The following is a 144179-nucleotide window of genomic DNA, read 5'->3' as shown; positions in this document are numbered from 1 at the left end:
GGGGAAAGTGGTCTTTCTTGAGGCATCTAAAACATGCATATTATTTTCAGGCATGCTGTGTGGGGTGTTGTTGAGTCAGCAGGGTCACAGACAGTTGGTGGGTGAGAGTTGAGGCGTTGTCAGAAAACTCTCCAGACAAATCAAGAATACAGCAATTCTCTGTAGTCTGAAGTAGTGTTGTCACAATTCAAAATTTTCAGTAGTCACCACCATGTTTTTTATTGAACTATTTGAAAATTAAAAATAAAATGCATGAAATTAGTTAATTGTTATTGTTGTTAAATAATAAATAAATGAATAATACATTTGCAGGTTGCTTTCAGATATTGTTCAATTACAGTAAGTAAACATTGCATTTAAAAGATCAAATGGAAAGTTAGCAATAAAATTAAAAAAGAAATGCATTACAGGCAAAAGAAAAAGTGGCAGGTATTTTTCTTTTGTACACTGCCCGCCTTAATGCACAGATCTGTTTTGACGCATCAGATTTTTTTTTGTCCTGTCCTTTGCTATGGTTATCACATTGTCAAACGGAATTTATGTTTCAGTTCTGATTTTTAATACAGTTGTCATTCCCAGTTGTATATTTGGGATATATACAGAAAACGAGTTATTTGTGTATATATAGAAACCAAGCAAAGAGCGCTCCCTTTACAATGAATGCTGATATCACTGAAGTTCAGCCACATTGCAAGCTTTCCGAGTGAGTGAAAACTCCCGTTATAATCAAAAAATCTGTCGATACTGCACAATTTCATCTCTTATTTGCAATGCATTGTGTTTATACTTTTTTTGGTCATAACAAAACATTTATTTATTTTTTATAACCAAAATATTATTTTCTTACACTGAACAAACTAGTATATTGAGCAGATTCTGACTTACTTAAATGTTTCTGACTGGCCATTGCGTACAATGCTCAACACTGCAAAAACACGTTGTAAATAGATGTAAAAACCTTTGTAAAAACCTTTGAAGCTCTTCACAGAGCGCTCACACAAATATGGGTATTGAGCCTGTACTACTGGTACTACAGAAAGGCTGATATTGTGACGTTTTTAAAGTATTGAGTCCAATCGACTTGGTACCAAAGTGCCAGAACTTTTGACAGCATTAGTCTGGATTTTTTTTTCTTTGCAAACTTTTTGTTTTTGGTCTGTTGAGCTCAGATCCACTTTTGGACAAAATTGGAAAGAATTTGTCTCTCTAAACTAAATGTCTCTTATGGGGACGAAAGCACAAAATTATTGCACAAAATTAAAAATGTTGCTATTTCTTTTCACGGATTCCTGTAGCTCAGACAGTAGTGTGTGGCGCTTGCAACGCCGATGGCATGGGTTTGATTCCCTGTGAATGCCCGGACTGATAAAATGCATAACTTTAATGCAGTGTAAGGTGCTTTGTATAAAAAAAATCTGCCAAATACAAGTTCTTATACAAGTTCCAGGAGTCAGGACTGTATAGGTTTATCAGTCCACCAGAAAAGTCATGTTTTCAAACCTGCTAAAATGAGCACGTCAAAAGAATGTAAAAATCTCGAGCTTTGCCAAAGAGACTGACCTTGTGCATTTCCCAGAATAATTACAGTGTCACGTTATAAGGAAAACATAATGCATGTGTATTAAGCTATGTTTGTGTATGTGCGTGAGGTGAAATTATTCATTGGCTTTAGTCAATTTACTTTTTGTTTTGTGCTAGACTGTGCTAGGATAATTTCAAACTTGATTAATTCTGTGATTTATAATGTATTCGTATTTTTCTTTCACACAGCCCAATGTATTGAAACCATGGATATAATTTCACTAGATTTTTTTTATTTTGTTTTCAGTTTAGATTTACTGGGACATAATTTTTATTTATTTTTATTTTTTATTTTTATTTCATTGTATTATATTTAAAAACCTTGTGGTAAAAAATCAAGTGCCACTGGAGAGAGTAATCAAGCATTGATTGAAAATATGACAAGTCCTTTTTATGCAATTCTATGTAGTTTTGAAAACCCATTTTTAGCTTTCATTTAATTCATGTTTTTGTTGGCTAGTTTTCGCTTTCATAATTGTTTTATTTAATGATGATAACCTTAATGAGCTCCCATGTGCAGTTTTCACCATTACCTTCATATTCTTCTTTATTCTTGGAGTTATAGCCGATTTCACATTTACCCACATTAAATATCACATAAAGAAAAGGACTGTGGAATAATGGCAGTCTGTATAACAGAATTGTGCTTTGGTCTGTGGTTTGATCGAAGATGAAAGACTCAAATTTTTGTGGTGCTATGAATCACTGTTAACCTAAAGTCTACCGTTTGTATACATGCACAGTGTACTTGCATGATAACACTGCAATGCTCAAAAGGCTTTTCAAAACTTGGACTTGTTTCTTATAATTATGCAAGCAAGGTGATGTGAACACAATACTGAGCTTCTTTTCCCCCATATTCGGTCCGTAATATCAAACACATGGTCTGTTCCATTGTCAGGTTGACTTTCTTTTCAGCTGTTTTCCATTTTCTCTCCTTCCTTTGCTTTTATATTTTATTCATGTAGTCAGACTGGTTCTTTATCAGCAGGTGGTAGTGGATTCATCATTACACTAAATGAGAGACATATACTACCCAGTGATCAAAGCAGCTGTCAGTACTATCAGCAGATATAATGACAGCCATCGGTTATTTAGCTCTGGCAGAGCATTATTATATCTTCTTCAAAACTGGCTTCCAAGGTAGTTGTGTGTCAGTGTCAATACGAATGGCTTTCATGCATGTGAAGCTGATGTTTCTAACACGTTACTGCACGTTAGTGAAAAGTGAAAACTCATTCAGTCTTTCCAAACCTGTAGTTCAAAAGCACATCATTTCAGAAATCTTTTATAACATTATACGTCTTTACTGTCACTTTTCATCAATTTAATGTGTCCCGGCGGAATAAAAGTTTGAGGGGCTGTTTACTTGACACAGTTTTCAACTAAAAAAGTATAACTTTTTGTGCGTTTTGGCCGTTCATTTACATTTTTGGGTGCCTGAAAACGCAAACTTGGAGACCGTTTTTAAAATGTGCACTTTGAAACCCGTTTTCATGTAAACACGGGAAAACTCAAAGGAAAAACTTGTCAGTTTAAGCAAATCATTGTCGTGTAAACCCTTAATTTCTTTAAAGAAATCTTGCTGACCTCAGATTTAGAACGTAGTGAATATTCTTCCAGGCAGAGCAATAATTGATGGGCTATTTGTGACGGTTAGCATTAAACCTGAATTATTTGCCTGGTCAATAGGGCATCACATTTTAAATTATTCATCTACTCAGGAGCAGTATTCATGTGCAGACCAGTCAGACTCAACCATGCTCAACACATAACCCTGGCAACCAGACCACTATGAACCAGTGAGCATTTCTCTCTAAAATTCTTCGACTAGTGAGCATCACTCATCTATGCCTCTGTATTTTCTTTCTTTAGGGGCCACAAAAGAAAACTGGAAGAGGCCAGAGATGAAAATGACAATGATGAAGATGATTGTGGCGGCTCCAGTAAAGACTCTAATGAGGAGGGCAGCAACTCAGAGGCTGATGAGATGGCCGCCGCGGTGGAGGCGGAGCTAAATGATTTCATGTGAGCTGATTGGACGCCGATGGTTATGAACTTGACTCTGTTGTCATAAGGTACCTGAGACAAAACGTGTGTTCGTGTCGCTGTTATACAGCGCAAGTAAGTGTGTGTGTGTGTGTGTGTGTGTGTGTGTGTGTGTGAATAAAACACAGGGGTTTACAAAGTAGATAGACATGTACAGATAGTTTTAGTAGGACGGGTTCAACACAAAGTCGTTTTATTGTGAATTTACAGTACGTAGTGGTGTGGGAAGTAGAGCTTCTGTGTCTGTTGTTTTACCCGATTCAAAACTAATTTTATATAAATGTAAATGAAAAGAAATATTTCAACTAATTGGTGATGAATGCCAAAGAGTCTGAAGCGGCCCTGCAGCTGAGACCTCTGCTGATGGACCCCTCAGAAGACATTTGGAAGGGTTTGTGTTCCTCACCAGCAGTCAAACTCAGATGTCCAAATGTGTCCTTTTGTTGTCCGTTTCCTTTTTGTATTGTGCTTCGTCCAGTGCCATTGACGCCTCTGTGTGTTATTGACACTGTGGTGCACCAATCCCAGAATACCAGCACCTTTAGACATGCCCACAGCCACTATTACCAAAAAACTCACAACTGCTTGAAAGTGTGAGGAACTGGTGAGAATAGGAATTATTGAGGGGAAAAATTTAGGAGCCTTTCAGTGTTATATGGCCCCAAAATAACATTGTTTGCCACATCATCACTGCTTGAAATTGCGGCCCACATTGTGATGTTTTCCAGGTACATTGACTGTGGCACAATGGCCAATCACATTTCTCGCTCTTCTACTGTTATTGTGAAGATTGAAACCAGCTTCATCGGTAATAAATTTGCAACAGAAAATTTCCATTTATGGTTTGTGATTAGCTTGTTACAATTGCTTGCCTATTAAAGAAATAGTTCATACAAAATAGGTATAATTTGTCATCATTTACTCACCCTCATGTCATTACAAGCCTGTGTTATTTTTATTTTTTTCCCAAGAAACACATAATGAGATACCAAAAAATGCCTGTGCAACCGTTTTTTTTTTTTTTTTTTTAAGTAATGAAAGTGGATGGTAATAATGGTATGATGTCATAGTTCAAAAACAAGCATCCATATGTCAGGTCTCCTGAAGGCATATGATCACTTTAGATGAGGAAAATCCAGGAAAATTATTGTTTACTTAATATTTAAGACTTTTGATGCAGGTTTGACATCATGGCGTTTGGACATCAATTATATCAACGCAACACTATTATAGTTCATATGGCTTTTGTAGTCTATTTCAGCTTTTCAGCTTTGTGGAGGGGAATATTATTGGTTTGTTACTCACACTAAAATACCATATGCATTTGTTCTTTTTTGGAGCTTGACATCACAATTCACGATCCACTGTTGTTACAGATGTTTTTTATTACACTTGAGCTGCTCGGACATTCTGCATTTTCATTCATCTTTCACAAAAGACAGGAAATAACACTTTGTAACGGCATGAGCGAGAGTAAATGTTTGTGTGAACTCTTCCTGTAACTACCTCCAAATTGATACTTGTGACTTTTCCTGGTCCTAAGATGACATTAAAATGCCACTTTTCACTCTGTGATGATGTGACAGTGTACAGATACCATCGTCTTCATTTGGCTTCAGGTACCTATAGTGAACACTGTGGCACCGTTAAACCGGGTGTTTGGTTGGCTCTCGTGCCACCCTGAACCATCACTGTACACTCTGATCAGATCTGGACCAGTAGGCGTTAAAACTACTTGTTTAAGTCCAGTTTTTTGAGTCCATACTACACTGGTTCTAGGTGGTTTTCTTCCGCTGAGCTGCTTGAACGACTAGACGTCCAGATCCAACTCAGTTTCAAATGTTTCTTAGAGGTTTGTGCAGTTGAACCTGTTGTTTTTGACTGATATTTTCTTTCATTTTCATCGTGTTGATGTTTTCAACAATGTAAAGTATTTGTACATTCTATTTCATACTTGACAAAGAAAATGCTTTTCATTTAATAAAGATTTGTTTTATAAACCAGTGTTTTCCGGGGTTTTTTGTGTATTGTTGAATGCAGTGTTTTGTGTTATAGCAACAATTAAAAAAATCATGCAGTAGCACTGAGGAATAGGTTATATTGTAAAAAAAATAAGTTAAGAGAACTCCAAAAACTTGAGAAAACTAGCTTCAGAACTTTTATTAGTCTAGACTTATTTGTATCTTCTTAAAGGTGGTCTATGCAAGCATCAAAAAAAAAAAAACGTAGAAACAAAAATGTTTTAACTTGTAGATCTAAGGTTAAAAATCTTGCATTTTACATTATATAATAAAGTTGTTGTACTTTCTTAGTTTGTTTAACTTATGTATCTTTTTGTTGAGCAAACTGGAAAGGTTTTATAGAATTAAGGACAATAACTATAAAGTTAATAGTATAAATTGTTCTAAATAAAAATGAATAGTAGAGTCCACACCACAACTATAACGATAACAACTACTGCACTAACTTTCAGAACGATTTTTGTCCATCTGATAAAAACATTGACAGCCAATCAGAATCCATCCTGCTTTAAACCGCAGCACGCACTTCGAATAAACAGAATGATATTGTTTGCTGGTGTGGAGGCTAATATAGTTATCTTTATAGTAATATCACTTTTTTTTTTTTTACTAAGTCTGAATAACAAATATTTATGTTAGTAAATGGCATTGACAGTTTTTTCTATTTAATATTTTAAGTTAGTCATATTAAATAAAATAAAATCGTATTTTACAGCATAATACTTTGTGGAAAAAAGTCCAGATGGAAGTTTTTTTTATTTTTTTTATTTATGTATTGCATTGAATAAGAAGGGGGTTTTAAATGTGTTTTTTTGTTGTTTTTTTTACTTTTTGGGGCTGGGAAGGGTTAGCTACCCTTGTCGGCAGTATCCAGCTCTGTGTTTACAGGATGCTGGAGACACCCGCCCAAGGCTTCTGAAAAATTAAAGAGGAAAATACCCCTAGAGTCTGCGAGAGCAGGGGCGGAAGATGACTCAATGGTGGACAACATGGTTAACGACTTTGGAATGGAAACGGATATGAGTATAAAGAGTACTTCACAAAAGACTAGTTCAGGTTCTGCAGTTAGCAAAGCCATTGAACTCCAAGCTTGTGTCTGTGGCTGGAGCAAGGCGACAACGGTCAGGGGTTTGAAGATTCATCAAGGGAAAATGAAATGTTTGAGGGAGAAGGGACAAGGGCCTCGCATTGATCAGTACTTCTTACGTAGTCAGTCAAGTCAGTCGAATGAAATCCAGCGACAGGAAGCAAACCACAGTTCGCAGGATATCAGCACCCCTGTCATAGAGGAGAGGAGGGTTTGCACAGTTAGTGATGAACACATTGATTCTTGTGAACCCGGTCAGACTAACCAGCATAAGAGAGAAAAGAACCTCAACGGGCATAGGCCTGGAGTTAGATGGCCAAGAGCTTGTGAGAAAACTGCATGGGACACGGTAAACACAGATCTATGCTTTGCATTAGAAAGATTAACTGGTACAGTTGAAAAGAAGCTGGATAAATTTGGGGACATCATTTACGCATATGGAAGTGAGAGGTTTGGTGTGGAAAAAAGGAAGGAAAAAGTACAAACTACTCCTGGATTGTCTAGACGGCAGCAGAAAATTGAAGGGTTAGTTAGAGAAAGGAGACAGCTGAGGAAGCAATGGAAAAGAGCGGAACAAAGTCAGAAGGAGGGACTCAATCTCTTACAAAGGGCCATAAAAGATAAGCTTGCAACATTACGCAGAGCTGAGCGCCTACGGAAACGCTACAAAAAGAAGGAGCGTGCGAGGGCTAATTTCTATAAAGATCCATTCAAATTCGCAAAGAAGTTATTCACCAGTGAGAAGAATGGCACTTTAAAAGCATCTAGGGTTGAGCTAGAGAGATATTTGGAGGAAACACATACAGATGCAAAAAGCCATAAGCCTATGTCTATCCGTCAGACATCCCACCTGTCAATCCACCAGAATACCAAATGGAGGTCTGTGCACCTTAGTGGAAAGAGATAGAGCAGGTTGTGAGAAAGGCAAGGGCTTCATCATCTCCAGGGCCTAATGGAGTTCCGTACAGAGTGTACGAGAGTGCTTCAGGAGTTCTACGAATTCTGTGGAAATTGATAAAAGTGGCTTGGGAAAAGCAGGTTGTACCTAGAGCATGGCGCAGAGCAGGGGGAGTCTTTATACCCAAAGAAAAAGATGCTACAAGCATCAGTCAGTTTAGCCCTATTTCACTATTAAACGTCGAAGGCAAGATTTTCTTCAGCATTATTGCTCAGAGATTGTCAACCTACCTATTAAAGAATGGCTTCATTGACACTTCAGTTCAAAAAGCGGGCATTCCAGGATTCTCAGGATGCTTAGAACACATCAGTGTTATCTGGCAACGAATTCAATCAGCTAAAAAGGAGAGGAAGGAGCTCCACGTGACATTCCTGGATTTGGCTAATGCATATGGTTCAGTGCCACATGAGCTTCTTTGGGCATCATTTGATTTTTTCAGGGTACCGATGTCGATAACAAATTTAGTGAAAGCCTATTTTGGAGATTTGCAATTTAGTTTCTCAACTCCAGAATTCAGCACTACATGGCAATGCTTAGAGGTTGGAATAATGGCAGGATGCACCATTTCTCCACTGGCTTTTACCATGGCAATGGAAGTAATCATTAGGGCATCAAAATGGGTTGTAGGAGGAGAGCGCTTGGCTTCTGGGATGCGACTACCACCAATCAGAGCATACATGGATGACATGACAACCATGACTACAACGGTAGCCTGCACTAATCGGTTATTGGGGAAGTTAACAGATAATATTGAATGGGCACGAATGCAATTTAAGCCCTCTAAATCAAGGAGCATCTCCATAATTAAAGGCAAGGTAGTAGATAAAACATTCTTCATTAATGGTGAGGCAATACCAACAGTTTCTCAGAAGCCAGTGAAGAGTCTAGGGAGATGGTACGATGGGGATCTAAAGGACACAGTTCGAGTGGGAGAAGTTAGACGACAAGCAGTGGAAGGGTTGAAGAGCATAAACAGCTGTGCTCTACCAGGCAAACTGAAACTCTGGTGCTTTCAGTTTGGTCTACTGCCAAGGTTGCTGTGGCCACTGACTGTGTATGAGGTTTCTTTGACAACAGTGGATAAGCTGGAAGCGTTAATAAGTTCATACATCAGGAAATGGTTGGGAGTTCCACGCTGCCTCAGCAGAGTGGGACTTTATAGTAAGAGTATTGCAGCTGCCAGTCTCTGCTTTAACGGAGGAGTTTAAGTGTGCCAAGGTCAGACTGGAAATTACTTTAGCAGAGTCACGCGACAAATGTGTAAGGGAGACAGCCCCTGTGGTAAAAACTGGTAGAAAGTGGTCAGCAAAGAAATCTGTAGTAGAGGCAAAGGCTGACCTTCAAATTGGGGATATCGTGGGACAGGTACAGCATGGAAGAGGGGGTTTTGGGCTCAGTTTAGCTCCTCCTAAATGGTACAAGGCAGGCCCAGCCCAAAGGAGGAAGCTGGTAGTCAACGAGGTGCGAAAGCAGGAGGAGAGGATGAGATGTATAAAGGCCATTTCCCAGGCCAAGCAGGGAGAGTGGATGAAATGGGAGAGTGTGGAACAACGCAAAATGGGCTGGCAAGACCTTTGGTCAATGGAAGAGAGTAGGATCAGTTTCCTTATTAGGTCAACATATGATGTCCTCCCATCACCGCAGAACCTAAACCTCTGGGTAGGAGGTCCATCTTGTCCTTTGTGTTCATCACCTGCCACATTAAGGCACATTTTGACAGGATGTAAGGTGGCTCTTAGCCAGGGTCGGTTTACTTGGCGCCATGACCAAGTATTGCGATGTTTGGCTTTAGCATTGGAAGGCAAGCGTAGTATGACCAATAAATTGCCGCCTGTTCTAGCAAAACATTACACGCAGAAGACAATATTCCTCCGCCCAGGCGAGCAACCACCAAGAAAAGGTGCTAACACCAATTCTCGCCCAGGACAACTGGAAGCTGCTAGGGACTGGAAGATGCTGGTTGATCTTGATCAACGGCTTATTTTTCCACCTGAGATTGCCACCACTAACCTACGACCAGATATTGTTTTGTGGTCTGGATCAGCACGCATTGTTCAACTGATAGAGTTAACAGTGCCATGGGAGGATGCGGTAGATGAGGCATATGAGAGGAAGAAACTGCGGTATGCTCATCTGGCCACTGAAGCAGAACAGCGAGGATGGAGAGTCCAGGTTTATCCAGTGGAAGTGGGTTGTCGTGGTTTTGTGGCACACTCTACAACCCGGTTCCTCAGAGACGTCGGATTCAGTGGCCAAGAGTTGCGTCGTACAGTAAAGAACTTATCTGAAGCAGCAGAAAGGAGCAGCAACTGGCTGTGGTTGAGACGGAAAGATTCTAGCTGGCTGTGTACAGGCCGCCATGCTACGGTTTCGTAGAATTCTTGAAAACTTGAAAGGTCTGTTGGTTTATTTGTATAGGTTGTATAGTATTTACAGTCATTACGTTCCTGTGTATATTGCGTGAATGACGGGTGGTTGGGCAGATATTGTGTTTTGCGGTAGGTGGTATGCCATACGGAACCGTTGCCACTGAAACTGCATATTAACGCACCAGTGGGGCTCGACAGCCTTAGTCAAACGGGTTGGCGCGTATGGTTGGGTTGCGGAGAGATTGTGAGATTGTGGTTAGGTCTCAGCAGCAAGAGGGAAGTAGAGGTCAGTAACCTGGGCTGAGTTGAGTGGGGGACGGAGGGGGGTGACTCTGGGACGCCAGAGTCACTGTCGAGCCCTCTTGAGGTGTCGTGGGCTAGTCGACGAAACACTGAGGACGGAAGGTGCCCACTTGAAGACCCTAGAGATGTTCCCTACTCCGCTCAATCCAGAGGGTTGTTATGGGGGGACCGCACTGTGGTTGCAGCCGTTGTGTGTGCTGACGCGCTATACACTGTATTAACACCAGACAGAAGATTCACGTCACCAGATGGAAAGAAGCGTAAATGGATGGAGAAGCATAGGTTACTGTAAAGCTACGTCTTAGTTGGTGATTATCTTGGCGAAAGCCGAGTACAAATCAGCATGAAGTTTTAACATCTACTCTCGTGTAATGGAAATCATTTTGAATTGATTTTTGTCCATTTAAGAAACAGCTATTCACTAGGACTAAATGAAAATCAATAATAAAAATAGTTTCTGTTAGATTTCCCTAAAGTAAAATGAGCTGAAAGCTGATTAGGCTTGCAGTATTGCTTCAGTTGTGATTCAACTGGCCACTGTGTTGTATAGGGGGAAATTAGTCTGGACACCTCCTGTCTCAATGATCTTGTTTCATCCACCCGCTTGAAAGCGCTCAATAAAACACTCTTAATAGTCTTTCAGTGCGGTGAACTTTACTCTCAACTACTACATCTGGAATACCGATGTCGATTTATAGTGCAGTTGAGTGGATGAGTTTCTGAAAACACTCTAGTGACTTTGAGGTTTGCGTTTAAGATTCATTGACTTGTCTTCATGTTTGAATCATTACAGATCCCACAGCTACACTGCTGCGTGTCTTGAGGTTGTGTAAAAATCTCATAACACGGCACTGAATTAATCCTGAGATTAAGGATTAGATACCTCAGTCGGCTTTTCAGTCAGCTCATCCTCTTTGAATAATCCTTGTAATACCACTAATCTTTTAATTGTCATCAATGTGATTAATATTAGCTGTATTTTGTCCCAGTTTTAATATAATTAAAAGCTCAATGTGAAATCTCAACTTTTCTCTCTTCAAACGTCTTCCAATTGAAGTGCTGCCTTTACAGTTTTTTATCAGTCGATTTGACACATTTCTCCAAATGAATGTAATTGCTTTCAAAACAATTAACACCACAAACTAACCACACTCTTATGTTGGCAAAACAGTTCAATATTCACTGCATAATGAAGCACTGCATTTTATTCTAGTAATGCATTTATTAGAAATAATTACTAACGTCAAAACTTCAAGTGTGTTCTCTGTTGATTTGATTCGACTGTAGATACACAAATACATTAATGAAAATACATGTTTATCGTGAAGTTCCTTAACGAGGAGTTTAGTTTAGTATAATATTAAGATTTTGCCCAAAAAAACAGTGAATGCATCCATGAAATTCATATTGACATCCTCAACTTCTCCACCGGCCTCTTTGATTGCTTGAAGAAGACTTACTTGTTTGTAAGGGTTGCGATCATTTACTCTCCATCTCCAAGAGGAGAAGAACTCATTTGGATTCAGGAAAGGAGATTAAAGAACACCACCCTGAAATGTGGGTGATGCTCAAACCACTCGTGCACCAGTGCTGAGTGGTGGAATTGGACATTGTACCTGTACCAAAAACTACAAAATGTTGCTCCATTTGGTCCTGATCACCCTTGTGAAAGAGGATATTATTGAGGGGGAAAATTCAGGAGCCTTTCGGCCCCACAACAACATTGTTTGCTATAACATCACTGTTTGAAGTTGCGGCCCACATAGTGTTATCGACCAGGGACATTGACCGTGACACAATGGCCAATCACATTTCTCGCTCTTCTCCTGTTATTGTGAAGATTGAAGCCAGCTTCATTAATATACATGTAGGCCTCAGAGTAAGTCCAGGAGCCGGATTGGACGACCCGGTATAGATAAATGGATGGAAAAGACATAATGCAACCGTACAAGCACAAAAACTTGAACTAATCTTGATCTTAATGGAGATTTGTGGGATGCACATCCAGGGCACGAAGCTCCCGTTCCACCACATCCCAAAGATGCTCTATTGGGTTGAGATCTGGTGACTGTGGGGGCCATTTTAGTAAAGTGAACTCATTGTCATGTTCAAGAAACCAATTTGAAATGATTCGAGCTTTGTGACATGGTGCATTATCCTGCTGGAAGTAGCCATCAGAGGATGGGTACATGGTGGCCATAAAGGGATGGACATGGTCAGAAACAATTATCAGGTATGCCGTGGCATTTAAACAATGCCCAATTGGCACTAAGGGGCCTAAAGTGTGCCAAAAAAAACATCCCCCACACCATTAAACCACCACCACCAGCCTGCACAGTGGTAACAAGGCATGATGGATCCATGTTCTCATTCTGTTTACACCAAATTCTGACTCTACCATCTGACTGTCTCAACAGAAATCGAGACTCATTAGACCAGGCAACATTTTTCCAGTCTTCAACGGTCCATTTTTGGTGAGCTCTTGCAAATTGTAGCCTCTTTTTCCTATTTGTAGTGGAGATGAGTGGTACCCGGTGGGGTCTTCTGCTGTTGTAGCCCATCCGCCTCAAGGTTGTGCGTGTTGTGGCTTCACAAATGCTTTGCTGCATACCTCGGTTGTAACGAGTGGTTATTTCAGTCAAAGTTGCTCTTCTATCAGCTTGAATCAGTCGGCCCATTCTCCTCTGACCTCTAGCATCAACAAGGCATTTTTGCCCACAGGGCTGCCGCATACTGGATATTTTTCCCTTTTCACACCATTCTTTGTAAACCCTAGAAATGGTTGTGCGTGAAAATCCCAGTAACTGAGCAGATTGTGAAATACTCAGACCGGCCCGTCTGGCACCAACAACCATGCCACGCTCAAAATTGCTTAAATCACCTTTCTTTCCCATTCTGACATTCAGTTTGGAGTTCAGGAGATTGTCTTGACCAGGACCACACCCCTAAATGCATTGAAGCAACTGCCATGTGATTGGTTGATTAGATAATTGCATTAATGAGAAATTGAACAGGTGTTCCTAATAATCCTTTAGGTTTGTGTAGTTTCAAATGTAATTTATTCCTGTGATGGCAAAGCGGAATTTTCAGAAGCCATTACTCTAGTCTTCAGTGTCACATGATACTTAAGAAAACATTTTAATATGCTTATTTGGTGCTCAAAACCATTTCTTATTTTTATCAGTGTTGAAAACCGTTGTAGATGCTATATTTGATCCAATGACATCTAGATATTTTAAGAGTATAGCTTATAGTATAAGTATCCAAATAATATTTGCTTCATTTAGCTGGTGAATCAGAATCAGAATCAGAAAGAGCTTTATTGCCAAGTGTGCTTGCACACACAAGGAATTTGTTTTGGTACTGAGGCTTCCAGTGGACATATACAAATACAACATGAAACATAATACTACAAATTATAAGAATAAAAAATAAAAATATAAATATATGAGAATAAAACTATCACAGTTGGGTTTAGTCAGAATAGACATTTTCAGATTTACAGATTATGAACCTATTTACAGTGTTTTGAATATTATAAATAAATAAATCTACATATAAGTATCACCTGAGTTGTGGGATATTGCACTAAACAGTGGGAGTATTGCACTTACAGGCATATGCCTTGGGAGGAGTGTTAACTGTTCAGGAGGGAAATGGCCTGTGGGAAGAAACTGTTCCTGTGCCGAGATGTTCTTGTGGCCAGTGATCTGAGTCGCCGTCTTGACGGTAACAGTTCAAACAGGAGGTGTCCAGGGTGAGTGGAGTCTGTGATGATTTTACCTGCTCTCTTCCTCACTCTGGAAGAGTACAGGTCCTGGAGGTTTGGCAGGGGGGCACCAATAATCCTCTCCGCAGTCCGGACTGTCCGTTGTAGTCTCCTGATGTCTGATTTGGTAGCTGAACCAAACCAGACAGTGATGGAAGCGCACAAGACAGACTCAATGACGGCTGAGTAGAACTGAATCAGCAGATCCTGTGGCAGGTTGAACTTCCTCAGCTGGCGAAGGAAGTACAGTCTCTGCTGGGCCTTTTTCACAGTGGAGTCAATGTGATTGTCCCACTTCAGGTCCTGAGAGATGATAGTGCCCAGGAACCTGAATGACTCCACTGCTTCCACAGTGCTGTTCATGATGGTGAGTGGGAGGAGTGCTGAGCTGTTCCTCCTGAAGTCCACGATCATCTCCACTGTTTTGAGCGTGTTCAGCTCAAGGTTGTTATAACTGCACCAGGCAGCCAGCTGTTCAACCTCCAGTCTGTAAGCAGACTCGTCACCGTTTCGGATGAGACCGATGACAGTGGTGTCGTCTGCAAATTTCAGGAGCTTGACAGTGGGGTCTTTAGAAGTGCAGTCATTAGTGTACAGGGAGAAGAGCAGTGGGGAGAGAACGCACCCTTGGGGAGCACCAGTGCTGATTGTGAGTGTCTTGGATGTGTGTTTCCCCAGTCTCACTCGCTGCTGCCGGTCCGTCAGGAAGCTGGTGATCCACTGACAGATCGAGGATGGTATGGAGAGCTGGGTCAGTTTGGCTGTGAGAAGACCAGGCATGATGGTATTGAAGGCCGAACTGAAGTCCACAAAGAGGATCCTTGCATAAGTCCCTGGTCTGTCGAGATGTTGCAGGATATAATGCAGTCCCATGTTGACTGCATCATCCACAGACCTGTTTGCTCTGTAAGCAAACTGAAAGGGATCCAGCAGGGGTCCAGTGAGGTCCTTCAGGTGGGCCAGCACCAGTCTTTCAAACGACTTCATGACCACAGACGTGAGAGCGACAGGTCTGTAGTCATTAAGTCCAGTGATTTTGGGTTTTTTGGGGACAGGAATGATAGTGGAGCGTTTGAAGCAGCAGGGAACTTCACACTGCTCCAATGATCTGTTGAAGATCTGCGTGAAGACCGGGGCCAGTTGGTCAGCGCAGGCTTTTAAACAAGCAGATGAGATGCCGTCTGGGCCTGAGGCTTTCCTAGTCTTCTGTTTTTTGAAGACTCGGCTCACGTCCTCCACACAGACCTTAAGCTCAGGTTGGATGGCAGGAGGGGGGAGTGATAATTGGAGAACAGGAGGTGATGCTGAATGTGTGAAGTGCAGATCAGACCGGGTGTGTGGTGTGAATGAGGGCTTTTCAAACCGGCAGTAAAATGAATTTAAATCGTCAGCCAGGTGTTGATTGTCCACAGATCGAGGGGATGGTGACTTGTAGTTGGTAATGTTCCTCAGGCCATTCCAGACTGATGATGGGTCGTTGGATGAAAACTGGTTTTTCAGTTTATCAGAGTAGTTCCTTTTAGCAACTCTGATCTCCTTTGTCAATCTGTTTCTGGCCTGGTTATACAAGATTTTATCCCCACTTCTGTAAGCATCCTCTTTGGCATGACAAAGGTGTTTGAGTTTCCCAGTAAACCATGGTTTATCATTAGTGAATGATAAGAATGTCCTGGTAGGAATGCATGTATCCTCACAGAAACTTATATATGATGTTACAGTATCTGTGAGCTCATCCAGATCATTGGTAGCAGCTTCAAAAACAGTCCAATCAGTGCAATCAAAGCAGGCCTGTAGATTCAGCTCTGCTTCATTAGTCCATCTTTTCACAGTCCTTATTCCAGGTTTAGCTGATTTCAGTTTCTGCCTGTAGGTCGGTATGAGATGAACCAAACAGTGATCAGAGAGCCCCAAAGCTGCCCGTGGGACGGAGTGATATGCATTTCTTATTGTGGTGTAACAGTGGTCCAGTATATTACTGTCTCTGGTGGGACATGTAACGTGCTGTCTGTATTTTGGTAGTTCACGGGAAAGATTTGCTTTGTTAAAATCCCCAAGAATGATTAAAAGAGAGTCTGGGTACCTTTGTTCCGTTTCAGATATTTGTTCAGCCAGCTGTTGTAGCGCCGCGCTCGCGCACGCGTCTGGAGGGATGTAAACATTCACGAGAATGAAAGAGGAAAATTCCCGAGGCGAGTAGAAGGGTTTACAGTTTATGAAATGTGCCTCTAAATTAGGAGAGCACATCTTCTTCAGTGTTGTTACATCTGAACACCAACTTTCGTTAATGTAGAAACACAATCCACCACCTCTCGTTTTCCCCGTTAGCTCCGCGATGCGATCCGCTCGGAACAGCTGGAAGCCCGGCAGATGTATTGCGTTGTCCGGTATGGCTTCACTCAGCCAGGTTTCAGTGAAACACAAAGCAGCAGAGTTTAAAAAATCCTTGTTAGTGTGGGTGAGGAGAAGTAGTTCATCCGTTTTGTTAGGAAGGGATCGGAGATTCGCGAGATGAATGCTGGGGAGTGCAGTGCGCAGGCCGCGCTCGCGGAGTTTAACCAGCGCGCCGGCTCGCTTCCCGCGTTTGCGTCTGAACGCGCGTTTGAACAACAACGCTGCCCCTCCGACGAGAATGTCCAGCAAAACGTCCGAATAATCAAAAACTGTAGAAAAGGTTTCTGGTGTGTGTTTCCTAATGTCCAGTAGTTCGTCTTTGGTGAAACTGATAGGAAAAGAATGACTAAACTCAGAACAAACGAACAAAAACAACACAATAGCTGGAGAGCTCCACACCGAGGCAGCCATCCGCGGCGCCATCTTGGATGTATCTGTACTTTCACCAATTTAGCATAATAATAATAAATTATTAATAATAAATTCATATTTATGTGCTTTAAACTATGCTATATGCTATAAAAAATGTATATGCTTTATGTCATAGATCTTTGTTTGGCTCTCAGAGACGTGAGTCTGCATGAACCCATTCTTTTACTGTTTTCTTGCTCTCTCTCATCGTCTGATCTCCGGGGTTTGCTGTGAGAAAGGTCAGCAAAGTCCAGCAGAAACAGCTGCTTTATGTTTTGACTGACAGCTGTATGAATAGAGCTCTGGGAATTGTTTCTTCTCATCACTGATTTTCTGCCATGTAAGTTTGCCAGTTAGCACTGGGGGAAATATAAGAAGCTAGAAAAGCCAATAAAGTGTTTTTTGTGTTGTTGATTGGCAGGGGCAGACTCTTCTGGCATGTAAATTGGCATTGTAGTAATTCCCTGTTAGGAACAGAAATGATTAGGACTGGGCAGATGTTTTGCTAACATATAAGGCGAATGTTTGCACATGATATTCAATGGTGCTTATGTAAGAGGGTTTATGAGCAGAGCTTTTAGATATGCTGTGGGAGATCATAAAGTTGCAGAAACATTGAATAGATTGTGCAGTAGCTCGCTCAAAAACCGAGAGTGGAAATAATGGTGAAAGTCAATTACCCCACCATCACTCATATAGATAGTCAAAATGGACCACAGCTGTAATTTCCTGGGGAAAAAAGGACAATGGACCAATGAATCAGAAGCACTGTTTTTCATGTACTTCAGGTCTTTCTCCTCTTCTCCTGTCACCTTTTTCGCCTTTCTTTGCCTTTGTCGCCATTGGCTTTTGGCTTGCGTAGTTGGGGACATTTAATTTTATATTTAACAATATTATTACAACATTATTTTCCTGTTATCTCTGTTAAGCTGCTTTGAAACAATCTGTATTGTAAAGCACTATATAAATAAAGGTGACTTGACTTTTGCCCATTTAAATTATGCATTTTCTACATTAAAGACATATATTTAGCATGTATATTCTGCATATTTTTTGTCCAGATAAAAAAAAAGTGTGTGGGGGTGGGGGGGTTGTCTTTATGAGTGATCACCATACTTTACTGTTATACAGTAAAGGAAGCATACAGTTTGCTAACAGTTTACATAAACCATCTGCTGCTGCGGGAATTTATGATCTTTCATCCTTGTCCTTAAAAGATAGCTATATATGCAAATACATAAGTAAATGATTCCTCAAATATTGAAGAGAAATGTGCTGATCAGACTTGAGGGGGTTCCTTTTTGAACCACCTACACTGTAAACAAAAGTTTATTTTTTTAAAGGAAAAGACTAGAATTTTTTTTTTTAAAGTTACTTTAATGTAAATGGTGAAAAATTGTAAATGTTTTACCATTGCATTATATAGGTAGTTTTGTTGTATAATAATGTCAGGTTTATGGTTTTTGGAAGTAAAAATAAATTACCATATAATTTATGGTGATAAACAATAAAGGGAACATTCCTAGAAGTCCCTCTGTGACACAGTATTATACTTTATGTAAATAATGTATACAGTGGTGTGACTTTTAGAGGAAGGTGCAGAAATATTAATCTATTCCCCCGGTACTAGCTTGAATACATTGACTTTTCAGTTTACTTTAGAATTAACTTTAAAATTTTGATTTTATTTTATAAATCTTTAAATAAGCTCCCCCTTAACTTTCATATCTACTGAGCCCATGCAACCCTACTAGAGCATTGATAATAATTATGGTGGTTATCAGTACATTCAAAGTCTATGGAAATATTAGTGTGTTTATGTTTATATATATATATATATATATATATATATATATATATATATATATATATATATATATATATATAATATGTGTGTACTAACAATTAATAATAAAAAATATTAAAATAAATAAAACATTTATTAAAATAAATATAAAATTAAATAATACAACTAAATAAATAACCTACAGTACAGCCACAGTAATATACAGTACTATGCAAAAGTCTTAGGCACATTAGTATTTTCACCCAAAATAATAAAAATAAATGAGTGTGCTGTAGTGTTTACATTTCCAATGTTCCTTTTGTCATTAATTATACTAATCCAGAGAGATTTGTGTATGCACAAGGAGTCTGACAACCGCTGGTATGCTCCACACGGAGATCTGATCTCGCCATCATCGAGTCTGTCTGTTTACATGAAAAAACAGAAAAAACTGAGACGGACTAAATCCAGAAGAACTGCGGCAACGTCTCCAACATGCTTGACCTACCTGCAAAGCTATTGTACTGTGAAAAGTTTTAGGCAGCAAAAATGCTGTAAAGTGAGTATACTTTCAAATATAATGTCAAAAATATATTTATTTTATTTTATTATAAAAAAGATTAATGTGGCTAATACTTTTGCACAATAGTCTACGTAGTGATCATATATTAGAGATATTATATTTATTATATATTACATATAATATTAAATTTCACAGTATAAATTTGGTCTTTGTACATTAATTTAAAGCTGTTTCTAGGATGGGATGCCCTCCCATCAGGTCTATTGCATCTAAAAGATTGAAAACCCCTGTGCTAAAGCACATTGACTTGAAACATAAGGGTGGGTGTCTCTTTAGGACGAGGGAATCTAGTTAACCAAAGAGATAGTCAATAAAAGAGTGTTTTCATGTATTTCGATGAGATGACACGGTGAACAACAGAGAGTGTTTGCTTTGCCCACTCACCTCAGCACTGATAGTGATTGAGCTCTGGCAGATGGCATGTGTTATCTCTCATCTCTACATCATGGTCCTTTGCCAAACCAAATTACACACAAGCCACCTCTGCCTGAACCGATGGCTTTATTGCAGGGCTGCTGGACCTGCACAATATCCTTCCGGTGAATGTCCTTACAGACTGTGTGCTGATGGACAAGCACTCTCCATTTCAGAAACTGTTGAGGAAATTACCTTTTAAAATGGAGCAATTTACCACAATGAATGTCATCTATTTTAATAGTATATGACTTGCTTCTGTGGCTGTACTGTACACCCATTACATCATATATGAGCAAAACAACCACCTGCTGAAATATCATCATCATCATCATCAACCAGAGATTTTATACTTAAGCTAATTCATTTTCTTATCCTCTCATCAAAGTAGACAATTGGCATAGGATTGAATATTTGTTTGGATGTGTTCTTGCATGATTATTTGAGGTCTGGTTATGATCTGGATTTTAAATGGCTCACAGCATGTGAATTTCAACCAGGGGTGTGCTAGCACTGCATTCACTGTCTGCTCAAGGTTTTTAGCTCTTCAATAAATTCATTTCAGTGAATAGGCAGGAGTAGGTATATAGAGTTGCACAATGACATTAACCCTATAGCAACTACTGTATCATATTTGATACAAATTTCTAAAGCCTTTAAATTATCAGCATGTTAAAAACGTTGCTGAAAAACCTTCTGAAAACAATCTTCTCCACATGCCTCCTGTTGTCTGACTGACTTTTTCCTGTAAAATTGTTACTGATTTAAACCTAAGATTAACTTTATTATTGTTGACATCTCAAGATGACATCTAAAAATGTGTGTATTAAATATACATCAGGCTTTTGAGGAACATTTATTTGCACATATCTCAGTCATCATATTTCATTGCATTAGGTTTTGCTCCCAAAATAAGGACTACAGAGCTTTGATCATAAAACTAAGCATTTAAATATAAGAAATATTATTGAAAGATATAGAGTGACAAAATATTTATATGCATTTTATGTAAGTAATCTGGTATACTGTATAAAGATCTCACTTATTTACATTACAATCTGTAATAATTTCATCTTATTTTTTTGCCATACATAGTAAAAATCGCCAAATTGAATAGTTTTGCTCAGTTTGAGCCTCTTGGCCACAGATGAATAGATAGATAGACAGACAGACACTTTTAAGCTGCACCACTAAAAATGCTGCTTTGGTGACAGATTCTGTAAAAAACTCAAAAATCTTCTGATATACAGTAATCACATTTGAATGCAAGACACAGAAGTGGCAGAACCACAACATGTGACATTTTTTGACATCACTCTCGCTCAATGTGTCTTGAGGCAGGACATTTTGATTTAATGCCATAGAGGTTGTTTGTAAACAGCAGCTTACATTTTCAGTTTGTTTCTCACATGAAACTACACCAACCGAATGGACCACTTTTTTAACAGTAAAAATCAGTGTCCCCTTTTAAATCAAAAACAGAATCTCGGTCATTGTGGGAAGAGATTTTCTTTCATGCTCAATGGAAGACAGAAAATCATACAATTTTGGAACTACATGATGATGAGTAAATAACAGATTTTTTAGTTCTTGGTTAATTTTGTCCCTACATTGTTAAAATAGCTTTGGGTAAAGTATTGTTGCATATGACAACGAAATTACATTTTAGTGGTGCAGTATTAAAACCAGAGTCACGTCTTGTTATGAGAGTGTTATGAAAGTATCTGACATCAGTAGGCAAAACCAAATCCTACTTTTATATATTTCAGAAGGTGGTTTAATTTTAATTTTAAAGATGTTTGATTCAGGGAGATTATCTGCTTTGACTGGATTTTTGCAGTTATATTTCCTTCCATACTAAACTGTTAATCCAATCTGACAAGCAGAAACCAGTCGTCAGTATAATTTTAAATTATATCAGTTATCTTGCACAAAAGGCCTAAATCATATTTATATCATATTTGTTATGTATTACTCTTGGGGCATAAGGTTTGTAAATTGGAAAAATTTAGACTGGAGGCAATGGGTTTATAAACCTATTAAATGAGGATCCACATTGATCCAACCGTTGATTACAGATTATTTGAATGCCTTATAATGATTCATATTAATATCATATTATATTACCCAAAGTTTTGTATTTATTTGTCTTTTCCACTGCAGATAAATTTGCTTCCAGCTAATATAAGAAACTTTTGCAATTACAATTTTTTTTATTAGTATATGTCAACGGACATTAATAAGATACACTTTAGTTTAAATATCTTTTAAGTATGTACTTGCATCAAATACCTTAAAGGGGTCATATGCACTTTTAATCGTTTATTTTTTTACTCTGAGGTGCACTTACTCAAAATTCGACTCATTATGATAGATTCATAACACAATTGACTCCGAAATGTGCCATCTGGTTTATTAATAATGATGTGAAATAATCAAATATCTTGTCAAAATAAGGCCATTTATTTCAGATAAATTAGCTCCTGAACAACGCTGTGGTCGCTTTGCGTGTTGTCTAACGGTCTCTAATTGGGCAGCTTTTTAGGCCACTATAAACTGTGATGAGAACTCTCATTCTCATCACAGCTTATTGTTGAAAAATTGTGTTCTGGTGCAAGTCAAAAGTGTGGCCAGATTGGGGAAGGTGTTGACAGGGTGTATGTTCATGGTTTCCATCCAATATAGCTCACTTTTAGCATCATTAGATCTTCCAAAAGGCTTTCAGGTTTTTGTCACATGGCTTTCAGCAAGCCCCAAATATAACTAACTCAAAGACATGTCCTTCTTTAAAGTGTCTTTCTTTTGCCACTCAACCATAAAGGCCTTATGTGTGCAGCTCTATCAGCCTCTGTCACTTGTCTGTCAATTATTCGCAGTGCTCAATTTAGTCAGGCAGCCTGAACCTTATAGTGTCCTATTTCTAACGTGTTCATCTTTTTTTTTTTTTTTTACCATAGACATCACAGTGCCCCTAACAAGATGGTTCAAAGTTTGACCAGTTTTATAACTTTCTAAAACTTTTAAATTAATACCAACTTCATCTTAAAACTCCATAGGCACGACTATTTCCCAGAACCGTAGCAACTTATTTGCTCATCCGAAGTTCGAATCACGTTGGTCCAACAATATAGTTAATGACGTCACACAGGAGTAGTAATAACGACGTCTGTTAATGCCATAGTAACAAGAATCTATACTTCTAACAACAGGTTGAGAGGTGAAGTTCCAACCACACAACTTTTGAGAAGGGTTTGTCTGCTCCCCCAATACTACAAACCACTCCCCTGCAAGTTACCTACTACAACAAGTTGCTTCGCCTCCCGCGAAGAAACAACCGTGGATGTCATTGACTAAAACTATTTTTTTAAGTACATTTTTTTGTGTTTTATGTATGAAATGTTTGTAAGACTATCTTATTTTCCTTTCGGATCTTATGAAGTATGAAATAACAGCTAGTAAAACATATAATAAATTATACTATCAAATTAATACAGACTCGTGGTTATTATAGCTAAAATCCTAATCTAAACCTTACCCTAAACCTACCCTTTCCATAAAATTAAAATTTACTGAAGAATTTCATCATTAAAATACTTTTAAAAAATTATGAAAACAAAGGATGACTTATGGCGTCTGGTGATCTATGTTACACAATCTATATGCCTTATAAGGTAGTGAAGCTTAAAAAGCGAGGAAAGGGAAATAGAAGAAGAGCAGTAGTGACTACATCAGCGATTTCAGAGGCAGGGGCTTTGATGACATCCCAAATGTCTGTTTCATTGTAGGGGACGTAACTTGAGGTAGGGGGCGTAATTAGTAGGGGTGTGGTTTGTAGTACTGGGGGACGCAGTCTGATTCACTTGGAACTTTCTGGAAACACCGAATCAATGAACTGTGCTGGTAGTAACGATAGAACTTGCGACCATAGTTGGCTATTGATGCTTTTGGGAAATGCACTTCTGAACAGCTGTTTTACTTCAATTATGTGATAGGCTACTTACCTTTTTAATATATCAATTTCATAACCAATGGTTTGCTGCTCAATACACATTTCTTATTATCAATGTTGAAGACAGTTGTGCTGCTTAATAGTTTTGTGGAAATTGATACATTTTTCCAGGATTCTTTGATGAATAGAAAGTTAAAAATAACACCTTTTATTAATTTAATCCACCCTTGCTGAATAAAAGTATTATAAAAGTACCCAAACTTTTAAACGGTAGTGTAAATACAGTACACTACTACATACTTGCATAACTACGTTGACTGCTAATCCTGAAAATGCGCTTTGATATGTCCACCTGATAACTTAGAAGTTTATGGTTAAAGCACCACTAGTGGTCAAAAGCTGCAAATTTATTTGCCGCAGAAATGGGCAGTACCCGAATGGGCAGTTTTCCTGAATAGAAGCATATGTGATGTTAAGTGTACATAATGAGAAAAACATGTTATTACTTTTATGTTTTGTGTTTATTTTGAAAGATTGCAGCAATATACATCCCACCCTTGTATACTTCAAGTACATACTAAGTGCGCTGACATCTTTATTGATTCAGCCTTGTTCAAGTACGGTCGTTGTTTTTCTGAAGTAAACAAACTATAAATATGACATCCATGTAAGCGTCTCAATTTTCTTGAACTTTCAATAACAGTTTGGTGCCGAAACCCGGGATAGCATCTCAGGATAGCATTGCAGAATAAGAATCTCAGATTTGGAAGTGAAAGTGAACCGAATGTAGACGGCCAATTATTTAGACGGATGAAAAGGAGGAGGAAAACAATCCGCAGTTCGGCAAGAAGCTGCTGACTCATTTGGAAAAGGAGATTGGCAAAGAAGCACCAGACTGTTATCAGCTGCACGAGTTGCTTTCAATGTTATTGACAAAAGAAGAAAGTTTAGTGGATCTTGACAGAGGCATCGCAAACAAAACTCCCATGGACGTTTTGGCGAGGGAGATGGCCAGCATGCTGGATTATTAGGACTGCATTACCATGTGGAAATCCCTTGCAACAAGACTGATTGAAAGACAGCGCGAACAAGAGAGTGAACGATTACGAAACGCCATAGTAAATGGAAAGTGCCTGAGCTTATTCAATTTCCACAAATGGAAGTTCAAAGCAGAGAAAAAGCACTGCAACTTACTAAACCAGAAAGCTAAAAAAAAAAAGACACACTGTTAAATAAGAGATCTTTCACCAAATCTGAGATGACTCAGGAACCATGGCTCAAAAAATAGACAATTTTTTCTGCAGCCGCCCTGCACATTGCTAGTCATGCTCCCAGGCTTGTGTATGTTGTGATAATCTGAATCATAAAGCCTGAAAATTGCTCTGAATATTAAGTGTCTGCTCAGAAAGACAAGGAAAAAAAAAATTGGAAAATGTTTTGCTTGTTTGGGGCCTAAACACATAGCAAAGTTCTGCAGGGTTGAGAGAATTACCTGCGCCAAGTGTGGATATAAGCATCATCAGTCAATCTGTGAGCAAAATGACAAACAGCCTGATATTAACAATGACATTGTGGAAGATAGTAAAACAAGCTCTGAAGCTGTAGTGTCATCTGTGTCAAGGCTGATGGGGAAACAACTGTGCTGCTTCAAACCGTTAAGGCATGGATAGAGGTTACGTCAGGGAGAAAATGTTGCTTATTCCACTGAGGCAGCCAAATACACTTTGTGCAAGAGAGTCACACTAGAAACACTAGTGAAAACACTAGAATTACCAGTACTGAATAGAAAGACGCTGAATCTTCACACTTTCGTAATGCCACATTGTGAAATTGACACTTGAAAGTATATGGAATGCGAATCAAAGAATAGAAATCGCAGCAATAGGGACCCCTCAAATTTGTACCGCTGTTATGAAAGTTCCTTGAGAACGTGCAAAAGAAGCTTGAAGCTAAAGATCTGCAACTTGTGTTTTTTCCCCCCTCTGAGGACACTAATGATTCAGAGCTTTCAGTGTTAATAGGAGCAGACTACTACTGGCAAGTGGTATAAGGTAGAGTTGAGAGATTAACTGAATCCCTTGTAGTATTTCTGGATGGGCTGTACAAGGACCAATTCCCATGTCGAGTGTAACAGACACAACCTGCATGCAAATTTGTATAGAAGGAGATAAACAGATTTCAAAAAAGTTCTGTGCCTTTTGGTAAGTAGAATCTTTTGGCATACGGTTCCGTCCAGTAGAAATAACCCTTTAATCGGACAGTAACTTTTAAGAATAGACGTTATCAGATTGAGTTACCCTGTAAACCAAATAAAGCAGAACTACCAAACAGCTTCAAGGTGGCTAAGAAAAGGTTTGAGAATCTGCAGAGAAACCTTAAAGCTGATGTAACATTTTACACAAAATACAGAGGACGAAATACCAGACTATTTACAGCAAGGCATTTGTGAAGATGTTTCAGCCAACGACTCACAAGCCGAGAAAACAGATGCTGTTGAATACTTTCTACATGTCATGCTTAAAGACAAAACAACAACTAAACTAAGGGTAGTGTTTGATGAATCCTCACATGAAGAGGGTTGTCCATCACTAAACGACTGCTTGCTCGCTGGGCCAAACTTGAATCCTGACATTCTAGACGTGCTTATCTAGTTACAATTGCACAAATTGTATTTACTGCTGACATCACTAAAGCATTCTTGCAGAATTCTCTGACAGAAAAGGAAAATAATGCTGTCAGAATTTTGTGGCTACATGGTCATCCAACTGATGATAAGAAAAATGAGCTGTGCATTATGCAAACATGTAGAGTGGTTTTAGGAGTTTCCCCAAGTCCATTCCTGTTAGCTGCAACTATTAGGCATGCATCACATTCAACAAAAGGAGTCACAACACCTAAGGCAGAGGAGGCCTATGTGCGAATCACTCTATGTAGATGATTTCATAGTGAGTTCTCGTGAGGTGGATGAGGCGTACACTATCTCAACAGGTGGCAGAGACATCCTATTTGATGCAGGAATAAAATTGTGCAAATGGGTGACAAATTTACCAGAACTGAGAGCAAGATGGGCAGGAAGTGCAATGGAGCAAAACCTAGTATCGTATAGCAGTGGAAATATTCTAATAGCATTAGGTTTAGTATGGAGACCAGCGAGTGATGACTTTGTGTTTGATTTCAAGCAACTGTTGAGTTTTTTGGAGGGGAAAGGAAACACAAAAATGAGACACATGTTGCAAACGTCATCCTGTATCTTTGACCCTATAGGGTTCCTTACTCCCTTTACTGTTAAAGTGAAATTTCTTATTCAGGAGATGTGAGAAGGGGAACTTAGTTGGAATAAACAGTCGCCTCCAGATTTGATAAGAATGTGGAATCAATGGTGTTGTGAAGTGTCACACCTTTGGTTGATAGCAATACCAAGATGGTACAAAATTGAGATCCAACCTAATGTTCAAGAGAAAATGAAAGTGGAGAAACCTTAACCAGTTTTGTTGCATCAAAGGCAAGAGTTGCTCCTTTGAAGAAGCTTACTTTGCCACTTTTAGAGTAATGGGAGCTCTAATTCGAGCTAGAATAGGACATAATCTGCTTCGTCCCTTGAAGATGGAGAAAAATCAAATTCGCATGTGGACAGATTCAGTAATTGTCTTACGCTGGATACAGAGTTCTGCACAGAAATCGAAACCATTTAAATGTGGGTACTTTTACTTAAACTCGAGTACATTTCTAATGAAAAAAATCCTCTTGTTACTTTATTTCTGTCACGGGCTGGTTGAGGTAAACACAGGAGCTGGATAGTTGTTGCAGCAGTCTTTATTAACAAACTAAATACCACGAAGTTGAATAGAGAGAACAGGTACAACCACGCATAATACAACAACGACCAACAAGGAACAGACTGAAACACAGGGCTTAAATACAGAGGGAACAGATAAGTGAAACAAGACACAGCTGGGGCAAATTAACTGATAATGAAGGTTAACAGGTGAATTAACTAAACACTAACGAGGAGCGGGAAACAGGACTGAACCAAATATACATTTATTTACATTTATTAATTTAGGTGACGCTTTTATCCAAAGCGACTTACAATTGCTATATTACATACATACATACATATGACAATTTCAATGCCATTAAATGTTAAGAAATGCATTGTTTTTTTCAAAGCACGCTGTCTCTTTTTTCTGCAACATGAGAGATGCCCCATTTCACAACTGAATCACTCTTTTGAGTCGTGCACGGACGAATCATAGAAGAATCATAACTTGAAATGTTTGTGGATTGTTAATTAACATAAGCAGTCTGATGTAGTGATCTGAGCTAGAGGGGGTTGGGACAGTTGCGTCATCGTCAAGTAGCTCCGCTGAGTAATTTAATATTATTTATTTCGTGTGAGTTTAACCAAAGACAGAGATAGGCAAGTTATGCAGCCTCAGTTGTTAACGGTTAACAGTTCTTGTTTAATGTTCAAAGTTTGTCAGAGTTGATCTTTTGTTTCTTGAATTTGAAAGTTTTTTTTTTTGGTCTTGTTACATGCAGTGTCACATTAAAGTGAAAATGTATCCGTTTATTTCTCCACTACAAGAAGGTAGAGTGGTGCAGGATTTAGTATTGGTATCATGTAGTGTCCGAAGTCTGAACTCGAAAGTAAAACGGGCTAAATATTTACATTAACTTAAGCAGAATAAGGTAACCATAGAATTAATACAAGAAACACACTTAAGACAATAGGATGTGCATCCCTTTCAAAACAGACACTACAATTCTGTCGCATATTCCTCTGCTAACAATAAAACTAATTTTATTCAGTAGGAAGTTCAAAGCCCATGTTGAATATATTGGATCTGATCATGTGGCGTATGTATGTGTTGTCATTAATAATAATAAGTTTTGCAAATGATCATTGTAGCAATGTTCAGGGAAGAAGGAGGCGGGAACCGGCGAACAATCAATATATACTTTATTTCAAATAAAATAAACAAACTAAAATACCGCCAGCAGCCCCTCGCGGACGACTGCTGGCTTACCCAAAATAAACATAACGGCCAGCAGCCCCTCGCGGACGACTGCTGGCTGCTCGTCGCTCCCCCTTTATGCTTCCGCTCCTCCGTGAGAGATGCGAGACCGGTGTGCTTCACAGGTGCTGCTCATTAGCAATCGCACCACCGGCCTCGCGCCGTTCTCTCACGTCCCTCGGCCGTCCTGTTCGCCACATACCCCCATTGCCCCTCACAGGCCGGGGGGTACCCACGAGCCTGTGCCTACTCCCCCCCCCCCGGCGGCGGCGATCCCTGGGGGGTATGGACCGACAAGCCGAGGGAAACGGAGACGGAAGCATGAGGAGCGACAGATCGAGAGAGGACAGAGAGGAAAAAAAATTTGGTCCGGTTCCCACAACGCGCTGCCATCTGGTCCCCCACCAGCTGGGCGATATCCTCCGCGGTGCCTGGCGGTGACGCTGGGTAGCCCTCGGTGGATGGCTCGACGCTCCTCCGCCGCCCGGTGGACGGCGACGGCTCCTTGGGTTCCTAGGGCAGTCGGCAGGAGTCCCCCACTCCCTGCTCCTCCCCTTCACTGGTGGACGGCAGCAGGCTACGGCCCACGGCGAGCGGCGGCGACTCCCCCGCTCCCTCCCGGACGGCAGCCGCCCCTCCAACTCCCAGGCGGCCGGCAGCGAGCTCGACCGTCCCCCCGGCAACTCACTCCAGCGCACCGCCTCGAGCGTCCATGGCCGCGAGTCCCCCGCTCCCTGCTCCTCCCCTCGTTCGGCGGATGGCAGCAGGCTCCGGCCCACGGCGAGCGGCGGCGACACGCGCACCATGCTCGATGGCACCGCGGATTCCACACAGCAGCGAGCTCTCTCTGACAGCGCGTTCCTCCCTCTTCCCGGGTTTCAGCACCAGTGTAGCAATGTTCAGGGAAGAAGGAGGCGGGAACCGGCGAACATACATACTTTATTTAAAATAAAATAAACAAACTAAAATACCGCCAGCAGCCCATCGCGGACGACTGCTGGCTTACCCAAAATAAACATAACGGCCAGCAGCCCCTCGCGGACGACTGCTGGCTAAAATAAAACACAAAAACCTAACACAACTAAAACACAGGCCTGTTCCTCTCTCGATCATCAACGTCGTCGTTGTATTTATAATTTTAAAGACTATTATTTAATATTTGGAGGTGATTTCAATCAAGTGTGTAATCCTGCCCTTGATAAATCTTCAGGTCCGGCGGAAGATATAGCGCACCCTCCTGGTGAATTAAATATATTCATGGAAGAGCTCAATGTAATTGATGCATGGCGCTCAAAAAACTTAGCCTTTAAGGATTATTAATTTTAATCATCCCACCACAAAACATATTCTCGAATTGATTATCAGAATCAGAATCAGAATCAATTTTTTCACTTAATGACTTAATTCTTATCTTGCTGACTTAATTGTTCGTAATAAGGATTCTGCTTCTAATCCACAGTCCCCGTGGGAAATAACTAAATGTTTTCTACGCGGCAATGCTATTTCCTTTTCATTGTGTCTTCATTCGGCTAGGAAAAAAGACTTTATCTGATTTACAAACTCGAATATCTCTAATAGAAAATAGGCAAAAATCTGTATATTATGAGCCAAGAGGGAAACATCTGACAGCACCGAAAAAGAATACTGTATAACTCAGCTATGCAACATATTGCAGAATTTATAATTCATAGAACTAGAATCAACTACTATTATTATAACAAGCGGTCAAGCAGACTTCTGGCTTTAAAAATGAAGGAAGGGGAGTTTTTGCCGTATGTTAGTAGTGTTCAAACACCCCAGGGGCTGATCACTCACAACCAGCAAGGAATAAATTGCACATTTACGGAATTTTGTTCCACGTTATACACCTCCGAAGCAGATCCAAATGAAAGCACAATGAGGGAATTTTTAGCCGACCTAAACTTTCCCTTTTTAGGGAAAAGTCCCCGGGTTTAGATGGGCTTCCTCCTGAACTTTTTCAGGCGGAATGGCATCAGGTGGGACCATTGATCCTGGCTTCAATAAATTATGCCATTGAACTTGGGAGGTTTCACAGAGACCAAAATTCATCTTTAATTATTCTACTTTAAAAAAAAAAAAAAGACAAGCATCCGTTTTCCCCCAAAAGCTACAGGCCTATTTCTTTGATATCTTCAGAATTAAAACTTTTTGCAAAAGTAGCCTACTTGTAAATCGAATTGAACCACTAATTGGTAAAGTGATAAGTGAGGACCAGACTAGTTTTATCAAAGGCAGACAGGCTTCTGATAATGTCAGACGACTTTTTCACATTCTTAATTGAAACACCTTGAAACATCTAATAATCACTTTTCAGCTTAGATGCTGAAAAAGCCTTTGACAGACATGAATGGAGGTATTTATGGGCTGTTCTTAATGTATTTGGCTTTGATTGTAATTTTATACAGATGATTAAAACACTATACAGCTGCTCTCAGGCAGTGGTTCAAACAGGGCAGGTTATCTCCAACTCTTTTCCTCTTAATAGGGGGTTTCGTCAAGGCTGTCCACTATCGTCAATCTTATTTGCTCTATCCGTATAACCTTTAGCACAGGTCATAAGACAAAAGCCCATGATTGCCTCAATAATTATTAAAGATACAAGTCAGAAAGTTTTATTATATGCTGATAACATAATCCTTTATTTTTCTGATATTACTAATTCGCTTCCTCAGATCATGAACCTTTTTTCTAGTTTTAGTTCCTTTTCAGGATATAAAATAAATTGGGAGAAGTCCCTATTAGTTCCTTTAAATGATGCAGCGAAGAAGACACCCCTCCCTGACAGCTTACCTCTCGAGTGGCACACCTCAAAATTTACTTACCTTGGTCTATGTATTCCTCCCTGTTTTTCAAATCCCAGCTTAGATAATTATGTCACAATTAAGAGTAAAATGCACGCAGATATACAAAGGAGGTCATCTTTGAAATTGACATTACAAGGGAGGATTGCGTTTGTAAAGAATACTTGGGCGTTTAAATTTTTTATTCTCCATGTTGCCATTCTCTCCCCCTAATGGGGATGATTTCTAAATTAATTTGTAATAACAAAAAACCCAGCATCAAATTTGATACCCTAAAAAGTCTTTGGGTGGCCTATCATTGCCGGACTTGTACTATTGGTCTTTTCAGTTAAAGTCTTTAAACTCTTGGTTAGATACTGTATACAACCCACCCTGGTTCCACAGTGGAAATTAATTAAAGAATCATTGGTTGCTCCTCATAGATTGCAGGATGTGCTATTTTCAGGAATCAAACTCAAAAAAGCTATTTGAAGAATTTGGCCCAATTATAGCTAATTCAATATCTACTGTACATGGCGTCTGGTGGAAAAATATGTTAATCATTCATAACATTTTTGCATGCAGTCTCCTATTCGGAACAATTACCTATTACAGAACATGAAACCATACACTTGTTCGCCGTGGTCAAATAGAGGTATTAACACATTAGAGAATATTTATGATGAGACAGGGTTAAGGACATTCCAGGATCTGCAGTCGTCTTATAATCTGCCTGGATTCTCATGGTTCTTGTATTTACAGCTGAGATCTGTAGTTAAAGCGTATGGGGTTCCTTGGGACAGACCTTTGACATCTCACCCCATGGCTCATTGGTTTAAATCCATGAAGGGGAAAACAGCTAAGGTCTCTATTATTTATGGTGGTCTTGTCATGGAGAAATGTGGAACTCTTGGTTTTACCCGAATTTGGGACGGAGAGCTTGGAGCACAGGATCACAGTTTTGATTGGGAAACAATATGGCAAAATGTTTCAGTCTCATCTAAAAACCCTGCCCACCAGCTAATAAACTACAATATAATCCGCAGACTATATTATACACCTCTAAAAACATTTTAGAATGAAACTTATTCCCTCCCCTGTATGTGACAAATGTAGCACTGGGGCAATTGACAGCTTTCTCCATCTATTCTGGGAATGTCCTCCGATCTTCAACTTCAAAGTCTCTTCTGTTCCATCACAACTTTTTGAACTGACAATTGATCCTGAGCCATGTCTTTTCCTTCTTAACGATGTCTCCTCTGTTGCCTTTACATTAAATCAAAAACGGACTTTCTTCTCTGGGTTAAAAGCTGCCAAGAAAACCATAATTAGTTTTTGGTTTCCTCCTAATTCTTTGTCAAAACAGCAATGGTTGTCCTATTTTATAGATATTGGCCATTTTGAGTATTCCACTGACTTAATTAATAGAGCAAAGATTAAAACTATTATGCACTGGAGCCGAACTCATGACAGCTTGATTTCTATTCTTAAAACTTAAGTGATCTAAAGGAATAGGATAGGAGAGTAGAGCAAGATTTTGGTCTGCTTGTATAGCAGGTTTTCCTTTTATTTTTACAGATGCCTTAATTATCTTTATTTCAATAGACAATTTCTACCTGTAAATCGTCTATCTCTGACATTATGTATATAGTTCTAATTTTTTTATTTTATTATTATTCTATTATTACTCCTTATGTATGTGTATCTGTTTCTCTTGTGTATATCCGTTTTATATTTGTTATCAGTTATGTCATCCACACTGAATTGATTCAGTGAAAATTTGTCAGTGCTAATGCTGGTAACCTTGTTCGTAAGAAAAACACAAAGTATTGGTAAAAAAATTATTAATAATAATAATATACTCGGACAATGCAAACACATTCAAAAGGGTAGACCAAGATTTGAAAGATCATTGGAGATCCTTTAAATCCTCTGAGCTTACGGATTTCTTTTCTTCAAGGCTTATTACTTGGAAAATAATGTGTGCTGCTTGGTGAGGAGACTTTTGGGAGAGGCTTGATAGAGCAGTAAAAAATTGTCTGAAATAGTCCTAGGAAAAGCCTCACTAACCCTTGGAGAGATGACTACTATTTTGAAAGAAGTGGAAGCAGTTCTTAATTCTAGACCATTTTCATATATACACCAACCTCTAACGCCTCCGCATTTCTTGGTAGGAAAAAGACTAACCCCTCAGCCACCAAATGCTATGGTCTCGGACTCTAATTCCTCAAATCTGATTAAAGAGCATGCTGTTCGCCGATGAACGTACCAACAGACTCCTAACTACATTTTAGAACCGCTGGCAGAAAGAAAGAAATTTGATGGACTTAAAGTAGGCACATAAGAGTGATTCAATAAAAGTACCTATGCTGAAGGAAGGTGATGTTGTCCTAATTGGAGAGGAAAATGTACCGTGACAAACTGGGAAAATAGGAACAACTGAAAAAAATTAATTCAGGACGAGATGGCCTGCTTTTGCAGTGTCCGTACTTCATCAGACAGTGGGTTAAGAAGATCTGTGCACTTTCTATATCCCTTAGAACTAGTTTGATTGAACATCCTTGAAATGGGTATGAATCTAGTTCATCGAGTGGGAAGATGTTGTATCTTTTGTTAATTGAATAATTATTTACATTTTCCTGAGTAGAAGCACATGTTAAGCTAAGTGTAAATAATGAGAAAAACACGCTATAACTTTTATTTTGTTTTGTGATTATTTTGAAAGATTGCAAAGACATGCATCCAATCCTGGTATACTTCAAGTACATACTAAGTGCACTGCAGGGATTAAAGTGAAAAAAATTCTTCTGACTGAAAATTTTTTTCAGGCCAAGTCATATTCCTTTAACTTTATTTAAATAGTCGAGACCAATATCGTTTTAAGGGGAGATGTTTTAAACCGCTTTAATATTGCCAGTTTGCATATTTTAAAAGCTATTTTAATCTATGAAAAAAAATTACTTAGCTTGACAAATAATCAACCATCTACATAACTTTTCAGTGCATGTTTTTATTTATCTTATAAGACCAAACAATGCTAAATTATATTAATATATAGTTTGTTTAATGGCAAATCGTTTTGGCTGAGGGCAAAGTGAAGTTTCATAACTTTATATATTTAGGCTATTTAACTTTAACTGTGTAGCCTATTAGAGAGCTGACTAATGTTTGACTGAATTGTTTGCTTTATTTCTCATTGTATAGCTTCTTATAGCCTACATATTAGGCTACTTATACTGTTATGGATATTATTGATAATTAAAACTGACATTTAACAAAAAGCAACAGGGTTGTGTAATGTTATATATTCTAAAATATATAAAATATTCTTTATATATTTTACTATGCATTCTCTTGTATGTGTACATGCATAATAAAATAAAATGATACAACCCTGTCTCTGTTTGTTAAGTTTGTCAGTTTTAATGATCAATAATGTTTCATATTTTTAAAATGAAAACAAAAAGAAGCAGGGTTGTGTTTTATATTGCGTGTTGTTATAAATATATGGAGTGAAGATAATCAATGTGCGTTATCTGAACCACATTTGTGTGGCCATATAGGCCTAATATGTTTATGATAATATGTTCATTTATAAATGAAAAGAGGTGTTTTGTATATATTTCGTTTTATTGTTGATGAAAAGAGGCAGAGTTGTATTTTATACCATATTTCATTTTATTGTTGACTAAAATATACATAAAGAGATAACCGGAGTAGCCAGAGCGAGATGAGTGACGAAACCAAGATCGGCGCGGATCCGTTTGCAGAATAACCGGACTCGCGTCCTCGGGAGTTCGTTCTCCCGAGTGGAACTTGCCAAGTCCGAACTATCAAGGACGCAAGTCCGAGGTTTGCGTAGCCTATTGGTATTGAGAAACGGCCAATATTGACCCGCGTTCTGTTTTCTATCATGCGCCGTGCACGTTTGCGTTGACGTAATATGCACGCAAACGCACCAGGGTTCGATAGAATTAAGTTGAACGTGAAACCAGACCAACGCTGCGGGGGGCGCAGGGAACAAACTCGCTCGGATTCGGACCGCAGCAAACCAGCTGTAGCCTGACATGCACTTCTCCAAAACTAAGATTAATTGAGTGAACACGGAGCAGTTTTTCCGTGAGCGGGAATTGAAAACCCGGACTGGACCATAAGCGAAGTGATTACAGAATGTTAGAGTGGAGAGAGGAACGTGCTTTCGCTCCGATCCAGGCTTTATCACATCCCCCTCAGCAGGGTGAATACACCTCGTCTTTCCTTAATTTAAGACCTATTCAAACTAAAATTAAGACATTTATCACACTATTTGAGAAATGAAAGCCTATTTACGGCCTTAACATTATGAAAAGTGAATTTAAGACATTAAGGACAGAGGGGAACCCTGCAATTGACGGAAATCCGTCATAGACTCGCTGCAATTAACGGAAATCCGTCGTAGCGACGGAGAACTTTAATCCCTGGCACTGATATCTTTGTTATTACGCAAGGCAAGGCAAGTTTATTTATATAGCACATTTCATACACTATGGCAATTCAAAGTGCTTTACAGAAACGAATGAAAATAATCACAAAATAAAAGCAAGGAAAATTAAACCAGTTATAAAAGAAATTAAAAGAGATATATGATACAGTTATAAAATTAATTAAATGAGTAAAAAGATGATACATAGATAAACTTCTCATCTGGCAAAACACTGGTGTATCATATTTTTCACAACTCCCAGTTCTCTTATGAGAGGTTCTCTCGTACTGCGTAATATATTACGCTAGGGGAAAAAACGCTTTTCCACGAGATATTGAAGCCAAAAAATTATCCTTAATTTTGAATTAATGTAAAACGCGTTGCAGCAGCATGCAGACATAGCCAAGACGGCTTGCGTGCCTATTGGCTGACCTGCGGCAACAGCAGCACCCTGCGTTTTACATTAAGGCCCTGCGTGATGCCATATCCAATGGGGGCGCTTCGTACGTCAAGGCCCGCCGAAACAGGCGTGGCCTTGACCTATAAATATAGCTCAACAGGCTGATACAAACTGATTTTTCATCTCTTCAGATTCAGAGTGAGAAGCCGTGCCGTCTGAGAACAAGCCTTCTGCGGGACGAGCCCCTGAATCTGAAGCCGCTGGCCTTCACCTCGCCGCCTTCAGTCGCTGTACCTGCTACGCTTTCTGGCGTTTATATCCTTTTACCTCTGTTGAGAGTGTGTGTTCGCCTGCGCGACTCCCATTCTCTGTCTCTCTCTCTCTAAAAGAGCAGGTGTCTTTTTAAATAGGCTCGTGCCGAGCCCCACTCAGCTACGGGGATCGCCATGTCATCTGCGTTTCCTGCCTGGGTGTGAATCACGCGGCTCTCGCGCTCGCTGACGGCGCATGCCCTCATTGCGAGCTGATGCCTATGGTGACTCTGAGGACTCGTAGTGAATGTGCCCACGACACAGTGCCCACTAACACTACACGATGCATGTCCCACAGTTTCTGTAAAAACAAAACCAACACACATTCAGTCAGCTCAGGCCGACGGGGTTCTCAGTGCAGTGAGTGTGCCCGCTGTCTCGCGCCCACATTCCCTCACAGAATTCGAAACTACGGTAAAGAACGAGGTAGCTCATCTACATCGAGCCGAAATAGCGAAACTACTGAGCAAAGGGGCCATAGAACCTTTATCTCAGGCTCAGAGCGAAGGGGGTCTATACAGCAGATATTTTCTGGTACCGAAAAAAGACGGGGGTCTCAGACCCATTCTAGATCTGTGACAGCTGAACAGAGTGCTTGTGAAACGCCAGTTCAGAATGCTTACAACCAGGAAAATCCTCGCCCAAGTTTGCCAAGAGGACTGGTTTATGTCAATAGATCTGAAAGACGCTTATTTCCAAATACAAATAGCGTCACGTCACAGGCGGTTCTTGAGATTCGCCTTTGAGGGCCAGGCATATCAATACACAGTTCTGCCGTGCGGCCTGTCCCGTACATTTACGATGTGCATGGACGAGGCTCTCGCACCCCTGAGACTTCGGGGCATGCGAGTTTTGAACTACTTGAACAATTGGCTGATTCTAGCTCGATCACGCTCAGAGCTCATAGAACACAGTCAATTGGGCTAAAAGTTCGCTGTTTCCCAGTCCGAAATTTTTTTTCTGGGCACAGAACTGGACTCGCTGTCTACGACAGCGCGCCTGTTGCGGGAGCGCGGACTGAACATTCAGCGCGCCGCGAAATCCTTCCGCCGTGGCACTATAGTCCCGCCCAAAAGGTTTCAGAGAATGCTGGGCCTCATGGCCTCAGTATCTTCGGTAGTCAAGCTGGGTCTGCTTCGCATGCGCCCACTGCAGTTATGACTGAAAACGCGAGTTCCACCTCGGGCATGGGCCTCCGGCCTATTTCGCCTCAAGGTCGATCTGAAATGCATCTCCGCTCTGGAACCTTGGAAAGCGACCGACTGGTATCAGTCAGGTGTGAGCCTGGGGACTTTCTCGAGTGTGAAGGTGGTGTCCACGGACGCCTCCACCTCGGGATGGGGAGCGCTGCTCGAAGGCAGACAGTTCTTTGGCCAGTGGTCAGAACGGGAAAAGCTTCTACATTTGGCAGTCGAAATTATGGCAGTCGACAACGCACTGAGGTGCTTTTGTCCACAGATAAAAGGTCACCACGTCTTGATCCGGTCAGACAACATCTCAGTGGTGGCATATATAAATCACCAGGGTGGCATCAGGTCCCGAAACCTTCACAGGCTGACGGAACGCCTCCTGGTCTGGGCTCAGCACAATCTGCTTTCATTTGAAAGCAGCGCATGTGTCTGGTCACCTGAATCTGGGACAAGACAGACTGTCCAGAAACAATGTTCCAGCAGGAGAATGGTCGCTGCACCCGCAGACGATCCGACTGCTGTGGGAGACATTTGGCAGAGCGCAGGTGGACCTGTTCGCGTCCCAAGAAAACGCTCACTGCCGAAGTTTTTCTCCAAAAGCAGGGATGCGCTGACCCACGTCTGGCCCCGCTGCCCTCTCTATGCTTTTCCCCCCGTCTCGCTCCTGCCTCAGGTGTTGGAACGAATCAGGGAGAACGGATGCTCAGTGCTGCTTGTGGCTCCGCTCTGGACGAACCAGGCTTGGTTCCCAGTCCTGATGCAGCTGACTAGCACTGCCCGTCGCCAATACCGATGAGGAAAGACCTCCTCTCTCAGGCCAAGTGCTCGATTTGGCATCCTCACCCGGAACTATGGGCCCTACATGCATGGGCCATCAACGGGTACCCGCTAACCTCCCGGAGGGAGTGCTAAACACGATCATTCAGGCTAGAACCCCGTCTACTAGACGGCTCTAATCCTCAAAATGGTCTGTGTTCTCTGGCTGGTGTCAAGCTCAGGGCTTTTCACCCCTAGACTGTGGGGTTACAGAAGTTCTCTCCTTCCTTCAAGAGCTACTGGATAAGGGCAGAACCCCATTCACGCTCAAAGTTTATGCGGCGGCCATAGCAACGTTTACTAAACCGGCGTCTGGCCAGTCACTGGGGAGGAACGATCTGGTCGTGCGCTTCCTCAAAGGAGCTAGGAGGCTGAATCCTCCCAGACCCCCCTCAGTCCCTGTGTGGGACTTTTCTACGGTTTTGGAAGCCATGAAAGGTGCCCCATTCGAGCCAATCCAGTTGTCAGACATGAAACATTTGTCTTTCAAAACAGTGTTTCTTATGGCTCTCGCTTCAGTGAATTGCATTGGGGATTTACAAGCGCTCTCAGTGAGTGCGACGTGTATGGAATTCGGGCCTAATGACTCGAAAGTCATACTCAAACCAAGGCTCGGGTTCGTGCCTAAATCCCTCAACACACTGTTCAGGGCCCAGGTTATTTCCCTGTCCGCCCTTCCGGTTCACAACGAGGAGAAGGACGCGAGTGTCCTTTGCCCTGTCAGGGCACTGAGAACCTATGTGTCCCGCTCGTCTGTTTTCAGACAGACTGAGCAGCTCTTTGCTTTGTTTAGCGGGCATTCTAAGGGACTAGCCGCAACAAAACAGAGCCTATCCAGGTCGATGCCATAGCGCTGGCTTACACTTCTAAAGGCCTGCAGTGTCCTTTGGGGGACAGAGCGCACTCCACGAGAGGCATTGCCTCGTCGTGGGCGTGGTCTAGCGGGATTACCTTGCAGAATATCTGTACAGCGGCAGGCTGAGCCTCGCCGTCTACATTTATAAGGTTTTATAACCTAGAGGTTCCCGCCTTACAGGCTAAGCTTCTGTTGGTCTAGAAATTAGCACTGTCTGCCCCGTTGCGCCGGCTCAGAATGCTGAATTTGCTTGTGCATCGCTCACTGATCTATAGAACAACTCCATGGGTATTGAAAGACCTGTACTGCTACCCAGTTCAGGCTGAATTTTTTCACCCTGACTGCGTGGTACACTGTTAATATGGTTATCTCCCGTAGGATGCTATTTATGGGGAATGACGCTTCTAGCCTCACTTCTCTGACTCTCTGTGAGTCCATGGTGATTACCGTAATTCCTCAAATAAAAACCGGGGCCTTTATTTACCTCAACTGCAGAAGATAACCGGCTTTTATTTGAAGCAGGCTTTTATTAGAGGCAGGCCTTTATTTCTAATTCCATCTGTTTCATAAATAATAGGATTGGGCCAATAGACGATGCAATCATCTATCGCGATGGCTGACAGACATCACTATGTTGAGACTGCATCGCGATCCTCCCGCCCGCCTTGTTTCCATGGTGACGCGTCATGCTTGGCACGCACATGATTCACCACAGCCAAAATAGCACTGTATGACAGATTAGATGTAGCACTTTTTTTCTAAATATTAACAAATTTGCTTAAACTTCCAAACTCCGATTCTCAAATTACATGTAAGAGAGTTTGTTGTGTCGTTTAAAAACCTTTAACGTTAGAAATGATCTTGATCTGTAACGTGAGATGTTTGTTTGGGCCGCAGTTCAGAGATTCCTGTCTGTTGGATTTATTACAGCTCGTGAATTCATCAGTTTCTCACGAAATACATTAAAGTAAGTGGTCGGTGAACTGGGAGAAGAACAGAGTAAACTTAATAGTTACTTGCACTGTGATATGAATAAAACAGATTGGCAAATATATTTGAATGAATTGTTATTGCCGCGACTTTAGACACTTTTGTGTATTTTACATAAATGTAAAAGATTATATAAATCTAAATCTTCTATAAATTATATGTATTTAAATGTCTGAAACCTAAAATAAGCATGATGTGGTTAAAAACACTGAACAGTTGTGATATACGGTATGACAAGCGCTGAAAGTCCGTCTTTAGCTCAGCGTGAAAGCACAGTTTTAATCTGGCAGTTATGTTGCGTCAGAGCGGGCCGACATCGATGATGACATGTAGAGGAAAATATCTTGTGGAAAATGAGTATGTTACATTATGTCATTATATGAAAGGCACAGGAGATTACCTATCAACACTACATTTTCCCCGGCATTAATTTGAGACCGGCCTTTATTTGTCTGTGTTGACCCCGCCCCCGTTCACTATCAGAGGCCCGGCGTTTAAAGGGTTAGTTCACCCAAAAATGAAAATGATGTCATTAATGACTAACCCTCATGTCGCTCCAAGCCCGTAAGACCTCCATTCATCTTCAGAACACAGTTTAAGATATTTTAGATTTAGTCTTAGTTTGGACCAAAATGTATTTCCGATGCTTCAAAACATTCTAACTAACCCACTGATGTCACATGGACTACTTTGATGATGTCTTTATTTCCTTTCTGGACAAGGACAGTATACCGTTCATACATTTTCAATGCATTTTCATTTTTGGGTGAATTAACCCTTTAATTGACTACCGGTTTTTATTTGAGGAATTATGGTATGCACTATATGAGCCCCGGGCTACTGCCCTTGGGACTTTGGTGTCGGATCCCAGTACGCACAGCGTTTTACACTGTGTTCCCCTAGCGTAAGATATTACGCAGTACGAGAGAACCTCTCGTAAGAGAACGTACTCGGTTACTAACGTAACCTCGGTTCTCTCTAGAAGAGGGAACGAGTACTGCATATCTTGCCGTGCTTACAACATGCTCTGGTTCGCTTCGGCGATGAAAAAACAGTTTGTATCAGCCTGTCGAGCTATATTTATAGGTCAAGGCACGCCTATTTCGGTGATTAAACTGTGTCTGTGGTGTTATTTCGGCACCTAAGAAATCTATTGGACATCTCCGATGGACCTGATTTTTCCTTAAAATCGGACCAGAGGAACTTTAGGACTGACTCACGGGGAACCCTGGGTTCACTGCCCCATCAGTCCGCACCCCAAAAACCCATTTGTTCGGAAACTCTAGGAATCAATCCAGTCCGCACCCCACAGAACCTTGAGTTTAATTACACATCAAACTCACTACTCCACCACAGACCCAGGTCATCAGCATGATTTCATCTCTCAAGTTCTCCAATTAAGTGATTTACAGTATGTTTGTCTCTCACCCAATTCTCAGTGCCATTTGAGTTCAGTTTAGAATCAAAAGGAGGAATACAGTGCAATCAGTCGGACATACAGTGGATACAGTTATAAAAAGAATTAAAAGAGTAATAAGGTTATACATAAATAAACTTCTCATAATAAACTCATCTGGCAAAACACCGGTGTATCATGTTTTGTAAAGCTGCTTGTTTTACTGTGAGATTTTCCCATGTCTATTGTACTGTGTCTGTGGTGTTCTTTCGACGTGCCCAAAAAATCTATTGGATTTTCCGTCTCCAGTAGACCTAGCCTGTGAAAAATCCTGACGAACTTCCGGCAAATTTGAGATTTGCTCTGCAAGTCCGTCTTGCCAAGAGCCCATTGAAGCCCATTTCCAAGTTTTCCAAATGGAGGCACCTATCACAAACGTTGAGGCGGGCTTTACACGATGACGATAGCGCAGCAACGTTGAAGCAGATTTTGTACGTCATCTCCTTCATCGCTCTGATTGGTTTTAGGTCTATCCAATTGCGCCCAGAGGCATTTGAGCTACGTCCGTTGGTGACGCCCCTTTGGAAATGGGCGGTGAATGAATCTTCCCCAGACCCACTCTCAGTTACAACTAAATTCAAAATACATAATTAGTTTAAATAGATGTTTTTTTTGTGTGGGGGAGTTTCAGGCATGGTTAGATTACTATAAAAGAGTTCACATATTCACTTTTCTTGAAAATATTTAGCTATTAGATCTATTTAAATGCTTCAGTTTGTTTTCATATTATAATAATATAATATGTAAACAAATTAAAGCATTTAATCTGATATATTTTATCACTTAAAATACTTCAATTCGTTTTTTTTAAATATTATATTATATTATATTAGGCCTATATTTTATTATATTATAAGCCTAAATAAAGAATCTCACAAGGGTATGGTTTAGGGCTCATTGCCATTAAAAAGTTTGAAACCTCCTGCTAAAGAAAATATTGGAAATTCATAAGCAATAAACAATCATTTAACTTTGATGGTCTAATGCTTCCTGTACACAATTAATTGACTGTACAAAAACACTTTATGGTTTTCCCAAACCATCTCAGTGTAACAGCTTACTTTTCTTTCATACTATATTCTATTATTGTAAAGAATTGAACTGTCCTGCAGAAGACTTTGTAAATTATTTTTCATAGGACTTCTTGGTAAAGACTGTACAGTTAACAGCACTGTAAAAAAAATCAGGTAACCTAAAATGCGCTTCATTTAGTGACTTCTTAATTAACTGCTTGTTTTTCAAAAATATGATTTAATACCAATAAGTTACATAAAGGGTCAAATAAAATAGAAATGGCACATTCAAGTTAAAAGTTACATCTGAATGTTGAAACCATTGTGTTTCTACGTATGCTGTACATGTCAGGTATAAAAAATATTTTTGCTCAGGTGGCGAAAAATGTACGCCCAATAGAAAAAATTAGAGGGAACATTGCTGTGATGCAGAGTCAGAGTCGTTTGGATCCATATGCAGTATGGAGTTTAATAGAGAATAGTCAGGCATGCAAAATACAGAGATCAGTAACAGGGATGTCAGAGGAAATCCAGAATCATAAACAATACCAGGCAAAGGTCGGGGCAGGCGGCAGACGAATACACTAGAAACAATGAACAGGCAAGGATCAGAGAACAGGGATGCAATTAAAGTAGAATAAACACTCGGAAATGTTAGCCGGGGCAAAACAAGACTTCGCAATGTGCAAAAGTTCAGAAGCAGTTTATATATGGCTGATGGGAAATGAAGTTCAATACTCTGGTGACGGTGTCCTTGCCTGATCGGAGAGAGCCACAGAGGTGCGATCTATGACCAGCGCGGCGCCGAGGTCTTCCACGGGGTCTAGGCGCAGGTCTTTCAGGGTGGTTCTGATGAAACTCAGTGGTAAGTGCTGGATCCAGTATGTCTTGTGATCTCACCCATCATCTCTCTTCTGGACCATACCCCTCCCAGTCGTTCAAGTACTGCAACTCCCTGCCTCGGCGCCTTGAGTCGAGTATCCCTCTTACTCGGTAGGCCTCCTCGCCGTCGATGATGATGGGAGGGGAGCTCTCCTCCGCGACCTCTTCCTGGTCTCTCTCTCCTCTCGGACCACCGGCAGGTTTGAGCAATGAAACATGAAAGGTGGGAGAAATGCGATAAGTGGATGGCAAGGCTAGACGGTATGAAACTGGTGTTATTTGTCTGAGAATCTTAAAAGGACCCACGTACCTAGGATTTAGCTTCTTGCTGGGAAGTCGAAGACAAAGGTCCCTGGATGATAGCCACACCCACTGTCCATGAGCGTACTCAGGTCCCCTTCTTCGGTGACAACCAGCCTGTTCTTTGACTCTACGAACCACTCGTTGAAGGTGTCCGTGAGCATTGTTCCAGGTCTCCTCACTTCTCTGTAACCATGCATTAATGGCAGGGAGATTGGTGGGCTCACCGGACCAAGGAAATAAAGGGGGTTGGTATCCTAGTACACATTGGAAAGGGGTGAGACCTGTTGGGGGTTTGAGCAATGAAGTCTGGGCGTACTCGGCCCACATGAGGAAACGGCTCCAGTCCTGCTGGTTCTGATGACAGTAGGTGCGCAGAAAGCGTGTAAGTTCCTGATTAAGCCTCTCTACCTGTCCATTAGCCTGTGCATGATATCCGGTGGTTAAACTGACATTGATATTAAGTTGCCCACATAGCGCCAGCCAAACCCAGGAGATAAATTGAGGTCCCCTATCCGAGACTATATCCTCCAGCAACCCATACAGTCGAAAGACCTGCTGTATCAATATCTCTGCCATCTGCAAAGATGTGGGTAGTTTGGCTAAGGGAATGAATCTGCAGGCCTTAGAGAAACGATCAACCACTGTGAGAATGGTCGTATAGTTCTGGGAGGGGGGTAGATCTGTGACGAAGTCAAAAGCAATATGTGATCATGGACGTTGCGGTACAGGTTGTGGTTTTGAAGCAATCTGGCTGGTCTCTGATGGGAGGATTTAACAATGTTGCAAGTGGCGCACTGATGCACGAATGTGATCACATCGGTTTGGAGCGTAGGCCACCAGAAACGGTTCGTCACAAGATGAGGGGTGGCTGTGATCCCGGGATGTCCAGCACTGGGAGTATTATGCACCCATTGTAATACCTGTGTGCGAAGGCGTCGTGGCACGTAGGTGCGATATGGAGGGCATTCGGATGGTGATTGTTCCTTCCTCTGTGCTGCTGAAATCTTGGTCATTATGTCCCACTGCACTGGGCCGAGAATAAGTGTTGTAGGAAGTATGGGATCAGACGTAGGTGAACTAGAGGAGCAGTCAAACTGACGAGACAGAGCGTCGGCCTTGCCATTCTTGGATTCTGGACGATATTTGACCTTTAAATTGAATCTAGAAAAGAAGAGGGACCACCTGGCCTGTCTGGGATTCAGTCGCTTAGCGGCCTTAATATAGGCTAAATTACGGTGGTCAGTCAGAACCGTAAAAGGCAAACAGGCTCCCTCCAACCAATGTCGCCATTCCTCGAAGGCGGCCTTCATTGCCAGGAGTTGCTGTCACCCACATCGTAATTTCGTTCGGCTGGGGTAAGTTTGCGGGAATGGTAGGCACAGGGGAATAGTTTAGCTGGGCTTCCATGCCGCTGTGACAATATTGCCCCGACTCCGTTATTGGAAGCATCTACCTGCACAATGAATTCTCGTTCGGGATCTGGATGGTGCAGAATGGGAGCTGTGGTGAATTTCTCCTTGAGCTGTTTGAATGCTGCACTACTCTCGGATGACCATTTTAACCGTTGTCCTCCTCCCTGAAGGAGAGATGTGAGTGGCGCTGCCGTAATGCTGAAGTTTCTAATAAACTGTCGGTAGAAGTTGGCGAAACCCAGGAAACTCCTTTACATTGGTGGGTTGCTCAAACACCTCTCTGAACTGGCAGAGCAATAGCAGGGTCTGCTCAGCTCTGGCAAACACTTGTCCTGCTGTCAGAAACTCTGGACATCTTCAACTGGTGCTATTTGTTGCTCATAATACTCTCTTGATAGAGTCATCCAAAGACTTTTTGAAGACTTTATAGCCCATAAATCTAATTTAATAAAACACTTCCTCCTAGTATTAAAAGAGTTCTCCAGTGAGGATTATCAAAGAAACTTGCTATTTAAAATCTGTTTCTGCTTTCAGAGAGAGTCAGAACAACAAGGAAGAGAGAGACTTTTCCTCCTCTCTTTAATTTTCCTTGAGCTTTTATCAACATTTTTTAATGTAATATTTACCTCCAATATTGAATGTTTTTCTAACAGCTTTTCCAAATCGACCCTTCCAGCCCACCGCCATTTTTCACATCATGTTTATATACTAACCCATGTAATGCAAATCTTGTGAACCCTAACCATAACATTTAGTAGAAATTCACTCTCAGAAGTAAGCGTTTCACTGTTCACTGTAGCCTGATATAATAACATGGGAAATGAGCAGCGATGTTGACCGTCTCCTGACTCAGGTGAACTGAAGCTTAAATAATTAATTGTTAGATGTTTTAATTTCAGATTGTTCTCATTTTAAGACATGGGTGTTGTGCAAAATCAGAAACACGTCAAGATAAAACCCTAGGACCTGTTCCTGTGGCATTTGCTTTGAACATGACAGAACTATTATTGAAACCCATGCTCATTATACACTCATGACTTAACTAACACTACTGAGTGTCTTTGTTTTATTTTTTAATGTAATATTTACCTCCAATATTGAATGTTTTTCTAACAGCTTTTCCAAATCGACCCTTCCAGCCCACCGCCATTTTTGACATCATGTTTATATACTAACCCATGTAATGCAAATCTTGTGAACCCTAACCATAACATTTAGTAGAAATTCACTCTCAGAAGTAAGCGTTTCACTGTTCACTGTAGCCTGATATAATAACATGGGAAATGAGCAGCGATGTTGACCGTCTCCTGACTCAGGTGAACTGAAGCTTTAGACCAAGATATTCAGTGTCAGCGGGCCAAAAAACCCTGGCCATTGACCCAGCGGAAGCCCCGATGAGGCCCGATCAAGCCCCGGAAGTGACAGTGGAAACGCGACTGGTCCTGGCATGCACTAGAATGCTTTCCTTTGGCCCGACAGTGGAAGCACGGCAACTGAAGGAAGATTTACCATCCACACTGTCAGACCAAAATAAAACAAAGACACTCAGTAGTGTTAGTTAAGTCATGAGTGTATAATGAGCATGGGTTTCATTTTCTGTGCCTAATGTAATGAAATAATAGTTCTGTCATGTTCAAAGCAAATGCCACAGGAACAGGTCCTAGGGTTTTATCTTGACGTGTTTCTGATTTTGCACAACACCCATGTCTTAAAATGAGAACAATCTGAAATTAAAACATCTAACAATTATTTAGAATGATCACACTTATTACAATATCATAATAACAATGTAATATACCATAATTGGAAGTTTTTTTGTTGTTGTTGTTGTTGTTGTTGTTGTTGTTGTTGTTGTTGTTGTTGTTGTTGTTGTTGTTGTTGTTGTTGTTGTTGTTGTTGAGAAAAATAGATTTACATTTCAGTCTCCCATAATATTATTGTTGGTTACACTTTATTTTACAGCATGTGTACATATAGTGTACTTGCAGTGTACTTACCCAGGAAAGTACGGGTAATATAACGTAACTACATGGGTTGTGGTTAGGTTTAGGTTCAGGGTTAATACCTTGCTATAACCCAGTTATTGTAATTCCAGTTATTGTAATAAGTACACAGTATGTACATGCAGAACAGGACTGTAAAATAAAGTGCTACCCTATTTTTATGCATCTGGTGAGCAAAGCCAGATGTGTGACTCATTCACTTTACAATGTCAGTCACTCCACATTTCCATCCACTGCTCAATTTAGCTCCATCAAGACGTCTGTTAAAGAGCGGAAATCAGTCGTCAACTCACCCTCAAGACCTCTGACAAAAGACTAAGAAACAGCCTCATGAAAGCACTCAACCGCCTAGTCATTATGAATATGACATTTCCCAAGAGTGGAATGAAAAGGAGTGAAATGCTATCACATGGCGAGGACTAAATGGCCATTGTGTTGCATTACTGCATTATGCTGATAAATTGCACGTTAAAACATCTTTATCTAATAGTTTTGGAAATCTCACGCTGTGCCATTGTATGCAACTGAAAATGGAAATGAAGCAAGAAAGATAATATTTTTTGCTAGTACACGTATTAGTATATGTGTCACCACGCCATTTAAAAAAATATACATCATCATCATGGTCAAACAAATAGCATGTTTGCTGAAGACAGCATGTGAATGTTTGCTTTTGCATGTTTATATGTGCACTCCTTCATTTAAACATCCAGTTACTGTATACGCTTTATTTACATGTATGCAATTGGCAAAATCTTTTACCAAAGGCCGCGTTTCCACCTGTCACAGTTTCACTCCACTCATGTGTTTCCCTGTCTGTGTTTCCCGCCACTGATCAGTCACCATGGACACCAATCACATTCATCACAGCTGTTAGTCATTTGTTAATTATCTCTGTGTATTTAGTTCCTGCTTGTGCTCTGTCTGTTGTCCGGTATTGTTTGTATCACCCTCATGTGTGTGTGTTCCCTTCGTCTTCTTGAATAAACTACAATTATTTGGATTTGTTTGCCCTTGTGAACTCTTTTGAACTTGCCACACGCAGCATCGTGACAGAATACCGGACCAAACTAAGAACGCGTTTGTGTATTTTCCTTTTTTTCCCCAGTTTTCGTGTTCAGTGTTTTTGTTCCGTTTTCACCCCTGCATACACCATGGACTTCCCAGCAGTAAGACTCTTGGAACACTTGGAAGTGTTTTTGGATCTCGCCCATCAGACCACCTTCCCGGACGACTGCCTGTGCACTAGAGATGCGCGGATGGGCTATTATTTCATCCACAACCGCATCACAAAACTCATCATCCGTCCGCCATCCATCCGCACCAATGTTTTTGACCAATTTTCCCGCCCGCCATCCGCTGATACAAGGCGCTGCTGATGACAGCCGCGAGACTAGAAACTGCCCGCCACCCGCCCGAATTTAATTAAAATATTTTTTTTCATCACGTCATCCGCCCGATCCGCGGTTTATCCGCGGCTATAACCGCCAACCGAGCATCTCTACTGTGCAGGTTCCTGCGAGTCGGACTCAACGCTGCCACACGTGCACAGTTGTCTGGGGAGGTTCCTCGAGGGAGCTTCGCGTCATATGTGGAGTGGGTGTTGGCGTCCTGCGGATCTGCGTTCACCGTCGAGTATGACGCCAGCCCCACTCCCCATCCAGTGCCCCGCCAGAACCACCCCGACGGCGAGGACTGTCGAGGTAGCGCGACGGAGATCGCGGCGATTAATGAGCCCATACCCATAAGAGCGATCGAGGACCACATCGCCATGGAGCCCGAGCAACGCGCGCCTGACCAGGTGTGTGAGCCGGCCGAGCCATCCATCGCTGAGGGAGCTACTGAGAGTGTGTCTCTGGCTAAAACACCATTTGATTTTGAGTTTGGAGAGGAGGTTTGTCAAGCCCCAGTTCTGTTACCCGAACCTGTCAATCCCGATCCTGTCATTCATCTGCCTGTCTTGTTAGCCCCACCCAAACTCCCTCTCCCACCACATCTCCAAGGTATCAAACACTATATATTTTTTTGGTTTCTGCATTGGACTTCAGTCTCTTCCCCAGTATCCAGCCTTCTGTACCACCCAGTCATCTCTGTCACCCTTCAGTCCCTCGGTACCACCTCTGCCTCTCAGTAGCGGGGTAACACCGCGGACCTGTCGGGAGCCATCTTCTCCTGAAGAGCCTGAAGCTCCGCCTGCAGCCTCAATACGCTACGCTCTGTCTCGACCTGTCACCCTGGCTCCCGAAACCTGCGCTCCTTCCACCCTCGACCTCGGCATGGACCATCGCCCATTCAGTCTCGCCGGACTCCCTCGGCACGTCGGCTCCACCGAGGTCAGACATCGCTTCACCTCCGCTGCGGACTTGCGAACCGTCCGCTGCTCTCTGGTTCTCCACCCCTTCTGCTACGGCTTGCTCTGCCCTACCTCATGCTCCACCTCCGCCCACGGTCGCTCCAACTCACCCCTAGACCTCCGGATCCCCACCTCACTCTCGGGAGGTCGTCGTCGCGGTCTCCAGGTTCTTCACCATCTCTCCACTACCTCGGCTCATCGACTGCGTGGTGGGCTCCATCCTCGCCGTCGTCGCCTCCGGTCACCCCCATGGCGGCCCTCTTCACTATTCCTCCATGGCTCCTCCCTCCGTCGACGCCGCCGTGGGGCACCACTCTGGCTGTGGCCTGGGCACCTACCATCAGGCCCCTGCCCAAGGCCCTTCCCTGGCTCTCACCACGATCTGCACCACCCTGGACCCTTCAGTTCTGTCTCCTCCCTGTCATCCGTCCTCCGCCCGAACCTCCTCCAGCTTCCTCTGCCTACGTTGCCTACCCTTGGCCATCCCTTCACCATCCCTTCGCCAACCCCTGGCTCCTTGCCTGTGGCCTCGCCCACCTTCTAGACCCGCTCCATCCCTCCCTCTATTCTTCTGTTACGGTGCGAGGTCACGCCTACCGAGAGGGGGTGTTATGTCACAGTTTCACTCCTCACATGTGGTTCCCTGTCTGTCTTTCCCGCCACTGATCAGTCACCATGGACACCAATCACCTTCATCACAGCTGTTAGTCATTTGTTAATTATCTCTGTGTATTTAGTTCCTGCTTGTGCTCTGTCTGTTGTCCGGTATTGTTTGTATCACTCTTATGTGTGCGTGTTCCCTTCGTCTTCTGGAATAAACTACAATTATTTGGATTTGCTTGCCCTTGTGAACTCCTTCGAACTTGCCACACGCAGCATCGTGACACCACCAAAATGATTCGGAACAATTTGTCCTGGGACCTTTTTTCCCCCCAGACCTTTTGTTGTCTAAATTTCCATCTCCGTCTAAAGTACTGTGAAGATTAGGCAAATTAAACCGGTGTCGTAGGACTGCGCGCGACTTTCCAGTTCTCGCTGGATTTCGTCCTTCACATGTAAACTTAATAAAGCCTGAACCTCGTCGTCGGTCCATTTTTTAGACTCCATTGTTGATTCAAATAGCAAACAAATCTCAATGCATGCGCTGCAACAGACTTTTAAAAATGGTGGTTGAAATAAAATTCTGTGTGGAGTCAACCAATCAAAATGCTGCATGATCTCAACCAATCAGCATATTCAGCACCCAAGTCCCATCCCGAAAGTTCCTGAACTTTGAAAAGTATTCTCAAAACTCCATCGGGTGACAGAATGGAGAAAAAAACCTTGGGAGAAACCAGGATCAGTCAGTGGGCTAGTTCTCCTCTGGCCAGCGAACGAACAGTGTATGATTATGATTCAGGCAGCATTACAGGTCAGAGGTCAGATTGGATCAGAACATTATATTATGCAGTTCATCTGGTTGAAGATCGGAGTCATCACGCACGTATGGGGACGAGTTTGTTGAGGATCGTGCCGATGGCTGTCGTGTCGATGAGGCATTCACAGGGGAGAGTCTAGTTGACACAAGCTCTGCTGACACTTCAGGGATGCTTTGTGGTCGTGTCTAGGCCCAGGTCCACCATCTGATTTGGATACGGCCCGGATCCGGCTGATTACATCATGTGTTGTGGTCGTGTCTAGGCGCAGGTCCACCATCTGATCTGGATATGGCACAGATCTGGCTGATTAAAGTAAACCTCGGAATAAAATTAGCGTAGATGAAAATTAGCATTCTTTTTATGATGTAACGAGTTTACTTTAATCAGCCAGATCTGTGCCATATCCAGATCAGATGGTGGACCTGCGCCTAGACACGACCACAACACATGATGTAATCAACACACTGATTACATCATGTGTTGTGGTCGTGTCTAGGCGCAGGTCCACCATCTGATCTGGATATGGCACAGATCTGGCTGATTAAAGTAAACCTCGGAATAAAATTAGCGTAGATGAAAATTAGCATTCTTTTTATGATGTAACGAGTACATCAGACAAACGCGTGACAATGGTCCACACGTACCAGATGTGGGCCAGATCTAGGCCAAAACTCTGCTGCTGTCTGGGATATGTGGTACTAAAGATAGTCTGATATTTTGCAATGTGTCCTCAGTCTGAACAGTCATATCGGAATTCATGCGACTTTTATGTCACTCTAGATCGAACAATTTTGCCTTGATGGACATCACTCCCAAGATTTTACATACTGGTAGTTCTGTGAATATGGAAGACGTCAATGAAGTTAGTCAGGGGACGTGCGGAGAGCTGTTATTCTCATTAAGTATTTCGGTGACAGCTCTATACAAGCAAAACTTTGCTCTCTTTCTCCTCATTCTCGTCTGCGTCCTCCTTATTGCCTGCGCACAAATTTGCTGGCTTCCACGCCACATAACCTTACAAATGAATGCGTAAATGCTGACTTCAGTAGCTACCCTTCGTGTTTATTGTACTCCCATATGAAAGCATGCTGCGTGCCGTCTTTGTTATTGTTCTTTTGCTCATGCGGGTCACTTCAGGATCATAACCAGTTCACACTCGAATCTGATATTAGCCACATTTCAAAGATGTGAACGTGAACAGCCAAACAATGTCTGATCTGAGCAATAAATCAAAATTGAGCATTAAGGCTTGCAATATGAACTTCTTGGCAGATTTGATTCGATTAAATCTGGTGCGATTGCTCTGTTAGTGCATTTTTACACTGGGGACGTTTGCTGCGATCCAGGTCCAAGTTTGATTGTTCCCAGAGCCCCCTGCAGCGTTTGTCTGGTTTCCCACTCAACTTAATTCTATCGAACTGCATTGGCGTTTATCTTACATCATCACAAACATGGACAGCGCATGATAAAAAACAAAACGTGCGTCAATATATTGTTTTTTTATTAATTTGGTGCTTTTATGCGCAGCTGAGTAAACAACACTTGAGTTTACTGTATGTGCGTCGCATAAGGCGGCTTTCTGCTCCTCTTTCGAGGAGACAATTGATTGCCATTAATTTGCTGGCCTGATTGCACTCGCTATTTGCACGAATACACTGCAGACTCACTCTCGCTCGTATAAGCCTACAAGGTAAATCATCAACACTTTATCTCTTACATGTGTTTTATTGAAATAAATACATCATAATCAGCTAAAACGCATGCGCAGGTACTTTACTTTCTGAACAAGTGCGCACCCGAGTCCGTGTTGCCTTTACATTCACGCAAATCGCGGCACAGTTTGAGTGCAACCGAACTCAGACCACCTCCTCCAGGTAATCTGGTTCGGTACTTTGGTGCACACCCGGGTCCGCATGACAGATTTCATATTAGTAGTTTTTTTATGCGAACCGGGGCCCGTTTCGAACTGAACTGCCAGTACAAAAATGCCCTTAGTGCGGTTCATTTGAATAAGTGTGAACGCTGCAATCCGAACCCTCTTGCGCACCAAACAAGAGAATCGAGACCCCTGAAAAAGTGGGTCTCGGTCTGCTTCCAAATGAACTTTGACAGAAACATGAACGCAACACGGACCAAAGACATCTAAACGAACCAAAAACAGGACGTGTCACCAGATGCGACCCTAAAAAGGGCAGAAAGCTGAGACATACCAGTTTTTTTTCTCATCATAGGAGCTAAATTGCCCATTACAGTTCGGTGCAAGTGTCAAAATTGCAGTCTGCTTGCAGCAGGTCGTTTGTGTGCAACAGAGAAATTCTGCTGTTTTGACTCATTTTGTCAAGGTAAGAATCACAGGATCCAAATGCAAGTAAAAGTATTTATTAATAAACTGAGTGAACAGCGAAACAGGAAGGCTGGTGAAGTCCTTGGTCAGACAACAGAGCCTTAGCAGCGCAGGTGACTGCAGTGGGTGAAGCGTGGTCCAGGAAACTAGTAAGGCCGACACGAATCCAGTGGCGATTCTAGGGGGTGGCCTGGGGTGGCCAGGGGCCACCCCTGAAAGCTCATTGGCCACCCCAGATCTGATAGGTAGTTGGTCAAGTTCGTCAACACAAGAAACAAGAGAAATGCTGTCAATCAATGATGACAGCTGATCAATTGATTTAGGGCCAGTTTTACAGTTTTAACTAACACCGTAATGGTCGTACTGAGGCTGTTAGAGCTGATTTCTGCTCAGCGGACGTTTGGCCATGCAGGTCAGGTGACCCATGAGATGAGCGCGCTGGCTGCAGCTGCTCCGTGAAACAGGAGGACGGTCGGTCACAGTTACAACAGCAACAATGATAAAAACGCTGGAATCTGTAGATTGAGAGGTATGGTAATTTAATGTTTAGTTATATCGTAGTTCCCACTGAATGTGTAGGAAAACTGAAAAAAAAGAACTACACTGTACTAGCTAGCTTAGCAGCCTGCAAAACAAGTTAAGAGTGCAGAGTGCAGACAGTTGAAGAGGGCGCGCGCGCAGCTTTTAAAGGGGCCACACCTTATTTCCACTCGTTACACCGCCATGGAATTCTATTTTCTGGACTGAAGACTTGAGGGTGTTTTTTGCAGATGTGTGTGTTCAATAGAGCTAATGTTATATTTTTGGCCAACCCGTGTGTGAAATATAGTGTGACAGTCTAGATTTAAGTTATAACACAAGAACAAGCTGTGACTTATTTATTTGCTTTGTTATTTTAGGGCTGTTTTTGTTTGTATCAGTTAGCTCATCTTCACTTAAATTAACTTATTAATGTATGCTGAATCAAAGCCAATGTTTAAATTTATACCTTCATCGGGGCCTTGGATATGAATACTGTCTTAGTTGAAAACCACTTTTTGCACATTTTCATACATCACAAGGCATCCTAATGATATTATTCAGTCATCAGGCCATCCTCTGTGTTACCTGTTACCCGTGTTTGCTTTACTAGTTTAAGTCCCCTCTTGTGGTTAAATAAAAACACACCTGGCAAAGAACAAATTAAGAAATTCAAATTCCAGTATCTCTAACAAATTATCTCTAAGCTAAATAATAACATATACTAAGCATGTAAAGAACAACAAATATTTATGTTTCTTTTCTTACAAGCTTAGTTTTTCTTTTGCTTTTACAGGTAAGGTCCTATCTTTAAGCATTTTGGTTTGTCCTGTTGGATTTCTGTGTTTTTATGTAACCACAAGATGGTGCCTCAATTAGTAAAGCAAACTCAGGTAACAATACAGGTGACACAGATGATGAGTTGATGACTGATGCATGTTATTCTATATAGGATGAGTTAAGAGCAGTTTATTTTGCTACTCTAATCTAACTTATGCAGAGACAAGTTAATCCACTACAAGAAAATAGCTCTTAGAAAATGTTTACCCTATCCTGACCATAATTACTGATTAAAAATAGACATGTGAAAATAACCAGAGATACTTGGGGACTGTGATAGGTGGTTAGGACTGTTTTTAACAGGATAGTCACCTTTATTTGACTGTTATGAGACAGGAAATCATGGGAGAGAGAGAGGATGTGACATGTAGCAAAGGACCGGGATTCGAACCATGGTCGGCTGCGTACATATACACATTAACTTTGCTATGCCATGGCCACCCCACACTAGCTTTGTGTCTCATCTTGGCCACCCCCCAAAAAATGTCCTGGATACACCACTGCACGAACCAGATAATCCACTGAAGCAGAGTGAGAATGACACGAACAGGATAATCCACTGAAGCAGAGTGAGAACGACACGAACCAGATAATCCACTGAAGCGGAGTGAACAGGCTGGCAGAGAGATGCAGGAATCCGTGAGAACAGGAACTGAGAACGAGACTGCAAACAAACATGAGACCCGAACAGGACCAGGGAAACAACGATCTGACACTGAACATGACAAACACAACACTACATATAGGACTCACAAATGAGGTACACCTGCGACTGATCTGATTGCTCGTCAGCACAACTGATGCTCCTGGGCAATCAGATCAGAGCAGTGACACACAGAACGAGCAAGTGACACACAGAATGAGCAAGTGAACCTGTGAACCGTGACACCTTTACACATTCTATAAACTCTTCACGATTTCTCAGCTGGTCAAGATGCCATCATACATACGCACTTATAACGAGTGCATTTAGCCAGCACAGCGTTGTTTTGGATATTTGTTATGGTAGGTTCTGTTGCAAAATAAGTTACGTTGTTGTTCTTATCTTTAGATTCAGTCTTAAAAATGACAGTGTGAAAACTAAGTGAACCAGAAATAAATTTGTTATTTTCCGTTTTTACGGATCAAAAGAACCAAGTGAACCGAAGTACAAGTGTGAAGTCTGTCAGATTTTTCAATCTGAGTTGAGGTCAGTTTGCTCTATCAGTTCAGAATGTGTCCTGCACATACACACATTAACTGATTTTTGACATGCTATTTCTCTACTTTGACAGTGTAGATATCCACTGCAAGTTTCTCTGGGGTTGACACAAATGAGACAATAAGCTCATTATAAGTGAAGTTCCCTTCGGCACCAGACTTAAATTTCATAATCAGTTCAACGGCTTGAGTTTTCATAGAAAGACAGACAATTAAACAGCTACACATTCACAGTTCAACAGAGAAGCAAGGCAAAAAATATTTTTTTAAATACAAAAATATATGCTATACATATGATATTATTATGCACTAATATACTCTATACTACACATATACTAATATGTGATGCACAGCAGGATAAAATTGTAGCCTATATTTACACAATTAAATTAGAATTGTTTGTAAACATTTAAAAGAATTGCTCTTATGCAATACACACAGATCATAGCTAAAATCAAAGCTGAATGACCTCAATTCATTCACATTCACCTTTTGATGTGAAATACACATTTATTGACTGTTTGATATTAGTTTGTATTATTATTAAACCAACTGGCAACAGCCATACACTAAAAAATGCTGGGTTGTTTCAACCCATGTTTGGGTCAGATATGGACTAACCAAACCGTCAGGTTTAAAAAATGTATTGAGTTTGTACCTATTTATTGCCTAGTTAGTTAGGTATTAGTACTTGTTATGTACATGCGGAACAGACCTGTAAAATACAGTGCTGCCAAAATGTTGTAATTTTAATTAGAATATATGATAAAAGAATATAATCTGCATATTCTGTCTGTCTGTCCAGCACAAGCTCTGTGCAAATTTTATATTAAGGACCCTCTTCTTGTTTCAAAGCATTCGTGTTGCTTCTATGTGTCCACCGAAAAAACATTTGACAAGCTGAGAGCAAAAGGAGCGTTCCTTTCAGTAAACCGTTCTTAAAGGGATATTTCATTGCTGGAAAGTTGAATGTGTATTTAAATTAGGTCATTTATGTAATAGAAATGTGAAACTATTTTAGAAGTAGGTGCCTTCTAGACTGAGAGAAGCCATAAAATGTATTTTTGGCTCATGTTGTTGAAACTCCCATAGTGCACTTGTTTTCGCTGCTCTACGAGGCCACTCCCAAGCCATGCCTACCAGTTACAGAGGGCAGTATCGGAAGACAGACAGACAGACAGACAGATAGATAGATAGATAGATAGATAGATAGATAGATAGATAGATAGATAGATTTCTTCCAGAATAAAATGGAATGGAAAATGGCACAAAAAAAAAAGAAGATGGCTGACACTATTTGTACATTCTGTGAGTGAGTTCCCACCCCCTATGGGTAGGTTGAAAACATGCGGAACTAGCTCCTTCTACTGGCTGTAGACTCTAGCCTCTGGCCAAAAAAGCCTCCAATGACGCTAAATGACGATTTTTGCGTCATCTGAGTTTTTTTTCCAGACACACAAAACAGAAATTTCTCGTCTATGGGGAACATGAGGGAGGGTAGCACACTCATTCAAAAATACTACCAGGTTTCTACTGATACAAAGCTTAATGCTAATCGGTCAAGTATCCATTTAAATTAGCCATTTTTTTTCTTAATGCGAAGAACATTTTAATAATCATTTTTCCACAATAAAGAACTTTTTGAGGAATTCTTCATGAAACCATTGATGCCAAGATTTATTTTTTAGTGTGCGACTTAAACAGAAAACTACAAACCAACTTTGATCTCAAGGCATCAGAGCTTTAACAAATTGTCAAAAGTTATCAGAAGAAATGATCAAGCAAAAAGTTTAAAGGGTTAGTTCGCCCATTTAAGACATGAAGTTGTATGCAATCCTTACCAGGAGTATAGTGCATATACACTGACCCACTCTGTTGTCACCTCTCTGGTCAGAGTTCTGGCCGCTGGAAGTTTTTCAATAAAGTAGCCTACTGCCGGTTATTTTCCGGGGCCACAAAACTGTGCGTTTTTACGTGAAAAAATGATTTGCGTTTCAAAGCTTGATTAATTTTACCACACAAAAAACACGCCGGTCAAAATTCACTCCTCAGTTTTAATCGGCACTATTTTCTATCCATTTCTATCAATCCGCGCTGCTGTCAACGTCAATTGCGCACGTTCCGATAATCTGTTGATAGCGCGACTCGCTGACAACATGTCTGACTGCAAAACTTCTGATGATGAAACCAATTTTAGCACAATGTCAGACGGATCAGATGATGATACCTTTATGAACCGGAGTATACAAGATCAAATCAAATGTTATTGATTGCAACACAAAACATTGTGTGTGTGTTCAATCAAATAGTTTTCTCTGAAAATTGTACCAATATCCCTATATACTGTTTTTATATTAGACATCTTTTCACGTGTTTTATAATGGAATCTAAACATCAGCTTGTTTACCGTACAGTTTAGACATATGGGATCATAAAGTTAGTAGCCTAAATAGAGCTTACCCGTGATACTTGTACAGCAAAACTCTTTAATTTTCCTTTTCCTCCTTGGTTGGGGATGTAATCGTCTTCGCTGAAGTGAGCACTACACACACGAAAATTCTTTATTCTGGATGTTTTAGCTCCCGCAGAGTAGCCGATGGCAACCACCCAAAGCTGTCTCATAGTTATATTCGAAACAGGAAAACGATGGAATCTGAACTTTGATCCCGTCACAGCCTGGGAATTTACAAGTTCGCACCATTGTTAATTTAATACTTTTTATGTCGTTGTCAATCGATTGTGTAAACACTATGGAACAGCTGATCGGAACGTACGCACTGTTGACGTTGACAGCAGCGCGGATTGATAGAAATGGATAGAAAATAGTGCCGATTAAAACTGAGGTATGAATTTTGACCGGCGTGTTTTTTGTGTGGTAAATTAATCAAGCTTTGAAACGCAAATCATTTTTTCAAGGAAAAACGCACAGTTTTATGGCCCCGGAAAATAACCGGGAGTAGGCTACTTTATTGAAAAAATTCCAGCGGCCAGAACTCTGACCAGGGAGGTGACTACAGTGGGTCAGTGTGTATGCGCTATAGTGCTGGTAAGGATTGCATACAACTTCATATCTTAAATGGGGGAACTAACCCTATGGCAACTACCCCAAGTTGGCAGGAGCTATGGCGCTGATACAAAAAAGATTAAAACTCTAGAAAAATAAAACATTTGAGTCAACATGTAAATTTGATTAAAAACTGGAGTGGAGCGTAAAACAGCTCACATAGCTGTGAATTGTTAAGTGCAGTCAGTAACCTTGGCAATGTTTCTGTCAAACAAGACAGATTATTAATTTGTTCACTCACAGTCAATGGTTTATGGAAACATAATGTGTCAGCCACTGCTTACATCCACAACATACAACAAAAAGCCACATTTTTTACTAATTCTGGAGCAGAAAAATTGTTTAACAACAGATCAGTTAGATCAGGATTTACTAAATCATTTACTTGCACTTTAATATTATATAATATTACAGTGCAAGTAAATTATTTAGTAAATCAGTGGTGATACAGTGCTGGTCAGAATTATTTGCCCCCTTGGTAAATATGATCAAAGATGGCTGTTAAAAAATAAATCTGCATTGTTAAAATTTTATTTTAAAAAAATGCAAAAATCTAACCTTTCATCGAAGTAAAATAATTAAAATTGGGGGGGGGGGGGGGGGGGTTTGGGGAATCACATTATGAAATATATGTTTTTCTCCAAAACGCGTTGGGAACAATTATTTGCCCCCTTTTATTAAATACTTTTGCAACCTTCTTTTTCCAAGATAACAGCTCTGAGTCTTCTCCTATAATGCCTGACAATAATTGTCATTGGGGGCAAATAATTGTTCCCATATGTTTTGGAGAAAAACATTTATTTCGTAATGCAATTTCCCCCCTACTTTCAATTCTTTTACTTCAATATAAAGTTAGATTTCTTTTTTACTGCCATCTTTGATCATATTTACCAAGGGAGCAAATAATTCTGACCAGCACTGTGTAGAGCTTGAAAACAATACAATGTTTTGAATGCTAATCAAATCATGGGTTCCTGTCACATATCACTTCACATAATCCTCACTGTGACGCTTGATGTATTCTGAGTTCACTTTAATTGAACAAGGTTACAGCCTTGAAGAAAAGCAGCAGAATTATTAAACATTTCTTTTGTTATTACGTCCGCTAGGGGTAAGAAAAATGATCTTGATTACGAGGGGTAATAAATGAAAGAAAAAGGTACGAAAGGCTTCCAGCAGGCCATAGATCAAAATAACCCAATGGTGAATACAAAAGAAGGCGAATAAAATAAATTATAATATAAATTTATTGTGAATCATAAAAGTAAATAACAATAAATCAGTTAGGATTCGTTAGAAGGACCCACGGCCCAAATGAAAATGATATAACAATAAAATAGAATGCATGAACAAAAATGAATAGAGAAATAAATCAATAGAGTGGTATTCTCCTCAGAGAGACCCAAGGCCCAAAATAACAAAGAAAACCCAATCTAACAAAATTAAACAGCAACGTAAATAACCTAACACAAAGAAAAGAAAATGAACTACAATAAAGCTTACCTAACTACGCTCATCAAAAACATAGAATAAATAAGTTCCAAAGAAAAGAGCAGTTCTCTCCTACATTACCACATTCTAAATAAAACACACAACCAAAAGAAACACGAAAATAATATTTTGATCTCGCAGGAGGTCTGAGCCATTGAAACCGGACCGAAGCCGCAACACAGTTCCCCATATCAAGCGGAAGAGGAGTTTTTAAAAGGACCGCCAGCTGATCATCCAATTACCGCTGGCAGGCGGCAGCACTGTTAGCAAACCAGCGATGATCTGAAACTCAAATAAAACAACAAAAAGCATACACAGATATTATAAAGACACAAGGAAAAATAAACATAACGTAACAATTGTACTATGATAGTCAGAACACACACACACACACACACTGATCCATCACAGTTCAGTCCCACTCAGAAGTCGCTCACGTTTACTGGCACAAATCACCACTAACGGGAAGAGAAATGTTGTGACCAACGAATAGAAATCTCACTAGAGAGGCCAATCTTCTTTGAGTGAAACTAAACGAGCCAATTAATGTAACGACTAAGACAATCAGACACATTACTATTTGTTACATTACTGAATCGCATAGCAGAGCCTGATGGTCAGAATGAGCCAGCGAGGCGGACTAGGGAGCTCTAACCAGGCCCGCAGAGATCGTACAAGCGGGACCAAAGGCACCGTAGGCATACCCGCAGTGGGGGAAGGAGGTGGAACGCTGGGACGCTGCTTGGGAGGCTCTCTCTGGGAGGTGGCCCGTAGCGGCGTCTGAGTGTGCTGTGCAACACTTACCTCGTTCCACGGGGCAGGAGGCAGCTTGGATGCGTTCTCGAACAGCACGCTAGTGCCCGCTGGCGATAGAAGAGGCGGATGAGAGTGGTGAGGATTCTCTTTTCCCACTGCTCTCCGGGCCCTCTTTGGACCCAGAGATAGAAGAAACTGCTCTTTTATTGAAAATTTGGGTACCGCTGGTTTTAAGGCCAGCGATGGAACTCAAATAAAAGTGAACAAAGGATTTTCCTCTCTCCCCTTCTGGGGGAGGGAGTAGTGCGGTCACCATCTCCTGGAGAGCAGTCCCATCCATCTCCGGGTCGTCTGTCATAGAGCCGCTTGCCCCTTGCTTTGCCGCCCTTCTTGGCGGGGCCCTGGACAGGCGGGGTGGCCTGCCTGCGACTGGCTCCTCGGCACCGCTTAGGTGGAGGCTGCTGCTGTGGCGCAGTAGCGGGGGCAGACGCAGGAGGACGCCCTCGGCGACAAGCAGACTCAGGGGCCGCAGGCAATTGGGTGGAGGCAGCATCTGACCGTCACGGCAGGATGTGTCTGATCGCCTCAGAACTGCTGGTCGAAGTTTTTGACCGCATCCCCAAAGAGGCCAGTCTGGGACATGGGAGAGTTAAGGAACCTGACTTTCCCTAAAAAAAGGGGGGAAAAGGTCGTTCTCTCTCCCTCAGCCAGACACAGCCAGAGATGGCGCTCCTGGACCACCATAGTGGACATCGCACGACCCACTGACCGCGCGGTGACCTTCGTCGCACGAAGCACGAGGTCCATTGCGGCACAAAGTTCTTGAAGAACTTGTGGATCGTGACCACCCTCGTGCAGGTCCTTCAGTGCCTTGGCCTGATGGACCTGCAACAACGCCATGGCGTTTATGGTAGATGCGGCTTCTCCACAGGCCTTGTAAGCCCTGCCGGTTAATTCCAACGAGTACTTACAGGCCCAGGAAGGGAGACACGGTTCTTCGCGCCAAGTGGAGTTAGGGCACAGTTGCATAGCAACGGCCCGCTCCCCTGGTGGGATACGCGTGTAACCCTTAGCCGCCACGCCATCATGGGTGGTGAGGGAGGAGGAGCCCTTGGGGCTTTTTCTGGCAGTAAAAGGTGCCATCCCTGCCCCCTCCTCATGCACCTCCGGGAAGAAAGGCACTGGGGTGGGTTGCTGAGAACAAGCACGCACCACCCCGAGATACCAGTCATCCAGCCTCAAGGGCTCGGGACATGGTAGAGGGTTCCACACAAGTCCAATCCTGTTGGCGGCTTGGGAAAGCATGGCCATCATCTCCGGGTCCGACTCAGGCACCAACTCACCAAATCATCATCTGCAGAGATGTCTGACCCACCCTCCGATGCAGCGATCGACATCTGTTCATTGCGGGAAGCGCCAAAGGAAATGACTGGTACACACCTCGTGGATGGTCCAGCATGTTCCGTCGGCGGCTCTACTGGCTGCGGATCGTGGGAGGAATGAGGGTTCCCTGGGGGTTGGTTCCCCAAAGGAAGCGCGCTCACAGCAATCCTCAGGTCACCCGCACCACCGCCTGAAGTAATCCTCTGAGGAGGGTTAGATCGCGGCAGAGGCACGGAGACTCCGCCCCTTTGCAGGAACGAGGGTCTCAACCGAAGCTCCGAGATGGTCATCTTCCCACAATGACTCATCCACGAACGCTGCCTCAGCATTTTCAATGCCCAGACACGCGATGCAACGTTCGTAACCATCCCTCGATCCCAGGTAACGAACGCATCAAGAAACACACAGGTAGAGTGACATCTTTGAAAAGACGCTCTCCACCCGTGTAAGCTCTTTGAACACTCTGAAGCACGCAGGGGAACGGTTGCGGCGAACAAAGACAGGAAAGTGTGCAGCCTGTCATGTACTGTCTCTCTCTCACAGTGATCTTACAGCTGTAAAAACGGCCTTTCAGCACTCTTGGCGCACCGTACCTTTTTGTTTTGCTCAGTGATAGACAAAGAAAAAAGACAGAAAGAGAGAGAAAGAAAGAAAGAAAGAGAGAAGTCGACCCCGCTTCCAGTTCATGAGAGATCGCTCGTTCAATTTGAAAACACTAAGTGAAGAGTACGGCATCGAAACACTCGGCTCCGAAGCAAAAAGCTGAAGTGCAATTGCATCTTGATTCCTATTCCTCGGTCACGACGTACGCCGAGAGTGACCGACTGATAGTGAAACAGCAATATCGCTAATCCTAGATGCAAGACATGAGACGAGACATTGAGCACTTGTACATGTACATTTTTAAACTGATTATGCTGAATAAGAAGGTGACGTGCATGGTCATTTTTTCGTTTATCTGTTTAAAATCATAAACAGCTTAAGCATAAATTGATCGACTAAACTATATTTTTGATCATTACTCTGATTTCACCTTAACCCTCATTCTTTCAGCTTAGAAGTTCACTTGTGTGATATGTGATAGGAAAGTGTTCTTGCTGTGGTTTTAAAATTGCAGTGAAACAGATGTAGACAAGGCAAGGCAGGGCAAGGCAAGTTTATTTATATAGCACATTTCATACACATGGTAATTCAAAGTGCTGTACATAGAAGGAAACAAATACATTGGAATAAACATGGAATGCATAAGAAATAAAAAATAACTATAAAAGCAGAGAATACCCCTATCTGGATGGAAAAGTTTCACAGCTGCTTGTTTTACTTTGAGAATTTCCCATGTTGATTGTACTGGATTGGAGTTTGTCTGTGGGGTTTTCTCGGCGCCTAAATAATCTATTGAATGTCTCCAATAGATCAGATTTTTCACCTAAAACCAGCCAGGAAGAACTCTAGGACTTACCCTCCAGTCCGCACCCCAAAGATTTGGTCCTCGACCTTGAGTTTCACTTAAACTCACTACTCTACCACAGACTCAGTTCATCAACATGGTTTCATCTCTCAATTTCCCAATTAATATTTCAGAATAATTTATGTTTGTCTCTTACATACTTCCCAAGTCTCCCAGCTCTTCCAAATAGACAGGAAGATTTAAAATGCCTATAAAATGCCTATATAATTTTAAATGCCTAACCCTAACAGTAAGGAATAAAAAGAGGATGCATAAAAATAAAAAAATAACAAACAAGGATAATTAAAACAGTTTTAAAAAGAATTAAAAGAGTAATAAGATGATAGATAAAATAAAGTGCAATCAGTTTGGACGTAGTAAAGTGCTCATTCAGTAAATGTACAGCTAAATAGATGAGTTTTGAGTCTAGATTTGAATGTGACTGTTGGAGCACATCTGATCTCTTCTGGAAGCTGGTTCTAGCTGCGGCTGGCATAACAGCTAAAAGCAGACTCTCCTTGCTTTGAGTGAACCCTTGGTATTTCTAAGTGACTTGATCCTGATGATCTTAGTGATCTGTTAGGTTTATATTATATGGCCGTATCTGCAATGTATTTTCAATCACGGCATTTTTAGTGATTTATATACAAGTAAAAGTACTTTAAAATCAATTCTATATGCAACTGGGAGCCAGTGCAAGGACCTAAGGACTGGTGTGATATGTTCATATTTTCTGGTTCTGCTCAGAATCCTGGCAGCAGCGTTCTGTATGAGCTGGAACTGTCTTATTGACTTTTTGGGAAGGCCAGTGAAGAGTCCATTACAATAGTCCACCCTGCTGGTGATGAAAGCATGAACAACTGTCTCCAATTCTTGACTATAAACAAAGCATCTAATTATTGCAATATTTTTGAGATGATAGTAAGCTGATTTAGTTATTGCTTTGACATGAATACTGAAATTAAGGTCTGACTCCAGAATCACACCAAGATTCCTGACTTGATTTTTAGTTGTTTGACCCCAAGAGTTATGCATTCACCTTGAGAACTTCATCTTTGTTTTCAAATGCAATGACTTCAGTTTTGTTTTGTTTTACATGAAGAAAGTCTTGGCACCTCCAATTGTTAATTTCATCAATGCATTGGCACAGGGAGTCAATGGGGCTGTAGGCGTTAGGTGATAGGGCTAAGTAGATTTGGTCGTCATCTGCATATAGCTGTGGTAAGCTAATTTGGTTCAGTGGGAGCATAAACAGGTTGAATAGTAGTGGCGCAAGAATTGAGCCTTGTGGGACTATGCATGTCATGGATGTCCACTCAGACTTATGGTCACCTATTCTCACATAATAACCTCTTCCTTCTAAGTATGACCTAAACCATTGAAGAACCATCCAAGGAAGCCTGACCCAGTTTTCCAGCCTGTCAAGAAGAATGTTATGATTGACAGTGTCAAATGCAGCACTGAGGTCGAGTAGTACCAGCACTGATAATTTGCCTGTATCAGAATTTATTATCAGTACTATATATATAATAGCAAATATAATTTATTATCTTTATGAGCGCTATCTCTGTACGGTGATGTGGTCGGAAACCAGATTGAAAATAGTCAAAATATCCATTCGAACTTAAGAATTTGTTCAGCTGATTGAAAAAAACTTTTTCAATGATCTTGCCTAAGGAAGATTTAAGATTGGTCTATAGTTGCTTAATATTGTCTTATCCAGATTGCTCTATCTCAGGTGGGGCTTAACAACTGCAGTTTTCAGCGAGTTTGGAAAAGTTCCAAAGAGAAGTAAGGCATTTACCACTTCTAGGAGATCTGCTACTAAACAGTTAAACACACTTGAAAAAAGATATGGGAAGTGTGTCAAGGGCGCAGGTTGATGTTTTAAGGTGCTGTACGTTTTTTTTCAAAATTTTGCAATCAATTTCTTCGAAATCAGACAAAGTAACTATTTTCTAAGGTTTTGGTCTGATCTATCTTACCCCAGCGCAACTCAAGGATGTGCTGATCGCCTTTCTAATATTATTGATTTTAAGAGAAGAAGAAGAGAAGAAGGAAGCAAACTCACTGCATTTGCTGACTGAGAGCATTTCACTGGAAATATGGCTTGGGGGGTTTGATAGTCTCTCGACTGTAGCAAAAAGAGGTTATGCCATTGCTGGAGATTTTAATATTCACTTAGATAATGCAGAAATCAATATGGCAAAAGAAATCAAAACTGTTTTAAATACTTTTGATCTGACTCAGCATGTACAGCACATGGACCCACACTGTCACGGTTTGGGTTTTGTGTCTTGTTCCTTGTTCTTGTATGTCATGTGATTCCCTGTTTGCCATGTGTCTTGTCTATTGTTCCCAGGTGTTTCTCGTTAGCCACGCCCCCTTGTTATCTCGTATAGCTTGTTTGTTCTTTTATTTAAGCCCTGTGTTTCAGTTCAGTCCTTGTGAGTTCTTATGTTGTTATCGTCGATGTTGGTCGTGCTTTCCCTGAGTTCTGTTCATAGCCTGAGTCTTTGTCTAGTTTCCAGTCAGTCTAATAAAGTGTGCTGCATGTGGATCCTGCTTCCTCCTCGTTTGTACCGCATCGTGACACACACACAATCGTGGACACACTCTAGAGTTACTTATCAGTAAGGATCTAAACATTGCATTCATCATTATTAAGTATGTAGCACTGTCTGATAATTTCTTTAGGTGTTGTTTAAGTTGCTGTTTATAATATTTGAGATGAAGGTCTGTCTAGCTTTGCCTAGCTCCATATTGAAAGTACGAATGCTGTCTTTATAGATGTTATAATGGACTACAAGTTTCTTCCGCCACATGCATTCTGCTTTTCTGCAATGTCCTTTCATATTTTGCACTGTTTCCCCGCGCTTTTTGTCTGCCACTCTTCTTCCTGACTTTTACTTTTAATATCATCAATGACACTCTTAAACTTTTGAGTTAAAGGAATTAAGGAGAAAATCAACAGAGTCCACAGATATGCTTGGTGTTAAAAATATAACCTTCATAAATAGCACACAAGTGTTCTCATTTAAGCATCTCTTTTTGAGAGACACAGATCTTGCTTCAATAGCAGGAGAGATCAATAAATCAAAGACAATACTGAAATGATCAGACAGTGCTACATCATTAATAACGATGAATGAAATGTTTAGATGATGTTTCCACGATTGTGTGTTGGTCCATGTACTGTACTGTACATGCCGAGTCAGAGCAAAAGTATTTTTGTAAAAGTAAACAGTTTTGATTTCTTTTGCCATATTGATTTCTGCATTATCTAAGTGAATGTTAAAATCTCCAGCAATGGCAAAACGGTCAAACTCTGAGGTAATTGTTGATAACAGTTCTGTAAAGTCCTCAGCAAAGGCTGGAGAGTATTTTGGAGGCCTGTAAATAATGATAAGTAGACTGTGTGGAGCACCTTTTAACACAATACCAAGATAGAAAGACAGGTAATTCCAAATGACACTTGCTTGCATTGATAGACATCTTTAAATACAGCAGCGCACCCCATTTCTCCTAACCGCTCTGCAGACACTCATAAAAGTAAAGTTAGGAGGGGCTGTTTTATTTACAGTAAGACTGTTGCTCTGCAGCTGTCTTCTAGCCATTTTTCATTTAGAAGCATAAAATCCAGGTTGACAAAAAATGTATTTGTTGACTAGAAGTGATTTATTTTTTAAGCGAGCGGATGTTTAAAAGTGTTAACTTGACATTATTAGCCCCCCCCCGTCCCCCCCCCCCCCGTCCAAACGAAACCTTAGTTTGACGTGTAATAGGTCCAGATTAGATGGGTTTGCTATATGGCTTGAGAAGGCCTTACACTCTCTATCAGTTAATAGAACAGAAATAGAGAAAACTACAGGCACATTGGGTTCCCGCTTGTTCTGTAAACACTTGAGAAAGTTACTGTTATCATAGCGGACACTCGATAGATATCACTGAGAAGTGTTATCAGTTGTTTTTGGTTCACCTAAAGCAGATGGAGGAGCGTGTGATCCCTGGAGTTGTGGCAGACGCCGAAGAGATCTCATAGGAGGAGGAGGGGGAAGGCGAGCTGGCCCACAGGTTTTGGTGGTTGCGGGGCTCGCCGCTTTTTGGTTGATATCTGGGGGCTCGCAGCAATAGAGCGGGATAGTTTGATTGAATACTTTATTATCCCCTTAGGGAAATTTTGTTGCTTGCGTTTCACATGCTCAAGTCACATACAGCACCGGCCATACACATCACATAAAAAAAAGAAAGAAAAAAAAGAATAGAAGACAAGTAATAATAAGTTTCACAGAATCATCACTGAGACCCGCTCAGTACACAGCTGCATTACATTTTTTCAACAATTTAACTGCCTGTGGCAGGAAGGAATTTTCCCCCCTATTTTTAAAAAACGCTGGCATCCTGTACCTTCGCCCAGAAGGTAATCTCTCAAATCTATCAAACAGAGGGTGCCTACTGTCTGCTGTAATTTTTGTTGCTTTACTGAGGCATCTGTTATGATAAGTTTGTTCCAAACCTTTCAAGGGGATACCAATTAGTTTGATCGCTGTGCTTAAAACTTTCCTTATTGAACTCTTTTGTTTCACTGTGGCATTTCCGAACCAACAGTTGATACAAAATGTAAAAACGCTTTGATAAAAAATCTGCCTGAGTATGCACTTATACAGTGATTTGTGTACAATATAAACAATAGGGGTGAGAGGACACAGCCCTGTGGGGATCCGACATTAGTAATTTGTTTCTCCGACATTGATCCCCCCACACTCACTCTCTGTACTCTGTTCCTTAAAAAATCCCGCAACCACATAATCAGTCCCCCATCCAGGTTAAACTCTGTGGTTAATCTCTCAACAAACACAGTTGGCAATATAGTGTTGAAAGCCGACGAAAAATCCGCAAATAGGATTCTCACATGGTTTTTGGAATCTTCAAGGTGTGAATATACAATATGCAACAATGTTAAAATTGTTGAAGTTCCAGCATACACCAGTTCAGTAAAAAAGTTTAGTTCCAGCATACACCAGTTCCTCCATTTTATCTGAGAAGCACAGAAGTGGAGATGCTGGAGAGAGGGGCTGTTGCTCTGGTGTTAACAGAGGCTGTAATTTGTTGTCCTGGCTTCCCTGGCTGTTTTCCAGAAAGTCATCCTTTGGTGCTGAATCTTGGAGCAGTTCTTATATGTCACAGTCTGTCTGTGGTGAGCTCTGTGGGTAGGGCTTAGCTGAGATTGTGTCCATGACTAGCGGTTGTTGTGGCTGTGTTGTAATATCATTGTCCTTGTCAACCACATGTCCATTCAGGTGCTGAAATTAAGTCCTGTGTTTATTCATTCTCTGTCCAGGTGTGTGTGTGCCATTTAGGTTGAGTGAATTGGCACACACTGCAGAAGGATGATGGAGGGAGAAGTAGATATTGTTCTTTAGCACTCTTGCACCAAGTTTGTTTGGGTGGACCTGCAACATAAAAGGAGTGAACTTCATTGAAAACTTAAATCTTTTCTGGAGTCAGAGACAACTGTTTAAACAGGATGGCCTGTTTAAACAGTTGTCTCTGACTCCAGAAAAGATGGAAGTTGTCAATGAAGTTCACTCCTTTTATGTTGCAGTTTTTTTGCAGCCATTTATTAAGCCCAAGCAACCATGCAAACCTATTTGTTCCTCTTGCTGGGAGTGGTCCACTGTTGAACGGCTGAACTTTCAGTCTTCTAGATGTTTCTAAAAGTTAATTGAAATCCCTCTTAAGGAGTTCTGACTGCTCTTTGCGAACACCATGCTTCCCCACATGAATGACAAGTCGATTTACAATCTTAGGTTTCATCAGAATGTTCTGAAGTTCCCTGTTTACATCAGAAAGTGTTGCATGTGGAAGGCAGCATGTAGCTGTAGTCCTGCTACTAATGTTTCTGATTATGGAGTCACCCACTATCAGAGTCCTGGGCTTGGCTGTGCTCTGAGCTGAGTGCCACTGTCTGCTCGACCCCGAGTGCGAGTTATCATCAGTGTCAGCTACTGGCTGATTCAATCTGTGTTCGATCACATTCATCACATTTGGAGATTCCTCACCCACATTCATTAATACTTCAAATCTGTTCTCAAGATGTATAGGCTGTGATAGGAAACCAGTATTTGCAATCTTTGTCATAGCCGTATCTGGAGTAGAGGATGCTACTGTGGCAATATGTGATGCTCGTGACAATCTGATGTCTAGGGTGCCTTTGGGTCTCACTCCCTGTTTGTGCCATTGATTAGTATTTTGATCAGTTACGGCTTGTTTCTCTACACTCAGTATGGCCTGTCGAGGAGCACTAGATTCATGGGACTCAACGGCTGTATGCTGAGGGCATCCATGACGAAGCTCTGTTGTGTGTTCAGTCTGGTTGGGTGGTCACACAAGTAACTTTGTTTCAAGAACTGCTATCCTTTGTAATAGTCTGTGGCAGTTTGTGCAGCAAGTAGATTCTTGAACCAGAAAAGGCATTTTCTTTCATATCCTTTTGAATGTAGGGAGTTGTGTTCCCTTTCGTCGTCATCCGATGTAACGTTTCCGATGTAACTGTCAACCGAGACGTTTTCCCTTCTCCGAAATGTAAGCTGATAGCTTTCATTGGGAGGCTGGTCGGATAAAAAATTCGGCTAAAATTAGGAGATCAAAGGAGATAAAATATAAAAGCAATTGAGCAAAGCCCAGAGCAGTAAGCAAGAGCATACGAACAGTAGCTAAGCAGGAAGTGCTTTTTGTAGGGACAGATCTTTTCTTTTGTATTGTGACGGACTTCCGAGTGAAACAGATTATCGAAAAGGAAACAAAATATAGGGCGGGTCAGTTGTTGATTGGATTTTGAGATGTCTGAGGTAAATAAAAAAAAGTAAACATATATGTAACAAGGTTAGATGTTGCGGGAAGAAGGAGGCGGGAACCGGCGAACATTTAAAGACTTGAATAAATAAATAAACACATACAAAACGAAAATAAAGGCAGCAGTCCCTCACGGACGACTGCTGCCACATGTAACAAAACATCAAATAAAATCCAGGCCTGGCCTCTCTCTATCTCCACTGTCGTCACTCCTCCTTTTATGCTTCCACTCCTCCGTGACAGATATGAGACCGGTGCGTCGCGCAGGTGTTGCTCATCAGTAATCACGGCACCGACCTCACGCTGTTCTCCCACGGGCCTCGACCTCGTCCTGCTCGCCACAATATACACTGATGAATTGTTCACAGTAAGACCTATTGCTGTGTTCACGCCATGTCGTGATTAGGTGAACGTGATTTCACCAAGTACCACATCTTCCTGGATCAACATCTTGTTGATCCTGGAACAACTTTCAGATCAACCAATCAGATTTGAGGGACAAGTTTACAGTTTATGTCAAGTTTAGGCTTAGAACCAGGTAAGGTGCTTCAACATCAGTATTATTCACCTATCATTTCCCTCTGATTTTAGGGAAATGTTATGGGTAGGGTTAGGTTTAGGGGTAAGGGGTTTCTTCTAGGGTAAGGACTATATTTTGGGACAGGAATGTTGTTTCAGGATCAACTAAATATGTTGATCCAGGAACATGTCTTACTTGGCAAAATCACGGTGACTGACGTGATTATGAGATGACAACCGGTGACGTTCTACACTGATCTGTTAAAGTCCTTGGACTTTAATCTATGAATCTGCAACGATCAAGTGGAAGTCAGAGCTTTTAGAAAATTCAGAGTTTATAAGTTGTAATTACAACATGGCGTGAATGTACACTCCAAATCTTAAATGACCCACAAAATCCAGGCTGCTGTAGTCTATGGAAATGTAATGGTTCAGCCATGAAACCCGCAAAGCATCCCTGCAAGAGCTGGGGAATGAGAAATGAGTTCAGCTGTAGGGCTTTAAAGCCTTTTTCATTCACCTGCGGTACATTTTGAAGTCCTCAAAAATGCCACTGTGTTGTGCTTACGGGTAACAGACACTGAAGAGACACGACGCTATATAGACGCTATACGACCATTCGGCAGCTATAGTGGTAGTTGATGATCAAACAGTCTCTGCAGAACTGCTACAGTGTGTAATCATGTGCGCAATCACATTTACTCGAATACACGGCTGTCTAAACATCATGAGTTTTTCTGTTTCAAATGCATGAACATATACCATTATCGTCTCCGCGAGAATGTTAAGACAGCTAGGCCATCCACATGGCGGTCCGCGAGCAGGACTCACTAGATTGACTTAACATAACTCTTGCTTTATCTGTGTGTCATTAGCTTGTGTATCTGACATGAGTCGAGCCCTCCAACCCACAGCATTGCTGCTCATTATGACACTGTCAGCTGTATCCATTGCCATCGGGACATCAGGAGCAACACTCGGGAGAAAATACTGCATTTGCGTCATTTGTGTATGTGTGGGCTAGTGCAGTACAGCTTCCAAACAACACTTCAGCTGGGATTGTATTGTACATGTGTTACTGCAGAACTTACGAGACAGCTTCTGCTTAATCCATTTACCATTGCAAAGCTCATAGAAATACTGTACATGTACATTAAAGTGCCCCTATTATGCTATTTTAAAGGTTCCTATAGTTTTGGAGTCTCCTGCAATAGGTTTATATGCAAAACTTTAAATTTTTCTCATAATATACATTGCAGCATCACCTCTATTCTCCAGTGTCTTTGATCAACTATCCAGTCACTCTAAATCGATCCTTTCCTCAGAGCAAACTCTGCTCTGATTGATCATAGTCCAGTCTGTTGTGTGTCTACTGCTTACAGCGCATGTCAAAAAACAAAACGGACATTACCATATCTGAATTTCAGCTCCGGAGGCTTCCTCTGCATTTTTATACACAGTGATAGAAGCAGTAACAATGGCGGTTTTCCCGTATCAATTTGAGGCTGAGTCCTCATCCTTTGGAAGCTCATGCAAAGTGGATTTGCATTTGCGGCGCAGAAAACAGCGTCTTCTCGACATGTCAACAACACTAATCAAACTCTTCCAGGCCTCAACTGCAACTACAGTGTTTGAGGGCAAATTAGATATTATTCGCGGGCATCCAATGAAGAGCATTGGTATTATGCAAATTAGTTTGAAATATATAAATTACTAAATCAGAAGTTCAGAATCGGTTCTTTCTTTTACCTGTTTCTGAGACAATACCTACATTTATCTAGCACTATCTCTAAATCTCACAAGGAAGATGGTTTGTGATCAAATGACAGACTTGATTTTTCTGCCCAAAAGTAATAACAGAATGACTGTTGAGTCACTTTGAAGACTTTAAACTTGCATACAAAAACGATGAAAAATTTATAGGGCATCCAATTCTCATAAAAAATGTGTATGGTCACATAATATCCTCTTTGCAGATACAAGAGAAAACAGACAACTTTCGACTTCACAATTAAAATATACAACCAGTTCGCGCTCATTAAACTCAGATGATTTACATAATGTTCAGAGTTTGTTTGGTGTGCAGAAAACAATAATGAGCAGTATGATGCTGAGCATCTGACACGCAGTCGTGTTTCTAAACATCAGCTCTCAGCCTTAATTACAAACCTCTCCTGATACATTGTTCATTTTGATTTCTCTCAGAGCAAAGCAACATGATTGTAAACAGGAAATACACAGTTTATTCTGAGCTGGTTGTGGGAATCATTATTTCATTCTTTAAGTACATTGCAGGAGCCAAATGTTTATTAACTGTGCCTTTGTGTCTGTCATTAAAGGTGCTATAAGGGATGTTTTAAAATTATTAAAATGTCCCTAGGTCTCTTTATTCTCAGGTAATTTATAGCCAAATGGATACAATTCAAAATCCAATACAGCACATAAGTCAATACAACGTTTAGATCATGAGGCCTTAATCAGGAAATGTTACGAGGTGTCATGACAAAAATTTGACGAAAAAAGAAAGATGTGAACCTGAGGGGACAAATTTATATTACTGGCCATTGACAGTCTGTGACTGTCATAGAAGAATCGACTTCTCTGTCTCCCCTCAGTGGTCAGACTGTGTCCATTTCAGAAGATCGGACTCACAGAAAAATATGAGAGAGTGACTGAGATTTTATATGCTCTAATATTCATGTTTTCTAATGTATGCAATATAATGGATATATGTTTTTTCCAAACCATTTTGGTCAAAACCCGTCTAGTTGAGCTGCTCAATTCACATTATTTGTTTACAGTAGGCTATACAATATGTACAATTACCATTTATTTCAATATTAGGCTATATAGATTACATTTTTGTTATTATTTATAAAATGTATATTATAATTATATAATTAGCCTATATGCTTCTATTTATTGATGAATTACCTACACGCCCATGAGAACTGCTAAAATCTACACCAATGAGGTGGTGTGTGTGTAATTAGCCCACAAAACGAGTGACACAAAAAGTTAAATAACTAGGGCTAATGTTTTGAAACTCGATGGAAAGAGCTCCTCTACATCCCGTCCACATTCACGCGCTAATGAGCTGTTCAGCAGGATGGGTTATAATGTGGATAGCTTAATTAGTAAACTCGTAAAATTCGAGAGAGAGAGAGACAGAGAGAGAGAGAGAGAGAGAGAGAGTGTGTGTGTTTTAACGTATTTCTGCATGGTAATGCTCTGTTATTACTAAGCAAGCAGACTCGGGGTGAGATGGGGACTCGAGTGTGCGCGTGAGAGCAGCAGTAACACCCATTAGCAGATCCGGTGTTCAGACACGAAGACTGAGGAACTTTAGCAGTTGTGGAGGAGCTATGAGCTGGAGTCAGTCTGATGCTGGAATAAATCCTTCCAGCAATACGGATAAAGGAATAAAAGTAGTCTAAATGTGCAAATGCATCGCAGCACAACTTACATGTCCAAGCTGAAAATGAGCAGGGCAGCGCAAAATCAATGGGCTTAAAACGGGTAAGTCGACTGTTCATTTTGTATTTTTTTCGAGTTTGTATTTGTTTGCAATAAGTCAGTTCATATCTGCGGCTCTTGTATGTTTGTTTCTGTGTGCGTTATCGCAATAGCAGTTAAATAAAGCACAGCTTATCCAAAGCGTGTGCGGTGCTCTTCTGACTTCCAAAACGATATGTTTGTAAATCGCTTGGTTTTAATACAAAACCTACATTTCATATCTACTTCGTTTCATTAGTATTACACTCCTCTGTTTCTCTGTAGATGATATTATAATACAATACGGAATAGATGAGTTTGCGATTTCAGGCAAATCAAGATGGCAAACTATAAAGTTACATAACTGAGAATAAATATTAATTTAAAAGCTATATTTAATAAAAACATGGCTTCATTTTACCAGCACATTGATGAATCCATTTCATATCAGCTGTTGCAAAACAATATGATTAGATTTTTTTAAAGCTGCAAACTAAAACCAGGATGACTAAAACTGTGAGTTTTAATGGCCACTCTATATTTTAATATGATTGTATTATAATGCGTTCCAAATTAGTACTTGTACATTTAAGTAACTAGTTAGGGTTGTCACGAAACTTTTACATCATATATTTATATTCATATAGGCTATATATTCATAAATATCACTGTTAGCCTATATTATAAATGCCCAGCAAAATACAAGTTAAAAGAAAACTTAATTAGATGGTTGTGGACAACTGTAATTCATTTCAATGTGTGTTTGATCAAGAAAAGAGTGAGGTGATATGCAAGCCACTGACCTATTATTGAAGTGACATAATTAACATGTTTATTTTGGTGGAATGTATGGATAGTATAAGTCCTTTGGATATTTAATGGTACATTTATCATTTGGGTGAGTTGGTGACACAATAGATTGCCATGTAACTCATGAGTTAAAGTACATTTGGTACAATGGCTATTAACACAGTCTTTTAAGCATAAAAAACGTAATAAATATGTCTGTTTGAAGTATGTCTGAAAATAATTTAAAATAATTAACCTGTGACTGACATGCATAAATGTGATCTCTATAGATAGTGTGTGTATTAAAGTCTTGAAAGATAAAAAGAAGGCTATACTTACTTTTTCTTGTCACATAAAACTTCTCGACAGTCTCTTGGTTTTCTGTCCAACTTAAATTCATTTTAAATGTGTTTTTAATACTGAGAATCTGACAGTTTTGTCTGTATTACTACCCCAAACCTGCCGCAGTTATCCAGCCATCATTTATTTAAGTGACTCAATTTGTAGTGTCTGAATTGACACTTTAATCTGAGTATGATGTGCGCACCTTTTTTTCTTCATTTCTTTTCCAAGCTATGGAGTTGTATATCCTGGTCCTCTCTCTAGCAACACTTTGGTCATTGGTTTCATTCCCAGGGAATTAACTGATAAATATCAACATAAGTTTGTTTGTATAAAAGAATCTTGCAAATGCCTAATTTGATTAATTTTAATGAACACTTACGTAAAACCAAAAAATCGCAATATTAAAGTTAACATATTAAAATAGAATTCATTTTAATTCTTAATATTAATAAAAAAAATGAATTATATGTTTTTGGTTTGAAACAGCGCAGTTAATCTGTGTGTTTTGTTGAATGAGAGGATTTGCAATTTTATCATAAACTTTAAGGGTTGCCTAGCAGCGTAATCCATCGCTGGAAACATAAAAATTGACAGTAAAATAATCCACTTATTGTCTTCCGATTCGTTTTACAGCACAGCGGCGTGAATAACGTCGCCATCTATTAAGAACAAGCACAAATACATATTGATTCATGAGTGCCTTAATCAGTCTCTACCTCTAAGTGCCGTAGCAGAAATCTCCCCATCATCACTATTGAATTTCATCTTCCGCGGGAGACACACAGCACAGCACCGCAACACTCATCATCAGCACCATCACTCATACAGGCTGCTGTACGCCGTTCCTTTTCATCTTTCACCACCCCATAGGACCTCAGCTGTCTGTCTGTGCTGGAGAGTTTGTGTGGCTGTGCTTTAATATGTCTTTACGGGGACCTTGATGAAGTAGTTCACAAAAAGGAAATCAATGTTACAGGCATCTTAGAATGGATCTGTGCCGATTGCTAATTGTGATGACAGTCTCCAAGGCTGGAGCAGATTAACGCAAAAGCTGCAGTCTAGGGGTCTACGTGATCAGGGGGCCTCTGTTCAGCGGTTTTTACAAATATTTTATTATGAATCTATTTCTATAGTACTAGTAGCCTAATTACAGTAGTTACTGGTTGGAGGTTTTAAAATAACAGGCAATTGACGAGCGCACAGCGCACATGACGGATTTTAGGGATAGTTTTCATGTCACATTTAAAAACGCCTTTCTCCTTATTTTCAAAATGCTCGGGCTGGCAAGCTTACGATATGTCTCAATATCACAAAGAGGAAGTTTCAGCAAAAGATTAATGGATGTACAGCACCGAAAAGTGGAACGCTCGTTTTCTAACCTACCGCTTGTCAAGAACAGGTAGGCCTAATCAGACAATGCCCAATGCCCCTAGATTTGAGCGCTGTCAATCACTGCATTGTTCGATGCCCATTGTTGCCTGTAAATTTGCCAATGCTCAACACAATTGGTTCAGAGCCCTGTCAATGCTTTGGCAATGTAAAGACTTTTTACCATGCCAATAAAGCTACTTGAATCTGAATTTGTCAATCACTGATCGATTTGCTGAGTTTTTCAAACAGGAGAGACCACAGACCAGATCTTGTGTCAATATTCTGATTATATACATGTGACTGATCAAGCTATAAACTAGTATGATGACGAGTAACAAAATGCTTTCTCTGTGTCCAGATTTGACGGTAAATGATGTTGAAACTGACACTTCAAATTAACTTAACAAATTAACAAAAAACAAAAACAATCTCAAGTTTGACAAAAAGTAGTCTCTAATAATGTATAAATATAAGCTATAAATATAATCCAAATGCAAAACCTAATACAATTAAATTATTATGTCTGAAAGCAATGTACAAAGCCATGTATATACAGTATATATATATTTATATAGGGCTATACAGTTATCTAGTGGTTACTTTTTGGCATTAAATGATTCATAATTTTGAGTTAAATATTGGTAGGCTACTGTAAAATCCTTATATAGACAGTACTTATTTCTGTTTTCCCCTATTAAAAACCAGAGATTGAATCGCCTCACTCAAATAGCCATTAGCCTATTAGTGATATTTATTTTTATCACTAATTAGTGATTAGTAATATTTAAGATGATTGTCATGCCCATGTGTTTGTATTGGGTATGCGTGTGCAATCATCACACTCTGCAAAAACACATTTCTGGGACTTGGCACAATACCCTTCCTAATAAAAAAAAAATATATATTATATGCCACTACTATATTATTCGCATAAGTCTCCTAACACAGGTTTGATCATTCAATAGCATTTGTGCACCGAAAGTGAAAGTGATGTATAGTTGAGTGTGACGAAAAAAGAGTGGTCACAGTCACAGAAGACGCATTTGAAACGCGTGATAATACCAGGTGTAACGGTAACGAGTCTTGGCCGACCACTTGTGATCGGATCACCGAAAACGCATCTTTCCTAGTGGAAACAGGCTCTATCACACTCACTCGATTTCCGGGATATAATTTGGGGGGTGGGGGGCATCCAAGGTCTTTAACCATCGTTCACACAGACCATCTTCAAAACCAACTTCTTACTTCAATACAGACCCACAGGACTAAAGGAATAGACTGGAAAGGGAAAGAAAGAAAGAAAGAAAGAAAGAAAGAAAGAAAGAAAGAAATAGCAGATATACAGCTCTGCCCACACTGTCTCAGTGTGAACACCCTCTTACACTCTTTGCCTTTAGGGAATTTCATCTCAATGGTTTATGTTTTCACTTGCATGTATGTGTGTGCAAGTTTTCATATTATACACTACAATAGATCTGTATAAAAATTCAGGGTTTGTAAGATTTCTTAAATGTTTTTTTAAAGTCTCTTATTCTCACTACATTAGGTTGATCGAGAAGACAGTAAAAACAGTGACATTGCAAAACATGTATTTAACATGTAAAATAACTGTTTCCTATTGTAATATATTTTAAAAAATGCATTTTATTTGCATTTTTATTCCTGTGATGGCAAAGCTGAATTTTCAGCAGCCATTACTCCCCTGCAAACAGTTGGACGTTTAATGACTGTTGAAAAGACGTCCTTCCGACACGTCCCGTCATGAACGGACGTCTTTGACGTTATCTGTTCTGTGTTACATATTTTTACCGATTTATGCCGTTTTATGAGACATAACTGATCACAGAATGGTCCTCAGAGGCCACCACAGTTTGAGTTTTGTGTTTGAGCGCTAGTTGCCATAAAGAAGTGAAAACTCCTTCAGACATTCTCTCTGTTTTTGGCCTCTCTGTTACCCCCTATAATTCACTTCGCTTTAATAAAGCAGTGTCCTCAGCACTTCCAGCTGAACCAGAAAAACGCCACTTCTGTGAAGTTGTACCATTTTTATGGACTTATAGTGTATGCCACTCTATAAAGCAATAATATTTATATTACTATAATACTATACTACAATACAATACTGTTCAAATAGTTTGGGATCTGTCATTTTGCTTTGTTTGGTACTTCTTTCACTTGATGAAAGTCACCTCATGTTGTAAAGATCTGTCATTCATCTACATTGCTTTACTTTACTCAATCGCATTGAGTAAAAATCCTTCATCATCGTTACATGTAGCTTCCTAGTGTCATCTTTGGACAAGAGAAAAGTCTGCCTCATTTGCATTTTTCAAAATGCCTTGGTGCCTACTTCAACTGGCACATTATGTGCAGTTTGAGCTCATTCACAGTATGAGCTTCATGCAGGAAATGCTGGGTCATTTATTGACTCATGGATTGAGCAGTAACACATGGCATGTTTCAATTAGACACTGATTCATTTGGATTGACAGAGGCCTCGGTGCTGAGGCAACATGTTGAAAAATAAAATTAAAGCTCAGACGGGGCAGAAGCTGTATCATGTATGACATTCGAAAGTTTCTTTAATTGCTTCTTATATCATAACTTAGAGGAGTCACTCTAAAAAAGATTTCATTTATAATATAAATTAAGTTAAAATTGGGATTGAAATAAAAACTTGATTTGATTTAAGTGAGCTTTAAAATTCTGCCTGCTGCTTTTTGAAGTTCAGTAATATTCACTATGATAGCACCAATCTTTCATTATTCATTTCTGACGTCTTAATAAATATAATGAGGGAGACGACAGTCTGAGATTCATTTCTGCTCAGATAAGCTGTTTGAATACATCATGCTTTAATTTAAAAAAAGACTGACTAGCCTTTGTGAGACCGATGGCTTTTTCCCAGAATTACAGGTTGAATCCTCTGGCGTGAGAAGGTTTGTTTCATAAATCTCTTATTGCAGTTGCACTAATTATACCCATGTTCGTTTGAGCGCATTGGACCTTACTCTACCATTGTGTAGAGAACATGGCTCATTTAGGAACTTACCCATGAATAGAAAAGAAAACATCATAATTAATTCCTCTGCTTTGGGATTCAACTTGTGTTGTGACATGAATTTACTGCATCCTGAGACTCGTGAGCAATTACGACTTCTAAAGCCATGGGACTGATGGAAGAACCTATATTCACTACTGTTTGAAAAAAAAAATGCAAATATAGTCAGGAGAATGTGATGTATAAGGAGACAAAGACGACAAATATATTAGTGTGAATATGAATTGTGATGTTTGAAAACCTCTATGCGTTCATTACATATGTTTGAGTATTTTTGCCCTTGAGACAGTCAACGTGCTAAAGCTACTTCTGCTATTCTTAATCCAGAGTTCATGGAATGATGGAAAGGCTAAATTCTGCACCCGTGCAAAAGTGTACTCATTTTTACTCAAAATCTTCAGCAGGGCAGAGACAACTTAGAGAGACTTTATTCCATATTAATTGCAATTAAAATGAAAATGTATTATAGTTTAAATGTGTTTTAAATGTATTTAGCTGAAAGTGTTTTTTATGTAAGACTTAAGAACATTTTTGTATGACATTTTATATATGTTTCTATTGTCATTGTAAAATGGTTAAGCTGAACGTACTGACAATAATTTATGGTCAACTAAAATATAGTTTTAATGTAATTTATTTTGAAAACTGTATGTCATGTATTGAAATATATTTGTAGTAATGAATCAATTTAGTACATTTTAGAAACATTAACTTTAAGGCCTGGTTTTACAGATAAGGCTTAGATTAAGGCAGGAGTTGGCCTTTTAATTAGGGAATTTAAGTAGCTTTTATAAACGTGCCCTATAGAGAAAAAAAAACATTACTGGCGTGCATCTTGAGACAAAACATCGGCACTGACATATTTTAATATATGTCAGTACAAGTTGCTTTCAGTTATGGTAAAACAAGCTCAAACATACATTTTAGTCTGGGACTAGGCTTATGACTTGTCTGTGAAAATGTAATAGTGAATTGGGCATAAATAACACACAATAGTTACACTTATAATCAAATACATGTACATTAGTATGTTAGTCAACACATTAAAATAAGTGTACTTTGTTAAAACATGATAAAAGATTATTAAAACAGTGATTTAAAATTTACTTTAAAGTAAAACTTTTAAATTGACAGTCAAAGTTTTGTCAAAGACATAATTCTTAAGTGTGTTAAGAAACAGTCATGAAAGTGTATTCTTATATATTTATACAGGTGTAAGCTTAAAGATTTAAAGTACACTACAAGTGCACATACAATACAGGGTGCTAATTGTGGCTGTCATTATTGTTACTGAATAATGATTAATTTTATAATGATCCTCACAAAGCTTTTATATGGCTTCAGAAGACATGGAATATACCTCAAACAAATGGTTCTTTTGTGTCCATTTTTGAAGCTTGAAAGGACTAGTCCATATTATTGTAATTACACAGGTAAAAATAACAACCAGATCTATTCCTTTAAGACACAACACAATGGAAGTTGTGCAAAGTCCCCTTGTGTTATATCTAGCTCTGATTGTGTTGTCTCATTATGTTGTTGTTTTTGTGGCTTAAAGGGTCTGCAGGGGTAATTTTAAACATTAAAGGGGACATTAAACATCTAAAAAAATAATAGTGTTAAACAGGAAAGTGATGATCAATGATGCGAACAGAATTCAATTCTGCTGTAAAGACAATAGTATTATTATTTAGCTGAAGTCAGTTCTGTGTTGATTCAGTTCAGAAGAAAATAGTGCATTATTCACTGTGAGTTCAATGTTGACTCAGTTCAATAACAGTGTAATAACAGTGCAAAATTCACCAATTATGAAACAAATTCGAATCAGCTATAAAGCAGCACTGAAATAGTGTTGTCATCATCCAGCTCAATTCAGTTCAAGTTTTGTTCTCATCTAATAGCGTCAGTTCAGTCAAAACAATAATATTATTAAATATTTTGTGTTCCCAACTAAGCAAGCCAATGGCGACAGTCACAAAGAACTCAAACTCCATCAGGTGACAGAAATGTTTCTAACTCAGACATTCAGGGAAAAAGTTTAAATAACTGAAATACTGAAAGAGTTATCAAAGCTTGGCTGGCAGTAGAAGCACATTTATTTATTTAATTATTTTAAATAGGTTCTACATGACAAGAGAAAATAGAAAAAAACACCCATAATGCATTTTTCTTCCTTTCTGTCACTCCGACTGTCCAAGGGCGGGAATATAAAAATGCAGATGTCCAATCTGTAGTTTTAACAAAAGCCCCGTAGCTGTCAAAAAGACACATTTTGTGTCATCTGGTGGATATTTGCTGACAATTAATAGGGATATCTGGGTGCAGATAACATGAAGAAAAAGTGCACATTATTCATTCACATAGCAATATTGCAACAATACAAAACTGTTTGAAAATCGGTAAACTTAATTATGTGCAGTGTACAAGGGATTTTTTCCTTTTGTGTTGTGGAGTATTTCCAGTGTGTTTTGGATACATCTTGACCAAAGAATGTGTTGGTGTTGTGCCCATTGTGTTTGCACACTTGAGCAGGAACTATAGTGTCTTCATTATTGATATATGCCTCTTTTATCTCTCTCTCAAAGCTCCGCCATGATGACTACTGTGACCTGGTAGACTGTGTATTTGTGGAGTGTACGAACTGCTCAGCCACGTGGCAGAGATGTACCAAGAGGTGGCTTTCCTAGCAGGCAGTACTGATCATCAGTTTACCTCCTTCCACTTTAAAACTTTGGAGAACCCCCATGAAATCAGCAGCAAAAAGGGTGTGTTCTACAAACGCGTGCAAATTCAGCGCAAGCCCAGCGGACAAGAGGACGAGGTTCACCGGAATCGAGGGGCTGGAGCAGATGAGGGTGTTTTAGCTGACCGTACTGCCATCATCAATGTGGGCGGCATCCGTTATCGCATACCATGGTCCACTCTTGAGGAGTTCCCACTGACGCGCCTGGGGAAGTTACGTAGCTGCAGCAATGCCGAGGAAATCCTCGACCTATGTGATGACTATGACGCCCACTGCAATGAGTTCTTCTTCGACCGAAGCCCCAGCGCCTTCCGCTCCATTGTTACGTTCCTGGCGGCCGGGAAACTCCGTCTTCTGCGGGAGATGTGCGCACTGTCCTTTCAGGAGGAGCTGTTGTATTGGGGTGTGGAGGAGGCCAGCCTGGAGTGGTGTTGCTTGAGAAAACTGCGTCTTCGGCAGGAGGAGCAACGGCAGAGACTCCGGCAGGAGGAGGAGGAGGTCGAGCTGACCTCACCCCAGTCGTATGAGGAGGTGCCGGGTGTCGGGGTCCCAGAGGAGGGTCGTCTGGCGGGGTGCATGCACAGCCTTAGAGACATGGTGGAGAACCCTCACTCTGGGATTCCTGGGAAGATCTTTGCCTGCCTCTCGGTGGTGTTTGTGGCCATCACGGCAGTTACACTGTGTGTCAGCACAATGCCTGACATGAGGGAGGAGGAGGAGAGGGTGAGTGAATGTACACTTACATGATCCAGACTAGGGCTTGTGTGACTCTAATCACACTGGAAAAAATAGCTTTCTTAATTCTTCAGTATTTTTGTTGAGTTTTCCAGTTATTTAAACATCCTTCAAAATATTTTCAGGGAATACATATTGATTTTTGTATTTTTGGCTTAAAGGGATACTCCAGAATAACACAAACAAAGATTTTCAGAAAAGTCCATATAATGCAAGTGAATAGATCCCTCAAAGTTCAGGCTTCAAAAAACACACAAAGTGAACATGACTAATCCATACGTCCCTCCCCAGTTTGTGAACCAATGTCTACTGAAGCTAAATAATAGCTACTATAACAATAAACTTGTATATATATATATATATATATATACATTTGCTTGTCATGAATGTCAGCATGTTGTGAAGCACATTCACATTACCCTTCTCAAAATGCTGATGACAGCGTTTGACAGTTGACTGGAAGTGTGTGTTTTTTTAAAGGGATAGTTCCCCCCAAAATTAAAATTCTGTCAGTATTTACTCACCCTCATGTTGTTCCAACCTTCTAAGACCTTTGTTCATCTTCGGAATGCGAATTAAGATATTTTTGATGAAATGAAAAAAGATTAAAGACATCGTTAAAATAAGTCCAAGTTACTACAGTGGCTCAATCTTAAATTTATCAAACGACGAGAATACTTTTTGTGCGCAAAAAAAAAAAAACACTATTGGCCGATGCTGGTCATGTGGGTGATTCGTGTGACGTACAACAACAGAAGCTTACGCTATTATACTAGTGAACTGACTCGAGGCCCACTGAGAAGGAAATGAATAGTTGAAACAAAGTCGTTATTTTTGGGGTTTTTCCGCACAAAAAGTATTCTCGTCGATTATTGGGTGAACTATCCCTTTAAGCATCATATTGGGAGAACCCATACACTTGCATTATATGGACTCACAGAGATGGATTATTTTTTCCAAAAATCTTCATCATGAAAAAAAGTAATTTTCATCTGGGACAGCATGAGGGTGAGTAAATGAAAAAAAAAATCATTTCTGGGTGGACTATACCTTTTAAATGTCTAAATTGAGTTAAGTGTGGGGTCTTATGCATTTTTTATTCTTAAATGACATATGTGGTTGTAAGGATTTTTATTTATTTTTTTTACTGTGAAATAAGACTGTGATTGTGAAAAAGATTATTCTGCTGTGTAATTATCTAATGTAAATATCTTACCAGGCAACATCAGCGGTCTGACAGTAAGTTTTTTTTTGTGTGTGTGTGTGTCTGTGTGTGTGTCTAAACAGTCTAAATAGAAGTTAGGACGCCATAAAGATATATTATATAGATGATATATTAAAATAGTTACACTATATTTTGTTACACTTTTTGTTGGTTAAAAGCTCCAATACTGATTCATTGCTTGGAAAATGAACAACCAGTACATTCTTAAAAAAATTAATTTTGTGTTCTATGCAAGAAGGAAAATCAAATGGATTTGGAATGGCATGATGCCTGGATGTTCATTAATGGGTGAACTAGAGTCTCAGTAGCTAGACTATGTACTGTAGAAGGATTTTTTTTTTTGACAGAAACAGTCATGACAGCTTGGGGGACAGCATCTCAAGTCCAGGGCCCGATCTCATGAATACCAAATTAGCCATATTCCACAGAACTATTGTAAAAGTCTGGCAGCTGTTCCTCTATCACTAACACACATGTGTTTACTCTCTCACTCACTCACACACGCCAACACTCATTCACACAACTTTGTTTCATTGTATTCCTGAGGACACCTCAGTGACTTATTGTTTAAAGCTAACTATAATTACTATTGACCAAATCAACGCCTAAAACACTAACATTTCAGACTTTTCTTTATTTTTGAATCAGTTTAGCAATTGAAAGCATCTCCAATGAGAGTTTTTGTCACTTTCAGGGACTATCAAGTCAAGTCAAGTCAAGTCAAGTCATCCTCATTTATATAGCGCTTTTAACAATGTAGATTGTTTCAAAGCAGCTTTACAGAGATAAACATATAATTTAAAGTAACAGAGATTGGTTTGGTTTTATAGTGGTTGTTGAAAAATGTTTTTTCCAGCTAAAGTTAGTTTTGATTGATTCACTTCCGTCTAAATTATCATTTGTTATTAAATTAGGGGCCGCTAAGACGACACCGTTCTCTCTAAACAGACTTTAAACGTGAACCTCTGATAGACGGTGATGGTGTTCACATACGCATTAAGAATTGAATCTATAGTTATGTGCGTTTGAATATATGTGCGCAGGTTTGTAATTCCTTACAAACCATGCCTAAACAAACTACTTATCTTGTCTATAAATTTTGATGCAGAATTTTATTTTATCTTATCACTTTGGGTAGGTACGCGAACCGAAAAATTCCACAACACTTTATCTGTAGAGTGGTATAGGGATCCTCCATAGGGAGAGGCTAGTTGGCACTTCAGCACTGCATTGTCATCAGGTCCAGGCGAAAGTCCTTCGTCAGATCTGGAAACGGCCTGGATCCGGCAGGCTGCGGGAAAACCTCGGGATAAACAAAGACACTAAAATTAGCGTAGATGCCATTCTTCTTATGATGTAACGAGTACATCAGGATTTAAGGGAAGTGTTCCCAGTTCCGGCTGACCTAATCTAAGCAGCCTAATATTGAATTATAGAAGTCTATAGAGTGTTATGCGGATGCTAGGTCAAAGAGATGTGTTTTTAGTCTAGCTTTGAACTGACAGACTGTGTCTGCTTCCCGGACAATGTTAGGAAGATTGTTCCAAAGTTTTGGTGCTAAATAGGAAAAGGATCTACCGCCAGCAGTCGATTTAGATATTCTAGGTATTATCAACTGGCCAGAACTTTGAGATCGCAATAGACGTGAAGGACTATAATGCGTTAAGAGCTCGCTCAAGTACTGGGGAGCTAAACCATTTAGTGCTTTGTAAGTAATCAGCAATATTTTAAAATTTATACGATGTTTAATAGGGAGCCAATGCAGTGTTGACAGAACCGGGCTAATATGGTCGTACTTCCTGGTTCTGGTAAGAACTCTAGCGGCTGCGTTTTGAACTAGCTGTATTTTGTTTATTAAGCATGCAGGGCAACCACCCAGTAGAGCATTACAATAATCTAGCCTTGATGTCATGAACGCATGAACTAGTTGTTCCGCATTTGTCAATGAGAGCATATGACGTAATTTAGATACATTTTTAAGATGGAAAAATTCGGTTTTACAGACACTTAGACACGTGACTTTCAAATGAAAGATTGGTATCAAAGAGCACACCCAGGTTCCTAACTGACAACGAAGACTTAACAGAGCAGCCATCAAGTGTTAGACGGTATTCTAGGTTATTACGTGTGGAAGTTTTTTGTCCAATAATTAGAATCTCTGTTTTTTCAGAATTTAGTAGTAGGAAGTTACTAGTCATCCAATTTTTTATATCAACTATGCATTCCGATAATTTTGTGAATTGGAGAGTTTCGTTAGGTTTGGAAGAAATATAGAGCTGAGTATCATCAGCATAACAGTGAAAGCTAATTCCATGTTTCCTAATGATATCTCCTAAAGATAGCATGTACAGAGTGAACAGCAGCGGTCCTAGTACTGAGCCTTGTGGTACGCCATACTGAACTCGTGATCGATAAGACATCTCTTCATTTACTGCTACAAACTGATAGCGGTCAGATAAATATGATTTAAATCATGCTAATGCAATTCCACTAATTCCAACATAGTTTTCTAGTCTATATAAGAGAATGTTGTGGTCAATGGTGTCAAATGCAGCACTAAGATCAAGTAACACTAATAGAGAGATACAACCACGATCGGATGATAAGAGCAAATCATTTGTGACTCTAATGAGAGCTGTCTCAGTGCTATGGTGCGGTCTAAATCCTCACTGGAAATCCTCGCAGATACCATTTCTTTCAAGAAAGGAACACAGTTGTGAGGATACTGCCTTTTCTAGTATCTTTGACAGAAAAGGTAGATTTGAGATCGGCCTGTAATTGACTATTTCTGTAGGATCAAGTTGCGTTTTTTTAAAAAGCGGTTTAATCATAGCCAGCTTAAAGGTTTTTGGTACGTATCCTAGAGACAAAGACGAATTAATGATGTTAAGAAGAGGATCTATGACTTCTGGAAGCATCTCTTTCAGTAGTTTAGCCTAGTCGGTATAGGGTCTAACATACATGTTGTCGATTTAGATGAATTAACGAGTTTGCAAAATTCTTCCTCTCCTATGGCAACAAATGAATCAAATTTTACCTCAGGGAGACTATAATGCACTCCCTGAGGTGATGTTGTAGTAGACGGTTGCATAGTTATAATTTTGTCCCTAATATTATCAATCTTATAAGTGAAGAAGTTCATAAAGTCATTAGTGCTGTGTTTCTTGGAAACTTCTGGCCTTGAAGCTTTCTTTTTCGTTAGTGTAGCCACTTTTTCAAATAAATACCTTGGATTATGTTTATTTTCTTTTAATAGGGTTGAAAAATAAGCAGATCTAGCAGCTTTTAAAGCCTCTCTGTAAGCAATCGAGCTCTCCTAACATGAAATCCGAAATACCTCTAGTTTTGTTTTCTTCCAGTTGCGCTCCATTTTTCTGGCTGCTCTCTTAAGGGCCCGGGTGTGCCCGTTGTACCACGGTGTTGGATTATTTTCTTTAATCTTCTTTAAGCGCAACGGAGCAACTGTGTCTAAAGTGCTGGAAAGGAGAGAGTTAAAAGTTTCTGTTGCAATATCAAGTTGTTCTAAGCTATCTGGGATGCTGAGACGATGAAACTGATAAGGAAGATTATTGATAACGCAATCTTTAGTGGCAGAAGTGATAGATCTAACATACTTGTAACACGGAGTTGGCTTTGCAGCCTTGGCCAAATGTAATTTACATGAGACTAGATAATGATCTGAGATGTCGTCGCTCTGCTGCAGAATTTCAACAGCATCATCATTGATTCCATGTGATAATATTAGATCTAGAGTATGATTACGACAGTGAGTAGGTCCTGACACGTGTTGTCTAACTCCAATAGAGTTAAGAATGTCTTTAAATGCCAATCCCATTGCATCTTTTCCATTATCTACATGTATATTAAAATCACCAACAATTAGGACTTTATCTGCAGTCAATACTAATTCTGATAGAAAGTCAGCAAATTCTTTGATAAAATCTTTATGGTGCCCTGGTGGCCTGTATACAGTTGCCAGCAGAATTCTCAAACTTGATTTATCGTTTACATTATATATTTTTACATTAAGCACCAACACTTCAAAAGAAGTATATTTAAAACTAGATTTTTTAGTGGTTTTGAAAATATTACTATAAATTACAGCAACACCTCCCCCTTTGCCTTTCAGGCGCGGTTCGTGTTTATAACAGTAATCATGGGGGGTGGACTCATTTAAAGTAATGTAATCGTCTGGTTTTAGCCAGGTTTCTGTCATACACAGCACATCTAGGTTATAATCTGAAATCATATCATTAACTATGAGCGCTTTTGAAGTAAGGGATCGAATATTCAGCAACCCAAGCTTTATCGTTTGTTCATCTGTATTATATCTATTTTTTATTTGTTGAATATCAATTACATTTTTAACCTTAGATCGGTTTGGACGTTTTTTGGATTTGCAAATTCGGGGAACAGACACAGTCTCTATATGATGATATCTAGGTGAAAGAGGCTCTATGTGATGGGATTTATCTGACCTTGGTGACGCGAGGCCGCTAGCAGACGGTCGGTTTAGCCAGTTTGTCTGCTTCCTGACCTGAGCCCCAGATTGTCATGTTTTGTCTCTAAGACTATGAGCCAAATTACTAGAGAGAAGAGCAGCACCATCCCAGGAGGGATGAATACCATCTCTTTTCAACAGGTCAGGTGTGCCCCAAAAACTTTTCCAATTGTCTATGAATTCTATATTATTTTGCGGACACCACTTAGACAGGCAGCCATTGAGTGATGACAATCTGCTAACTATCTCATCACTCCTTCGAACAGGAAGGGGGCCAGAGCAAATTACAGTGCCTGACATCGTACTTGCGAGTTCAAACACCTCTTTAATATTAATTTTGGTGATCTCCGACTGGCGGAGTCGAACATCATTAGTGGCGACGTGAATAACAATCTCAGAGAATTTACGATTAGCATTAGCCAGCACTTTTAAATTTGCTTTGATGTCAGGCGTTCTGGCTCCCGGCAAACATGTGATGTTGGCTGGTGTCCCTATTTTCACGTTCCGTGTAATAGAATCACCAATTACCAGGGCACAATCAACAGAATTCTCAGTGGGTGTTTCACTGAGTGGGGCAAACCATTTGTTGTGGTAATCGAAACCGAAGAGTGGTTTTTTGATCCGCGACTAGAGCGATCCCTCACTGTCACCCATCTGCCTGGCTGCACAGGTAATAATTCAGCCGAAACCGAATCATGTAAAGAGTTCACTATGCTAGGCGCATCCAAAATAGATTCTAAAGGTCTAGCACACTTACTATCCTCAATTAAAGTTTGGATGCGTGTTTCTAATTCTGAAATCTTCTTCGTCAGCCTGACTGTTTCCTTGCATTTATCACATATAAACCCTATATTGCCGACGGGGAAGGCTATGCTAAACATGTAACATGAAGTGCAGGTGACAATAACAGGACAAGACATTACTCATCGTGTTTGTTGACTGATTCTTACTCACCTGGGTTTTTTATGAACTCGGAGGCGCGGGCGCGCGAGAGAAAAATAAATAAATTACTGAGCGCACGGGTTGTGTGTTAACAGGCTAGCGAGTTACTAGCGTGTTGTGCTAACAATAACGGAAGCTAGCGATGTCAGGTTAATCTGAGATGTTGTCTAAGCTGTATTTAGTAGTATAAACAACTAGAAATGGTAGTAAATGATGGTTCAACACAGAAAGAAATACAAAGCTAATACGAGGCTAAAGGCCTCATTATGCTTCTGCGTCAACTCCACGGCGTAGCTACGCCGTCATTCCTACGGTGTCGTGACCGTTTTATGGTTCTGCGTCAGGTTGAGTCTCATCGCGGTGCATCTGACCAATCACAGCCCTTGTGGTCTGCGTCGCCTCGACGCGTAGTTACAATTTTTTGGAGGTGCACGTCGAGCTACGGCGGAGGGCTTTGCGGCGACGCAGAGGGGTCTTCGGGGGTACGCCGTCGATTCGACGCAGAGGCATAAAACAGGCTTTAGACGGAGCTTACAGCCTCGAAGCAAACAAAACACAGCAGGCAGCTAGGCAGACAGGAGCAATCGATCAGGATCAGGAACAGCAATCGATCAGGGGGACTATCCGAGCCCCTAAAAGAAAACTGAAATTGTAGACTGCTAAACAAAAGTATTTCTTTATTTAGAAAAGATTGAATAGGTTTTAAAAGGTTTGGTCAGATTTTGTAAGCTCCATTTTATGGGAAAAAATCTGGTTTGTATAGTTTGTCCTCAAACTATAGATACAAAGTACACACTAACACACAAAACTTCTAAGGACACATCCTAACATAGATAGTCTCAAATGTTTCTGATTTGAAATACTCTACATAAGCAACAACTCAAATCACAGCTGATTCCAATACAGTTTGGTGTTAGCATCATGCTAAGTTAATGGTCAGCATGTCTCATTTCTGGAATTACACAAAAAATACATAACGCACACAAATACTCTGTAAAATGGCATTTTATTTAGAACTTATGGCAAAAATGTATTTTTACAGTTATGCATGTTACATGTATTTACTACAGTAATATGAGTAAATTATGCATATTTACAACATCTAACACTAAATGTTATTAAATAATATTACTGAGTAGTTATTTATATAATTACACTATAACAATGACACCTTAAAATAAGGTTTAAAACACCTTAAAAAACTTTTTTACAGTATCAATAGTACTAGAATTTGTATAAGTGTATTAAAATACATTTACCGTATAATTATCCCACTTCATCCATCATCTTGGATTTATTTTTCACTCAGCTTGTGGTTCTTAGTTTTTCTTAGTGCATTTTGGGATTGCCTTTCCTATGAAGCATGCAATGCCACATTAGAACTTTAGAGCTTATATCATGATGGAGACTTCTGTTGCTTTAATTCTTTAGTTCTTGAATTACACCTCATCAGTGATGTATCCTGGGTTCATTGGGTGTTTCTGGTCTCACAACATCATACACCCTCGCCCAGGCAACCCTGCCAGGGTTGATCAGAGTATCCACGGATCACCCTGCTTGATTAACAGCCATCTTGTCGTCTTTTCGGTGGCATCTGTGATGCTCTTGACGGCTTTCCTAATGTGCAGTCCTTTCACTCCAAGCATCTTGAGGGCCTTGATGAGTGACTGGCCGACGAATCCTCTGCATCCGACCTTGATGGGATTGCATCGAGTCCTCCACCCCATGTTTCGGCATTCGCAGCCAGCTCCTCGTACTTGGCCCTCTTCCTCTCAAAAGCCTCCTCCATCCGGTCCTCCCAGGGGACAGTCAACTCCAGCAGGACCACTTGCCTTGTTATTTCTGACACCAGGACAATGTCTGGCCTGAGCATAGTCACTGCAATGTTTTCTCGGAATTTGAGCTTCCTCAAAATCGACTTTCAGCTGCCAGTCCTGTGCTGTTGCAAGCAGCCCCCCTGATTGCTTCAGGCACTGGTGTGGCTTCTCCCCGGCTTTAACAAACGTGAAGTTCTGTCTTGCTGGTTGCTGGTGTCTACTGCAGGCGATCCCAGTGCTGATGACCTCTGCAATGATGGGTAGCGCCCATCTCCCAGTGCTTTTGGGCAGCAGCTCAAGATGTGCTCCAATGAACCTCCTCTCTGGCAGCGTGGGCACAGTGGTGTGTCTGCCAGGCCCCAGCGGAAGATATTGGATGGACTTAGGGGGGCATCATAGACAGACTGAACCAGGAATCTGATCCAGTGTGGCCCAGACTTCCACAATTCTGTCCATTATATCTTCCGGTCTGTCGCCTGCTCCCATTGAGTCCATGCACCCTGCTGCCGCATCCCTACTGCAGCAGGCTTCTTCCACCCCAGATCAGACCTCATCTTGGATCAGCTGCCACCTTTCTTTTCCCTGTACCTTGTTAAAGAGAGGTGTTGGAGTGCTCCCGAGTCCTGCCTGTCCAGTTGCCACTGCCCCCACCAGCTTACTGTGTGGCAGCTGTGACTCAGCCTGGTCTACTGCCTCTTGGGCCTTCCACTTCCTGCCGGTTCTGACCTCTATGCCTGCCAAAGAGACCTTGATATCACTGGAGTCTCTGTAGAGTAGCACCTCTCTTGATCGGGTTACCATAAACTCTTCCTTCAGACTGCTGAAGGGCAGTTTTATCTTGTTCTTCCTCCCGTACAAGGCGATGTCACTGAGGCTTCGTGGTAGACCTAGCCACTTCCGTAGGGAACAACTGACTTTCCTCTCGAAGCATTCAATGATGGTAATTGGCACATCATAGACCAGCAGTGGCCAGAGCAGTCGGAGCATGATGCCGTGCTGGTAGATTCAGGCTTTGTATTTACCTGGCAGACCTGACTTGTCCACAGCCGTCAGCCAGATTCCAGACTGGTTGGTGGTTGTCTGGAGTGCTGCGGTGTCCTTCAGGGTGCAGTCATAGATCTTTTCAAGACTCTTGACTGGCTTTTCTCCGACAGATGGTATTTGGATGTCTCCTAGTGAGAAGTGGAACTGGTCTGTAACCTTCCCTTTCTTCACCACCAGGGACCTGGACTTGGATGGCCCTTGGAAGATCCATCTGCATCCGGAACTGATGTTGTGGTCACCGTCAGATCATCTATAAATGCTATGATGGGGAGCTGCCGTATGCCTGACTTGATGAGTGGGCCTCTGCACTACACCATGCTGACTTCACCAGCATATTCATCGCCAAGGCAAACAATATCACGGAAATAGTGCATCCAGTGATTATGCCCTTCTCAAGCCGATGAAATGCAGATATTTCTGCTCCAGAGGTGACTGTCAAACTGAAGGAATTGTAATAGTCTAGTATGAGATTCTTGATCTTGTCTGGAACGTGATGTCGGTCAAGTGAGGTTTCTACCAGCCTATGCGGGATTGACGCGTAGGTGTTGGCAAGATCAAGCAAGAGGACTGCCAGATCCCCTTTTCCTTCATGTGCCTCGCGTAACAGCTGGGTGACAACTCATGTATGCTCGATGCATCCTGGCATCTTTGGGACTCCCCCCATCTGCACAGAGATGTCGATGTACGTGTGCCTCAGAAGGAACTCCGTCAGGCGTCGGGCAAGAATACTAAAGAAATTTTTTCCCTCAACACTACGCCACTCAGCTTGCCAGAGGGTGGTTAGTCTTTTCCTCAGGGTGTGGCGGAGTTCTGCCAGAGCAGCCTTTCCCTCCTCCCTTGCCTTCTTGAACTGCCGTCCGAGCAGTCTAAGCTCAGCTGACTGATCTTGACTTTCCGTTGGTTTGCCCCTTCCACACCTCTGGTCAGCTGTTGTTCCTTAATGCTGAACCTTTCAGCTCCGATGCTGATGATCACTACTGTCATAGCCCGCAACTTCTGGTCTGCGTCACCCCTTGCAGTAGCTTCAAGGACTTGGTCTAGGTCCTCATCAAACTGGAGCCACTCTCTCCTTGTTGGCAGCTGGCCACTTGACCCAGTGGTGTTCGGAATGTCTGACATGGGGTGGGGCTTTTGGGGCGTGGTGGTTCTCGGAGCTGTGGGGTGACTCTGGGCCGGGATCCTCCTTCGTCTCACCAGGTACTGGACCTGTACATTGCACCACCTGCTTCCCCATCAAGCATTTCATTTTGGACTGGTGGATCTTCAGTCGATGCCGGTCCTTGCAGACTTTGCCACATACGCAAACTGCACTCATTGTAGTTTTTCCATGAGCATTGGTTGTTGCCTGTGTGTCCGTGCTGTTGAGGTGCTCATATTCGCCCTAAACCCCACAAAAACAGCAAAATCTGTTCCCAGCACACATTCATCCAAAGTTTTTTATCTTTGCTTTTTGGTCTGTATCACAAGGAACTTAATTTCCTAAGCAGTTTTAATATTTAATGATGTTTTATTAACAAAGCTGTTAGGATCACACTCAAATAATCATCCTAATTAGCATAGGAGGACCACATTCAGTTAATCAACTCAATTAGTGTGACAGGAGGTATATATATACAGCAGTGCTGTATACAAACAGACATACCTCTGTCCCACGACAATTTTCCAGCATCTTTCCACCACCCCATCTCCTTACTCATAACTATAACTATTCCGTTTAGTGTTGTCACGGTACCAAAATTTCACTATTCACTATACCTGTTAACATTATTTAATGCACAATAATTGAAGTGAACAAACATGAACAATCAAGTGTTTGTATTAAATAACATTCACAAACATTACTTAATGTTGTAAAAATATATTGCACTGATACCACTTGAGAGGCCATTCACATAATGCGTTTTTTGAGCATGCAAATTCTTTCCACAAGTGCTTGCTTTCCCGCGGCTTCTGTATTTGCTATGTAACCATGAACAGAGGCACGCTTGGAAAAACGAGCATGCAACTCGTTGCTTTTATTATGAGCACGCTTGCCACACGACCTACATTTGAAATTGCGAATTTGCATGTGAATGGTCCCTTATGGCAATGTGACATTAGCCTAATCCAAAATATTTCCATCCTTTACTCCTTTCGTGTCAACAATTGGATTCAGAGCCACAACATTAGCAGCGCCGCCGGAGGCAATGTCTCAGAGTGTTTTTATGAAGAGAACTGTGCACCTTTCAGACAGCGCATCAAGAACCGTATTAACCTGGTACTTCGGTACCACTGGTACTTAAGAAAAGCTGGTACCGTAACAGTTTAATTTTTTTAGTACCGACTTGGTACCGAAGAACCAAGTCTTTTGATAACACTAATTCCTCTCCCAACCTGGCACCTGATTATATGTAAATGTGACTTTGTGAAAAAAATTAACAGTAGAAGAGAATTTAGTCATATATTATCTGCAGTGAACTTCAAATACACTATTTATAATGTGCTAATCAAGGCAAGACATGTAATAACACAAGTTATACAAGCCTATATCTGAAATGACTTGACTATTAGTGATAATATTGACATCAGATGTAATTTAAGGAGTTTAAGGGAAATGTACTCGGTTACTACCTTTTCGAGAATATTCACTCGTATTGCATATCTATATGCTATGGGAACCCATTTCGAAACGTGCTATTAGCTGACGACTTCGCTCTGAACTATCGCCTGGGGCAGTGCGACCCGAAGCTTATAGTAGAACTAAAGTCAGACTCCAACGGGGACCAGACATGTCGGAGCCCGCGAAGGGATACCTAAAGGCTTGGGCCCTTAAGGGGGCCAATACCTCTCAGATAGAAAGAACTTGTGCCTGCAGTGCTTGCACTTCCAAGTTATAAAATCTTAAAAATGTGGACGGTGAAGACCAGACGGCCGCCGCACAAATGTCTTCAATTGGTACACCACTGGACCAAGCCCATGAAAAGGCCATGCCCCTTGTGGAATGAGCTCTGACGTGTAGGCTAGAGAGATAGTGTCCACTATTTATCATGATAATCTCTGCTTCGTGACTGGAAGCCCTTTGTCACGGCCGCCGAAGCATACAAAGAGCTGTTCTGACTGTCTGAATGGGGCAGAACGCTTTAGATCGATTCTGAGAGCCCTAACGGGTCAGAGTAGACTTAATACTTTATCGTCTTACAGTAAGGGAAGCACCGATAGCGAAATGACCTGGGCTGTGAACGGAGTCGAGAGCACCTTGGGTACATAACCATTTCTTGGTCTGAGGACGACTTTGGAGTCGTTGGGCCCGAACTCGAGACAGGAAGCGTTCATAGAGAGCGCTCGTAATGTCGCCCACTCGCTTGACCGATGCTAGGGCTAGTAGGAGTGCGGTCTTGAGCAAAAGAGGCTTTAAGTCAGCCGACTGAAGCGGCTCGAACGGGGTTACCTTAAGGGCCCTGAGGACCGTAGATAGATAGAGAGGAGATGTAGATATTGTCTGGTTGACGGCGCTCAAGCCCAAGTGATCGTGCTTAGGACATTTTCCGGGAGGTTCCCGGATACCCGTTGAGGGGCCATACATGAAGGGCCCATAAGTCGGGACGGGGGTGCCAGACTGTCCTTTTCGCCTGTGTGAGGAGGTTATTTCTCAGCGGTATCGGCCAGGGAGCTGCATCGAGCAGCTGCACCAACTCGGGGAACCATGTCTGGGTCTGCCAGAGAGGGGCTATTAGGAGGACAGTACACTAGTTCTCCCTGATCCGCTCGGTGACCTTAGGGAGCATCAAGACCGGAGGGAATGCGTAAAGGGGGAGGTTGGGCCATTCATGGGCCAGCCCATCCCTGTTCTTTTAAAAGAGTATTGGGCAATGAGAGTTTTCTTCTGAGGCGAAGAGGTCTACCTCTGCCCTGCCGAAGACATTCCAGATCAGATGAACCGTCTGAGGGTGGAGAGACCATTCCCCGGGGGGAACATTGTCTCTAGATAGCATGTCTGCACCCTGGTTCAGTATGCCCGGTATATGCGCTGCCCTTAGTGAGCGCAGGTTGGCGTGTGCCCATAAAAGGGAGCTGTTTGGCCATGGTGTACAGGTAGTACGACCAGAGGTCGCCCCTGACGATTTATATATGACACCACTGCCATGTTGTCCGTCCGGACCAAAACTTGGTGTCCCACCGGGTGCGGGAGGAAGGTTTTCAGGTCTAGAGAGACTTCTCTCATTTCAAGGCAGTTGATATGTAGGCGCTTCTCCGAGCTCGACCTGAAGCCGGAGGTTGGCATGCCCTCGTACAGAACTCCCCAACCTAGGTTGAAGGCATGTGTTAAAATTACCTTCCTCTCTGAGAGTAGACCCATGCTTACACCGGACTGGTACCAGCTGGTGTCTTTCCAAGGGGCCAGGGCTTTGATACAGCCGTGGTCCACCTTGATGGGCAGGTGGCCTGATCGCCACACATGAGCCGAACTCAGGGCTTCAGCCAACGCTGAAGGGGGTGCGTATGCAGTAGGCCTAGCTGGAGTACTGACGATGCTGAGGCCATGAGGCCCAGTGCCCTTCGAAACCTTCTGAAGGGTCTGTAAGAGCCCGCCTTGAACGAAGCAGCTAGCAGCTGGATGGAGAGAGCGCGGTCTGGCGTGAGCCAAGCTCTCATCTGGATAGAGTCAATGACTGCTCCCAGGAAGGTTATACGTTGGCTAGGAGACAGTACCCTCTTGGAAAAGTTGATCCTGAGCCCAAGGCACTAGATGACTAAGGAGCCAGGATCTGTGGGTTTGTAACTCGGCCTCCGATTGGGCCAGAATGAGCCAATCGTCGAGATAGTTAACCCTTGTGCATCCTTATTGACATTTTTGGCTTTTTCAGTTTTTTTTTTTTATCACTTTGCCTGTGTTAATGCTAACTGCATAAACATTGACACAGGTGTGTATTTTTATTGTAATTTTACTATTTCACCCCCATTACCTTTAAAAAAATCTATTTTGCACTAAGTACACAAAGTACTCCCTCTCACCGCCTTTTGGACAAAAAATGGCCCCTTTTAAACCCATTAAAACTGCAATTTTTAATCCCTGGGCCATTTAACTATAAAAAGATGCAATCTTTGTTAAGAGGCTTTCATTCTGTTGGCAAGGCTTCAAAATTTAAATTTTTACTATTTTTTACCAGATGGTGCCATTTTTCCAGGTTTGGCCTATAAAGCAAATACTCGCTTTATTCCTGTTTTCTGCTTCGGTATATTATAGAGCTAATTGGATAAATTGTGCAACGATAATTGTCTGGGTGTGTTGGTGTGGATATCTGAGAGTGGATTGTATGTGTGTAATAAAAAAAATGTGTGTGTGTGTGCTTGTGTGCTTGTAATATTGAGAGAGAAAAACTCAACTGTAAATCTAAAATCCAATTACTGTGTGCACCAGTGGAGTTTTGCTGCCACCCAATGGTGGAAATCTGTTACTGTGCCCAAACAAAATCTTACCGAAAGCTAATTTTTTGAGATATCAACCTTAAATTTGGAACACAACTTATTTAGATGTAGGCTATGGCTTTGATTTTCTAGCCATTTTAGAGTTCAACTTGTTTCATAAACTATATATTTTATATAAAATAATGTTCATAAATAATTTTCATAAACTTAAACCTATACAACTTTTTTTTGGATTTACTTATTAATTTGTTTTTACTTCAGCAATAATCTGCCAAGGGTCTTCTTTAAAATGATACCAAACTTAAGTCTGTGCTCCCAAGATTCAATAAATTTTTTTGACGTGGACATTTTTGTCCTCTATGTAGCTAAGTGTAACTTTTTTTAATTGATGCACAAGGGTTAAGAATGTGCATTCCCCGCTGTCTCAGGGGGGAGAGTGCTGCGTCTATGCATTTCATAAACGTACGAGGTGCCAGGGACAGTCCGAATGGTAGGACTGTGTATTGATAAGCCTGCCCCTCGAAGGCGAATCTTATGAATGGCCTGTGATGGGGAGCTATGTGGATATGAAAGTAAGCATCCTTCAGATCCACTGACAAAAATCAATCCCCTGGGCACATTTGCGCGAGGATTTGTTTGTTTGTTAGCATCCTGAATGGCCGTTTCATGTGGGCCTTGTTCAGGTGTCTGAGATCTAGAATGGGCCTAAGGCCGCCATCCTTTTTCGGGACGAGGAAGTAACGGCTGTAAAAGCCTGACTCGCTTAATGAAGGGGGAACTGTCTCGACAGCTCCCTTCGCTAGAAGATTTGACACTACGGTGTTAAGGGACGTAAGCCACGTTGCTCCTTACCGATGTCTCGACCGTGGCATGAAAGCACGGAGGTCTGCGAGCGAATTGGAGCGAGTAACCTTGTTTTATTATATTCAGTACTCATTTTGACACATCGGGGATGGTTTCTTTAACGGTTGAATAAAGTCTGGGGGTGGGCCGCCGTGTGTCAGGGACCCGGCCAACCATGTGTTTTGGTGAGAAAAGAAAATGCTATTTCTTTGTGTTTTATTTGGGTTGCTGATAAAACAGCATTTATTTGCAGGGATGCGTGAACTTTGACGGGCCCATTGTCTGCGACTTGGACATCTCCAACTGCCTGAACTAAAAAGAGAAAAAGGGGACTGGGAGAAACATGTGAGCTTTCTTCGGGGTGGTGCGGCCGCACCGGGACTTACCCCTTCTTTTTCCCCACTGGCCTTGGACTAGGAAGGCTTCCAATGCTCAGGGTCCAACACAACTTTGGGTCGGGCCCCTGATGTTCTGGGAATGAGAAGTGCTTAGCTGGCTGTGGGCGTCGATGGGTTTCTGTCACTAAACGGGGCTGATAAACCGGCGGCGCTGGCTTAGCTGGATGAGGGGTCGGCGCCTTCTTGGGGCGGCCTAAAGCCGAACTGGAACGCTTTGGTAGGAAGTGTCGCATGGCCTGCGATGACTTCTGTGCCTCGAGGAAGCGCTCTGAGAAGCCCTTAACTGTGGGACCGAAGAGATCGGTGAGTCCAGGAAAGCAGCCCTGTCTGCATCCTTTATCTCGGTTAAGTTCAGCCACAACTAGGCTGGCCATGCTTCGTCCGATCGCCTGGGCAGTGGTCTTCGTGGCACGCAGGGCCAAGTCGGTGGCCCTGCACAGGTCCCTGAAGGCCTCGGGGTCCGGTCCAGATTCATCCATGGAGCGGAGGAGTTTCGCCTGAGACACCTGGACGACCACCATGGTGTGCAGGGCTGATGCAGCCTGACCAGCGGAGGTATAGTCTCAGCCGGCAAGCTGAGGTAGTCCTGCATGGTTTGGATGGGCGAGCCGCCTTGGTCTTCCATCCAATGGCAGTTTCTCATACCCCTTTTCCTCAGCGCCTTCAAGGGTTGAGAGCGTTGCGGAATTCGAGGTTTTGCAGGCGGGCCGAGTAGGGGGCGCGCCACGACGGGCATCCTCTGGCCCCGCCGTTTCTTCCTCCACGGTTCGAGGAGGGCGGGAAATGGGAGGGCACAAGGGGCGGGGTTGAGTAGCATACTCTCGCAGTGAGAGCAGGTGGATCCCAGGCAGGAAGCGCACTCATTGTGTATGCGAGCACACAAAGGCTTTTTAGAAGGATATCAGTCGCCGGTTCGCCGCAGGTGAATGGCGAATCAGAAGAGGCGGCGTCGAGTCGAGAGAACAGGATGGCGCCGTCCGCTGAACTGCTTTGCTGCCGAGTTGCTTGGCTCGTTCGACACCGAAGGCTTCTTGGCAGGAGAATCAGCGAAGATGCGTCGTTGGCTGAAGGAGATTAAATCTGATTCCTATGGCGAAATGGGCCGCTTATATAGTCAGCAGCCACTCCAGGTGGGAAGCGTCCTGATAGGATCACCGCTTCGTCATAGGTTCGTGCAGTACCCGCAGCCCAGCCAATCAGGGAGCTAGACAGCTCTGCATTGTGCTGGCTGTGCAGCTGCATTGCATTTTAAAATAAATATTCAATATTCTCGAGAAAAGAAATTTTCCCATTGTGTATAGCTACACAAGACGAGTGAACGTTCTCGAAAGTGAACTCAACAACAACAATGATATCCTATTCCCAGGGCTTGTCGTAGCACTTCTCAACCATTCCAAGTTAAGAGTGTTTGTGTACTGGAGCACAGGCCTCCGCATGACATCAATAAAGACGGTGGAAATTGAAGCACAGAGAGAGAGAGAGAGAGAGAGAGAGAGAGAGAGAGTGTGTCTTCCACAATCAAAGGGCCACACTGAAGAACAGCAGGAGGGATCCAGGGAGCTCTTTATCTTCAAAGAGACAATCAATCACTGCTAGCAATGAATTCTGCACACACACACACACACACACACACACACACACACACACACACACACACACACACACACACACACACACACACACACACACACACACACAGAAACAGACATGAATATCCATGTGAACACATGGATATACAGTCACCATGTTTTCATGTTTTAGGGGGACTTTCAATAGACATAATGATTTTTATACTGTACAAACTGTATATTCTATCCCCTAAACCTACCTTATCACTGAAAACTTTCTGCATTTTTACATTTTCAAAGAAACATAATTTAATATGATTTATATGCTGTTTTCTCATGGAAAAAAATGTCCACACAAGGACAAGGATTTCTGATATTGCCATCTTTGTGGGGGCATTTGGTCCCCATAATGCATAGGGATTACCAGGAAACATTATACACTACACATTATACAACAGCAAACAATTACATTATCACACTAGACACATTATCTGTGGCCTCTGAGGAAACCTGCTGTTATCTATAATGAGTTTGTGATGCACTAAAATGCCTCAATTAGAGAATTAGTTGAGCAACTCAGAGACAGACTGAAAAGAGAAAACACTTGATGAGTTCTGTGAGTAGCTTTTCTCGCACAGAAGACAATGATAAATGATTATTTCACAGATGCAGTGGCCCTTGTCAAACAGAAGTGCACATGTACACAGCGTACTTCATATCTTAAAAAGTAATTTTTTTAAAAACTATTTGCAGATAATATAATATTAATGAAATAAAAGGCCACTTAAGAATACTTAAAGAAAGTACACTTTCATGACAATATTTTTAACCCACTGAAGTACACTTTAAAATAGTGCATTTTGTAATGTCAAGTTTTAATTTAATTTTTAAATCATTTTAAATCATTATGTTTTAATTATCTTTTGTCGTGCTTTAAAGAAGTGCACTTATTTCAGTGTGTTGACTAAAATAAAAGTACTTGATTATAATTTTAACTATGGTGTTTTACTGTATGTTTAATTATGTAATTACACATTTATTGAAATATATGTAACATTTTAAATACCGGTACAAGTTTCATTAGAAATTACATTTCAGTGTATTTTAGTTGACCATATGCTTGTCAGTACATTTGTTAGTACACTTATTTCAATGCTTTCAATAGAATAATGAAATTACATATAAAGATATATGATATAAATATATGATTAAGTCCTACTTAAGTGAATCAAAAAAGTACTCTAATGTTCAGCTAATTTAATTTAATATATACATAATACATTTTAATTGTGTGTGTTTGTGTGTGTGTGTGTGTGTGTGTGTGTGTGTGTGTGTGTGTGTGTGTGTGTGTGTGTGTGTGTGTGTGTGTGTGTGTGTGTGTGTGTGTGTTTCAATGTAAAAAAAGTTGCTGCCTTACATTTTTAAGTACAATCAACTCGGATAAAGTCATTTCAGCTTAAATTACATTAAATTGACTTAAAACAAATTAGTTGAACCTTGTATAACATAAAAAGTTGAAAATTGCTTTACTTATTTTGATGAGTTAGCCTAAAGCAATTTAAAAACATATGTTTCCAAAACATTTTTTTACAGTGTATATTGTTTTAAAGCCCATGGTGCAGGTTAAACACCACTGTCGAACTAGTTCTAGCACTGACTATGGCGTCTAACTGGGATGAGGAAGAGGTGGCAAGACCCACAGTTAACATTTATGATGGCCCACAGCCATATAATTTCGAACCGTTTAGACGTGAGAGGGCGAATGAGGAAATACCGAGAGCCGATGACCGTCAAAAGCCCTATTCGCACGGGATTAGTTACTATCTGGGGACCTCGTGTGATTCAGAAATTATCCCCCCACATCTGAATTTCATGTGGCGCATTCGCATGGTATAACCTAAGCCTGTGATTTTACTCAAATTTACTGACTTATCTCCCGGATCTGACGTCAATAGGCTATTGCTTGGAAATGTCTTTTCGCTATAGGTCTAGCTGTATGATATATTATGACATAAACAGAATAAAGTTCCTTACCGCATGCTGCTATACATGTCATTCATCTCCATCTAATCATTCTTTTTGTTTTTGCTCTTCTGATGATTTCCAGCTTTCACTTTCTGCAAATTGTGTAGTTGTGTATAGCGATATGGCCCAGCACCCAAAATACTATCAAAACACTCCAACACAGCTTCCATTCTTGGCGAAAGATGGATAAAAAGGCGCACATGAAACAAAAACCTTGAAAAAATGATATACGATCCACCCAAATCACAGAGATGCCGATTCGCACGGGACTAATATTATCACAGGATCTCGGTGTTCGGCAAAATATAGTAGGTAATTTGCGGGGGATTTTACTAATTTTACTTTACAAATTACAGACATGGCCGATTCGCACGGTATTAAGATCTCAGACAAACACCGCAATTATTACAAATGACTAGAGGTCACTAGGTAATACTTATCCCGTGCGAATAAATAAATGCATGGTCAGAGGAGAATGAGTTGGTGGAGTGTCCTGGTGAGTTGCTACCATTTAGAAACGCAGCAATGAACGCTGGAGCTAGTAGTCTATGAACAGCAGTGCATACAATGACAACTTTTTTTTTTACTGTCAGTGAATAGCATCGAGTGAAAGTCAACGTTTTCTTTATATCTAGTGACAGTGATTATGTCGTTGGCTCAGATAAGTACCCTAAACTTAGTCAGAAGATCTATAAATAGAAGGTATATTATGCTAGCTATGGGCTTGCTTGACAGTCCCACCTGTGAACCCCTAGTGTTTATTTCTAAGCTTTTACCTCTTTCTCCGGTGGAAATGTTGTTTGCAAACGTAGCCGACGCCGAGTAGGCTGGTCATGTCTTCAGTGTGATTATTGTTGATTGTGCCAACTTGTTTTCTTCGTGATTGATTGTCATTGACACCGTCAGGCTTACCGGGAGAGGGAGTGTGTAGTAAGCGTCTGTGTCGCTGTGTTTGGATGGTGTCTGTGTGGGTGGTGTCGTCCCATGGAAACTGTGGTGGAGAGCTTGTGTTGTAACGTTAGGGAGGTGAGCGCGTTTTTGTCGTTGGTCGAGGACCTCGCCCCGCGGCCAGCAGATGTAACGTGCCTAACGCAGCATCCTGGTTTTGAGGCATGCTGCCTGAATCCGTTTGTGCTACACATAGCATACTCACACTTCATGCAGGAATTTACCATGACGATGACAAATTAAAATACAAAAACTACCGAAAACATCTCTTAAAACAAAAATTAACACGACTCACGACTGCTCTTACTGAATACCAACCTACTCAGCACTGAGCTGACGCAGAGCCCACATACAACTCCCTCGTGTGACGTAAAATGACGCGATGCTGAAAAAAAGCGTTTTTTACGAGCAGTCAAAGAAACGCTCACTTGATCTACTAAATTGGTGCCCTTATGTTGTTTTAAAACATTTTAAATCCTGTATTAACTTTTCATATGGTGTTTTCATACAAGGTTATGTATTAATTTAGATTTTTTTTTTTACCTGTAAGATGCCCTTTAAAGTATATTATTTCCATAGGAAGCAGTCTTTCAGTGATAAACCTGTTGTTCCCTTTCGTTGTCACTCCAAGTTACGTCGAATGACGAGGAAATGGGGGTTTCGCTTAGAAGCCTATAACCTTCGAGTGTTAAAAAACGAGCCAATGTCAAAGAAATGCCATGGGTCTGCGGAATTTGCATAGCGTAGCTCTGCCCACCTCATGGGTATATAAGGAAGGACGCCCGGAAACATGCAGATATGTTTTTGCTTCACTCCTGTAAGCCTGATTTCTCTGACTGTCATCGAGTGTCTTCGAAACGAGCTCATCTCCAGTCTGTGTTGGTGCAAAGGCAATTTCCAGCGAGATTCACATTCCTGCCTGCTGATCTGTGCAGTGGTCTGCATCCAGCGTGTGTGCTTCTCCCTGGCCGCTTCAGCACAGGCTGCTGAGCGTCCTCTCACAAAAAGAGCTTGCACGGGCACGTCTTTTTCAAGATGTCTCGCCTGTGTATTTCTTGGTGCGGTCGTTCCATATCATCTTCTGATGGGCATGAAAGATGTCTTGCGTGTTTCATGGCAGCTTTCATGGATGAATTATGTTCTCATTGTGGGAACATGACCATCGCTACGCTGAGATCAAGACTCTATGACCTTACAAAAGGTAGAGTCCCTTCTGCCACACCCCGATCTACCCCCTCCTCGAGAGCTGGTACTTCGGCTGGTGGCCAGGGTGATCTGAGGGTGACCGTGTGGAATTCTGCCCCGACGATGCTTCCTCGGGCCACACCCCCCTCACCAGCGCAGCAACCCGCGAGTTCCTTGGGTGCAGCCGCGGGGCCATCTCCGGATGCGCCTCGCGTCTCATTCGGGGCTCCAGAGGATGATGTGATGTCGATTGCCGCATCAAAAGGTGAGCTGGAATCTTCTGGGGATGAAGGCTCGGCTGTGCTGCAGTCCTCCGGGGTCCCAGCATTGTCCGAGTCTGACCCGGAACTGACATCTATGCTCTCCCGGGCCGCCGCAAGCATCGGGTTAGCGTGAAACCCTCCACCCTGTCCTGAGCACTCGCAGTTGGATGACTGGTTCTTGGGGGCTGCACGCGCTGACTCTCGTCAGTGCACCCCCCCAGTTCCATTCTTCCTGGAGGTGCATGAGGAGGTCACGAGATCCTGGAAGGCCCCGTTGTCTTCCCGTGATCGTTCGGCGGCCTCCTCCTTTTCTTCTCTCAATGAGGCCATGGCGAAAGGGTACACTGGGGTTCCCCCTGTGGAGCGCTCTGTTGCGATGCAGTTGTGTCCTCAGAGCGCTTCCACATGGCGTGGTGACCCAACGCACCCCTCTAAAGCCTGTAGATTTTCCTCTACTCTGGTGGCGAAGTCTTACAGAGCTGCGGGTAGCGCCGCCGCCTCGCTGCATGCCATGGCCATCCTCTAGGTCTACCAGGCCAGGATGCTCAAGGACATGCACGAGGGCAGAGCTGCGTGCCGCCACCGACCTCGCTCTCCGAGCAACAAAGGTGACCGCACGCTCCCTTGGCCAGGTGATGTCCACAGCTGTGGTCCAGGAACGACATCTGTGGCTTAACCTGGCCGATATGCAGGATGCTGAGCGGACCCGTCTGCTCAACTCCCCCATATCTCAGGCAGGCCTATTCGGCGGTGCAGTCGACGACTTCGCCCAAAAGTTCTAGGCTGCCCAGAAGCAGACTGAGGCTATAAAGCACATACTGCCCTGGCGGCCAGCTGCTGCCCCCACCCAGCCGCCGGCTCAGTCCTCTCAGTCTGCTCGCCGCCGAGGATGCCCCCCTGCGACTCCCGCCCCTCCCGCTCGGCCCCAGCAGCAGCTTTCACCCGGGCCGCGCCGTGGAGGTGCTCGCTGGAAGGCGTCCCAGTCCGCTCAATCCCCGCCGCCCGGTAAACACCAGGCCAAGCAGCGCTCCTGATGCGGACAGATCAGAGATGGGCCACAGTTCTGTCGAGAAGGTGGTAGCAGGGCCACTCCTTCCCCCGGTGGAGGGCCAGGGGAGAATCTTTTGTATGAGCCTCACCACTCTTGTTCCCCTCTGACCCAGAGTTCTCGGATGACAGTGCACACCGCTCACGAGCCTCGCCACCCGCGTCCCCCTCTATCGCCAGACCCCTGTCAGACGAGACCCCAGCGGAACGCATGTCCTTCCCTGATCTCCTCTGTCAGGACGCGGTCTATGACTGTGCCCCCACACCGGGACGCTATGCCTCCCCAGTCTGGGCCAGTCATACCGCCTCGCTGCCTCACGAGGGTACGTCTGTGGTCCCCTTGACCCCGCTGGTACAGTTCTTGGGAGCCTGGCTTCAGCTTCCCAACCTGTCCCGCTGGGTCCCCAGGACCATCAGGCTCGGCTATGCGATTCAGTTCGCGAGATCTCCTCCCCGCTTCAGGGGAGTCCGTTACACTCTGGTCGGTGGCAATGCCCCTGTCATGCGAAATGAAGTCCAGGTTCTACAGCCCCTACTTCATTGTCCCGAAGAAATCCGGTGGGTTACGGCCAATCCTGGACCTGTGCGTTTTGAACCGATCCCTTCACAGGCATTTTCGAATGTGTTCAGCCACAGGATTGGTTTGCAGCGATCTACCTGAAGGACGCCTACTTTCATGTCTCCATTCCTTCCTTGACACAGACAGTTTCTTCGGTTTGCTTTCGAGGGGAAGGCATATCAGTACGCGGTTCTCCCCTTCGGGCTAGCTTTGTCTCCTCACGTCTTTACGAAGGTCGTCGAGGCAGCCCTTGTACCGCTTCGGCTACACAGGGTTCGCGTCCTGAACTATCTCGACGAATGGCTAATCCTAGCTCACTCTCGAGACCAGGTTTGCGAACGCAGAGACCTAGTGCTCCGGCACCTAGCTCCTCTGCCCTTCGGGTCAACTGGGAGAAGAGCAAACTTTGCCCCGTGCAGAGGATCTCTTTTCTCGGTATGGAAATCAACTCGGTTGCCATGTCTGCGCAGCTTGCGAGCGCGCGCAGTCACTGCTGACTCGCCTGCGTCAAATCCAGTGCAAGAGTGCGGTTCCACTGAAACTATTTCAGAGGCTCCTGGGGCATATGGCATCCGCAGCGGCAGCCACTCCGCTATGTTTGCTTCATATGAGACCACTTCAGCACTGGCTCCGCGATCGACTCCTGAGGTGGGCATGGCATCAGGGCACGCTCCGAGTACCAGTTACTCCGACTTGCCTTCAAACCTGCACCCCGTGGTCGAACCTCAGCTTCCTACGGGCCGGTGTGCCCCTAGATCGAGTTTCCAGGCATGTTGTTGTCTCAACAGATGCCTCCACCACTGGGCTGGGGTGCCATGTGCAATGGACATACTGCCGCGGGCTCCTGGACAGGACCCCAGCGCCTTCTACATGTCAATTGCCTCGAGTTGCTGGCAGTACAGTTGGCTCTGCACCGCTTCCATGCCTTGCTCAAAGACCAACATGTACTAGTCCGTTCAGACAATACCGCGACAGTAGCTTACATCAACCGTCAAGGTGGTCTACGCTCCCTCCGTATGTCGCAACTCGCCCGCCACCTCCTCCTATGGAGTCAGAAGCATCTGAGGTCGCTTCGTGCTATTTACATTCCAGGAGACCTGAACTGTGCAGCCGACGAGCTCTCACGGATTCAGCTTCTCTCCGGCGAATGGCGACTCCATCCCCAGACGGTTCAGCTGATTTGGGAACAGTTCGGGGACGCTCAGGTAGATCTGTTTGCCTCTCACGACTCTTCCCATTGCAGCCTGTTTTATTCCCTGACCGAGGGCACGCTCGGCACGGATGCACTGGCGCCCAGCTGGCCGCGGGGCCTCCGCAAGTATGAGTTTCCCCCAGTGAGCCTTCTCGCACAGACCTTGTGCAAGATCAGGGAGGACGAGGAGCAGGTCATTCTGGTTGCGCCCCATTGGGCCACCCGGACCTGGTTCACCGAACTTGTACTCCTCGCAACAGCACCTCCCTGGCCAATTCCTCCGAGGAAGGACCTCCTTTCTCAGGGACGGGTTACACTATGGCACCCTCGCTCCGATCTTTGGAACCTCCAGGTGTGGTTCCTGGATGGGACGAGGCAGGTTTAAGTACCCTACCACAAGCGGTGGTGGCTACTATCACTTCCGCTAGAGCATTGTCCACGAGACATGCCTATGCGTTGAAGTGGAACCTCTTCGTCAACTGGTGCTCTTGTCACCGAGAAGACCCCAGGATATGCCCGATCAGTGTTGTACTTTCCTTCCTGCAAGACGGGTTGGAGCGAAGGCTGTCTCCCTCCACCCTGAAAGTGTATGTTGCCGCTATTGCCGCACTTCATGATGCAGTTGAAGGTAAGTCCATTGGAAAGCACGACCTGATCATCAGGTTCCTGAGAGGAGCGAGGAGACTAAATCCTCCTCGCCCTCCTCTCGTTCTCTCTTGGGACCTCTGAGTGGTTTTAACTGCCCTTCGGAGTGCTCCCTTTGAGCTCTTGGAGTCAGTGGAGCTTAAGTTCCTGTCAATGAAGACAGCGCTCCTGATTGCATTGGCCTCCATCAAGAGGGTAGGGGACCTGCAGGCATTTTCCGTTGATGAAGCGTGCCTGGAGTTCGGGCCGGCTAACTCTCACGTGATCCTGAGACCCCGGCCTGGATAAGTTCCCAAGACTCCTACCACTCCCTTTCAGGACCAGGTGGTGAACCTGCAAACGCTGCCCTTGGAGGAGGCAGACCCAGCCTTGGCACTGCTCTGTCCAGTACACGCTTTTCGTGCCTACGTAGACAGGACGCAGTGTTTCAGGACATCAGACCAGCTCTTTGTCTGTCATGGTGGGAAGCTGAAGCAAAAAGCTCTCTCCAAGCAAAGGTTGTCTCACTGGATAGTGGACGCCATTGCTTTGGCTTACCAGCAGCAAGGTCGACCCTGCCCCCTTGGTGTGAAGGCCCACTCCACTCAGAATCTGGCCTCCTCTTTGGCTCTAGTGCATGGCGCCTCGCTAACAGACATCTGCAGAGCTGCAGGCTGGGCGACACCGAACATATTCTCCTCTGAGTGGAGCCACGTCAGTCACGTCCTCTCGTGTACTTGCTTCAACTAGCCAGTAACTAGGACCCTCTCAGGTGTCTACGCTTGCTCGCCATTCCACTCCTCGGACTGGATAAGTGCGATATTTCTTCAGGTGAGTTTCCCCGAGAAACCCTGGGTTCCTCCAGCACTGTTGACGTCAACGCCTAGGTTATGCCTCTGGCAGCTTCGCAGTTGGCTAGGTGCCTCCATGTTCATGGTCCCCCCTCTGGGCTACCCCCACATGTGTATTTCCACTGTAAGCCTCCTTGAGCGTGTGTCTTCCCTCGGCAAGCCACCTTGCCACCCCTGGAGTTGAAAGATTCCACCCTACGGGCTGGACACTCCAGTGTTTCTCCGTATGCTACCCGCTCACGGGCCATTCGTGTATTCCTAAGACCTCCCTTCGGGCGGGCATGGTTTGCATATTCCACTGAGATATGCTCCCCAGTGTACCTTGGTATTCCTGTGTTAAGTTGGAGTCCTTCGTCTGTGCCAGTCTCAGGACAGGGAGCTCACACTTCCGCAGGGCACTGGAAGACAGTCGAGAAGTGGCGTGATTAGACTGGTACCCCCATTTCATCGTCATCCGACGTAACTCGGAGTTAACCAAGTTTTGTATGTAACTCGGTTACGTATGTAACCATTGTTCCCTGAGTAGGAAACGGAGACGTTACGTCTTCCTGCCACTTCCGCTGTTCCGCTGGAATGCCGGGTTCAGTCTTGGCTCCTCAGCAGGAAAACATATCTGCATGTTGCCAGCGTCCTTCCTTATATACCCACGAGGTGGGGCGGAGCTATGCTATGCAAATTCCGCAGACCCATGGCATTTCTTTGACATTGGCTCGTTTTTTAACACTCGAAGGTGATAGGCTTCTAAGCGAAACCCCCATTTCGTCGTCATCTGACGTAACGTCAGGGAACTACTCAGGGAACAAGGGTTACATACGTAACCGAGACGTTCTCCCTTTTGCATTTCTTAATCTTTGATTTGGTCAACTTTTGCAGTAAAATAAAAAGGTTTAAATGAAAAATAAATTCAAGATTTCCAGGTTTTTGGACCCCACTGCATATATATATATATATATATATATATATATATATATATATATATATGTACAATTTACACCAATCACAGGTCAAGATTTTCATAAACATTCGTTATGTGATTGTTTATATGAATGTTTATATGAATGTGCTTGTATAAAAGCATTTCATAATATTGCTTTAGGAGATGCTTTAGTTTTGGACAATTTATTTAAAAAGGCTTTTGGACCCCACTGCATGTATAATATCATAAACATTCATTATGCAATTTGTAGTGGTCTCTGAGTGCAACCTAGTGTTGCAGGTGTTAAAGTCCCCCTGTGGTGAAAATCAAGCTTTTAATGTTGTTTATATGTCAATGTGGTGTTTTTAATATGCATTGTAAGCCCGGCTCAATCGGCCCAAAGGAGGTTTTCCGATCAGGGGTTGAAGGTCTCTGTGCGTTACCATCTTTCTGCGTGGCAAAGTAATTTGAATAAATGAAATACATTTTCTCATATGTATTAACTTGTTATTTCATCTGACTCCATAAATGAATTTTTTTTAATGATATCTGTGCATCATTAAGTGTGAGCAAATGTTTGACTTCTTTTTAATTCTTTACTGAAAATAATGTCAGAGTCGATTAGAATAAAAGTCTGGGTTACAGTTACTCGTTGCATTTTATTATATAGACAGACCAAGGCAGAAACCTCTTTTCTAATGTAAACATGAGTTCACAATGGGAAATCACATTAATCACCGCCCCAGACTTACTGGGGGCAGAAGTTGATTTACATGGAACCATTTGCTAACAATGGGAATTTGATTGAGTTTACACCTTCTGAGAGCAGGAGACCATTTGCCTGGAAGACACACCCTCCTATGTGTGCGAATTATCTCTAAACTCTTAAATACTTTATTACCTTTTGGTTTACTTCTTTGAGAATGATACCTTTGTACCAGTTGCACTTTTTAAAGAGACATTTTAAATTATATCAAACATGACAATACCGTATGATAATTATTCACATTAACCCAAATAGGTTTTTGGGTGAATTTCAGGTGATCTCAGCAAGAGAGAAATTCAAATGTTGATTTCCTTTTTTCTCTCATAGAATTGCACTCTCTTCCAGTTCTTCCAGTTTCTCCAGTCTTACACTTTAAGAAAAACCATGTGCAAATTCGTAAGTCAACACCATTGCTGAGTTCTCCATAAAACGGCAGGGAACCAAAGACAGTCTCAAAAACGTGGTTTGAAATCGTTGGGTGGTTCTGACGTCACAAACTACCTTGTAACCAATCACGGCAACATGCCAGCGGGCTGTAGAATATCATTAACAGCAAAGCCACAAGAGAAGCCAGGTTATCCTGTTATATTTTTCTGTTGGTATGAACAATCGGGTACATTTAACAATATAGCGGGTTTATGATGTATATTATGATGAACTATATATGCCTTTCTCCACTGACGTTCTGAGTTATTCAAAGCGTTTGTGATGATTGTTAGAAGATATGGTTTGTGCAACATTAGCAACACATTATTAGCTGTTTGATAACATAGTGAAGAAAAGGCTAATCATATTAATTGAATTAATCATCATACTGTTATGTGTCCGACGGTGTAAAAACAATACCATTGTGCAGCGTTTACTTCAGTAAGTTGGCCAACTAAATCTGTGAGCTGGTGTGAGCGAGTGGAGGCAGGGCTAATTTGCATATTTATGAATCTGCATGTACTAAATTAAGCAAGGGTGTAGAGTTACATTCAAGCTAAGGCATGTCATTTTGATGATCAAAGATGAACAAAGATTTATCCCTTAAGATAAAATTGCACTACAGTGGGACTTTAAGACTGAAACAGTCACTGAAAGAAAAATTACGATTTTGCACACACACAACACACACACACACACACACACACACACACACACACACACACACACACACACACACACACACACACACACACACACACACACACACACACACACACACACACACACACCTACGTTTATACCACAGGCAACTGGTCCCATCCACCATCTCAAATGCTCCTCTGAGATCCTGAACAAGCTCTGACAAAGAGAAGAGGGCAATAATTGTCAGTCTATTTAGCATCTAACAGAGCAATTGACCCTGAGTTATTATGTCTAGCAGCTGCTGGGACTGAGCTAGAGGGTCCAGTGGGAGAAAGAGGACAGAAGGTCTCACAAAAAATTTTGATCTCATGTGATTCTATAGGAATATTGACAGAATGACACAATTGAAGCAGTCATGGTGAAAATTAAAAAATATTGATAATATCATTAAAGCTAGATGACAAAATTAGTCACTCATCTATATGGGTTTTACAGTTAATATATCAAAGCTGTTGGCAACTATAGGACAGGCCACTTGTGTACTGTTGGATTGGAGCACCAAAATCCAGATGAAGCACTCAGACGTGCCCACACACTCAGACAGGAGAGCACTGGAAACATTTTACCCTGACTGAGAGAAGGAGAGAAAGTCAAAGATGATTGCCCAATTGCTACCCAATTTAGAAGAACATAAAAAGGTGATGATGGACAGAAGGCATTTCATCCTGAGAACAGTACCTAAGCAGATCGGGACAGTCAAATAGACTTATTGTGAAACTGTTCTATGTTTATAATGAATTTGATACAACATTTAAATGAAACAATTATAAAGTCAATCTCACCAGCAGCACATTGTAAGTGTGAGCATATTTGTTTGACCACTTTTGATCAATTTAGGAAACGCAGTTAAAACTAGATTTGCTATGCTATTATTTTAAACTTTATTTTAAACTTTATTTAAACATTGGGTCATCAAATTTAGATGGCATTGCCTTTCAAAATGGCAAGAATCTTGGAAAGTTGATTGTCATTTTATTGTACAAACATTTCAGAATATTGCTTTAAGAGATAATTTAGGTTGGGACCATTAAATAAATTATAATAACAATATTTGTCTTTTTTTGACACTTTTATGTTGCTGTTTTCAGTATCCTTTAAAGTTGAGTTTGGTTTTCACTAAATGGAAATGTCTTGTTTGAACTAAGAAGTGTTATTTTGGATTAATTTATACAAAAAACATTCTTCCAACAGTCTTCTGGTTCTCTGACACACTTTAGATGGGTGCCATGTTCTTTTTGGTGAGCATTGGCTTCCTCCTTGCCATCCTGCCATGCACACCATTCACATTCAATGTTTGTATGATAGTGGACTCGTAAACACTAGTCAATAGACCTTATTCAGAGCAGCGCCATGACATGTATGAAAAGAAGCGAGGCTGTGAGGGATAGACCGTGTTTTCAATGGCATACGCTGTAAAAACTAAACTAAGTTTACACGGAAACGACCTGAAGAGAAAACGCAAAAGTGGCGTTGCGTTATCACTTTTTATTCTGCGTTTAGACGAGCGTTATCGGCGCAAAAGTGTGTGAAATTCGATGTAGTATCCATTCCAGGCGGCTAGGTGGAAATGTGAAGCACTGCGACACAACAACACCAATATCTGAGAATATTTTGTACAACTGCTGAAAAGACTCTTGTACGTTTATCAGAGCTGCTATGGCAATTTGAAGGTCCGACCCATGGAAATAATCCGACATATTGGGGTTATTTTCCTGTAATGGCGCATGCCTGTGACGTAAACACGTACGCGACGAGAGCCACAGTGAGCAGATTTGCGTTTTTACTGTTTAGATGGGAACGCGACGGTGGATCGTTTTTAAGATTTCCACTCTGGAGGGTGGTTTCACTTTTTTGCATTTTTAAGCCTCCAAAACGCCGTCGCCGTGTAAACGAAAGGCACATCCGATAAAATATTTTTACGTTTTCACCCAGAATCGTTCTCGTGTAAACGGGGCCTAAATCACTTATAATTTTCCACATCTCATGTTGTCTGGAATTTTTTGTCTACTGAAATGTCTTGAAAAGATATTTCTGCAGTGTTTTGTCATCAAAACAATCCAAATCTATCCCTCACTGCCATGTTTTCATTCCTGTTAAAAATCAAAGATGGCGCTGCTGTGAATAAGGTCTATGCAAGAGAGTCATATAGCCTATCCTTAGATGTTACCCTGGTGTTTTTTCTGAATTTTATACATCTAGATTTTGGTTGGATGACCACTTTTAGATTTATCCCATTTTCACACTGTTGGCAGACTCTAAAGTTTTGTGAACTTTTCAGGAAATCTCTTTTGACCGAGACATCCCTTGTGAAAAAGGGATGTGTGTTCTTTTTATGTTTAGGTTTATGTTTTTCAATAGGGATAGGGCTGCTAAATTAATTACAAAAACTCACCTTTTTATGAACTGATTGTCCTAGAGGTTACTAGAATACACATACTTTCTCCAGCAAAGACATGTACTCAGATGGACTTCCAGCACAGGAAAGCATCTCTACTTCATATCCACATGAGTGCAGACTTTCAGAAACCAGGGTACAGCTACACACTGACAAGCTAGATGACAGAGTTCAATATATGCAAAAAGTCTTTATTCATTACAAATTAAAAGCAAAGGCAGTGTGCATATTCACTTGAAATTTAGAAATGAAATTCAAAATGCTGCTAGCAGGCAGCTCTTTGAATTCTGTAGTTTAAGAAACGTTTAAGAAAGCTTCAGAAAGCGTGGGGAATGTGAGAGGGTCATGTGATTGTTTCCACTGTATGGTGAATAACAGTTATTAAAACACTGCAGGGCCAGACTCTTACTTCTACCAAAAAAATAAAAGCCTGCTCTTACTAAAACTGCATTTAATTCATTGTTACAGCCTTACAACACAGTTAACTGACGTGTAGGTGGTAATGGGACTTTTACTTCAGTGAATATTTCTCTTTTTGTTTTGTAGACAGATAACTGTTTACGGTTAGCGGGGCGCGGGGCTGGAGAGGGCTGTGGCGCCTTCCTGTGGCTCCCTCCCCTCCCGCACGGCCCCAGCAGCAGCCTTCACCCGGGCCGCGTCGTGGAGGAGGCCGCAGGAAGGCGCCACAGCCCTCTCCAGCCCCGCGCCCCTCTAAACGCCAGGCTAAGCGGCGCTCCTGAGACGGGCTGCTCAGTGATGGTGTCGGTTTTTTCCCAGGAGGTGGTTGCAGGCCCCCTCCTTCCCCCGGCGGAGGGCCGGGGGAGAATCTTTTGTTCTCCCGCTGCCCACCCACGGGTGGGCAGTACCCTATTATGGTCAAAGAAAGAACCAATACACCCATCACTGAGCACACAGAGCCGGTTGACAGTGCGCGACGCCCCCGGGCCTCGCCGCTCTCATCCCCCTCTGTCACAGAGTTCTCGGACCGCAGTGTGTGCCGCCTCCGGGCCTCGCCACTCCCGTCCCCCTCTGTCCCGGAGGGTGCGGGCGACAGTGTGTGCCGTCTCCGGACCTCACCACTCTCGTCCCCCTCTATCGCCAGACCCCTGGCAGAGCAGACCCCCGTGGAACGCTGGTCCTTCCCTGGTCTCCTCTGTCAGGACGCGGAGCATGACCGCGCCCCCGCTCCGGGCCGCTTTGCCACCCTCGCCTGGGCTGGTCACTCCGCTTCGCTGCCCCTCCGGGGGGACGCCTGTGGTTCGTATGACCCCGCTGGTTCAGTATCTGACAGCTTGGTTGGAGCTTCCCAGCCTTTCTCGCTGGGTCGCCCGAACTATCAGGCTCGGCTATGCGATTCAGTTCGCACGGTCTCCTCCCCGCTTCAGGGGAGTTCGCTTCACTATGGTCGGTGGCAATGCCCCTATCATGAGAGCGGAGGTTGCTACCCTGCTGGCGAAGGGTGCAATCGAGACTGTCCCTCCAGCCGAGATGAAGTCAGGGTTTTACAGCCCGTACTTCATTGTCCCCAAGAAGTCCGGTGGGTTACGGCCGATCCTGGATCTGCGCGTCTTGAACCGCTCCCTTCACAGGCTGCCGTTCAAGATGCTCACGGCCAAACGCATTTTCGAATGTGTGCGGCCACGGGATTGGTTTGCAGCCATAGACCTGAAGGACGCCTACTTTCATGTCTCCATCTTACCTCGACACAGACCGTTCCTACGGTTTGCTTTCGAGGGGCAGGCATACCAGTACGCGGTTCTCCCCTTCGGGCTAGCCCTGTCTCCTCGCGTCTTCACGAAGATCGTCGAGGCTGCCCTTGTTCCCCTTCGGGAACACGGGGTTCGCATCCTGAACTATCTCGACGACTGGCTGATCCTAGCTCACTCTCGAGACCAGGTTTGCGAACACAGGGATCTAGCCCGTCTGGGCCTTCGGGTCAACTGGGAGAAGAGCAAACTCTGCCCCGTGCAGAATATCTCTTTTCTCGGTATGGAGATCGACTCGGTCGCCATGTCCGCGCAGCTTACGAGAGAGCGCGCACACTCGCTGATGACTTGCCTTCGACAGTTCGATGGCAAGAGTGCGGTCCCACTGAAATTGTTTCAGAGGCTCCTGGGGCATATGGCGTCCGCAGCCGCGGCAACGCCGCTCGGATTGCTTCATATGAGACCGCTTCAGCTGTGGCTTCGCGATCGAGTCCCGAGGTGGGCATGGCATCACGGCACGTTCCGAGTCCCAGTGACTCCGACCTGCCGTCAGTCCTTCACTCCGTGGAGGAACCTCAGCTTTCTACGGGCCGGAGTTCCCCTAGAACGAGTTTCCAGGCATGTTGTTGTCTCCACAGATGCCTCTTCCACGGGTTGGGGCGCCATGTGCAACGGACATGCTGCCGCGGGCTCCTGGACAGGACCCCAGCGCCTTTTGCACGTCAATTGCCTCGAGTTGCTGGCAGTACGCCTTGCCCTGCACCGTTTCCTCACGTTGCTCAGGGGTCAACACGTACTAGTCCGTTCAGACAATACCGCTACTGTAGCGTACATCAACCGTCAGGGTGGTCTACGCTCCCGCCGTATGTCGCAACTCGCACGCCACCTCCTCTTATGGAGTCAGAAGCACCTGAGGTCCCTTCGTGCTATCTACATTCCGGGAGTTCGGAACTTTGCAGCCGACGAGCTGTCACGGTTTCGGCCCATCTCCGGCGAATGGAGACTCCATCCCCAGTCGGTTCAGCTGATTTGGGACCAGTTCGGGGACGCACAGATAGATCTGTTTGCCTCTCACGACTCGACCCATTGCGCCCTGTTCTATTCCCTGACCGAGGGCTCTCTCGGCACGGATGCACTGGCGCACAGCTGGCCGCGGGGCCTACGCAAGTATGCGTTTCCCCCAGTGAGCCTTCTCGCACAGACCTTGTGCAAGATCAAGGAGGACGAGGAGCAGCTCATTCTGGTTGCGCCGTATTGGCCCACCCGGACCTGGTTCTCCGAACTGGTGCTCCTCGCGACAGCACCTCCTTGGCCAATTCCTCTGAGGAAGGATCTCCTTTCTCAGAGACGGGGCACCCTTTGGCACCCTCGACCCGATCTCTGGAGGCTCCACGTGTGGCTCCTGGACGGGACGAGGCAGGTTTGAGTACCCTGCCACCAGCGGTGGCGGCTACCATCACTTCCGCTAGAGCATCGTCCACGAGACATGTCTATGCGTTGAAGTGGAACCTCTTCGTCAACTGGTGCTCTTCTCGTCGAGAAGACCCCAGGAGATGCTCAATCTCTGTCGTGCTTTCCTTCCTGCAAGAGGGGTTGGAGCGAAGGCTGTCTCCCTCCACCCTGAAGGTGTATGTGGCCGCTATCGCCGCATATCACGAAGCAGTTCAAGGTAAGTCTCTGGGGAAGCACGACCTGATCGTCAGGTTCCTGAGAGGAGCGAGGAGACTGAATCCTCCTCGCCCTCCTCTCGTTCCCTCTTGGGACCTCTCAGTGGTCTTAAATGCCCTGCAGAGGGCTCCCTTTGAGCCTCTGCAATCAGTGGAGCTTAAGTTCCTGTCTATGAAGACAGCGCTCCTGGTTGCATTGGCCTCCATCAAGAGGGTAGGGGACCTGCACGCATTCTCCGTTGACGAAGCGTGCCTGGAATTCGGGCCCGGTCACTCTCATGTGATCCTGAGACCCCGGCCTGGATATGTGCCCAAGGTTCCCACCACTCCCTTCCGGGACCAGGTGGTGAACCTGCAAGCGCTGCCCCGGGAGGAGGCAGACCCAGCCTTGGCACTGCTCTGTCCAGTGCGCGCTCTCCGCACTTACGTAGACAGAACGCAGTGTTTCAGGACCTCAGACCAGCTCTTTGTCTGTTATGGTGGGAGACTGAAGGGAAAGGCTCTCTCAAAGCAGAGGTTGTCTCACTGGATAGTGGACGCCATTGCTTTGGCTTACCAACAGCAAGGCCGACCGTGCCCCCTTGGTGTGACAGCCCACTCCACCCGGAGTGTGGCTTCCTCTTGGGCTCATAGCGCATGGCGCCACGCTGGCAGACATTTGTAGAGCTGCAGGCTGGGCGACACCCAACACATTCGCCAGATTCTATAATCTCCGAGTGGAGCCTGTGTCCTCTCGTGTACTCGCTTCAGTTAGCTAGTACTGGACCCGCTCAGGTGTCTTCGCTTGCTCGCCATTCCACTCCACGGACTGGATACGTGCGATTATTCCTCAGGTGAGCCTTCCTCTTTGAAGCCCTGAGTTCCTCCAGCACTGTTGACGCTGGCGCCAGTGTCTATTGCCTGGATAGGTGCCCGGCTAGGTGCCTCCGTGTGCATGGTTCCTCCCTGAGTAACCCCCACATGTGTATTTCCACTGTAAGCCTCCTTGAGCATGTGTCTTTCCCTTGGCAAGCCACCTTGCCCTCCTGGAGTTGAAAGTTGCCACCCCTCGGGCTGGTCACTCCAGTGTTCCTCCATATGTAGCCCTCCGGCCATATGCGTATCTTAAGTCCTCCCTGCGGGTAGGCATGCTGCGGCATATCTCCTCTGAGATATGCTTCCCAGTGTACCTTGGTATTCCTGTGTTAAGTAGGACTCCTTCGTCTGTGCCAGTATCACGACAGGGGGATCAGACTTCGCAGGGCACTGGAAGACAGCTGTGAAGGTGGTGTGATTTCACGGGGACCCCCATTCGTCGTCATCCGACGTAACTCGGAGTGACTACGAAAGGGAACGTCTCGGTTACATATGTAACCCTCGTTCCCTGAGTAGGGAACGGAGACGTTACGTCTCCCTGCCACTTCCGCTGTACCGCTGGGTAGACGCCTGAGTTCAGTCTCGGCTCCTCAGCGAAGACATATCTGCATGTTGCCGAGCGTCCTCCTTTTATACCCACGAGGTGGGGCGGAGTTACGCAATGCAAATTCCGCAGACCCATGGCATTTCATCGCCATTGGCTCGTTTTATAATACACGAAGATGATTGGCTTTCTAGGGGAAACCCCCATTCGTCGTCATCCGACGTAACGTCTCCGTTCCCTACTCAGGGAACGAGGGTTACATATGTAACCGAGACGTTATTTTTAGATAAGAGGACAGAATTCACATCAATTATTTTCATTTAGACAGTTTTGAACTAGGAGAATAGTGACAACTAGCCCCGGTGTTGCTTATGTAGATTGCAATTTTCTGACACAAGACTCACATTCAATGTCTTGACGGTGGCATTGTAGTGAATTTCTCAGTAGGTTAATGAACATTAAAGGGGTGGTAAACGCAATTTTTCGAAGGCCGTTTATGTGTTTGTGGGGTGCACTGTAACATGTGTTCATGCTCAGTTTTTAAAAAATTGCATTATTTTTCATATATTTTACCTTTATTCTACACTGCTCTGCCCCTCTTTGTAAAACGGTCTGATGGTTTCCTGGTTCTATGAAGCCAGTCTCTCAAAACTACGCAATGGGCTCAGATTGGTTAGCTGGCCCAGTGAGTTGTGATTCGCTAACCGACTAGTGCACGTTTTCTGGAAACGTCACGCCCCTTGTCTTTACCGGTGTGCTTTGGTGTATTATAAACAATGGCGTCAATAAAACCAATCGGACCCGGGGAAACGTTAGTGAAGATGATCGAGCAGAAACTGTTCAAGAACGGCTTTTAAACGACATTTCAGAAAGGTTTGTTTTTTGTTGTTCTCTCATTACTTTTTAGATACGCTGTTATTTAATTGTACTAATTATTATAGAATTACAAAAAAATAAGCTTCATAAACAAGAATTTGATATAATCGTTATAACAAATTATACTACAGTCCTCAAAGGGATTTTTTTTGAGTAAAGACTGCAGATCTATAGTGATCGTTTCTGACTGTATGCCACCGTTACTTTTGTATTTTTAGAACGATTGTAGACAAATATCTGTCGACAGAACTATTAACCCAAAACGAACACTAAACATTGTCTTTACAGTAGCCAAATCAAACACAGAACAATGTTTAGCATGCCTGTAGATAAACAAGCATGTAGATAAACATAAAAGCTCTAATCAAAGAATAATTTACACTAATTCCAAGTTCGCTGTTGAGATTAAAAAAGTCGGTTAACGTTAAGTATGAATGAGCATTTAACAAACCAGCAAAGCCAAACAGCGTTGTCATTTGTTTACTTCCTTGCTATTAACAATACGAACAGTACGAAAAGCTTCTGTTCTTTAAGTTGGAACTGCTCCATCTTTCAGGACAAGCAGTTGTGTGAATCATGCATTGAACTCGTGAAGATTGTGAAAGCTTTCCTCCGTGTGCAGCACAGAGAGCGAGATTAGGGTCATAATTATGAGGAACCGAGTTAAAAATAAATTTTAACCATTGATCCCTAACTCCCTCGTCCCTAGGAAGGCTGAACAAAGCGGATCTGCAACCGGGATGAAACAGCAGCATTTCGACGGCATTGCGACAACTCATCTCCAAAACAGCAATATAAAATGGCCTCGCCCCGCTTATTAAGTATTCTCGGAGGCGGGGTTTATGTAAATAATGGGATTTGCTGACATCAGCAACTCCCGAGGAATGTCATGTAGTCCAAAACCGGCTGTTTGCTGTAGTCCTTAGAAATTGAATTTTTTAAAAGCAAATATCTCCCTTTGCTTTGAACATTGAGCGCTGTAACTTTGCAGATGTTGTTTATGCTCAAACAGCAACATTACACACTAGCTAAAGTTAGAAAAGCGAAATCGTGTTTTACCACCCATTTAAATGAAGTTATTCTGGTACCTGGTTTGGCAAACTTTCTGTGATTGTGATGCACAACTATGTTAATGTATGGGGAAGAGATAGGTGAGCTAGTAAATCTCTCAGTGAAGTGAATTAACTCAGCATATGCTAAATAATATTGATGAAATGCATTACAGGCCTCTTTCCCTCTATTTGTTGGGAAAATGCTGGATCAGCGTATATCCGATCAGTCATGTTGGATGATGGCAGCTCATCCTGCAGCGTGATTAAGCCATGTCTTGAGCTTAGAGTGGATCAGGGCTCTGTGTTCGCTCAAATGGGTAATGGTCTGGTTTTAATTTGAATTACTGTGCAAAAGAGTAAAAAACTCGTCCAAAAAGCTTCCCATCGAAGCAAAACAATAAAACCACAACATAAGAGTTTTTCAGAGAATTGATATAATGGATTGTAAATGAATTAACTCTGTTACACACACACACACACACACACACACACATGTGTTTTCATGTTTTATGTGGACTTTCCATAAACATAATGTTTTTATACTGTAAAAATGGTATATTTATCCCCTAAGCATATCCCTACCCATCACAGAAAACTTTCAGCATTTTTAAAGGGTAAAAACGCAAATCTGCTCACTGTGGCTCTCGTCGCGTACGTGTTTACGTCGCAGGCATGCGCCAGTACAGGAAAATAACAACCAACATGTCGGATTATTTCTATACGTCGAACCTTCAAGTTGCCCTAGCAGCTCTGATAAAAGTACAAGAGTCTTTTCAGCAGTTGTACAAAATATTCTCAGATATTGGTGTTGTTGTGTGGCAGTGCTTCACATTGCCACCTAGCCGCCTGGAGTGCATACTACATCGAATTTCACACACTTTTGCGTTACCATATGCACGCTGATTTCCCCCCCATAACGCTTGTCTAAACGCAGAATAAAAAGTGATAACGCAACGCCACTTTTGCGTTCTCTCTTCAGATCGTTTCCGTGTAAACATAGCCTAAGACGCAGTGGGAAAGAAATACCAAACTCGCCAAGCTAAGCGCTGCCGTAACTAGTACAACGACCAGATAACTTACATGACTGTTTCAAGCAGACAAAACATGGGAACCTGGAGCCATGTCGAGATTAGGTTACCCTGGTAGTAATCTCTATTAATCTCCAGTATTATTACATTGTTTGATACAATATTGTTTTATTTGATATATCATGTAAATGTGAATTTTTATTTTATATTGGTTTATTTATTATTACTATATGTTACTTGTATTTATATTGTTTAAAGATTTAAGTTAATATTGTGTCCAGTTTGGCCCTGTAAATAAAAGGGTATTATTTTTTGACAAAGTGTGTGCAGTTTCGTTTTCTTAAATACTGTTTCAAGAACCGTTTAAGTACCGGAACCGTTTAAAAAATACAGAGTAGGTACTGGTATCGGATAAAACCCAACCGATACCCAACCCTAAACACTACAGAAACAAAATACAAAATATAGCTGCAAGCAGCCATTACCGGGGCCAAGCGCAAGAAGACGACAACAGATGCCAACATGGCTGGGAGTGTCAGACCAACTGCAGCAAGAAGCAATTGAAGACATTAAGAGAATTTTGGGCAAATGGCTAAAAAATCATACAGTAACTTATAAGATGATTTAATGGTTTATAACTTTCGACAAATAGGTGGTGCAGTTACGAAATCCATGTGATGTGGTCAGAGTGAGGTGACTCTGAGGTATGTGTGGGTAATTTTTTACACGTTTATACATATAAATGTCTATAACTCGAAATGAGATATTTTCACCAAATTTGACACACGTATTCACACTCTGAGGACACATGAAAAAATGGTGAGATTGTGCCACTTGTAGGCGCTATAATAGAACAAAACGTGAAATTGCCATTGACTTCAATTCAGTTTTGTGATTAAAATGCAATACTTAACAAATGCATTGGTGTAACATTACGGAACTCAGTATGTGCCTTCAGCAGCATGACCTGAAGGTTCTTAACAGATTTTGAGACAGCGCCACCTTTTCGTCAAAAGTTATAATTAAATTTACAACAATGCTAATAACTTTTGAATGAATTTGCCTATTGTTCTGACACTGGTCTTAATAGATTCCTTGGGTTATGCCGAAAACAAAGATACCAATTTTGTCAAAGTCAGCCAAACTTCCTGTCCACCATCTTGATTTTCATTCAATATCTACTTTTTCGAACTCCTCCTAGACCGTTTGTCCAATTTTCACCAAAATCAAATTGTATCATCTCCAGCATGTCGACTAAAAGTTATGGATTTAGTTTTGATAGATGAAACCGTTTTCGTATACCACAGCATAAAATTTGGGGCATGCAGCCAAAATGACTATTCGGGCTTTATCTCTGCAATGCCTTCACATTTTGACACCAAACTTTGTATGTGTCATTGTCACCTCACTCTGACCACATCACATGGATTTCGTAACTGCACCACCTATTTGTCGAAAGTTATAAACCATTAAATCATATTCCGTAATGTTACACCAATGCATTTGTTAAGTATTGCATTTTAATCACAAAACTGAATTGAAGTCAATGGCAATTTCACGTTTTGTTCTATTATAGCGCCTACAAGTGGCACAATCTCACCATTTTTTCATGTGTCCTCAGAGTGTGAATACGTGTGTCAAATTTGGTGAAAATATCTCATTTCGAGTTATAGACATTTATATGTATAAACGTGTAAAAAATTACCCACACATAATTTTTTTTGCGTTTTTATGCCACTTACTATTACTATGTTGACATTTGGGTATTAGCATTTAGCCAACGACCTATGTTTCCAAACTTCTGACAGTGATTTCGTCTCGATTGGTCTAACGATTTCGAAGATATTGGCATATGTTTTTTGAGCGCTAAATTACAACGCTACACAAACCGTAAGGCGAAACCTAGCATGGGTGGTATCGTTAGACTCGGCAAGGGGATTCAGGAAGGAGATGGATCCCGTGAAAATCAGTCAACCACACCCAGAGTTATACTTCGCATTTTGAATATTTAATTTGACCACTAGGTGGCGCTGGTTCAAAACTTCTCAAGCTCCTTCAGGGCATCGTACTGATGACCCATACTGAGTTTCGCAATGATACGTTCATGTTTGCAGAAAATACAGCATTTTGGTACAAAAATCTAAATGGCCAACGCCTAAAATGGTCGATATGGACAAATTGGATATCAGTCAACTCGGCATGACCTTCTGAATCTATCGAGACCACTTTTATGATTTTTGGACAAACCCTTCCGAAGTTATAAGCAAAAATAGTCATTTTTCATGTCTCCGGACCAGTAGGTGGCGCTGCGCCGAAACGCAGTATGTAGCCTCAGGTCATGCTTGTAATGACATGTACCAAGTTTGGTCTGAATACGATAAAGCGTTGCGGAGATCAGTGATGGGAATAACGGCGTTATAAATAAACGGCGTTACTAACGGCCTTATCTTTTTCAGTAACGAGTAATCAAACGAATTACTGTTTCCCCCTTTACAACGCAGTTACTATTACTGACAAAATAATGTGGCGTTACTGAACTCACTGAAGCGGTTTTCATCCGAGTAGGCTCTCTCTCCGCCATAGGACCTGCAAAGTTTTTTCTCTGGTGTGTGTGTGTGTGTGTGTGTGTGTGTGTGTGTGTGTGTGTGTGTGTGTGTGTGTGTGTGTGTGTGTGTGTGTGTGTGTGTGTGTGTGTGTGTGTGTGTGCGTGTGTGTGTGTGTTTATGAGGCGCCGGAGTGGACAAAAGCGAAGCGTTTGGACACACTCGGCCGCTCAACAATGCGCGAGAGAGGCCGAGTGTGTCCGAGAGCGCGCTCAACAGTTGCGTAAGAGAGACCGAGGGTGTCCGAGCATTATATAGATTGTTTATAAATAAATGTACAGTAATCTGTGGCAAAATCCTATAGTGCCACAGGACAGGCAGCTGCCTCACTGCATCCCATGACCGTTCTCCTGTTCCACCTGACCCAGACGCTCATGGACATGCAGGAGGGCGGGACTGACCCGAGGCTCTTCAGTGAGCTGCGCGCCGGGTTAAGCGGCACTTTTGAGATGGGCTGCTCAGAGATGAGACTCAGTTCTTTCCAGGAGTTGGTAGCAGGGCCACTCCTTTCCCCGGTGGAGGGCTGGGGAAGAATCCTTATTCAGAAAGAACTGACTCTCCCCTCTCTGAGCATACAGAGTTCTCGGACGACACAGAGCGCCGCCCACAAGCCGTGCTCTCCTCATCCCCCTCTGCCCCAGAGGTGGTTTACACGGCGTGCCGTCCACGGACCGTTTCGCCCCTGTCCCCCTCTGTCGCCAGACCCCTGACAGAGCAGGCCCCCGTGGAACGCTGGTCCTTCCCTGGCCTCCTCTGTCAGGGTGCGGTTATGACCTTGCCCCCACACCGGGCCGCTATGCCGTCCTCGTCTGGGCTGGTCATTCCGCTTCGCTGCACCACCGGGGGGACGTCTGTGGTTCTTCACTCCGCTGGCACAGTTGGGAGCCTGCACTAGAGCTTCCCTATCTGTTCCGCTGGGTCGTGCGAACCATCGGCTCGGCTATGCAATTCAGTTCGCACGGTCTCCTCCCTGCTTCACGGGAGTCCGCTCCACTTTGGTCGGTGGCTATGCCCCTATCATGAGAGCGGAGGTTGCTCCCTACTGGCGAAGGGTGCGATTGAGACTGTCCCTCCAGCCGAGATGAGGTCCGGGTTTACAGCCCCTACCTCATTGTCCCGGAGAAGTCTGGTGGGTTACGGCCAATCCTGGACCTATGCATCTGAACCGCTCCCTTCACAGGCTGCCGTTCAAGATGCTCCTGGCCAAACGCATTTCTGGATGTGTGCGGCCACAGGATTGGTTTGCAGCGATCGACCTGAAGGACGCCTACTCTTATGTCTCCGTTCTCCTTCGACTCAGATCGTACCTACGTTCTGCTGTCAGGGCACGCGCATATCAGTACGCTGTTCTCCCATTCGGGCTAGCCCTGTCTCCTCGCGCCTTCACAAGGTTGTTGAGGCAGCCCTTGTTCCTCCATGGGATCACGGGGTTCGCATCCTGAACTATCTCGGTGACTGGCTGTCTTAAGCTCACTCCTGAGACCAGGTTTGCGAATACAGGGATCCAGTGCTCCGGCACCTAGCTCGTCTGGGCCTTCGGGTCAACTGGGCAAGGAGTAAACTTTGCCCCGTGCAGAGGAGCTCTTTTCTCGGTATGGACTTGGTCGCCTTCTCCACTCAGCCATTAAACAAGAGTGCGGTCCCACTGAAATTGTTTCAGAGGCTCCTGGGGCATATGGCATCTGCAGCCGCGGCAACGGCGCTCGGATTGCTTCATATGAGACCGCTTCAGCTGTGGCTTCGCGATCGAGTCCCGAGGTGGGCATGGCATCATGGCACGCTCCGAGTTACAGTAACTCCTACCTGCCGTCAGACCTTCACCCCGTGGTGGAACCTCAGTTTTCTACGGGCCGGTGTTCCCCTAGAACGAGTTTCCAGGCATGTTGTTGTCTCCACAGATGCCTCTTCCACGGGCTGAGGCGCCATGTGCAACGGACATGCTGCCGCGGGCTCCTAGACAGGACCCCAGCGCCTTCTGCATGTCAATTGCCTCGAGTTGCTGGCAGTACGCCTTGCCCTGCACCGTTTTCGCACGTTGCTCAAGGGTCAACACGTACTAGTCCGTTCAGACAATACCGCGACTGTAGCGTACATCAACCGTCAGGGTGGTCTACGCTCCCGCCGTATGTCGCAACTCGCACGCCACCTCCTCTTATGGAGTCAGAAGCACCTGAGGTCCCTTCGTGCTATCTACATTCCGGGAGATCGGAACTTTGCAGCCAACGAGCTGTCACGGTTTCGGCCCATCTCCGGCGAATGGCGACTCCATCCCCAGTCGGTTCAGCTGATTTGGGACCAGTTCGGGGACGCACAGATAGATCTGTTTGCCTCTCACGACTCGACCCATTGCGCCCTGTTCTATTCCCTGACCGAGGGCTCCCTCGGCACGGATGCACTGGCGCACAGCTGGCCGCGGGGCCTACGCAAATATGCGTTTCCCACAGTGAGCCTTCTCGCACAGACCTTGTGCAAGATCAAGGAGGACGAGGAGCAACTCATTCTGGTTGCGCCGTATTGGCCCACCCGGACCTGGTTCTCCGAACTGGTACTCCTCGCGACAGCACCTCCTTGGCCAATTCCTCTGAGGAAGGATCTCCTTTCTCAGAGACGGGGCACCCTTTGGCACCCTCGACCCGATCTCTGGAGGCTCCACGTGTGGCTCCTGGACGAGACGAGGCAGGTTTGAGTACCCTGCCACCAGCGGTGGCGGCTACCATCACTTCCGCTAGAGCATCGTCCACGAGACATGTCTATGCGTTGAAGTGGAACCCCTCGTCAACTGGTGCTCTTCTCGTCGAGAAGACCCCAGGAGATGCTCGATCTCTGTTGTGCTTTCCTTCCTGCAAGATGGGTTGGAGCGAAGGCTGTCTCCCTCCACCCTGAAGGTGTATGTGGCCGCTATCGCCGCATATCACGAAGCAGTTCAAGGTAAGTCTCTGGGGAAGCACGACCTGATCGTCAGGTTCCTGAGAGGAGCGAGGAGACTGAATCCTCCTCGCCCTCCTCTCGTTCCCTCTTGGGACCTCTCAGTGGTCTTAAATGCCCTGCAGAGGGCTCCCTTTCAGCCTCTGCATTCAGTTGAGCTTAAATTTCTGTCTATGAAGACAGCGCTCCTGGTTGCTTTGGCCTCTATCAAGAGGGTAGGGGACCTGCACGCATTCCCCGTTGACGAAGCGTGCCTGGAATTCGGGCCCGGTCTCTCTCACGTGATCCTGAGACCCCGGCCTGGATATGTGCCCAAGGTTCCCACCACTCCCTTCCGGGACCAGGTGGTGAACCTGCAAGCGCTGCCCCGGGAGGAGGCAGACCCAGCCTTGGCACTGCTCTGTCCAGTACGCGCTCTCCGTGCTTAAGTAGACAGAACGCAGTGTTTCAGGACCTCAGACCAGCTCTTTGTCTGTTATGGTGGGAGACTGAAGGGAAAGGCTCTCTCAAAGCAGAGGTTGTCTCACTGGATAGTGGACGCCATTGCTTTGGCTTACCAACAGCAAGGCCGACCGTGCCCCCTTGGTGTGACAGCCCACTCCACCCGGAGTGTGGCTTCCTCTTGGGCTCTAGGGTTACATACGTAACCGAGACGTTAGGAAACTCAAACTAAATAGATATTATTCAAACTTTTACTTGCAAAGTTGTTAAGTAGAGTTACCTTAATTTTACCTTAAATTTTTGTCAAGTTTTTGCACACATGTTTTTAAAGTAAATTTTACTTATTGTTTTTTTCAGTGAAGGCTGCTTATATAGTATAGTTTGCCCACAAAATAAATATTGTCATAATTTAACCACCCCTCCAAACTTTTTTGACTTTCTTTTGTGGAATATAAAGTTACCCTTAAGAATGTTTGTTCTGTTACTCTTTTTCACACAATGAAAGTGAATGGTGACCACATGAAGCTTTCAATATTTTAGACTCGAATTTCAGTCTGATCACCACTCAAAGCTATCATATGGCTTCAGAAGACTTGAAATATAGTCATATGGACCACTTTCATGATGATCATGATTCAATATATTGTGCTTTTTTTGGGTCTATTTTAGTACTTGAAAGATCCAGTTATTCACTTTCATTGTATGGAAACAAGCAACATGGATGTTCTGCTAAGAATCTCATTTTGTGTTCCATTGAAAATGTCATATTGGTGGAATAAATATGGCGAATTTAAACTGCACTTTACCTTGGGAAATCTCCCCGAATAACAACTAAAACATTCTCTTCATCAACTCTTTTCATTATTAGGCAATAATCACATTTAATTATACCTTTAAATATTAATGCAGTTCATTAACTGCATGCAAAACCTGATTGTTTCAGAGGAAGCTGGGGATCATGCAGGGCTCGAAAGGAAAATGAAACCTTTTATAGATTAGAAATAGTTTTCTAACTGCCTGCCTGATCTGTGACGGGAAAACATGTTTGTCTGGATGAAGCTCATTAATACATTTCAATCAGGGCTTCAGAGTGGATTGATTATTTTTTCCCCCAGAGTAATTTGTAATTAAACATGGCCTGCAGGATTGTTCAAGTCTGTTCCCTCAGAAACAGCATCATGCGTCAAACAGCTCAAGTATGACTCTAAGGTCTGCTGTGTAATTCTTGACATGCCCATTAAGCAGAAATCTCAGTTTGATATACTAATCAGTTTGCAGTATCTGTGTCAGTAATAACATATGAATAAGTTATTAATGGGCAAAGGGTTGGTCGCACATGTGGCATATGCATTTCTGTTAATTAGCATTATAAAAAAGACATCAGATTATGATACTCTGTAACTTTAACTGAGACATTATTAATGATTAAATATTTAATCATAATTTTAAAAATCGAGACAGGGTTCTGATATAAGTGTTAGCTATATACGTTAAGACTGATGATTGTGTAGCTGTGATGGCTTTAATAAATATGCACCTTGTGGAATGTTCAACATTTTGTTTTAGAAAATAAATGAGAATATTTGATGAAATATGAGAATATATAACCGAGAATGATAAATGAAATATGAGAATATTTACCAATTTTTGACATATATAATAAACTAAAATGACTACAATCCGTAGTCTACAATAACTCTAAAACATCCAGACAATTTTTTTTATATCCGCATGAATTTTACTTTTGTGCCTTCATTTATAGCACCTAAAAAGAAAGAGTAGTAATAAAAGCACCACGTAAAACCGGCAAGACTTGAGGTAACTCATCTAAATTAACTTGGACCCCATTTACTTTCATTGTATGGGACTTGAGACTTGAGGTTGAGTAAATTTCAGACTTTATTTCTGGATGAATTATCCCTTAAAGCCACATTTTAAAATGCATGAATTGCATTATATAACACATTAAAATACATTATATGACAAAAAATTCAAACCTATTTGCAAAAAATACCACAAGCACTTTGAGGTAACCTGATCTAATACATCCACTTAAAATCACCTACACACCAGCTGATTAGAAGTCTTTGTAAAATTGCTCCGAAAGTGACAAGTTGTGAGAAAAACATTAACAGCATTTGTTTACAAATGCCACTTGATTCAATATTTTGTATTTAATCCAATGACATTTAGACATTTTAAATATCCAAAAAGTCTCCATATTGTTGTGGCCACTTTATATTAATATTTGAAAGTGGAAACTGTCAGGAATTTGGGTAAGTTATAAGTTTATAACGTCATTCCACTGTTGCTCAACCGGTCATTTTCTGGGCCATTCCAGATCATTGACGTTCATGCTTTTAAGCCTCCCTCTACAACTTCCCCCCTTTTTTCAGTCCTGCCGCATAGAATGTGTGCCAGCACTTCTCTTCATTGAGGAGGTGTTCTCAGTCTATGGTGTTGTGTGTTATAGCACTGAAGACAGACTAATCTAAAGTGTGGAGTAAGATGCCTTTGGGCAAATTTAAGGCTTAAAGCCTTTCCTCTCTCTAGCCGTCTATTCAGGCTAGATTTCTGTGCATGTATATTATTGCTTCATGGACAGTTGTAGAATTATAACTCCTTTAAAGATACCTAAACCCTCCGGCATTGTTCATTTGTGAGTCACACTCGTGTTGTTCGTGGTCAACAATGTTTCAATTTCAATGTTTTTTATTTAATATCTGTTATTTTTAGGGTATTTTGTGTTATGAAACAATATTCATATTTAAATTACGGACCATTTATTTCTATATAAAATATTTTTAAAATTATGTTAAAAACACATTTTATATGAAGATTGCCTGGGGGAACAACTTTTCTTGTGGTCTTCAGTGCTCTGTAGCATCGACCGGATGGTAACAGTTGTGACTTGGATGTGAGGGATCCAGAGTGATATTCTGAGCCCTTTTCCTCACTCGGGATGTATACAGTTCTTGGAAGGTGGGCAGGGGAGCACAAATAATCCTCTGATTTTGTACCTGGGCCAAACCAGACAGTTATGGAAGTGCAGAGGACAGACTCAGGCCCCATCCACACTACTGCGTTTTAGTTAAGAAACGGAGAATTAAAACGAATACGATCTCCGTCCATACCAGCGTTTTAGCTGCGTATTAGAATTTATCTCCGTCCACATTAAAACTACTGAAAACGCGGATCACGTGACCATTCACCTACACTGGGCATGCACGTGCCGGTGTAAACAGGAATCAGATTGACTGTTCTTCAGATTTCGCTGAGGTTGATAAGTGCCGATCTGGACATTCGAAAGTTTTCGAATCATTCCTCAGGAACCACAACTTCATTGATAAAAATATCCCACCATGCGCTGGTTCTTCCCGGCTTAACCCAAAACCGACGCTCTATGTATTGTCGATAACGCGGTGAGGGTAATGCTGGGGTGGAGGCCACAATCTTCTCCACTGTTTTCAGCTTGTTCAGCTCCAGGTTGTAATGACTGCACCAGACAGCCAGCTGTCTTGTTCGTGTACAGGGGGAAGAGCAGTGGAGAAAGCACACATCCCTGCGAGGCACCCGTGCTGATTGTGCAGGTGTTGGATCTGAATTTCCCCAGTCTCACTAGCTGTTGCCTATCTGTCAGAAAGCTGGTGATCCGCTGACAAATAGAACTACTGTAGGAACAGAGAGCTGGGCTAACTTTGGCTGTTTACACCTGGTATTAAGATGCGTTTTGGTCGATCGGATCACAAGTGAACGACGCTAAATATAGGTGCAAACAAGGCTGTAAGGGGTTGCTGGAGGTGTTGATGGTTGTGCAAATAGACCATCAGAGTGGGTGTAAGGTGGGAAACTGTGATTTTCAAATCTGCAGTAGAAATCTTTCAGGTCGTTGGCCAGTTGTTGATTCCCTACAGAATTGGGGGTAATTGTCTGGTAGTTTGTGATGTCTTTCAGGCCTTTCCACACTGACACAGGGTCGCTGGCTGAAAACCTGTTTTCCAGCTTTTTAGACCACAAATCTCTTTTGTCAGTGTGTTTTCGGGCTGATTGTACAAGATTTTGTCCCCATTCCTATGGGCATCTTCTATGAACTGGCGAAGCTGTCTGAGTTTTGCTGAGAACAAATGGTTTGTCTTTTTTGTAGTTTAAATAAGTCCTGGGAGGAATACACATATCCTTACAGAAACTGATGTATGATGTGACAGAATCTGTGAGCTCATCTAAATCAGTATCAGCATGCAGCTTCTAAAACAGTCCAATCAGTGCAATTGAAGCAGGCTTGTAAATCCCTATATAAGTATATAAACAGGGTTATGTATTCCCAGTTACTGAGAATAACTGTGTTTTCAGACATAACTTACTTTTATTGAGTTTATTGAGAGATAATCAAAAACTATTTTTTTGGCTAAGTTTAGATTTTTTTGAAATCTTGATATGAAGTTTTTTTGCATCATGATTACAGTCAAACCAGAAGATAGAGAAAGCATCTGTTTTGCACTTTTGATGTTTTAGAGTTTCACCCCTTTACTGCTGTGTGCTTTATTTTTGCATTGTGGCTAGGGCTGGGGCGGTATGGATTTTTTCTAACCGCAGTTGAAAAGCAAGATTTTCCCGTGGTATGGCGGTAAACCGCTTTAAATAGCCAGCCCCACACCCCAATCCCCCCCCCCCCCCCCCCCCCCCGACAAACTTTCACGCACGCACCAGAAGTCGTTTCTACTAGACAGACTTTGTTAAATATTGTCACCTACATCCAAAAAAAAACGAGCACAATTTGAAATAGTCAAATATTCATCAAGCAGTAATTTGGCATGAACCAATCACTGAATAGATTTCCTTATTTAAGAATATTCTCAGATACATTCGCATTGAATTCATCATTTTCAGGAGAATACATTATGATGTTCACATTGGAAATGAAAGAACACCTATTGCAACATGTCTTAATTACAAATATTATACTCCATATTTATGTTTACATAATATAGTGTTATTTTTTATTCAATCTATGTCGATTATATGAAGAGTGAACAGGATGAGTAAGATAGGATCATAAGATGGGTCAGACACGATTTTGACCACTTTATTAAGTTTTGTTTTGTAGAAAGCCTTTCTTTAAATTAAATTTCGTTTTGTATAAATTGTACCTTAATTTTAATCACTGTGTCATTAACTAATTGCATGGAATTAAGAAATAAGAAGCAAATAGCAGACATATAACCAGGAGGACGTGGAAGCGCAGGTGCGATCTCTTGCGGGTAAACTGAAGCTCGTCTCAAATTAACCGAAACTCGGCGTAGGCTGGGCCTAAATGTCTACTTTTAAACAAAATTCAAAACGAAATGATAACATTTTAGTCTACAGTAGCCTAGTCAGGTAAGGTCAGGTTTGCCGATGTGCGTTATAGGCTATTTACTTATATATATTTATCCCTGTGCGCCGATCGGAGACGGAGTTCACTGCTGATATTCTGGGGATACAACAGTTACAGCCAATATACTAGGGACTTTAGCCTTTAAATATCTTTGCTGCATTGGATCTTTCTAGAACAGCCAAGAGCTTTCTAGCCTCTTGACAGCAGCGCCTCGCAATGCTCATAGACCTTAAAACAGCCAGTGCGGCGCTGTTGCGGTTTCGAAAATTGATCAAAAAACGTTGGTGCGGGTGGATGGCGGACAGATGATGAGTTTTGTGATGCGGTTGCGGATAAAATAATAATAGCCCATCCGCGCATCTCTAATACGAATGGAATGTTATTATGTGTCTTGGAACATTGCGCTCCTCAACTCGTGAAAGATCGGATTTGCTCCATCTTTTGATGATAAGTTTTAAAGACCTTGATGATAAGGTCTAAATTGACCAAGTAACACCAGGGGGTTAATTTTCTTTTTGTCCTGACTCTGGTGGGTTGCCAGTTCTGGGCACATTCATTGTTGTTCCATTTTCTCTCACACATTTAGGCCCTGTCCACACGGAGACGCGTTTAGCTGTATACGTACAAATTTTTTATCGGATCGACGTTTCGTCCAGACGGATCCGGCGTTTTGGGAGACTGAAACCGCTATTTTTTGAAACCGGGTCCCAGGGTGGATAAATCTGAAAACGACGCCCTTGCGTCTTCGTGTGTACGGCCAATCCGTACATTTTGTGAAACGATGATGTCATCACCCCACGTGTCGACTAGTCAGACGTGCTAAATCAGTAGGCTAACAGCAACAACAACTGCGACTACTTGCTTGAGTTCATGCTTCAGAAGCTATAGAGCCTCTTTTATTTATTTATTTATTTATTATTTAGGCCTACTTTAATGTATTTTTATTTTATTTCTGTATTTTACTTCTTTATTTGTTTATATTTCTTTCTTATGCTATGATGCTTGTATTTTGTCTGATTAAGACATTTCGTATTTTGTAAGGATGGGCTTTTCAAGCAAAAATAATATTCGACGATCGCTGGGAATTATTTGATTATTATTCAAAAAACGCACCTCTGCCCCCTCATGCTCACCGGTAACACGCCATTCGCTCCGACATTAAATTTCTCTGTACTGTAGGCCTACATGTTGTAGCCATTAAAGAAAAGTTAGTTTCATATTTATGTTTAAATAATGTTATTCTTTCCATTTCATATATGTTGATTATATGAAAAGTGAACAGCGTGAGTAGCCTAATCATAAGATGCGCAATATCGAGACACATCATTTTGAGCACTTCATTAAGTTTTGTTTTATATAAAGCCTTTCTTTAAAGTGAATTTCGTTTTGTATAAATTGTATCTTAATTTTAATCAATGTTTCATCAACCATTTGCCTGGATTTAATAAATAAGAAGCAAATATAGCAGACAATAGCCATCAGGACACGGAGGCGCCGACGCGATATAACTTGCATCCCACGTGAACTGGAGCTTGTCTCATAAATGAACAGAAACTCAGAAATATATCTAAGCTTGAAATGTTTACTTTTAAACAAAACAATTCAAAACGAAAAGAAACAGAAAACTCTCTTATAATCCGTATGAAGTGTGCATTTATCTCTATAAGCACCTTCACCTACTGCGAAGGTGGCGAGTCAGCATCGTCACAGAAAACAGTAGTTTATTAATAAATAATTAAAATGTCTCCTTGCTATATTTGACACATTCATAATGATTAGGCCATTTGCCGGTTCTTTGTGGCAAGCTTTATGCGTCTGCTAACTAATCGAATATCGTGACTCATTCCTATTTTGTAGCCTACCAGGCCATTTATGGTTTTTCATATTGTTCAATAAAGTTCTTGGTTAAAAACAAAAAGAAAAAAAAGAAGCTACTGTTCCTAATATTATTGTATACAGCGTGCAAGGTTTATGCGCAAGTCTTCTCTGTTTTTAGTGTATCTGTGTCAGAAATACAGCGCCTCATACTGGTCTGGCATGTATACTACATCGGTTTCAGTGGTTTCGTGTGTACGCAGATATTTCTTGAGACGGCGCCGTGTTTACGGAATTTTGTTTTGAACGAGGAAAAAAAACATCGGATAGGGAAAGAACTGGCTTCATGTGGATGTGGCCTTAGTGATGACCTTCACTGCTTTTCAAAGTTTTCAAAAATGTTATTAAATATGTCTGGTTTCTAAGAACCTTCTGCATTCATGGAACATTAGTTTTTCTCTTTATGATTACAAGTTAGAAAGTAGAATGTTTCTCAGACATGTGTTTTTATGAAATTAAGCTGCAGATTTCAAGTGGACTCTTGTCAAGTAATTACTGTCACTGAAGTTGTGCAATAGCTTTTGAATTCTATAATTGTTTTTTTAATGAATGTCCTTGTGTTATAATTAAAAAAAAATCTTTTCAGAAACATGCTCTGGCCAAGCTCAGACATTTAAACTTTATTAATTATAACTTGATTAGTAATACAAAGTACTAGCCATTCCTTAGAGAGCGATTGACAGTTGGAAAATTTTCATGAAATCAAACCAATTTGAGATAAATCACAATTACTCCACAAAATAACAGAATCCATCAAATACATTGCCATTACTTACTGATGCATGTGCTGCTGTTGTCCCATTAAAATTGTGTTACTTTGCAAAAGATGATTTCATTATTGAACATTGTGGAAGGCTTTTGTTAGTTAAAGGGATATTTCACCCTAAATTTCTGTCATCATTTACTCATTCCAAACCAGATAGCCTTTTGTTTGACTTTGGAACAACTAAAGATATCAATATGTAAATCATTCATTCATTTTTTATTAAACCACTGGAGTCAAATAGGTTACTTTTCTATGATGCCTTTATGAACTATACTTGGAGCTTGAAGTCAAGTCACCTTTATTTATATAGCGCTTTTTACAATACAGATTGTTTCAAAGCAGCTTTACAGATATAACAGGAAAAAATTATGTTATAATAATATTGTTAAATATAAATTTAAATGTCCCCAACTAAGCAAGCCAAAAGCCAATGGCGACAAATGCGAAGAAAGGGGAAAAAGGCGACAGTGGCAAGGAACCAAAACTCCATCAGGTGATAGAATGGAGAAAAAAACCTTGGGAGAAACCAGGCTCAGTCGGGGGGCCAGTTCTCCTCCAGTTCCAGCTGACCTAATTTATGCAGCCTAATAATCATTTAACTGATTTGAATAATAGGAATGTATAGTGTTCTATGTGTAAGCCAGGTTGAAGAGATTTGTTTTTTTATTTAAACTGAGAGAGTGTGTCTGGTTCCCGGACAATGTTAGGAAGACTGTTCCAAAGTTTAGGTGCTAAATAGGAAAAGGATCTACTGCCAGCAGTTGATTTTGATATTCTAGGTATTATCAACTGGCCGGAATTTTGAGATTGCAATAGACATGAAGGACTATAATGCGTTAGGAGCTTGCTCAAGTACTGGGGAGCTTAACCATTTAGTGCTTTGTAAGTAATCAGCAATATTTTAAAATGTAAACGATGTTTAATAGGGAGCCAGTTCAGAACCCGTTCTTTTAGGTTCTAGTAAGAACTATAGCTGCTGCGTTTTGGACCAGCTGTAGTTCGTTTATTAAATGTACAGGGCAAACACCCATAATAGCATTACAATAATCTAGCCTTGATGTCATGAACGCATGAACTAATTGCTCTGCATTTGTCATTGAGAGCATATGACATAATTTGGATATAATTTTATAATTTTAAAATGCGGTTTTAAATATACTAGACACGTGACTTTCAAATGAAAGATTGCTATCAAAGAGCACACCCAGGTTCCTAACCGACGACGAAGACTTGACAGAGCAGCCATCAAGTGTTAGACAGTATTCTAGGTTATTACCTGAGGAAGTTTTTTGTCCAATAATTAGAATCTATGTTTTTTCAGCATTAAATAGTAGAAAATTACTAGTCATCCAGTTTTTCATAGGGTGGATTTGAAAGTTTTGATTATCTAGACTTTGGATGAATGTATAGAAATCTCTTTGGTTATATTAGAATATTTATTCTGAAAATGAAGAAAGTCTTGTTGGTTTGTAACATTTGGGTAAGTATTTGATGACAGAATTAAAATTTTAGGTAAACCCACCCTTTAAATGGATGATAGAAAAGACTAACATGATGGAAACTGAAATTTAGGATACAGGAAAAAATATATACATTTAATTTATATTGAAATAAAATCACAAATTAAAACTATAAAAACAAGTTTGAAACATTTTAAGTAGGAACTGGATAAAAATAAAAAAAACAGCTGGAATATTTCCTAATGAATTGCCAGGTTTTCCATGTTAGAAGTGAGTGCACCAAGGGACAAAATCTAAACAGCTCACAATGATTTAAAATGTAATCCTATGTCACACTTAATGCTAATATTGGGTTACACTTTATTTTAAGGTGACTTAGTTACATTGTACTTACTCAAATAAGTACTGTTTAATATGAATTAACTACATGTACTTACTATCGAGTTACGGTTAGGGTTTGGTTTAGGGTTACTTGTAATTATGCATAATTTACTGTTATTACTACAGTAAGTAATAAGTACATGTAGTAACGTGTAACTGCTTCACCTTAAAATAAAGTGTTACCTAATACTGTGATGAAGGAAAACTAGGATTTTTTTCCTATATATTGAGACATATACTGCATAATGACCCTCACACGAAGACTCTAAATGACTCGAGAGGTTCAACAGAATGTGAAACCCAGACTTCAACTAACATGTGTTTCCTCTATCAGGGTGAGTGCTCCCAGAGGTGCTTCAACATCTTTGTGCTGGAAACAGTGTGTGTGGGCTGGTTCTCCCTGGAGTTCCTGCTCCGTTTCATCCAGACACAGAGCAAGTGCGTGTTCTTGCGCACACCCCTCAACATCATCGATGTGGTGGCCATCCTGCCCTATTACATCACTTTGATAGTGGACTCACTGTCTGTAGGCGACCGTCCCACCGGCTCAGGAAACAACTACTTAGAGAAAGTAGGATTGGTCCTGCGAGTTCTTCGAGCGCTGCGGATCTTCTATGTGATGCGTTTAGCACGTCACTCTTTGGGGTTGCAGACGTTGGGGTTGACCGTACGCCGATGCACTCGAGAGTTCGGACTGCTCCTGCTGTTCCTTTGCGTCGCCATGGCACTGTTCTCACCTCTGGTCTTCCTGGCTGAGAGCGAGTTGGGCGCCAAGCAGGAGTTCACCAGTATCCCTGGGAGCTACTGGTGGGCCGTCATTTCCATGACCACAGTTGGATACGGTGACATGGTTCCACGCAGCATTCCTGGCCAGGTGGTGGCACTCAGCAGCATCCTGAGTGGAATCCTGCTCATGGCATTCCCAGTCACATCCATATTTCACACTTTTTCACGCTCCTACCTGGAACTAAAAGCGGAACAGTGTCGGGCCACACGGCACAAGCCTGATTCACAAGACAGCACTAAGTCCCAAAACAGTGAGGATTCACAGGACACTGACAGTTCGTTACATGGAATCACAGAGACCGTTGCAGTCAGTGCGCACCATCGCAGATCTGTGGCTGTGGCAAGTCAAGGAGTCCCACAGGTCAGGCGATCTCTAAAGTCATAATGCAAACAATTAACTAAGACTAAAGAAAGATCCCACGTACAAAGACATGCTACAGGTGAGCGGCCATAGTACCTGTTTAAGCAGGCGACTTGACAATAATAGACACTGAGAAAGGAACATTAAAATGGACAGGTTTGTAGTCCAAAGCACAATTCTTTAAGGAGTTAGTTCACCCTAAAATGAATATTCTGTCATCATTTACTCACCATCATGTTCCAAATGCATGACTTTCTTTCTTCCATGGAACACAAGTGGAACTGTTGAAAGTGAATGGAGACTGGGTCTATAAATTCCAAAAACTATTTAAAAAAACACCACATGATTAATGGAACCCTTATTTAAAGCCTTTTGAAGCCATATGATAACTTAGTGTGAGAAAAGATGCACAATTTAAGTTATTTTCCCCCTACTTAGTAGCTCTTAAATCTCACTTTTGATTCAAAATTAAAATGTGTCATGCCAGGTTTGACATCAGTGAAATGAAGCAACATGTTGTTGCGTGTATCATAAACCATCATGTCAAGCCATTTGAATAGGTGTAACTACTGGTCCTACTCACACAACTTTGAAGGTTTTTCGAAATAGCATCAACCGGCATGGGTGGCAGGTCCATTAGCCTCTTGAGGCCAGGGGAGTGAGGTTTACTTGCACAGCTGACTCCGTTACATTCACCTACCTAAACCTCACACCCATTTGGTTCATGGCACCAATGTAATTGGTCTTACTCACACCATTTCAGAGCGGGATTTGAACCAGCATCAACTGGCATAGGAGGCAGGTGTCCTAAAAAGGCTGAAAGCTTCTGCCCCTAGCTTGCCTCTTGTGGCTAAGTGAGTGAGATAAACCTGCAAAGCTCTCTACTAGCTACCTTATATTTACCCGTATAAACCTCACACTCATTCGGGTCACAGCAACAATGTAACTGGTCATACTCCCACCGTTTCAAAGCAGGATCTGAACCAGTGTCAACTGGCATGGAAGGCGGGCACGTTAACAAATACACTAAAAGTTGCTAGCCCTAGCGTGCCTATTGAGGCTGGAGTGAGGTTTACCTGCACAGCTATCTACCACCCGCCTAAATCGCACTCTCACCCGGGTCACAGCACCAATGTAACTGGTCCTACTTGCACCACTCCGTGTGAGATTCGAACCAGTGTTAACCGGCATGGGACAAGGGCTGGCTAACATGGGTTTTAAAACTAGCAGCCCATAAAAAATGTGTCTCTTAAGGTCAGGGAAGTGAGGTTTACACAGCTCTTAATAGCTGGCCTCTTTTATATATACAGGTCCTTCTCAAAAAAATAGCATATTGTGATAAAGTTCATTATTTTCCATAATGTAATGATAAAAATTAAACTTTCATATATTTTAGATTCATTGCACACCAACTGAAATAGTTCAGGTCTTTTATTGTTTTAATACTAATGATTATGGCATACAGCTCATGAAAACCCAAAATTCCTATCTCAAAAAATTAGCATATCATGAAAAGGGTCTCTAAACGAGCTATTAACATAATCAGCTGAATCAACTAATTAACTCTAAACACCTGCAAAAGATTCCTGAGGCTTTTAAAAACTCCCAGCCTGTTTCATTACTCAAAACCGCAATCATGGGTAAGACTGCCGACCTGACTGCTGTCCAGAAGGCCATCATTGACACCCTCAAGCAAGAGGGTAAGACACAGAAAGAAATTTCTGAACAAATAGGCTGTTCCCAGAGTGCTGTATCAAGGCACCTCAGTGGGAAGTCTGTGGAAAGGAAAAAGTGTGGCAAAAAGCGCTGCACAACGAGAAGAGGTGACCCGCCCCGAGGAAGATTGTGGAGAAGGACCGATTCCAGACCTTGGGGGACCTGCGGAAGCAGTGGAATGAGTCTGGAGTAGAAACATCCAGAGCCACCGTGCACAGGCGTGTGCAGGAAATGGGCTACAGGTGCCGCATTCCCCAGGTCAAGCCACTTTTTAACCAGAAACAGCGGCAGAAGCGCCTGACCTGGGCTACAGAGAAGCAGCACTGGACTGTTGCTCAGTGGTCCAAAGCAAATTTTGCATGTCATTCGGAAATCAAGGTGCCAGAGTCTGGAGGAAGACTGGGGAGAAGGAAATGCCAAAATACCTGAAGTCCAGTGTCAAGTACCCACAGTCAGTGATGGTCTGGGGTGCCATGTCAGCTGCTGGTGTTGGTCCACTGTGTTTTATCAAGGGCAGGGTCAATGCAGCTAGCTATCAGGAGATTTTGGAGCACTTCATGCCTCCATCTGCTGAAAAGCTTTACGGAGATGAAGATTTCATTTTTCAGCACGACCTGGCACCTGCTCACAGTGCCAAAACCACTGGTAAATGGTTTACTGACCATATTACTGTGCTCAATTGGCCTGCCAACTCTCCTGACCTGAACCCCATAGAGAATCTGTGGGATATTGTGAAGAGAAAGTTGAGAGACACAAGACCCAACACTCTGGATGAGCTTAAGGCCGCTATCGAAGCATCCTGGGCCTCCATAGCACCTCAGCAGTGCCACAGGCTGATTGTCTCCATGCCACACCGCATTGAAGCACTCATTTCTGCAAAAGGATTCCCGACCAAGTATTGAGTGCATAACTGAACATAATTATTTGAAGGTTGACTTTTTTTTTATTAAAAACACTTATTTTATTGGTCGGATGAAATATGCTAATTTTTTGAGATAGGAATTTTGGGTTTTCATGAGCTGAAATATTTCAGTTGGTGTGTAATGAATCTAAAATATATGAAAGTTTAATTTTTATCATTACATTAGGGAAAATAATGAACTTTATCACAATAGGACCTGTACACCAGTTCTAATGAGATTTGAGAGCTCAACTGCCTTTGTTCCCATTCACTTAAATTGTACAGAAAAAACAGCATGAACATTTGGTTAAACATCTCCTTTTGTATTCCACCGAAGAAAGAAAATTATATGGGTTTGGAATGGCATGAGAATGAGTGATGATTGAATTTTATTTAAGCTCGTGTATCTGGTAGATGGATGCTCCTACCTGTGAAAACTGTATGACTGTGAAGATTGACATATTATTTTGCATCCACCTTTAAGGTAAAATGAGCTTTTCTCTGGTGTAAGAGCATACATTGTTACACTGTTCAAAACAGGCTATTGAACTTTAATTTATGCTCCTATATAGCTGGTTTGCAATAACTATGTTTATGAAAACACATATTTCTGTATAATTCTGCTTTTAGATGCCATAGTCTCAGGATCTGACGGTTGTAATAAACACAGTGAAATACCCTTTAAAAGAATAAAGGTTTCTTATTTTCAAATTGTCTTGAGTGATAGCTGGTTTGTAGGATATATTGTAAATATAATAGTAATATACTGTAATTTTTCATTAAAAAGGAAAATGGTCTCAAACTCAGAACGGCTTTCCATATTAGGACGGATGGAATTACTCAACCCATAATGTCTAGAATGTGAAGTAAAATAATTTCACTACTAAAAAAATTCTATAAGTAC

The 144179-nt window shown here is 42.2% G+C and overlaps 2 protein-coding genes across 2 annotated transcripts in view; both read left to right on the top strand.

Annotated features, from left to right (window-relative positions):
* The window catches only part of ctdp1 (CTD (carboxy-terminal domain, RNA polymerase II, polypeptide A) phosphatase, subunit 1), a 124387-nt gene extending 118757 nt beyond the window's left edge, over positions 1-5630 (top strand). The window contains exon 13 of the mRNA XM_077196536.1: positions 3457-5630. Coding sequence (XP_077052651.1) covers positions 3457-3613 — 157 coding nt within the window. The 3' untranslated portion in view covers positions 3614-5630. The remainder of the gene's footprint in view (positions 1-3456) is intronic.
* A 69467-nt stretch (positions 5631-75097) lies between these two features.
* Positions 75098-143969, top strand: kcng2 (potassium voltage-gated channel, subfamily G, member 2). The gene is made up of 3 exons (XM_077196539.1): positions 75098-75292; positions 83420-84300; positions 139846-143969. The coding sequence occupies exons 2-3, from the start codon at positions 83497-83499 to the stop codon at positions 140680-140682; spliced, it is 1641 nt and encodes a 546-aa protein (XP_077052654.1). The 5' UTR covers positions 75098-75292; positions 83420-83496; the 3' UTR covers positions 140683-143969.
* The last annotated feature ends 210 nt before the right edge of the window (positions 143970-144179 follow it).

This window comes from Siphateles boraxobius, unplaced genomic scaffold (assembly GCF_051911475.1).
Source record: "Siphateles boraxobius isolate OS27281-9 unplaced genomic scaffold, OSU_SipBor_1 35, whole genome shotgun sequence".
In the NCBI taxonomy this organism is placed as follows: domain Eukaryota; kingdom Metazoa; phylum Chordata; class Actinopteri; order Cypriniformes; family Leuciscidae; genus Siphateles; species Siphateles boraxobius.
This window is presented reverse-complemented; position numbering and strand designations above follow the sequence as displayed.

Excerpts from the sequence above, each read along its gene's own strand:
- kcng2 (XM_077196539.1), top strand. The coding sequence starts at position 83,497 with ATGTACCAAGAGGTGGCTTTCCTAGCAGGCAGTACTGATCATCAGTTT. Across the intron at positions 84,301-139,845 it reads TGAGGGAGGAGGAGGAGAGG|GGTGAGTGCTCCCAGAGGTG; the intron begins GTGAGTGAATGT and ends TTCCTCTATCAG.